This window comes from Callospermophilus lateralis, chromosome 12 (assembly GCF_048772815.1).
Source record: "Callospermophilus lateralis isolate mCalLat2 chromosome 12, mCalLat2.hap1, whole genome shotgun sequence".
In the NCBI taxonomy this organism is placed as follows: Eukaryota; Metazoa; Chordata; class Mammalia; order Rodentia; family Sciuridae; genus Callospermophilus; species Callospermophilus lateralis.
The window spans coordinates 27,232,407-27,365,634 of NC_135316.1; the positions used below are offsets into that span (position 1 = coordinate 27,232,407).

At 35.9% G+C, this 133,228-nt stretch overlaps 4 protein-coding genes, 1 non-coding gene and 1 pseudogene across 12 annotated transcripts; 2 read left to right on the forward strand and 4 right to left on the reverse strand.

Annotated features, from left to right (window-relative positions):
• The first annotated feature begins 408 nt into the window (after positions 1-408).
• Sap18 (Sin3A associated protein 18) lies at positions 409-8,060 on the forward strand. The gene is made up of 4 exons (XM_076872185.1): positions 409-543; positions 733-842; positions 5,274-5,396; positions 5,763-8,060. Exons 1-4 carry the CDS (start codon positions 415-417, stop codon positions 5,917-5,919), a joined length of 519 nt encoding a protein of 172 aa, XP_076728300.1. The 5' UTR covers positions 409-414; the 3' UTR covers positions 5,920-8,060.
• Positions 8,061-11,351: 3,291 nt separating this feature from the next.
• Positions 11,352-30,426, reverse strand: Ska3 (spindle and kinetochore associated complex subunit 3). Its single transcript, XM_076872534.1, has 9 exons — positions 30,324-30,426; positions 24,916-24,977; positions 24,648-24,813; positions 22,253-22,664; positions 19,764-19,846; positions 17,414-17,499; positions 15,294-15,497; positions 13,196-13,323; positions 11,352-11,757 (listed from the first exon to the last, which is right to left on the reverse strand). The coding sequence occupies exons 1-8, from the start codon at positions 30,424-30,426 to the stop codon at positions 13,198-13,200; spliced, it is 1,242 nt and encodes a 413-aa protein (XP_076728649.1). The 3' UTR covers positions 11,352-11,757; positions 13,196-13,197.
• Positions 30,427-30,581: 155 nt separating this feature from the next.
• Positions 30,582-31,487, forward strand: Mrpl57 (mitochondrial ribosomal protein L57). Of its 3 annotated transcripts, none has more exons than XM_076872441.1 (2): positions 30,582-30,663; positions 30,878-31,487. In XM_076872441.1, exon 2 carries the CDS (start codon positions 30,883-30,885, stop codon positions 31,189-31,191), a length of 309 nt encoding a protein of 102 aa, XP_076728556.1. In that variant the 5' UTR covers positions 30,582-30,663; positions 30,878-30,882; the 3' UTR covers positions 31,192-31,487. The 3 variants fall into 3 exon arrangements, with proteins under 3 accessions (XP_076728556.1, XP_076728558.1, XP_076728559.1); XM_076872443.1 differs by having other exon boundaries at positions 30,589-30,663; positions 30,875-31,487; XM_076872444.1 differs by lacking the exon at positions 30,582-30,663 and adding an exon at positions 30,670-30,750.
• A 5,724-nt stretch (positions 31,488-37,211) lies between these two features.
• Positions 37,212-116,791, reverse strand: Zdhhc20 (zDHHC palmitoyltransferase 20). 6 transcript variants are annotated; one of them, XM_076872000.1, is made up of 15 exons: positions 116,543-116,791; positions 104,674-104,721; positions 84,902-84,928; positions 80,962-81,065; positions 74,844-74,964; positions 65,053-65,122; positions 63,868-63,900; positions 62,998-63,118; positions 57,313-57,348; positions 55,926-56,058; positions 50,042-50,168; positions 45,492-45,578; positions 43,967-44,082; positions 42,355-42,431; positions 37,212-40,781 (listed from the first exon to the last, which is right to left on the reverse strand). In XM_076872000.1, exons 1-14 carry the CDS (start codon positions 116,658-116,660, stop codon positions 42,394-42,396), a joined length of 1,179 nt encoding a protein of 392 aa, XP_076728115.1. In that variant the 5' UTR covers positions 116,661-116,791; the 3' UTR covers positions 37,212-40,781; positions 42,355-42,393. The 6 variants fall into 6 exon arrangements, with proteins under 6 accessions (XP_076728115.1, XP_076728118.1, XP_076728117.1 ...); XM_076872003.1 differs by lacking the exon at positions 104,674-104,721; XM_076872002.1 differs by lacking the exon at positions 57,313-57,348.
• Positions 46,204-46,305, reverse strand: LOC143411896 (U6 spliceosomal RNA). The gene has a single exon (XR_013092908.1). It is a non-coding gene; the product is annotated as a U6 spliceosomal RNA (small nuclear RNA).
• Positions 48,854-49,198, reverse strand: LOC143411303 (large ribosomal subunit protein eL30 pseudogene; annotated as a pseudogene).
• Positions 116,792-133,228: the final 16,437 nt, after the last annotated feature.

Genomic DNA, 133,228 nt, shown 5'->3' on the forward strand with positions numbered 1-133,228 from the left:
TGCAGCGCCTCTGTTCATAGCCCAAGGTCCGTTTGAATCTGTCATTCATTTCAGAAAGATCGACTTTTTGCTAAGCTGTTGCTGTTAATGCTTGTAATGTTCTTAAGTGTTTTGGGTTCGTTAAGGTATCCATCATTGTGCATGAAAACACCACTTTCACCTTAGTCCATTGGTGAGCGTTCAAAGTAAAAAACAGCTCGCCAACTAACCGCAGAGACACAATCAGAAGCACTTCCCCCAGAGGCTCCGCCTTGTCCCAGACCGCGCTCTCCTTTTCCTAGGCTCAATGCGCAGACGCGCCCGTCTCAGGTTCCCGCGCCGCACAATGAAGTGCGCCTGCGTCTGGAGACGCCCCGCCCCATTCCTGGCGCTGTATAAAGCCTCGCGCTTCTCCTCGCGAGAGACTTCGTGCTCATGCTCGCTGCGGGGGTCGGAGGTCAGGGCGAGCGTCTCGCGGGCAGAAGAAGGAAGATGGCGGTGGAATCGCGCGTAACCCAGGAGGAAATTAAGAAAGAGCCAGAGAAGCCAATTGACCGCGAGAAGGTGAGGACCCCAGTTCTGTGGGGTAAGGGAAGAAGTGAGGTGAACCCGGCTAGGCATTGAGATGCGGCCTGTGTGCGGAAGAAGGCGGTGTTTTTGCTCCAGGGGCAGCCGAGAGGCCGCAACGCCTCCTAGCTCCGAATTCACTGCTGCTGTTTTAACTGTTGCCCTTCTTTTTCTTTTCTCCTCGAGACATGCCCGCTGCTGTTGCGAGTCTTCACCACCAATAACGGCCGCCACCACCGAATGGATGAATTCTCCCGCGGAAACGTACCCTCCAGCGAGCTGCAGATCTATACGTGGTGAGCTCTGCGGGGGTGGGGTCAAGGAACCTCTGTCTCCAACCCGTAAGGTTCAGCCTGTGCTAGGGAACAGCTGATTTTCCTTAATCTAATTTCTCATTTCCACATGGGGCCTTTAGGGTGACTCTCAGAGGTTTTGACTGTAAGGTAAAAGGGGATTTGTGCATCTTGTATGATTAATATTGAAAGTTTGAGGTTGCTGAAAATTGACAGAATATTGCTATCAGCATTATGGCTGCCTGGTACAAAAAACGATGTTTAGATCGTTAAAATGCAGTAGCGCCCTCGAGGGATTCCCTTGAATAAATGGTGTTGCATGGTAAGGTGATGATGTTGAGCGATATTTGTTATGCTCAAAAATTGTTTCCATTTAATAACACTAGAAATGTATCACCACCGAAAACCTAGTGATATCTGACCTGGAGTTTAGTGGAAAAGCTTTTTGGTGTGTTTAGTGAAAACTGGCACCCAGATGTTTTATATCATTATACCTCTCCTGTGCCCTAGTCCAGAGTAGGACTTTACTGTAAGCCCGTAATGGGTGTATGATCTGAACAGTTGGTATCATTTACATTTTTGTGCATCTATCACTGCTAAAACGTTTTCCTTCCAACAGAAAGTGTATTTATTAAGCATTAACTTTCTGTTACCTCTCCCCCAGCAGTTTAATCAACTTTCCATCTGTGTGAATTTGGCTATTTTAGATATTTTATAAATGGAATTATTACAATGTTTGTCATTTTGTGACTGGCTTATTTCCCTTACATTGTTTTTAAGGTTCATCCATTAGAATTTCCTTTTCAAGGCTTAATAGTATTCTATTGTTGTGTGTACCCCATGTTTTATCTACTCTTTTGCTGAATGTTCAGTCTTTTTTTGCAGTTGTAAATGATGCTGCTCATAAACGTTGGTGTATAACTATGTGCTTGCATCCCTATTTTCTATTCTTTTAGGTTTATACTTAGGAGAGCATTTTTGGAAGAGCTTGTTAAATTTATGTAGTATTATGATTCTTTTACATCAGTATCATTTAAGGGTAAAAGTTCCAGGAAGGTTGATATAACTTAACAGAGAAGAATTACTCAATAATGGCTTTATGGAAAACTTTTTTTCCAAGATGAAATTTTTTCCAGTAAATAAGGTTTCTAAATTTCTAGGTACTGTGTTGATGTTATAAAGAAAATACTTTCTTTCCTTATAATGAGTTCAGTTTATTAGAGGAGCATGTCATTCCTCTGTATCATATAAAATAGCATAGTATTTGCATAAAATCTCCACACATTCTTTAGCATACTTTAAGCGATCTTTAGATTTTATAATACATAATGAAATTTAAATGCTATGTAAATAGTTGTTATAAACGGTTGTTCAAAGACTAACGATGAAAAAGTAAGTCTGTGTTCAGAATAGGACCAAAATATTTTTCTGAATATTTTCAGTGTGTAACTGGTTGAATTGTGGATGTGGAACCCACAGGTAAGAAGGGCTGACCATAAAGTAGGCAGTCCCAAGACCAGGTAAGGAGAAATTGGTAGAAGAGGATCCCAACAGAGGCAGTGCTGTGTAGAGTTTAAAGAACTAGCCAAACACCACAGAAGTAGTATATTTCATGTGTTAGGTGCTCATTAAACAGGTTATTGGAAGAGAATTACTGATACTTTTCTGTAAGTCATAGTTAAACCAGAAAAACAGAACCAGTAGGAGAGAGAGAGGTTAAGAGGATTATTGCGGAGAACTGGCTTAATTGACTGTGGGGGCTGGCTAGACCCCTGGGGCATTAATTTTGTAGGGCGGGCCCTCTCCAGGAAGAAAGGCTGAATCCTTGAGTATGAACATGAGCTGGCATTGGTTTCCATAGCCAGAATTTCTTAGGTCTATTCTAAAGGTCTTTCTACTGATTGAATCAGGTCTACCCAGGTTATATAGGTTAGTCTCTCTAATTTGAAGCCAACTAGTTATAGCCTTTAATCACACCTACAAAATATTTCACAGCAACACCTAAATTAGAATTTGGTTGAGTAATTGGGGGGCTACAGCTTTGCCAAGTTGACACATAATACTGAGCCTCACAGTCACCCAGCAGACGTAAGCTCCAAGGGAATACTTTTGCATTCTCTATCTTTGTCCTCAAACTTTAGACTACTAGTTAGAGAGTAATACATGGCAATTCACTTGTTCCTCTGAGAAGATAGGCCACGGAAGGTGGAAAGCTGTTCATGTTGTCAGAAGTTATAAAAGATGTGAACCATATTCCCCAAGTTGATTGTAAGTACTGTGACAGTATAGACAATGTTTTAGAAGGAAAAAGCATTATTTCTGATATATATGATTAGTATACTCTGGGTGTTCAAGTCATTGATACAGAATAACATCCAAATATCAGGTTTAAAGAAAAGTCACTCCCAAGACAGGGTCTGACCTCAGAGTTTATGCCAACTTTGGAGTTCACTGGGGACAAAGTTAAAATGACCAGAGTTTATTATGATTACAGAATAGACTATGAACTCAGACAAATTAAAATAGGCTACAAAATTATATAAGAGGAAGGATAACTATGAATAACTGTGAATTTTTATCTGAAGTTTTGCCTACTGCTTCAATTTGACTTTATTTTCTTCTGGCAAAGTAAAATTAATTTTTATTAAAAGCATAATGTTAGACTAGCATGGTGGCTCAACACCTGTAATCTGAACGGCTCCTGAATTCAAAGCCAGCCTCAGCCAAAAGCTAGGTGCTAAGCATCTATGAAATCCTATCTCTAAATAAAATACAAAATAGGGCTGGTGATGTGGGAAAGTGCACCTGAGTTCAATCCCTGGTGCCTCCTCCCCTCAAAAAAAGCATAATGTTTATAGCATGAATTATATTTTTATTTTATCTCAGCATTAAAACATGCTTGATATCTTAGGAATTTTTTTCCTCTAACACTATAATATGTATATGCATGAAAAATGCCTCACAATGATGTTAATATTACTCGTTTTTTCTTGATTGAGATTTGGAATATAATTTATTGCATATTTGCAAATGGCTTTTTCTCTTCTTTAAACAATGGGCACATATCAAGTTAGGAAAGGCAGTCATGCACAGCTTCTCCCTGCATGGCTGCAATAGTTTGGCCTTGTCTGAAAAAAACAAACTTTGAAAACCAGATGGGTTGGAGGCAACATATATAAAGTTAAATAATGAGGTTGAAATTAAGCAACAGGCAGGGATGGAGGAAAAATTAGATGTTGATCTGTATTTAGGTAGAAAAAGAACTGTAACAGGAAGGAGGTGGGAAGAATTGAACAGGCTCAGGATGATGATCTGGCATCTAAATGGGTGATTTTTTTTTTTTTTTTTTTTTTGTACTGGGAATTAAACCCAGGGGTGCTTAAAATCACTGAGCCACATCCCCAGCCCATTTTTGTATTTTATTTAGACAGGGTCTCTTTGAGTTCCTTGGGCCTCACTAAGTTGCCAAGGCTGGCTTTGAACTCAAGATTCTCTTGCCCTAGCCTCCTGAGCTGCTGAGATCACAGACGAGCACCATCATGCCTGGCAGGTGATAGTATTTTTGATAGGAATATCAGAGAAGAGGATGTGTTTTGGGGAGAAGACTATTGAGTTCTGTTATGCAGATATATTGAGAAAAATTTGGGAGCAATAGAAAATGGAAGATGATGTGGTCATCAGTATAGCTGAAAGCCAGTGCTTTGGTGTGGTGGTGATTTTTAGAGTACAGAGCTAAAATCAAATGAACTATTTGATTTGATTTCCCTGCTTGATGCTGTACATCATAGTACTCATTCTTCACAAGTGTCCAGGGTCTTTATGCCATTTTCTAGCATTCTTCTGGCATTATTGTTTCAAGTCCCAAACCATTTTCCCACTTGTCATGGAAGAAAACAATATAAAAATGTATACTGGATTTTTTTTATTTCTAAGATGCTTATAAAGATTTTTCAAGAAGGAAAAAAAAACCCCACATTTTTATGAAAATGCTTTCTTAGTACATTGACTAAAATGTTTTCCAGTTCCTGAGATTCTGAATGTGGAAGAGTACATGTCTTAGAAATGACAAAATACAATTATTTTGTGTATTTGAATTTGGACTAGCTGCTTTTAGAGAGGTAAATTACTGAATTATAAGATATTTCATAGCAATAGAAGATTATTTCTGTGTATTAGTCAAATCTTCTACCACTGAGCTACATCTCTAGCCTTAAGAGTCTGACTTGACTTCGTCAAAAACAACATTGAGCTAGTATAGGGAATATTTGAGAGCAAATAGTATTTTTAACTGCTTTAAAATTAACCTTTAATATAAGACACTGGCATTTTCTAACGTAAGTCCCAACTCGGACACATGTAATAACTCATTGTCATTATCCTTGTTCCATTATTGATGACTAATCATATGTAATTGTCATTTTTTAAAAAATTCAGGATGGATGCAACTTTGAAAGAACTAACTAGTTTAGTAAAAGAAGTCTACCCAGAAGCTAGAAAGAAGGGAACACACTTCAATTTTGCAATTGTTTTTATGGATCTTAAAAGACCTGGCTATCGGTAAGTAATTCCTCACTTTTAATTCTATTTTTGTTGTTATTAATAGACTTTATTTTATTTATTTATTTTTATGTGGTGCTGAAGATTGAACCCAATGCCTCACACATGCTAGGCAAGCATTCTACCACTAAGCCATAACCCAGCCCCGGTTTTGGCATGTTTTTACACATAAGGATAATTCCTTTAATGAATTTCTATCAGTATTGGAGGGAGAGTATTTATGTTATCTTAATATCTGGTTTAGCTACATTAGTACTTTAATTTTTGAGCTGTTACAAGGTAGAGCAAATTGAATCCCATGTTCAGTTTTGTAACACATACTCAATTGATTTATGGTCCAGTAACAGTTGATTTCTTTTCCTGCAGAGTTAAGGAGATTGGCAGCACCATGTCTGGCAGAAAGGGGACTGACGATTCCATGACCTTGCAGTCGCAGAAGTTCCAGATAGGCGATTATTTGGACATAGCCATTACCCCTCCAAATCGAGCACCGCCTCCTTCAGGGCGTATGAGACCATATTAAATTATATTTACTATCTCTCAAATTTATTTTTCAGCCAGTTATATAAAATAAACTTACATACTCTTTCCTCCCCTGATTTTTGCCATTAAGCCTTTAAATTCTAAACAAATTGTAATGCATCTATTTAGGAGTTAGATTTGGATATACTATGGGTATGGATATTAATAGAAAGTCTGTATGTTTCACGCCTCTGTAAAATATGAAGAAAAGTGCTCTTAGCATTATGTGTACAACTGTTGAATATATATGTACAATCAGTCTGAATGTGAAAGTCAATGGAGGCATGGGAATAGGGTTTCATCTCTTATATGAAGTTTATACAAAGTAGTGTAGGCGGCTATTCCCAAAGGTGAAGAATAAAAATACTGAGATTATGAAATTTAGCATGAGTTTGGGCTGTAGACTAGAGTATGCAGTTAGAAAAATGACCTATGACAATGAGGCAGCAGAGGCTTTTTGGAATGGTATGAACTTCAGCAAGTTGAAGGAATTGTGTTGGAAGACATGGCCTGCCTTGGTTTGGGTGCTAAAGAATAGTGTTATGGTGAGGATTTATATGCTTTAAAATGGAGGCTAGGACATGAAGGCAGGAGCCAATATCTTTAAGATCTGAAAAACTGAGAAAGGGACAAAAAAAGAACCTCTTACACATCCTGTGCTGGGGACTAGTGTATGATTTGAGAGGCATTATAACACAGTGATTAAGACCAATGTACAAAGCATTTAAATTCTGATTGTACCAGTAGCTCTGCAACCTTAGATGAATTACTTGAATCAAGTGGGGGGGGGGCGGCTGGTGGTGGTTTTTAATGGAGACACTAGTCTATAGGGTTATGAAAGTTTAAAAAAAAGACCTAGGATAGTGCTTGGTGGATTAGAAACAATAAATACTGGTTATTAGCCAGAAAAAAGAACTTAGTTAAAACTGGAAAATTATCTTAATGCATTGTTTCTCATTTTGAAGTTTATGAACTAGATAACAATGTGTAGAAAGCCTAGTTATTTTTAGTCTGACAGTAGAAAATTGAAATCCCCAAATGATAAAAGTGCTAAAGATGTGCAAGTAGTCTCAGTAAAGTGAGTTTTATCTTGTGCATACAAAACAGTCATTTAAAATCTGATTCTGTCAAATTGGTGTCCCTGTTACAGTGAGTCCACAATTTCAGATGATTAGATCTTAGTGGTTCTTTGCTGTAGCTTACTCCAAACCCTTAGCTTATATATTCATTCAGACTAGATGGACCTGAGTTACTAACCTTTTGGAGAATAGCCATGATTATCTTCCTGTTTGTGGGGCATGAAAGGGGGGATGATTTACTATTTAGATCCAAAGGGTGGGAACCACATTAAGGACCTTCAGAAGCCAATTTTTTCATATGGTGTGATCTCTTATCTTACAAGGGCTCTCCTGTTAATTCATGTTATTTTCTCACTAGTTTTAAAATAAAGTGGTTTAGCTGGTTTGCCCAATTCTATGCTTTGTTGGTTCCAACATATTTTTCCTTTAAAGATTTCAGTCTTTTCGGGGCTAGGGATGTGGCTCAGTGGTGGAGCACTTGCCTAGCAAGTGTGAGGCACTGGGTTCAATCCTTAGTATCACATAAAAATAAGTAAAGATATTGTGTCCATCTACAACTAAAAAATATTTTTTAAAAAATTGTTTTCTACCAAAAGCATAAAGTTCAAGAATATGCAGTGAGTTTGTTATTGGCTATACTAAGAATCAAGGCTTAGCCCCTTTTTTTTCTTTGACTTTGCTAAGAAGGTATGGTTTTAAGTAGTAACTGAGCTATTTTCTCAGAAATAGAAGTGGTTACCATTACAGCATCTTTCTCAGTTCTTTAGTGTCTTTCCTAACTGCCGTAATTGCTTATAGGTTTTCAGAGTTGAAATTTTTCCTTTAGAACGTGTGAATTACAGTTCGCGACTTTGCCCATGTCTTTTCAGTGTCTAAAACTGGAATGGTTATGCCCATGCTCATTGACTCAGGTAATGTTTCAGAGATCAGTTGTGTGTGTGCATGCATGTGCATGTGAAGGGCAAGTATAAGTGGGGGGGAGAAAAAGTGATTAAACTGTTAGGCCACGTTGAAAAAATTTTAAACTCTTGTTATTCTTTAATAAAGAGCCAAACTCAGCCAATCTATTGTGTTCAATCAAACACAAATTCCAAACTTGGTTTCTGTGAAACTAAAAAGGGAACACTCTAAAACCAAGCTTGTCATAATTATGATTTTACGTGCTTAGCTGTGCCAAATACTTAAGGAACAACTTTAACCAAGCATTCTCTCATTTAACCCTTACAACTGAGACACAATGACCATATGGGTTCCATCTTAGAATGAGATTGATGCCTACTTCAATATCTCCAAAGTAGGTAGCCAACAATAATTTGGTTGAAACTTTTCAAAAAGTAAGTGTTCTTTTACAGTTTCTTTTATCCTTAATTCTTTAGTCTGTCACTGACATGGTTTTTGTAGTGGAATTATCTTTAGTGATAAAATTCTGCCAAGATAGTCATTGAAAATAAATAGACCCGCTTTATTCGACTTTTATACAAACCACAAACCTCTTTTAAGATATCCAGGGTTTCCAGAATGAGTGGAAGAATAGCCAAATGACATCTGTCTGCTTTGTTTTTTATTGATTAGAAACAGACCATTCAACATGGCGTTTATTGTACCTGTTAGTGCATGTTCTCTTTTGTACAGTAAGTTTATGACCATCAATTGATATCGGTTGACATATGTGGCATCAGGGCCTTCATAGCCACCTCTCCAACCATTGTTCCTGTGAAATTCTGCTTTGGTTCCACAGTAGGAACTTTAGTTGTTTTTCATCAACCTCACAGCCACTATGGCCAGGCACCCGCCTGCTTAAGGGCTGCCCGCCCTCCCCATCTCCAACTTCCCTGCCTTTGTGGGTTCTGGGTCAGTAAAATGAATTACTTCTGCTGGGTCACAGCTGCTTTCTCTTTGCTGTTTTCAGTATTTCTATCCCCTTCCTTTGTGCCTTTGGCTGTTCAGACTTTTTAACTCTACAATTAAAATTACCCCAATTACAACCAACTAAGACAATCTTAACAGAATTTGATGAAATTAAAGCAATTTAAATTGTGAATGAGGTGAACTGCCTTGGGGATTTTGAATTCTGAATAGTAATTATTGGGAAGTGGCAGAGAATTTACAATACTCCTGAATACTCTAATCCCTATCCTCTCCGTCTTTCCAGTAGCATGACTATCTTAGGTACCAGGTGCTGTGGACCAATTACACAGATCAGACACAGATTTTTCTTTCCTCAGAAAACCTTACAGTCTAGCAGGGAGGAAAAGAAAACTGAATAAAAGGTGGACAGAAGAGTGTCATGAGAAACATTGCTACTGAAAGTAGGATAACAAAGTATTCTGGAGATGACATTTGAGCTTGTCCAACTCCTGAAAGACAAGTGGGAATTATTCTCCAGAAAAAGGATACAGCATGAGGAAATGAGTTTATGCAACCTTATGTACTGTTGTCGGTTCAACACAAGTAGGTAGGAATGCCAAATGCTGTTAGGATGATCAGGATGAGAATTGGAGTAATGGCAGAGTGTTAAGGTACATCTGAGATTAAATTGGAGATTATCAGGAAGACCTGGGTGGGAAATGGGAAAGAAAAGTGAATCATTAAAGCGTCAATTTCCTCATCTGAAAAGTAACGTGCCTGCTTCAAATTTAAGAATTAAATAGTAATTCAATTATTACTCAGTAATTGTTTAATGTTATCACTAATTCATTTAATAAACATGCTAGATACCAGGGTAATGAACACAGCAAACAAGGTCCTAAGACTCATAAAGGTTGTAATCTAGCAGGGCAGAAAACATTAAATAAATGTATATTCAAATAAATACTACAAATTCTACCAAGCAATGTGAAGGCCAAACAAAAACAGGTGTTAAGAAAAAAACTTTTTTTAAAAAAAGGGAGAAACTGGGGGCTGTGACGCACGCCTGTATCCTAGTGCCTTAGCAGAAGCAAGGTGCTAAGCAACTCAGTGAGACCCCAAATAAAACAGGGTTGGGGATGTGGCTTATTGGTCCAGTGCCCTTGAGTTAATCCCTGGTACCAAAAAAGGGGAGGGACTCCTTCATAGTGGCAGGATACATAAAGTTTTTGATAAAATGACATTTAATCTGAGACCCGATAAACACATCATTCAGAACTCTTTCTTACAAGTTTGAAATAACCAGAAAAGTTCAGCTAGTTTAATCATAAGGACTTTTATGGATCCTTTCACTGGAAAGTCCAGGGGTAGAGCTAGCTGGTGTTAGTTTGGTTGACCATGGGGGTCCTCACACCTCATTCTTCTTGTTAGGGGTCTTGTGTAGGGTTCCATACTTGGCAGGCTGTGTCTGTAGTAAAAAGCAGCTCCAGGTGTTCCTCTACCTCCAGAAAAGATATTGTGCTGCTCTTTTCTACTTTCTCTAGGCTCCTTTGCCGTCACTGACTGGCAATGCTAAGGGATTGAGATTCTGCTAAATGCTGGGTTCTAAATTCTAGTGTCTGCCAAGGTCCTGATGTAGGAAGAGTGGGGAAAACAAAAGATGGTAGTGGTGTGGCTAGGGTATCACACTGCAGGAGGGAGACATCAGCTGGGGTCAAATCAGGATACTGGATTTCATTTGAACAGCAGTATGAAGACATGTGCTTGAAAGATCCCAAAGCTGGAAGCATCACTATTCTAAGTAACAAGCTAGGATCATGGAAGGTAGTAAAGATTCAGAAAAAAATAAATTTAACAAAATAAATTTGAAGGCCCAAGGCCATCATAAAACAAATGCAGCTTCCTTACAGGCAAATGCCTAAATCTCTTTTTTGCTCATTTTTAAAAAGTCTTTATGCTCCATCTCTCTCTCTAGTGGCACTGTTTCTCTTCCCCTCATTAACAAGACCTCAAAAGAGCAGTCTAAAGCCATTGTCTATTTCCTCACCCCTGTCCTCTTAGATCCACCAGACTTCCCTCACTAGTACTCCACCAAAATTACTGTTGTTAAATCAACTTTGCCAAATCTAGTGATCAATCCTCAGTTCTCTTGTTACTTAAGTATTAAAGTAATTGACCACTTTTCCCAACCCCCTTATGCTGTATCACTCTGCCTCTTTCTACTCTCTTTCTACTGCTTCCTCCTTCAGTAATCTCATCTGGTTCTATGGATTGTTACATATAAGTAGTGAATGAAAAGCTGATAATAAATTTCAGTTATCAGCATACATAAAGTGCACTAGAGCAGCTTTACCTTGAAAATAATATTTTGAAAACTTACACTATATTTAGCAAAAATCATACTTAAAACTATAGCAATTCCTGGCCAAGAAATAAATCAGGTTTTAGTGACAATTTTCTGACAAAATTAACACAGGTCAATGTCACAGGTCTTTCACATGACTTTCAAAACACAATTATAAGAAGGCAATTTTACCATATTGAATTTCTTAAAGCCGAGCCTTTCAAGCACCTAGTCATAAATGTCAACTAATTTCAAGTTTTTAGCTATCTCCAAAGTATGGTAGGTACTACTTTCCTGTTGACTATAATTTGAAAAGTTCTTTGCTGTTTTTAATCAGATGGATCTTGAGCTTGATGGATGGGGCAGTTTGAATCTGCTAGGTAGTTTTAAAGGCTCCTGTGGCCCTAGCCAATGGTACATAGGAGGCCTGTGGGCCCAGGTCCAAACGTTGGAACCTTCCAGAGAGTGAGGTTCAGGATCTGCTGAGTGGCCAAGCTGGAGAGTAGAGCTTGAAAGGTCAGCTGCCATGTGACAGAAGGAGTTGATGTGAGAGAATGAAACCAAAACCCTGTAAAACACGGGAGAAGAGAGAAGAAAAACACTGTAACAGTAGTGAATGTCTGACTTCAACTAAGACTTCCTTCCACCTTCACTGATGACAGTGTAGTTACCTAACCTGGTAATTTTCCTCTTTTTCTAAGTTTCAACTGTGTTTCTGTTATGTGCAAATAGCAGTAGTCTTAAAAGAGCACTGATTAAACAAAAGATATAAATGACTTTGAGTCACGAGATGACAAAATGGTAACAGCCACCTGGCCATAAGAAGATCAGGGGTAATGGGTAGCAAACTAGCATTTACATTTCTAAAATTACTTGTCCTATACCCTGCTATTACTTAGTCTATTCTGGTAGATTAAGTGGGGCAACTTAACATCAGTGACTAAACTAACTACATATCAATCAGACTAATCTTAAACCAAATCAAAATTTCATAAAAAGCATATAATGACATAAATGTCCATATTCCTCTTTAATACTGATCAGTTTTTAAAAAGGAAAGAAAGAGGAGAATTAATAAATTGAGTCCATCTCTGCTTCTACCTTATTCTGTTCAGTTTCTAAATTGGATAGATCCACTAGAGATTCTACAAAGATACAAATAAACATTAATAGCTTCCAACAAGACAGATGACACAACACTGTGGATGCATATTTTAATAATTATAAGAGAGTTTGGGATTAGATTCCCACTGATATTATCAAACTTGATAATTTGGGAATCAGATTCAAGAATCACAAATTCTTTTTTTTTTTTTTTTTTTTTAAAGAGAGTGTGAGAGAAGGAGAGAGGAGAGAGAGAGAGAGAATTTTAATATTTATTTTTTAGTTTTTTTTTTGGCGACACAACATCTTTGTATGTGGTGCTGAGGATCAAACCCGGGCCGCACGCATGCCAGGCAAGCGTGCTACCACTTGAGCCACATCCCCAGCCCAAGAATCACAAATTCTATGTCAAAAAGACAATGGGCTGGGACACAGCTCAATTGGTAGAGTGTTTGCCTTGCACACACAAAACCCTGGGTTCAATCCCCAGCACCACACACACACACACAGTAGAGACAAGCTATTAGCCTAAACTAGCAAATGTTGATTCTGAACTATTTAAAAAAAATTTTTTTAGTTGTAGTTGGACACAATATTTTATTTTTATGTGGTGCTGAGGATCGAACTCAGCCCCTCACATGTGCTAGGCAAACGCTCTACTGCTCAGCCCCAGCCACTGTTTTTTTTTAAATATTTTTTTAGTTTTGATGGACACAGTATCTTTATCTATTTATTTTTACATGGTGCTGAGGATTGAACCCAATGCCTCATACATGTGAGGCAAGCGCTCTGTCATCGAGCCTCAATCCCAGCCCATAAACTATTTTTACTATCATTCTATATTAGTTTTAAAATGTCCTCTCAAATAACACATATTTTCTTTAGAACAGTAGAATACTCACTTTCACCAGTTTTCTTTGTCTCCAGCATCTTGGGTATTCTGTCTTTTGTATTTGAGGAAACCTCTCCTGGGTGGCACTGCCTTCACTGCTACTGGAGTAGCTAGGTTTGAGTTGTATTTTGACAAAATCTAAAACAAGCAAATTTTTTTTCTGTCAAGTCATATGAATAACATAACAAATATAGAAAATGTTAGAAAACATTCAAGAAAAGCCATGGAAAATTAAAGGTTATTTAAAACAAAAACACTTATTTAGCATGCCTGCAGACATTCAACAGCAATGAAAACATTGAGATATTAGAAATTTAACTGGATGTAAAGGTTTGAAAGGCATTATCCTCATTAACTGAGGATAATGCAACCAATACATCCCCAAGAGCAAGTAAGCCTTTACAAGCTGAAGCTGTTAGTGAAAAATCTGAAACAATGTTTAAAAGAAAGCTCATCAGTTATAAAGATCATAAAAGGAAACACTGAAATGTCAGCATCCTTTTCCTACACAAAGAAGTGACATTGAAGCTGGGCATGGTGGTGCATGCCTATAATCCCAGTGACGTGAGAGGCTGAGGCAGGAGGATCACAACTTCAAAGCCAGCCTCTGCAAAAGTGTGGTGCTAAGCAACTCAGTGAGACCCTGTCTCTAAATAAAAATAGGGCTGGGGATGTGGCTCAGTGGTCGCATGCCCCTGGGCTGAATCCCCAGTAAACCCCCTGTCCCCCAAAAAGAAGTGACATAAAGGGGTTGGGTTTGTAGCTTAGTGGTAGAGTGCTTGCCTGGTATATTGAGGCACTGGGTTTGATCCTCAGCAACACATAAAAACAAACGAGTAAAATAGTTATTGTGTCCATCTACAAATAAAAAAATACATATTATTAAAAAAAGAAGTGACATTAAATACAAGGCTTTGTTGCTTTCAAATAGAATTGAGAAGAATGAACCATGGGAACATGATATACTCATTCCTCATTCAACTATTGTAGGTATTGCCCAGAAAAGCAGAAAAGCCAGGATAAGAAATAATTAAATATCTTATCCTGGGTCAATTCTGATGACATTTGGTTATTTCCCCAAGTAGCTCAATTCTGATGACATTTAGTTAATTTCCCAAGTGGTTATCCTTCTTATGGCTTTTCTTAAGCCAGGAACCTTTCTAGAGTAGTTACTGAGACTTCTATGTGCCAGCTGGGCATGTTGGTGCAGGCCTGTAATCCCAGTGGCTTGGCAGGCTGAGGCAGGAGGACTGCAAATTCAAAGCCAGGCTCAGCAGCTTAGTGAGACCTTGCCTCAAAATAAAAAATAAAAAGGACATGCGGGTGCGGTGGCACATGCCTGTAATCCCAATGGCTTGGGAGGCTGAGACAGGAGGATAATGAGTTCAAAGCCAGCCCAAGCAATGGTGAGGCACTCAGCAACTCAGTGAGACCCTGTCTCTAAATAAAATACAAAATAGGGCTGGGGATATGGCTCAGTGGTTGAGTGCCTCTGGGTTCAATCCCTGGTACCAAAACAAACAAAATTCATGTGCCTAAGCAATACCAGCCAAACACTCTGTTAAAGAAGAGGATTGTCAAAGAAATCAGACTGGTTATTTAGTACAGTTGGCAGTTAGAAATCAGTAGTAAAACTAGTGGCAAATTTACATTCAAGAATCAGATATTTACATGTAAACCAGTGTTTCTCAAGCTGAGGCCCAAGAAGCCTCAAGTTCAAGAAACTGATATGTAATTAATGATACCCTACTCTGAAGAATTGAGGGTGAATGACATTTCTGACTTTGTCTGCAACACTTCTAATGGAATAATGGTCAATGTGGAAATCATAGCTGAACAATATTGATAAGAATACTTTTCAAAGGTAAAGAGAAACATGCCCCATTGGTATAACATCCCTAAAAATGTGGGAAGCTCATTAAAAATATGGGAAGTCACTAGCTTATACTAAGCTCAGAAACCAGGTGTTCTTAGAAGGGCCTATCTGCCTAGAATTTAGATTGTGTCAACACTAAAGGGCCAGCACATTAGCCTAATGACAAGACAGCTTACATGCAGTTTCAAGTCTTTAATATCAGAAAAAAATAAAATTGTCTTAAAAAAATAACCTGGAGAATATCCTCTGGAATTGCAGTTATTTCTGGGGGTGTAGGTGTTCTAAGTAGATTCTCGTAAGAAGAAATTGTAGGAGAAAAGGGATCCATAAAATTCTCAAAGCACTCATCTGATTTTAAAACTAGTGGAGTGTAATCTTCAACTTCCACATCATTTGATGAACTATTTATTTTTGGTAATGGATAATTTGTGGATACCTAGAAAATAAAAATAAATCATTGAGTTATAGCAGTAATTTAAAAATTAAACAGTGATATTTCTATTGGGGTCCCTGAGTAAGCCCCCAAATGACCCTCTTCTTCTATAACTGTGTTCTAAACAAAACCGAAGACAAAGAAGTGGCATAAGCTGGACAAAATACCATCTTCGTTACCAATAAAAGAACCAACGTAAGAACTATATGGAATGTTGGCTAAACTCCAGATTTAGATAAAATGTTGCCATTTCAGGCAACACTAAACTGGGCCAGATGAGAATCCTTGCATGATAAGCAAGTGTTTCCACACCCCCTAGCAAACAGGCTTACCCCCAAGAAGAAAGCAGATATGAAGGAAGCTCAACTTGCAGTTTTCATGCTAAATTACTACTTGGGTAAATTACTCCATCTCCCCAGGGCCAGAGTTATTAATAAAAAAAAGAAGTTAAGATTCTCAGGTCAGCAGGGTGCCTTCCACATGAATAGAAACATGAGAAGTAAATTCATTGTAAATGGCAAGTGCCAGCAGACAGATAAACTGACATTTCAACTGATAACCCAGCACTGCGTTTGTCTACAGCTGTACTGGCCAATATTTAAGTCACAGGGGCTAAATAAATATAAATTAACTAAAATTAAACAAAGTCTTAAGAAATTAAAAATTAGTTCCTCAGATCAGTAGCCACATTTTAAAGCCCCCAAAACTACATGTAATTAGTGGCTACCATTTTTAACAGCATAGATTATAATTTCCATCACTCCAAATAGTTCTGTTAGATATCCCACTACAGTAGTGTTTGTCTAAAATACTGGTTGTCCTAAGTGTTCATACTGACTCTAAAGAATAATAAGGTTAGGGGGCTGGGGATGTGGCTCAAGCGGTAGCATGCTCGCCTGGCATACGTGTGGCCCGGGTTCGATCCTCAGCACCACATACAAAGATGTTGTGAACTGAAAAATAAATACTAAAAAATTCTCTCTTAAAAAAAAAAAGAATAATAAGGTTGGGCTGGGAATGTAGCTCAGTGGTAGAGCACCTGCCTAGAGTGTGTGAGGCCCTGGGTCTGATCCCCAGCACCACAAAACAAACAAAAATAATAAACTGATGTGATTTGATTATAATAAATTTGTTACCTAGACTTTGGAGAGGAAAAAAAACCCATTAAAACACTCATAAACCTGTTGCCCAGAGAACTATATTTCTACTCATTCATTTTTCTTAAAATGTATACAACAATGTGTTGTTTATACAACACATACATGTAATTTTTCATAAGCTTAAATATTTCTTGAAAATACTCTTTAATCTGTTTTCATCTGGTTTTATAGAGATGCCTTATTGAGTTCTTCTTATCTTTCATTTGATATTTTAAATTGTTTCCCTTTTTTCGTATTTCTTCCTATAACTTGTTATGAATCTTTATCCTAGGTGGGTTTAGGACAAATTCTGACACATGATTAAAAGGTATAAATTTTTTTTTTTAAAGTTCTTGATCTATGCTGGTAAAACACCCTCAAGAAATACATTGTAATCTCTCCTGATTTATCTAAGTTTCTAAAGTAGACTGAAATGAGAACCTCTTGGGAGTCAGGAGAGGGTTATCAAGGAACACAAGGAATCTTTTAGGGATGATGCATATATTCTTTTTCTTTTTTGTGTTGGTAGTTTTATAAATGAATACATGTGTCAAAATATAATTCTGTACTCCAAATATATGTAGTTTATTTCATGTCAATTATTCCTTCCTAATGCTGATTTAAAAATAAATAAAAATCCTATTTCTCTTTAAGGAAGGAAAATAAAAACCTAGGTTTTATGTGAGTTAGAAAACAAACAAAAACAGACCGTTGGAGTCTGGAAGTAGTATCTGAGTCATTAGGAGAAAGATTAGAGCTTTCAATTCTATAGGCATTTACCACAGCTGTGCTGTTCTTTGTAGAAGGAATTTTCAAACCAGGAGTGCAGAATGTAGGTGCCAATGGGGAATTTGTGCACTCGACATCTAGAAGACACACAAAATGTTCATGAAAATGAAGATTTGAAAACAAACAGAAGATTTCAACTTTTAAATTATAAGTATTGTCAATATAATTTGTGCTTTTGTATGTGTGTGTGTGTGTGGTGCTAGGGATTGGAATTCAGAGCACTGTGTCATTAAATACACCCCCCATGTGCTTTACTATTATTATTTTTTAAATATTTATTTTTAGTTTTAGGTGGACACAATATCTTTATTTTATTTTTATGTGGTGCTGAGGATCAAACCCAGTGCCTCATGTATGCTAGGCAAGCACTCTACCACTGAGCCACAACCCCAGCCCCATGTGCTGATTATTAATAACTTAAAAAATGTAAGTGTAATCTAAGTATGGTGGTACACACTTGTAATCCTACAAACTCAGGAGGCTGAGGTAGGAGGACTACAAGTTTGAGGCCAACCTCAGCAACTTAGTGATACCCTATCTTAAAAAATGGGCTAGGGATGTAGCTCAGTGGCAAATCACCCCTAGATTCAATCCCCAGTATTAAAAAAAGAAAAAAGAAAAAGAAAGAATGCTCAGCAGCATATTAAACACAATATTGAAGAAAAATAACTCTCAATCTAGTGATCTTTATCCAACTAAATTATCATTCAAGAATGAGTTTAAGCAAGGAGTGGTGGTACATGCCTTTAATTCCAGCAGCTGGGGAGGCTGAGGCAGGAGGATTGCAAGTGCAAAGTCAGCCTTATGAAAAGCAAGGTGCTAAGCAATCAGTGAGACCCTGTCTCTAAATAAAATACAAAACAGGGCTGAGGATGTGGCTCAGTGGTCAAGTGCTCCTGAGTCCAGACACGGGTACAAAAAAGAAAAAAAAAGATTAGTTTAAACCGGGTGTGGTGGTTCACATGTGTAATCCTAGCAACTCAGGAGGCTGAGGTAGGAGGATGGAAAGTGCAATGCCAGCCTCAGCAATTTAGTGAGAACTTGTTTCAGAAAACAAAAATTGTTGGGGATATAGCTCAGTGGAAAGGTGCCCCCTAGGTTTGACCCCCAGTACCCCCCACCACACAAAAGGCAAAAAACCCAGCTAAATCCAGAAGAAGTGAGTGGGCTATAGCAAACAATGTAAGCTATAAATAAACTACTGCATTTTATTAAGTATGGGCTATGAAAATGGTAATAAAGATACTCTTGTGGGATAAAAACAGGGTCAAACCAAAATACAATAACTTTAACAAAGTTCCTTTTAACTAGATTACTTTTTTCTATTCCCCCAATAAACACATTACCTGTGATTTACTACAGGATTTTAATAAGCAGTCTATTCTTTAATAAATCCATTCCACTTTCAGGAGTTCTTCATTTTCTAAAATGTCTACATATTTCATTGGGAGTTGAGTTGAGCATGATATGAGGTGATGGCTCAAAAGAAATTTTTTTTCAATCAGCAGCTCTTTAATACAATCATGTTCTTACAAGGTGAGCTATAAGCTACTATGAGTCAGTATATTTTTTAAACCTGTTTAAGCGAACAGTACTTATTAATTTAATAACATAATTTAATTACATGTCAGTGAAATTAGTACAATAAGAACTTTTCTGAAAATATGTCCAAAACTTTGGAAAGATCTGATAAAGACATTTTAAAACTCTACCAATAAATTTGGTATAGATCAGACAGCAATAAATAATTATTCAGAGAAATCATAAAACTCTAGGATTTATTTTGTATTTTCATAAAAAAAAAAAAAAAAATCAATGTTTTTCTGGGTTCAATCCCTAGCGCACGCATACACACACACACACACACACACACACACACACACACACAAAACAAACCTGCATGAATATTTTCTTTAAGTTATTGAACCATTTAAAAAAAAATTGAAATGATAGCTGGTGTATTCTGGGTGTGATTTATGTAAGAAAGATAATGTATAACTCTAACCAATAGGTTCAAGCTAAACTAAAAGAAAAAAAAAGTACTACGGCTCTACATCAAAAGATTGGTGAAAGAATACATATGTCTTAAGTTAAAACGTTAGAAACAAAAAAGCTAACAAATACTAAACATAATCCAAAATAATATTAAAAACACACCAGAAAATTTTATATTTCTCTTGCATGAAATCATGCTTACCCTGAATGGGATGGTATTTTTATAAAATTCGATATTACAAATTAAAAAGATATGGAAAACTATAAAGTGTCTAAGATGATAGAACCATTTCTTTTTAATACTGTTTAAGTTGTAGATAAAAGTAAGCTTGATGTTTGCACTCACCACTTTTTTCCAGCTGCTGAATTATGGGGCCAGGAGTAACAGAAAAATTATTGGTCATGGGTTCTCTTTCTAGGGTCTTCTCACTGGTGTGGTTCAGAGGGAAATTATAAAGTAAAAAAAAATAACATTAAACCTCTGGGATAAAACTTAATTCTTATTACATAACATAAATTTGGACTAGTTCAGTTCTCTTTTATGGACAAGATGCCCCATGGAACATTTTTCTTTCTCTTTTATTCTTCTAATGGGAAATGAACTTGGGGCATTTGACCATAGAACTACATCCCCAGTCCTTTTTCTATTTTTTATTTTGAGACAGTCTTTCTAAATTGCTGAGGCTAGCCTTGAACTTGCAATCCTACTCCCTCCTAATTCACTGGGATTACAAGTATATGCCACCCTGCCTGGCCCTTTAAGAAAATGAACAACAAAACTATTTAAGTATCCATCCATCCATCCACCCACCCATCGGTCCGTCCGTCCGTCCGTCCGTCTGTCCATCCCCATGGTTCAAAAGAGGTTAACAACCTCTGACTTAAAGGAAAGCTATAAATTCTCATTACTTCAAATAAAGGAACTGCATACTTCATAACTTCAAAACCATAAAGTAGAACTTTACAACTAGTACACAGATACAGATTAAGAATTTGTTGCCAGGCACAGGTGGTGCATGCCTGTAATCCCAGCAGCTCAGGATGCTGAGGCAAGAGGATTACAAATTCAAAGCCAGCCTCAGCATCTGGAGAGGTGCTAAGCAACTCGGTGAGACCCTCTCTCTAAATAAAATACAAAATAGGGCGAGGGGTGTGGCTCAGAGGTCTAGTGCCCCTGAGTTCAATCCTTGGTACCCACCTCCCCCTCAAAAAAAAAACTTGTCATTTTTTTTCAAGACTAAAATTACTGGTAGATCAAGTGTATTTTCTTTGATTGTTTAATATATAAAATTGCTACTTCTACTTTTTAAGCAAATATTTACTTTTGATCTACCTATAATTTATTTTGATATGAGGTAAAAATTACTTGATCTTTTCCCACTTAACCAATTATCCCAGAAGAATCTACTGAATAATCTTTACTTCAAAAATACCTTTATTATATATTTATATTATTTTGTCCTTAGATACTGTTTGCTATTTTTTTATTTATATTCGACAGCAGAATGCATTACAATTCTTATTTCATATATAGAGCACAATTTTTCATATCTCTGGTTATATACAAAGTATATTCACACCAATTCATGTCTTCATACCTCTACTTTGGATAATGATCACCACATTCCACCATCATTAATTACCCCATGCCCCCTCCCTTCCCCTCCAAACCCTCTGCCCTATCTAGAGTTTGTCTATTCCTCCCATGCTCTCTCTCCCTATCCCACTATGAATCATCCTCCTTATATCAAAGAAAACATTCTGCATGTGGTTTTTTGGGGGATTGGCTAACTTCACTTAGCATTATCTTCTCTAACTCCATCCATTTACCTGCAAATGCCATGATTTTATTCTCTTTTATTGCTGACTAATATTCCATTGTGTATATATGCCATATATTTTTTATCCATCTATTGAAAGGCATCTAGGTTGGTTCCACAGTTTAGCTATTGTGAATTGTGCTGCAATAAATATTGATGTGGCTGTGTCCCTGTAGTATGCTGTTTTTAAGTCCTTTGGGTACAGACCAAGAAGAGGGATAGCTGGGTCAAATGGTGGTTCCATTCCCAATTTTCCAAGAAATCTCTATACTGTTTTCCATGTTGGCTGCACCAATTTGCAGTCCTACCAGCAATGTATGAGTGTGTACACCCCACCCCATCCTTGCCAACATTTATTGTTGTTTGTATGCATAATAGCTGCCATTGTGACTGGAGTGAGATGAAATCTTAGAGGAGTTTTGATTTGTATTTTTCTAATTGCTTGTGATGATGAACATATTTTCATGTATTTGATGCTATTTTAATCAGTGGCGTGTTCATTGTAACCCACATGGTTTTAATTAGCATTTCCACACTAATCACATCCAGATCTTTTAAATCTAGTACTGAATTCACATTAAGCTTCAAATTATTATTAAAATATTTAAGAGGAAATAAATATTTACAGGCACCTCAAAAATCAATATGCACAGACATTGCCTTTTCCCACAAGCTGAAGGTATTCTTACCTTAGTTGCTTTCCCTAGCATCATCCCAAGGCAATAAACCAGAAATCTGGGGTTTATCCTAGACCCTCCACTCTAACCAAAGCAATCACAAACTCTTATTAATTTTACTCCTTTAATTTTTTCCCCTTTCCTATTTCCACAAATATCATCTTTTTTCAGGCTTGTATCATGATTCCTTCTATGTAGCCTCTCATCTAAAGAAACCAACAGTTTGTAGTTCATTTTAAATGAAAAATGTTTAAAACATTGCATCGAGGACAAAAATTAATAAATACAAAATATTTAGGAAATAAAATAAAAATGTACCTTTTAATAAAGTTGCTTACCTTTTAATATTCTTCACATTTTTAAGTCCCATTGTATAATCTTCATTTAAACAGAAAGTATGTTCAGAGATACCAAAATGTTCTACATTAAGAGTTATACACTCAAAATCATCCATTTTTAGAGCACATTTTGGAGTTTTTAGTATTTTAACTAGTGACTGACTGGTAGGTGGAGTTTCAATTTCAGGCTCTTCCTTATGGTTGTTCACTACCTGTGGAGGGTTTGGTAAAACTTGGGATATCATATATCGCTCAAGTCCAAAATCTGAAAGTTGTGGACTACGTGGAATCTTCTTAGAAACAGAACTGCTTGGAACAGAAGGATCAAACATATCATCCTTCACGTCAGGCTTTTCAAAATCCTCACATTTAGCCATCTCTTGGGTAGAGTTAGTGAGTTCTTGTTCACAAACTAGGAGGAAGAATCAAAGAGGTAACATTCTGGTAACAGCAGAACAGAACATCTTAAATTCTATTTCATGGGCTGGAGTTGTGGCTAAGCGGTAGAGCGCTGCCTCGCACGTGCAAGACCCTGGGTTCAATCCTCAGCACCACATAAAAATAAATAAGTAAAATAAAGGTATTGTGTCCAACTGCAACTAAAAAAAATTCTATTTCAATTATTCCTTCAGTAATTTTCTGGTATGTACCTCTTACTCATATGCCATTTTGATCATATATTAGAGAGGGAAAGCAAACTAAAGTGTTAAAGATGAAAAAATCAATACTCCCAAAATAAAGGCCAATTTCCTTCTTTGATTAATGTGATTTACCAGTTTTTCTTAATATATTCTGACACCATTCTATCATTAATTAGTGTGAAATTAATTAAGTGTAGAATCAGCTCTCTTCTAGATTTAACACAATGTATAGTGGTATTTTAAAACATTAATTTTCAGATGCTTAAATTAAAAAGGAAAGGCTACTACACAAAAATAATTTTATCTTATTTCAGTCTGGAACACCTTTATCAAAAAACCCAGTTGAGAAGATAATGGGAGAACATTTGAAACATACATACTATCTCAACCATCTATAGGTTTTATACTATGATTACATGGCTTCTGAGTCTTGGAAGAGTTTCTCATTTACTGAATTCTGTTCTGGTTTTGTGCTTTCTGTAAATTCTAAGAAATATTACAAGAGTTGCCAAAAATCTGTTGTATTTATCATAGAGCTATCATTGATAAGATTAATAAAATAAGACCATCACCATTATTAACGCTTAATCAATGATAGAACTATATTCCCATTTCCCAAGGAAGGAAAAACAATTCAGAGAAATTATTCAAGGTCACATGTTAAACTGGGAGAGCCAATATTTGAATGTGTGGCTGTTTCACAAGAAATACTTTATACTTTGTATTATACCATGTGCACTATTTAATACACCTTCCAAACATATCCTCCAATTTTTTTTTTTTTTTTGGACATTGAACTCACAGCCTCATACATGCTAAGCAAGTACACGTATGAACTGCATCCCAATACATATTTACTGAATTTAATTAATATTTTATTTATGTACAAAGACCATTTTTTAAAAGAATTTTTTTGTAGTTGTAGATGGCCAGCATGCCTTTATTTTATTTGCTTATTTTTTTTGTATGTGGTGTGAAGGATCAAACCCAATGCCTCATGCGTGCTAGGCAATCACTCTGCCACTAAGCCACAGCCCCAGCCCCTACAAAGACCATTTTATTACAGACATGAAGACAATGAAGCATATTAAAGTTAGTCATTTGTTCATCTAGAAGTATGAGCAGAACAATAACAGCTAATAATTGAATGATGGACAGGCCAGGCATTGTTCTAAGCAAATTTTATGTCATTTAGTCTTTATACAATGAAAACTCATAAAGCACCCCTGCCTTACAAATGAAAAACTGAGACACAAGGTTAAGTAATTTGCCAAGATAATACAGCAAGTAGTGGCAGAATAAAGATTTGCACTAAGGTAATTTGGCTACAATGTGCTATACTACCCTGCATTAGAATTTTAGAACTAAAAAAGGACTTTACTGATTTATATAGTCCAAATTGCTCATTAGATAGAAAACGAAACTGAACCAGAAAAATGAAATAGCATGCTGTAAAGTTTCTCAGCTATTTATTGGCAGAATCGACTAGAAATTATTCTGAGTTGTACTTCTTCATTTACAAAGGTCAGAGGTCTTTCATGTAGCATGATGCTGGTTCTCATTTAGCATGGTGAAAAACCCATTTTTCTATTGTGTCACTGACCAGCACATAATGAGATTTGAATAAATGTTTATGAAATGATATTCATATAATGGCAGACATAGAACTAAAAACTACGGCCAAGCCTACAGTTGTTATCATGTTGCCTTTTTAAATACTAAGCCATATTCTATAAAATGAAAGTCAAACAAACCTGAACTTTCCTTGACTCGTGGATTATATCCATACTTCTGGAAAAACTCTCTTATTTTTATGATATCCGTTGAATTTTTTTTCATCAATATTTTTGCTGCCTTTATGAAACCAATGTTTTCTTGACTTTCCAATCTTGCTTTATCAAGAAGAATATTAACATCATCCTTTTATGAGGAAAGAAAATATATTACAATTTCTCTAAGTTCTACTTAAACTAAAAAAAATTACCACAGAAATACAACAAATTAATATCGTAGGATTAATACCTTTAAAGTCTGGACTTCTGAATGAAGATCATGTAAAATTCCCACTGGATAATCATCAAAGTCTTCAATACATATGTTGAAAGAAAAAAAAGTTCAATAAATACAAGAAAAATAAGGAAGAAAAAAATTAAAAATAAAAAGATTAAATGTAGTTTCTTAAAATCCTTGTAGATATTTACTTATAATTTATCTCTTGTCAACTGCTGAAAAAAAAAAAAAAGACTATTCTTTAAAACCTTTATCGAACCATAACATAATACAGCTGTAACAAAAAATCTTAAGTATATCACTTGAGGAACTTCACAAATTGTTAGCTGGATAACCAGCCCTCAGCTCAATAAATAAGAAGAGAAGAGGAAGGGAAAGAGGATTACAAAAATTTTACAAGCCCACTTTTAGTCCCTCTCTTCCCCTGTTGAGAGCCACAGACAAGTCAAGATGGCACTTTGCCAAGAGGAATGGCTTGAGAAGTAACACCATCGAGCCATTAAGATAATGGAGATTCCTTAATGACTTACTGCTGTGTCTAGATTATGCCAATTAAGTTAAGCTGTGTATAATTAAGATGATGAGGATTCCTTATTGGTTGACTGCTGTATCTAGTTTATGTTAATTAAGTTAAGCTGTGTTTTCAGTTGTGTATATATACCCCTACTGTCCCACAATAAAGCGGCTCCCGCTCTTGCTGTATCAATCTTCACAAGTTCCTCGTCACCCCCCACTTACTATGCTGCAGCCAGACTGCGGCATGCCCCCTAAGGGTAAACCTTACTCTGAATTCTAAAACCATGAAGTTTTACCTGCTTATGAACTTTCTTTAATGAACTCAGATAATATGTATTTTTTTGTGATTGGCTTTTTTCATTCAACATTTTACATGACATTCCTCTGTTCTTATCTAATCCATCCATGTTCATTGCTAAACAATATTCCACTCTACAACATATCTATTCTATTGTTAAAACTATTATGAATATTCTTGCTTTGAATTTTTCTAGAACATCTTTTTTTAAAAAAATATTTATCATATGGTTCTTTAGTTTGTTAATTACAGTGCTTGGGATTGCGCGTGTTAGGCAAGTGCACTACCACTGAGCCACATTCAGCCTTAGCATGTCCTTGGGGTAAAGAATTGTGCATATATTGGCAACAAAGACCTAGAATATGTGCTGTATTATGGGTTATACATATATTTAATTCTAGTACATAATGCCAGATGGTTTTCCAACTTGCTGTTACCATTTACACTCCCAACAGCAGTGCATGCCAGTTCCAGTTTTTACAAATCTTTACAAACACTTGGTATTTTCCTCTTTTCAATTTTAGTTATCCTAATAGTTTATGCAATTGTACTATATTGGGATTTAATTTTCATTTCCTTGATGACTAATACATTTGATGATTTTTCATATACTTAATGACTATATGAAGATAATTTGAAGTAAGGCTTGAATTTTTATATGGTATTATCTGCCTTTTTCTTATTAATTTGTAGGGGTTTTTTTTTTTGGGGGGGGGGGCGGTACTGGGAATTGAACACAGGAGCATTTAACCACTGAGCCACATCCCCAGTCCTTTTTTTTTAAAATTTTGAGACTGGGTCTCACCAAAATTGCTTAGGGCCTCACTAGTTTCCGAGGCTGGCTTTGATCTCACAGTCCTCCTACATCAGCCTGCCAAGCCACTGGGATTACTGGCACATGCCACCATGCCCAGCTACTCTATACATTTTGGATATAAGTCTTCTGTCAGAAACATGTATTATAATATCTTCCACTCTTTACATTGCCTTTCCACTCTTTTTTTTTTTTTTTGTACCAGGGATTGAACTCAAGGGCACTTGACCACCCCCAGCCCTATTTTATTAGAGACAGGGTCTCACTGAATTGCTTAGCACCTGGCTTTTTTGCAGGCTGGCTTTGAATTTGCCATCCTCCTGCTCCTCCTGAGTGGCTGGGATTGCAGGCATGCACCATCACGCCTGGCTTCCACTCTCTTAATTTTAATAATGTGTGTGTGAGGGGGCAGGGTTGCTGTCAATTAAACAAGGGGTCACACACTAATTAGTTAAGCACTCTATCACTGAGCTATATCCCTCCTCTTTTTATTTTATGAAAGGTCAAGCTAATTGGCCAGGTTTGGCCAAGTTAGCCTTAAACCTGTGATCCTCCTATCAGCCTCCTAAGTAGCTGAAATTACACACATGGGCCACCATATATAATTTCTTAATCCTAAAGTAGTCCTATTTGCCGAATTTTCCCTTTATGATGAATACTTTTTGTTTCCTACTTTAAAAATCCTTGCCAATGATAATACATATTTTTTTCATGTTTTCTTTTAACAGCTTTATGGTTTTTTCTTTTACATTTAGAGTTAGAACCATCTGGAATTTTTTTTTTTTTTTTTGTACAGAATACAGTAAGGATCAAGATTCATTCTTTTCTTCTATGTAGATAACCATCCAATCAACCTGACACTGCTTCCTCAAAAGACATTTTTGAGTTGGGAATGTAGCTCAGTGACAGAAGACTTGCCGAGCATTCATGAGGTTCAATACCCAGAATTGCAAAAAAAAAAAAAAAAAAAGAGAGAGATCCTGTACTCACTGCACTGTCTCTTTTGTCATTAATCAGTTGGTCATATAGTGATTAAAAGTAGTTTTTAAAAGAACTCTATTTCTCTTTTCTGAAACACATTCACTTTGATGATCTCTTTCTTTAGCTGTTAGGAGTTCCCAATTTTCATTAGGGAAATGCAAATGTGCAGTGGCCCAGGCCTGTCAACCCTGATACTCTTGAGGCTGAGTCAGGAGGATGCTGAGCTTGAGGTTCGAATCTAGCTTATGCAAGATAACAAAATCCCCTTCTAAAAAAAAAATTAAAATTCCCAAAACAACCCAACCATGATGAGATTCCACTTCATACACACTAGAGTAACTACAATCAAAAAGACAGATAATAACAAACAAATATTGGTGGGGATGTGGAGAAACTGTAACCCTCATTGCTGATGCAAATGAAAATGGTGCAGCTACTTTGGAAAGCAAATTTGCCTTTCTTCATAAAATTAAATATAGGATTACCATGCAATTCCACCTCTAGATATATGCATGTCCAAAAGAACAAAAAAATGTGTTCATATAAAAACTTGCACATAATTTTTTTTTTTTTTTTTTTTGAGAGAGAGAGAGAGAGAGAATTTTTTAATTTCGGCAGACACAACATCTTTGTTTGTATGTGATGCTGAGGATCGAACCCGGGCCACACACATGCCAGGCGAGCACGCTACCGATTGAGCCACAGCCCCAGCCCACACATAAATGTCTATAACTGCATTATTTACAATAGCTTGAAATAAAAACAACCCAAGTCTGATGAGCAGATGAACAAAATTTGGTATATCCATACAATTGAATATTATTCAGCAATAAAATGAAATACTGACACACATTACAACATGAATAAACATGAAAAATTATGCTAAATGAAATAAGCCACTATTTCAGTCACAAGAGACTACATGTTATGAGATTCCATTATATGAAATGTTCAGAATAAGCAAATCCAAAACAGAAAATAGATTAATGGTTACCTAAAGCTAGTGTGGTGGGTGGGGATATGGTTATGGGGAAGAACGGAGGCATGGAGGATTGTTTTGGAAGTGACAAAAATTTAAACTTTTTATTATGACAGTTGCACAAATCTGTGAATATACTAAAAATCACCAAACTAATTCTTTAATAGTAAGTTCTATTATATGTAAAATGACATCTCAAAGATATTTAATAGTCAATCAATTTGAGTAGGGTGTGATGGTGCATGTTTGTAATCCCAGTGACTCAGGAGGCTGAGGCAGGAAGATACCAAGTTCAAGGCCAGCCTCAGCACCTCAAGTTGGGTCATAAACTTAGCAAGACACTGCCTCAAAAAAAAAGAGAAATAATAAAAAGGGGGCTGGGGATGTGGCTCAAGCAGTAGCGCGCTCGCCTGGCATGCGTGCGGCCTGGGTTCGATCCTCAGCACCACATACAAATAAAGATGTTGTGTCTGCTGAAAACTAAAAAAAGTAAATATTAAAAAATTCTCTCTCTTAAAAAATAATAATAATAATAAAAAGGTTTGGGAAATGGCTCAGTAGTTAAACACCTCTGGGTTCAATCCTAGGTACCAAAAAAAAGTCAATTTGGGGCTGGGGGTGTGGCTCTGCACTGGGTTCATTCCTCAGTGCCATAGAAAAATAAATAAAGGTATTGTGTCCAACTACAACTAAAAAAAAATACTACATGTTTTTTTAAAAATCAAGGGCTGGGGTTGTGGCTCAGTTGTAGAGCGCTCACCTAGCATGTGCAAGGCCCTGGGTTTGATCCTCAGCACCACATAAAAATAAATAAAATAAAGTACTGTGTCCAACTACAACTAAAAAATAAATACTTTTTTAAAAAGTCAATCAATTCAATGATTCATCAATGTAATCATAAAAGGTGAAACTGTGATCATTTTCTCTAATTACCACAATTTCATGTTTTCTATAATACATGTAATACATACCAACAGTAGTCTTGAGTGCTAGTGTTTGTGTTGGCAATATAATTTACTGGGGAAAATACGGACGTTTATTGTAACTGTGGACACTACAGGTAAGACAAAAGTCACTACACATGTATAAAGAACAATGCTAAATAGCTGCATTTTTAAAAAGAAATTAACTTTTTACATGGTTTTTACTGATAAGCACTAAACATGACTTGAAGGCACATCATGTATAAATGTGTGTACATTTATGAGCTCAACCTGGCAATTTAGGATTTTATTCATAAGGGCTGTTCTCTCTTTTACAATAATAGTAACTAACATAATAAGAAGCTACTTTCATCACATGAGAAGAACACTACAGTGGGTTGTGGCTCAGTGGTAGAGTGCTGGCCTCACGTGTGTGAAGCACTGGGTTCGAGTCTCAGCACCACATATAAACAAGTGAATAAAATAAAGGTCCATCACCAACTAAAAAAATAATAATAATTAAAAAAGAACAGCACTATGGTTATCCATGGAACTAAAACCGGACACATCTATGCAATTGAGGAGCATAAGAATAAATCACGTCCCATAAATAGTTCAATTATTATGTGTCCATTAAAAAAGAAATCATAAATGTGGCACTTGCATCCCGCAGAGCTATGTTAACGACAAACGTTGAGCATTTCGATAGACGCAGCATCCGCACCGGTATCTCTCTCAAAGCACTTCTAGCCACTGTCAATAAATAAGCTCTTGGGTCAATCGGTACATTTTTAGTAGTGGGTACCCTTCCGGCCGCCGCCGGGGGCCGGTCCGAGTGGCGGCGAAACTCACCAAATGCGGCTGAAAAGCGGAGACCCTCACCTGGCCCGGCCCGCCCGCCTCACTCACCGCTTTCCTCTCCGTCCAGGGCTCGCTGCAGCCGGGCCGTCTCGCAGTCTAGTGTGCTGGCCAAAGACCGCAACTTGCAGTAGAAGCTCTGGATAGGGTCCATGGGTGAGAGCAGATGAACAAGAACCTAGGCACCAGCAGATAAACCTACGCTCCGGATCCGTCCAAACCCGCCACTAATTTGAATCTGTAAATGCCGGAAACGTCCTTGCTTCCGCGCAGGCGCAAAAGTCTTCTCTCGCGAGAGCTGAATTATCACGAGAAGGTCCCGGGTGACCCCGAGAGGCTCACGTGCTTCCATATAGCGTTTGCTGGCCGCGGCTGGGGCGCAAAGTTCTTGGTGAGTGCCTGGGCTCTGTGGGTGCGAGGAGAGGCCTCTTCCTCCACTTTAGACTGTGGTTCCCGTCGCTGTGTTGCGGGGGCGGGGGTGAGTGCGCATTTTTGGCCGCCAGGACTAGAATCGCCCGTGGCGTGTGAGTCCGGATTGCGAGCCCTCTTCTCTGGCCCGGCGGTCTCCAGCTTGTGTCTCTAGCTCTGTGCCCTTTCCTCAGCAGACACCATGTTCCTCACTGCTCTTCGCTGCCGCAATCGCATTCCTGGAAGGCAGTGGATCGGGAAGCACCGGCGGCCGCGGGGGGTGTCTTTGTTGGCGAAGCAGAACATGATCCGTCGCCTGGAGATCGAGGCGGAGAACCACTACTGGTTGAGCATGCCCTACATGACGGCGGAGCAGGAGTACGGCCACGCCAGCGTGCGCAGGGCACAGGCTTTCGAGGCCATCAAGGCGGCCAGCACTTCCAAGTTTCCCCCACATAGATTTGTTGCAGATCAGCTCAACCATCTCAATGTCACCAAGAAATGGTCCTAACCCTGAGCCATCATCTGCCTTGTCTTTACCTGATCCTGGAATAAAATCCAAGCAAACAAACAAACAAACAAAAAAACAACCCTGTTGTTTCTATGTACATGTGAGACTTCAGGCCAGAATCTTTTTAAAACAAACAAACATGAGCTTTGTCAAAACGCCTTGATATTTAAAAAAACCTAATCACTGACCTAATGTGTTTTGTTTCTTTAACCTGATAGGGAGAGATCAGGAATTTCCTGAGTCATTAATGATATAAACTATTTTACGTGGAAGCTTAATAAAACTACAAACTATGATTTGGGGTCTTGGCTTCAGTGGATCTGATAGGGCTTTATTGTGCAACAATAGTTTGTCTACCTTCTGTCAAGAATAGTTGCCTCAACTTAAATGGAAATATGTGCTTTTCCAGTTAAACATACTTTAAAAAAAAAAAAAATAACATGCTCTTAAAATTAGCATTTTCTGGTCCAGTACACACCTGTAATCCCCTGGACTGGGAGGTTGAGGCAGAGGCCAGCCTCAATTTAACCAAAAATAGAGGAGTGGGGGCTGGGAATGTAGCACAGGGGTGAAATGTCCCCTTGGGCTGGATATACACCTTAGTTGGTACAGTGTTTGCCGTGAATGCACAAGGCCCTGGGTTCTAATCCCCAACACCACATAGACACATACACAAATCACCCCTGGACTCAAACCCAATAATACACCTCCACCAAAAAAAATAAAATAAAATTTTTTTCTTCTGGGATTTAACTACTAAAAGTAGACATTTAATTGGGATAAAAGGTATTTATCAGGATTGTTGTCATACCATATCAATCACCAGTTAAAGATTTTTTTTTTTTTTTTAAAGTAAGCTTTTTTCCGGAATAAAGGTAACCCCAGGGCTGGGGGTGGGGGGTTGGGGAGGGTATAGTGGTGCATGCCCAGTGGCTCAGGAGGCTGAGACAAGAGGATTTAAAGCCAGCCTCAGCAAAAGTGGGGCACTAAGCAACTCAAACCCTATCTCTAAATAAAATACAATAGGGCTGGTGATGTGGCTCAGTGGTTGAGTGCCCCTGGATTCTCTCCCCAGTACCAAAAAATAAAAATAAGAAGTCTTCCTTATAAATTTAAACAAAAAGTGTACAAAAATATATTCTATCACATGAAAATAGAACATACGGTTATTTAATATACACTATAAACAGCAATGCTAAATAAATGCATAATTTCCCTTCTATTTACTCAGTGAAAAGCATTAATAGGTGTATTTTATTTATATTTATTTTAATTAGGTATATACAATAGCGAATGCATTTTTGATTCATTGTACACAGTTGTAGCACAGCTTTGCAATTCTTTGGTTGTACACGATGTAGCATAGCGTCACATCATATGTGCAGTCATACCTAGGGTAATGATATCTATCTCATTCCATCATCTTTCCTGCCCTCATTTCCCCTTCCCACCATCCCTCCCCTTTGCCCAAAGTTTCTCTATTTTTTCCATCTCTTCCCCCTTATGGATCAGCATGTACATATCAGAGAGAACATTTGGGCTTTGATTTTTTGGGATTGGCTTTGCTTAGTATGATATTCTCCAGTTCCATCCATTTGCCTGCAAATGCCATAATTTTATTCTCTTTTAGTGCTGAGTAATATTCCATTATGTATATGTGCCACAGTTTCTTCATCCATTCATCTACTGAAGGGCATCTAGATTGGTTCCAGTTTAGTTATTATTGTGAATTGTGCTGCTATGAACTTTAATGTGGCTGTGTTACCATAGTATGTTGATTTTAATTTCTTTGGGTATAGACTGAGGAGTAGAATAGCTGGGTCAAATGGTGGTTCCATTCCAAGTTTTCTAAGGAATCTCCATACTGCTTTCTGTTAGGGTTGCACCAATTTGCAGTCCCACCAGCAATGTATGAGTGTGCCTTTTTCCCCACTTGATTAATGTTATTTTTCAGAGTGGTTTAGCCCATTAGACAATCTAAGAAAATTGAAAATATTGACACTATTTCACATCTACTTCCAAAAATGTAAAAATGCTAGATGTTTTGTGGCTGAGGCTGTAGCTCAGTAGTAAAGTGCTTGCCTTGCATGTGTGAGGCACTGGGTTCAATCTTCAGCACAACATAAAAATAAGTAAAGATACTGTGTGTTCATCTACAACTAAATATTTTTTTTAAAAAATGCTAGGTATTTTAATGAAGGGGCCCAAGTTTAATCACTTTATACACAGGAGTGTTAACAACACAACAGTAAATGGTTCTAATATGTGCGTTCTAGCAGGAACCATATTCCTCCCTCAGCTACCTTTTGCCCTCCCCTCCAACATGGGCCTGAGTAAGTCCAAGAAATGATGTAAAAATTGCATTTCCAAAAGTGACTTCCAGAAGATAAGTGTTTCTTTCTAGTGAACAAAGATTATAAAGATTTTTGGTGATGTTTTTTGTAGTGTTGGGAATTGAACCCAGGACCTCACACATGCTTAGCAAATGCCCTTCCACTGTGCCCTTCCATTAAGCATACTTCCAGCCTGAAAACTAGTTTTTCAAATTGTATTTTTCTTACACATTGCCAAATCCTCCATATATCAAGAAGAGTGACATATTGCAAAGACATCATAACTTTTTCAAAAGATTGAAGGAAAAGCTTATAGCAGCTAGCCCATAGTTGATCAGTCTTCCAATTGACTGTCATTATTTCTGATGGTCAGATCATTAGCCAACACTTCTTCCTCTGTACCTAGAACCCCAAGCAAGACCCACTGCAGTTTTAGGTTCTCTCACTGCCACTCAGGTGCTGCCTTGCCATTTCAGATTCTTTTTTGTGAGGGTCCCAGGGTCTTTATGTACTCCCATGTTCCTATCTCATGTAGACATTGGGAAAGCAGAGCTGGCTGCGCCTCTATTCCCACCACTAACCCATCCTCTGGAGCAGGTGCTTATCAGGCCAAGTTTGAACACATAAATACCAAGATACACTGCCCCTTTGTATGATTATATATATATATATATTTCTACAGCTTGATAGTTTAGCTTAATGTCTTCAAGATCTTTCCCGTGGTGATATTTCAATTTATATGAATATAGCTAAACAAAACCATTAAAGGGCTTCATGTGATGAAGATGAACATTGATGAACAGTGTTTTTCCCTAATTTTTTTTCCTTCTTGTACCAGGGATTGAACCCAAAAGTACAAACCCCATCTCCAGTCATTTTAATTTTTTAAAATTTTGAGACAGGGTCTTCCTAAGTTGTTTAAGGGTTTGCTAAACTGCTGAGGTTGGCTTTGAACTTGCAATCCTCCTGTCTCTGGAGCTACTGGAATTACAGGCACACATCACTGGATCTAGCCTTTTATTATTTTAACACACCTCTTCAAAAAAAAAAAAAAAAAAAAGCTTCTCAAACCAGCCTTCCTTTCTGTATAAATCCCCCAAAGTAGGGTTGCTACAGAGGTTATGTACAGTAAAAACTTTGACCCTTATTGCCCAATTCCTTTTTATAAAGTTAGATCATTCTATACTCTTACCAAAAATGCTTCTATGCCTACAACCTCAGCAATTATTCTAAGAAAAAATAATCTTAATTGCTTTAATATATTTATTTAATGAAAGTAAACATCTTTTCATATGTTGTACTACTGATAATTATTTTTTTGGTGTGAATTTTATTCATTCTATATCCACTAAAGTAATTATTGTGGTTTTGGGGATTAAACCCAGGGCCTTACACAAACTAAACATTCTGCCCGAGTTATACTTAGCCCCTCATTTTTTATTAGTGTACTGTTTTTTTGTTACCAGCATTATACACCTTTCTTATCCCACTATAAAAGACTTTACCCTTATTTTCTTGAAGTACCTTTCATCTTAAAATAATTAAGTTAGTGAGCCATCTGGCATTGTTTTGAAGTACCATTGTGAAAGACAAGGAGCTCTATTTTTTCCCAAATGGTTAGCAGTGGTCTGGCATCATATCTTTTCTTCACTGTTTCTTTTTAAATAGTATGTACATGGTACAAAAAGGAATATGGAGAAACAGAGCCTTTTTTTTTTTTTTGGTACCACAGATTGAATTTAGGGGCTATTAATCCCCAGGCCTCTTTAAGAAAATAATTTTTTTTTGAGACAGGGTATTCCTAAATTGCTTAGGGGCTTGCCAAGTTGCTGAGGCTGCCTTTCAGTCTGCAATCCTGCCTCAGCCTCCCAATGTTGGGATTATAGGCATGCACCACCCTGACCAGCTAGAACATGGTCTATTTCTGGCTTCCCTCCTTGGAGGCAACCTTCTTCATATTGACTGTATATCCTTTCAGATATTTAATTGCACGTACAACCATAAATTACGGTGAGACATATATGCCATTTGCAATCTTGTTTCGCTTCATACAGTCCTGCGATGAATATCCTAATATAAAATACAACATATCTATACAACTCCTAAAAGTAGAATTGAGGTGTCAAAAAATATGGACATTTGAAAACTTGATGAATGTTGCCAAACCAAAGTGCTCTCCAGAGACTGCACCAACATGAACAACTACTAAAACATATGAAAATTTGATCAATTTTTTTCAAATATAGGAAAATTTTGTAGGTTCTGGAACTCACTTTATTGAGAACCTAGGAACACTACAGGAAAATTTAATAGATATGAAATTCATAACAATTCCTTTCTGATCTTGTGTTCATTTTGTGCGAGGCTACTACAAAACAAATCAGTCTTCAAGAATTTATTGTAGTTCACTTAAGAGTATGTATAATAAACAACAAAGCGAAATAAGTAATAGAAATACAGTGTTCTAGGTAGCACTGAAGGTGTTAACCTGGCTTAGAGGCCAAGAGGAAGTACAACAGAAGGTTAATAGAGATAGAAATCCTGGATGAAAATAATCTCCTTATATCGAGAACAGAGGAGATAGAGGGTTTAAGAACCACAAGTTATGAATTACTTAGTATAAACTCACCTAAATCCTATCTGGTGGAAGGCACTGACAAGGTGGGGTCAAAGACACTAACTTTGTTACAAATTTGTTAAAACACCCATAAAAATCTGTTGCATTGAAAAACTTAGTTCCCATCCCTGTAAAATCTGGAAGACATAGTAAATCATATACATAAGAGAACAGCATTACTAATTGCCGGTGGGGCTCCAAAAAGCCAGTCTATAAGAAATGAGAAAAGTAAAGCCATACTGATGTTATTTAATGAAAGTAAACATCTTTTTTTGGTGTCAAATCAGGCTTTTGGCCATTTAGTAGTTACTCCTCCTCTCCAGTCCCAAAATAATGTTTTGAATGGGGTAGGGAAAGGTTGGTTCATCTCTACTGGCCTCTATTGTTCTTGTGAACATTTTGAAATTTAACTATCCTGAGAACTGGGAATCAGCTCAACCTCAGAGCCTTCTGTTTTTATTTGTCAGTCCATATTAGAACTGAAGGGAGGGACTGGAGTAGTGGCTCAGTGGTAGAGTGCTTGCCTAGCATGCATGAGGCACTGGGTTCGATCCTCAGTACCACATAAAAACAAAATAATGTGTCCACCTAAAATTCAAAAAGAAAATACATAAATGAATAAATATTTAAAAAAAAAAAAAAGAACTGAAGGGAACCCAAACACAGATGGCATAAAAGAATAAACAAGATAAAATTTATTACCTGGCATTTAGCCACGACTCAATAACTTCATAGTGATGTGAAGATACTCAAGATCCTAAAGTAACTTCTGAAATTATGATTAGTAAAAGCTAAATGAAACTCTTTAGGTATTAAATTAAACTAGTAAATACAACTTTATTGCACCGTGTACATATCATCTTAGAGGAGGTTTTCCTAAATTATTAGTCTATTTCTGTAAACTACTATAAGATTTTCAAATTGACCAAAATAATAATTATTTTTCTCATCTGGCAAATACCACTTTATAACAAAAACAAACAAAAAACTCAAAAACAAGACTGTATATTTATTTATTTATTTATTAATAAAGTAAATATGATTTTTGAAAAAAATTGTTTAACTGTTCTGCGTAAATGTTAATGTAGGTTAGGCCATCCAAAAGACAGAGTCAACATTAAGTAATGGTCCAGGATTATACAAATGAGAAATAAATACAAGGTTTATGGTTCTTCATAAGACAACCAAGGTAAACTGTATTTCAAATTTGTTTCTATAAAAGCATTATTAAAGATCACTTTTAAAATAGAGTCCATCTTTTCTTTTAAATGGGCATAGACTCATCTGCAATCATATACAAATATAATTAACTTAGCTAGTAGCTTTCTTACTCTTTTATTACAAATACAATTCCTTGCTTCTTTATGCAACCCAACAAAATAATATAGAGGAGTCATCAGAAAAATATGGACCTTTCTTAATCTACACTGCATTTTAAATTGAAATTGAAAAAAATACAGTTTAGATCATTATGAAACATGGATTTCAGATTTACAGACTACCTGTATCTAACAGGTTATTAGATATGGTCTTTATTTTGGCTGAAATGCAAAAATATGATTAATTTCTTAATAACACATTAGTTAAAAATATTTTTCATCGACAGCAGTGCTAGTCCTAAAACAAAATGTAAGTGAAACTTACATGTAAGTTACTGTCTATTCAATGCCCCAAATATGCAGTCCTTTGTGTATACATTTGCAAGACAACTGGAGAATCTCACATCTGATCATCTTAACCGCTCCTGTAAACATAGTCAAAATTTGCTTTCTAATAGAAATAAAATTCAAGTAAACACTGTATATTTGATTCAAACTCATCTTACAATTATACTCACTTGTGACACACTGGATCATAACCATTGAATATGTAAAAAGTTTTTTTAAAAAATCATTTTCATGTAAAGATGCACTAAGCTGTGTAAACATGTTCAACCACTAATATACTGCAGCTGCTCTTTGGTTTGGCATAGTGATATTTTGTCAGAGGACTCAGGTATCAAATCTTCAAGTAAGTGTGTGCCCAGGTAAACCAAGACTCCTAATTTGTTTTTAATGGCAATGGTAAGACCTGAAATTCAACCTTGTTTTTCCTCAGTATCATCACAAATGTTCAAGTGTTTGAAGGATGAAAAACAGTAATAATTAGAAATTTTGGCAAGGCTTCATTTTGACCTTTCTCCTCAAACAATTGATATCAGTAATCAATACCAGTTGAAATACCAAAGAGGCAGCCTTTTCCTGGTTCCTATACCACTGGTAGGCTCTTAATGAATCGTCAGTAAAATGTATGAATAAATTCAGCTAGATTATTTAGAATATGGCAAAATGTTGGCTGTAATTAAATCAAAGGTAACTACAGTAAAAGTCTTAAACTGAAAATTTCTGAAAAGGTGTTTGTTTACTATGCTATTAAAGATATTAAATAACAAATGAGAAGAATTAAGAAAGATTATACTTCCACAAAAGTGCCTGAATAGGTTAAAGGGGAAAGTTAAGCTTTTGCAATTGTTAGCCAGGTGCATGCAAATCCTCTGATCTAAATATAGATATACAAAAAGGATCAGAACATTTCTGAAAATAGTGAAGTACAGATAAACATTTACTCACTCCTTATAATATACAAACCACCAAACTGACATGTTCTTGGTTGGTAACTGATTTCTCTTAACTCTCATTCTAGGTTTCCAGAATTAAGATTAAAGAATTGAAATGAAGGTAGAAGAAACCATATTATAGGACTCCAAAGTGTTTTCAAAGCTTAATTGTTCCTTTGGTCCAAAGGGGAAAAAAAATTACTTTTTAAGCTTTAATAGCCTGTGGGAATTAGGCAAATCCTTCAAACTATAATCTTGGAACATCAGCTATAAAATTTATGCTAGTTTTAAACAGTTATCCCTAGTATACTGGTTAACATTAGAAGATACTGCTAAAATATTTGTTAGAGGGATGAAAAACAAGGTTATTTTGCAAAATCAGGCATTGCAGAATGTTAGAAATCATCCAGTCCAAAATATTGAGGACCCATACTTCCATTTTACATATATGGAAATTACAGCCTCTGATACTTACTTAAGCTGCTAAAATTTCTCTCTACCCACCTACTGGAAGCAACCAATCATTTCAAGAATGTGTATCTGATTCAATAGTATAAATGAGGAGTAACATTTGTACATTATCTTTTAATATGATATTGTACTATTCTCTAGAATACAGCAATTCCTGTCATTTAAGTTAAGATTTTAAAAGGAAAAGTGTATCTGGCGAGAATAAACTACTAATAAGAAGTCAGATTTAAGATTTTGCAGTTAAGAGTAGAATCCACTTCTCAGAGACTGGGACTTTTAAATGACTACTCAGCTTTAGAATTTCTTCCTAAAAGCAATATTACTCTCAAGTATTGTTCCTACTTTATACTTTAAGTCACTGTTTATAAGTTATAGGATCACTATAAAAAGTTTCAAAGAAAAATTTAGTTATTACTTAAATTGAAATTTAAAAGTCAACTCAACAGCATGTTTTATTCTCAATACATTTAGCACTGAAAAAAAAAATTTTTTTTTCCCCAGTACTGGCAATTGAACCCAGGGCCTCATGCATGCTAGGCAAAAACTCTACTACTGCACTAAATCCCCAGCCCTTTTTATTTTATTCTGAGACAGAGTCTTGCTAAATTGCCTGGGCTGACCTCAAACTTGCAATTCTCCTGCTTCAGCCTCCCCAGGAATTGGGATTGGGTGTACTAATGCATCTGGCTTGAAAATATTTTTCAACACCTTACAGTATCCTGTCTACCTTTTTCTTTATTTTTCTTTTAGCCACTTCCATCTATCCCTATTGTGCCCAACTTTTCTATATCACAAATACCTTTGTGTTTCCCCTACCCATATAAATAACCCCTGACAGTTCAACAAAAAGTAATAAAAAAAGCATTGTACCCAAAATATTTCTTATACTTCCAAGATTTTTTTAAGCCTTTGGCATATACTATACTACACGGTTGTACTAATGCTTCTAAGCCATCAATAAATTATCCCCATGAATTCTATGTTCTAAATGATTAGATATCTGAATCATTCTGAATGTTATTATAGCCAACAATAAAAAATTTTATTAAAAATGTTGAAAAGTATAAAATAGTAATTATAAATTAGCAAATACTCAATAAAAAAGCAGTTATTTTCTTTCTCTTATACAGTACAAGCAACAGTAATTTGGATATTATTCACTTTCAGTCACCATTTACCCTAGATATACTTCATTTAAGACAAGTTTTTAGTTTGTGTTTTTGGAGTGAGAACCCATCTGAATACCAAGAAATAATTCTAATATTGTAATTCAGATATCAAAAAAATACTTATGCACATAAGTGATGATAGCACATATTATAGCATGTCATAACAGGTATTATTTCCAAAGTAAAATCAAGTCACTTTTGAGCTGTGAGTCAATGTTGCACAAATGGACACTTAAAATTAAGGCATCATTCTGCTTGTAGTGCTCCCGTGGATCCAGCGAACTGTACAAAGGCTTCCTTTTTTAAAAAATATATCTTCTGTTATACTCAAATTATTTCATTCCTTTGATCATTTTCTTGCAAATAAAATTGAAAATATCAGTCGACAATGTGTTTTTATACACCTATGAAAACAGAAACAATTGAATTAGTTAAATTAGATTTTTTTATTTCTCAAAATATTAAATGGCTCTGTGGGCTAAGATATAAAGATGATACTATTATAAGATAGGAAATAAATTCTTCATTGTTACTAAATTTATTTATTTTTTAATTAAAAAAAATTTTTGGTATCAGGGTACTGAACCCAGGGGTACTTAACCACTGAGTTACATCCCCAACCCTTTTTATTTTTATTTTGAGATAATATCTCACTAAATTGCTTCGGACCTTGCTAAGTTGCTGAGGCTGGCTTCAAATTCTGGATCCTCCTGCCTTAGCCTCCCGAGTTGCTGGGATTACAGGTGTGCACCACAGTGCCCAGCTAATGTTACTAAAGTTTTTTAATTTTTTTTTTTTTAGTTGTAGATGGATACATTTATTTATTTTTATGTGGTGCTGAGGATTGAACCCAGTACCTCACAAATGCTAGGCAAGTGCTCTACCACTAAGCTACAACCCCAGTCCCAACGTAACTAAATTTAATAAAGATTTTTTAATAAACAGTAAGTAGGGAATAACCCTTTCTTTTCCTAAGGAATCAAGATTAACAGAGGGGGATTCTTTTTTTAAAATTATTTATTTATTTTAAGAGGGGAATTCTTATAGTACTTCCTGATGTTAACATGGGAATCATCAGATGAGGTATCTACCTTCACCTCTTCAGAGTTTGCTGTAGATGTGGGGAAGTTCCCACAGTGTCCATTAGAGAAACTTCAGCTAGTGATTCTCAACAACCACAAGTTTCAGTCAGTATCCTGCCTACATTAAGAAACAATGTAGAAGCAGTACTGAGCGACTCTCCAGGAACAAGTGCTGTTTCATAGCTACAGCTTTGGTGCAAGTCTATGTTTGCACATACACTTAGTTCCTCTTCAGACCACAGCCTACTCTGCCCAATGTGACACTCTGCCAAGCCATCCCAAACTTGTGATCTCATTCTGTCCTAGGTCCTAGGCTCCAGCTCTACTTGTGGACACAGGCACCAGGTCTGCTGTAAGGACCTGATTAGCCTCTGAGGAGACTGAAATCAAGTAAGCTGATGCTCTGCTAGTTGAGACTCCAGGTGAGATACCTTTGGAAAACTGAACTGCTGGAAAGGAACTGGTAGTAACTGTGCACAGTTGTCCTAAGCAGTAAATTTGTGATAATTTGTTACACATCAAAAATCTGTTGGTGTGTCTTTATAAAACTAAATAACATTATGAACATCTTAACGTAATCATTCTTCTCTGGATCAAATTGTGGGCAAAAATCACCTTTAAAGAAAACTAATAAGGTACTGTTTACTGAAAAGTTAGTTGTCCACATACCAATCATAAACTATTTCTATTTTTCCTTCATTTATCTATCCAACAAATGTTTTTTTCATTGTGCTAGAAGTAGTAAGAGAAACGAAATTTTGGCATATGTTACCCTCCAGTCTTTTCTGTACTACTGTATTGATATAATGAAAAAAAAGCAAATGTTTTTTGAGATTATGAAATATGCAAATATAAACTACATTTGCTCAAGGAAATTACCTTTATACTGTCTTACCTTGGTTTTATCAAATGGTTAGTTATGAACAAGTGGTACTCAATTTTCTATTGCCACTGTAACATGATTATTTGTCCCTGTAAGCACATAATTATATATGACATGAAAAAAAAATTAAGTTCCTGGCTAAATGATAAAATTGATTACAGTAAAGACAAATATTATGTAAGCACTAAATATGTTTATAGCACAAACCATTTGCCTTCTCTACACGGAGAAGTGAATAAAGAGCATTGTGTCAGAAGTCTAGTTTCATATTTAGCCCCATAGTATACAACGGCATTAAAGATGTTAAGCAGCAATAATTTAAAAGTCCATAAAATGAATTTTTCCACTTACACAAGATCCTAAATAAGATTCTAAACGTACTAATTTAAGAAAATGTTTAAATGTTGGTAAAAGCCAAAGAAATACTTCTTTCTAAAGAAGATAAATTCTGATGCAAGTTTTTAGTATTATTTCCTAGAGTTGGTACAAATTGATTTTAAGATCTCAAACTTTTTTTTTTTTTTAACAGTGCAGGAAGACATGACAATATTACTATTCCTATTAAGAAATACCTCATGCCGAGCATAGTGGCGCATGCCTGTAATCCCAGTGGCTCAGGAGGCTGAGGCAGGAGGATTGCAAGTTCAAAGCCAGCCTCAGCAAAAGCAAGATGTTAAGCAACTCAGTGAGACCTTGTCTCTAAATAAAATACAAAATAGGGCTGGGGAATGTGGCTCAGTGGCTAAGTGCCCGAGTTCAATCCCTGATACTGCCCCCCGCCCCCAAAAAAGAAACACCTCAGACATGTATTCAGCTAGTTAAGTAAACCCAGATCTGATTAAAAATCCCACTTCAATTTTATCAACTACTCTATAATTCATGAAGTGAGTCATTAAGAAAGGTTAAAACAAGAGGGGGGAGGTGTAGCTAAGTGATAAAGCACTTGCCTAGCACCTGTATGGCCTTGGGTTTGAGCCTAGAACTATATAGAAAAATAAAGCACATTCAGTGTATCTTTTATTTTGTGGGGGCGAGGAGAGTGTTGGGGGTGGAACCCAGGCCCTCATGCATGCTAGGAGAGTGCTGTACCTCTAAAGGTACATCCTAGTCCCCATATTCCTTTAAAATATTTTTGAGACAGGGTCTTGCTAAATTGCCTAGGCTGGCCTTGACCTATAGTTTCTCCTGCTTCAGCTTCTCAAATAGTTGGGATTACAGGTCGGCCTTACCACACTGGGTCCAGTGCACTCTTAAAGAGTACTATAATTTTTAAAAATTAGTTTCAATAAGTATGAGCTAGAATCCTAAATAATAGTTATTTAGAACATTATTTGAAATAGCGTATGTCAAAAGGACTTTCCACACTACTGAAGAAATGTGTGGTTGAAAAACAAAAAAACCAGCTGAATGCAATAAAAAATATTATACCTGCCTTTCTCTGCCCCCTTTCCTCACAGAAGCCGCCAATAAACACAAACATCCCATTTATAATACATTTTATTACAGTTTCACATTTCAGTATTTCAAAATATCACACTGTTTTATTTTTTCAACATTTATTAAATCTGTTGCTTTTCATTTGAACCAAATAGGTGAAGCAGTGTTTTCAGGTGAGAATTATTACCTGATCTGACAACACCTTCTTCAGCTCCATTCTCTAGCCATTGAGATTCATTGTCCAACAAACGGTTTTTTGATTCACTAAGTGGTCTGATAGGAAAAGGTTGATTTGAGCCAATACTGAAAAGAGGAACAAATAACTTAGTAAATTGTTTAATGCTCAATTAAGGATACTTAATAAATTAATAAGCAGCATATTAGTATTCCTTCTCCTAAATATGTAAGGGCAACTCATGAGATCTCAGCCATCTGAAAAAGCCACCTTGAAAAGGAAAATATACCCACGGACCCCCCACCCCAATGAAATGGCTCTCTGGACCCAAGAATCTGTATTCTAAAACTGCAAATGAAACAATTAGGCAAAAGAAAAAAGCTTCAGAGGCCAGTCTGAAAAGTTTTAACACTATGTTAATCAGGTGCCATAAGGTAGTATGAGGACAGGTGAGGAGCTATGTCTGTGGCCAGTACAAAAAAATTACCTGTCATTTCCCAAGTTTTCTGCTTTCTACCTCGCCAGTTTAGATCTAAGGGGAAAAAATGATTTAGTGATTTAGCGTAGACTTATTTTTCTAGCTAAGAGAACCAGGGAAAGAGGGGAATGGAGGAAGGAAGGGAGGAAAAGGAATAAAAATTTATTTGGTGTCTGATGTGGGCCAGAGAGTGTGCTAGGCGCTATAAATGTGTATGTATGCACATCATTTTGACCCTTTCAGTAACCCCTGGAGGCAAGTCTCATTATCTTCATTTTACAGAGGTAGAAACTGAGGCTCAGACAGTTTCAATGACTTGTTCAGAGACTACAATAAATGTTAGAACTCTAAGTTCTAAGGCCTTAGGTTGTAGGTTCTAAGGCCTATGTCTTCTAATATTAACATGTTATCTTGGAACTTATGACCCCTCCTCCTCTATAATCTATTTCTGTCATAAATATGGCTCAACTATTTCACTTTGGCAGAATTTTCTCTAGATTCTTTAAAATTTCATTTAAATTGAACTATTTCACGGAATTGATGAAAATTTGCTTACCATACAAATATGAGGAAAAATTCCTTAAGATGAATAAGAAAAAATTGTTTGAATCCTCATTATTTTGATAGTATAGCTAAAAACCTACTTATCATAATAAAATGGAAACTAGTATAATGACTAATTTCTTTGAAGAATACCTTACTTTTTAGGAAGATGCACCATATTTACTTGCTTCCTAGTTTGCCCAGACATTTCCAACATTTTGTGATGTCCTAGTTTTAAATTTTTTTTTTTTCTTTCAGTAGTGGGATTGAACTCATGGCCTCACATTTTCCAGTAAAGAGCTCTATCACTGAGCCACATCCCCAGCCTGCATATTAGGCACATATACATATTAAACTTCAGTTAAAAACTTTAAATAGAATTTTTTTTTAATCTATGGTGGCTTACTGGATTATTGTTGTATATATTCATAAGATATGTATGTATAACACAAGTATACAGTTGTTTAGCAAAAAAAAAAAAAAAAAAAAAAAACTTAGGGACAAAAAAAAGCACACCTTCTGGAATGTTCACTTTGGCCTGTAGCAGCTTGTTCTGGATCCATCCCAACAAGGCGAGTTGGAAAACTGCAACCATCACCCAAACTGCATAATGAGAAACAGAGATAACCTGAATCATATTAAGTAATTCAAAGTGGTAAAATTTAATGTCTTTCAGGAGCATGGGAGAAAGAAATGTTCTTTTCAGAGAATAATTCCTAGGATTTCTAATTTAGAAGGCTTCTACCTCCATTGAAGGCTCTTTTCTTTTATAATTTACATATAGTTAGAAATAATCTACCAAGATCTACTAAAGATCATGATGCCTAGTTTACACCTCAAACAGAACTATTCAAGTATGTGGATAATTGAGTTTTCATTATAATCATTTAAGACATCATCCAGGCTAAATGAAATTCAAGATATAAGTTCCACATGTTTATTCATTCAACAACATTCATTAAACAAATATTTAGGGCTGGGGATATAGCTCAGTATTGGACTCCTTGAAAGGGTGAGTTCCTGGGTTGGTTCTCTAGTTAATATTGAGCACTACAAAACAATAAAAACCCCAATGTCATAGGTATCTGTTGAATACCTATGATATTCTGGGTAATATTTTACACACTAGGGTTATAACAGTGAACAAAAGAAAATCTCTATCTTCAAGAAGCTTACAGCCAAAAAAGGTTAAGTTATATCTTACTTTCACTTTTTTTTTTTTTTTTTTTTAAATATGGAGCTTCATGAACTTGTATGTCATCCCTGTGCAGGGACCATGCTAATCTTCTCCATATCATTCCAATTTTGGTATATGTGCTTAACATACCACAACTGTATACAACAGAGACTTCACTTTTAGCCAAGAGAGAATAACTGGTAAATTTGCCCATAGTCTTAAACAGCCAGAAACTGGACAGCATACAAAATAACTTTTTAAAAAACAGAACAGGACTGTGGTCTCAGAAAGAAAAAAAAAGAAAAGAAGTGAGTCCCAGCTTTTTGCCAGAACTTCAGCATCAGGAGGGGAATCCAAGCAAAGTAAGGTAGTTATATTGCATTGAGGTAACAGAGATGGAAGCTTTGAGAAACCAAGTGGCAAGAATTTATAAGACATAGCTGAGAAAGAGGAAGACACACAGAGAAATGGCTACAGATATATCCACATACTGTCCTTGAATCTTTTGATGAACAGTAAGCTACACAGGTGAACTGGGAAAAGAACACTGGAAAGTGTAAGTTGAACAGATTCACAGTTTCCACAATGAGGCATTAAAATTGACCGACAAGAATACAGAGATCTCACTGAACACATGGTTTTGAAAGAAACCCCACCTTTATTATAGCATTAAACTAGCTGCAGAGAAAATGCTATGCTGGATCCATTCTAGTGAAGCTTAAAATAAACCTCAAAAATCCCAAACTGAGCCTGACATGATGGTGCATGCCTGTAATCCCAGTAGCTCGGGAGGTTGAGACAGAAAGATCACAATTTCAAAGCCAGCTTCAGCAATTTAATGAGGTCCATCTCTAAAGTAAATACTAAGAAAAAGGTCTGCAGATGTGGCTCAGTGGTTAAGCACCCCTGGGTTCAATCCCCAGTACCAAAACAAACAGCAACAACAATCCCAAGCCGAAACATAAGTACCCACCTGCCAAAACAAAATTCAATTCTTTATACAGACAATAAAATCTAGATACTCAACAAAATAGCATTCAAAATGTCACCAGCCAATAGAAAGTTACTAGGCATAAAAAGCAGCAGAAAATGTGATCTCACAGCTAAGGGGGGGTGGGGCAGTAGAGGTGCAAATCAATAGAACAGAATCAGAAAATCAGCAATTTCAGTGAAAGACTTCAAAACAGTGATTATAAATGTGAACTTAAAGGAAGAGTGGATACACAGAAAATAAATATGAGATATAAAAAAGAACCAAACTGATATTCTAAAGCTGAAAAACGCAACATCTATAATGAAAAAGTTATTGGATAAGTTTACCAACACAGTAGACAATGTAGAAGAAGAGATCCATGAATTTATAGATAAAACAAGAGAAACTAACCAAGACGGAGCAAACACAGAAAAGAAGATGGGGAACAAGGATAGAACAGCAAATCAGAAAATGACTTGTGGGTCACTACAAAGCAATTTAACATATATATACTTGAGAGTAGGAAAAAAAAAAGCTGTTGGGGAAAGGGAATAAAAGAGTGCAGTAGGCAAAAGAATAAAACCACACAAACAAAAAATATAAAACTACAACAGAACAACTAAAGACATAATCAATAAAAATTTTTGAATCTGATGAAAACCATAAATTTATAAATTCAAGAAGCCTTAAAGATCACTAGGTAGAATAAACACCAAGAAATATCATCATGTTCAAACTGCTTAAAACCAGTGGGAAAGTTAAAATTTCAGAACCATGGGGGTGTGCTGACAGTAATTTGCAAATTGCAGAATAAAGTAAGAGGTTGGTTGGGCAGAAACCATGCAAAGCAGAAGATAACAAACATATCTTTAAAGAAAGGGAGGAAAAAAAAAAACATGAATTCATTGATTAGAGGAAATAACAATTAGTCCTGTTCCAAACACTGGGAATAGAAAAATCTTGAACACATGAGACAATTCATAAAGTAAACAAAAGGAAGTAATGAATCTGAGTACATAGCAATAAGATCTATAAAAAATGAAACACAAAAAGATGGAACAAAAATGTACATTAACTAAGCTGTGGAAAACCCTTCAGAATAACTCATATGTAGTTGATGCTGCTGCAGTAATAAGAAAGAAGATAAAAGAAAAAATGGTTAACAATTTTTCCAATATTGATGAAAACTACAAAACCAAGGCAAGAAGGTTAACTAATCCAAGCACAAGAAACACGAAGAAAATTAAACCAAGGTTTGCCATAATCAAACTTCATCAAAGTAATAACAACCAAAGAAACGACACATTATATAGAAAGTGAAAAAGTAAGAGTGACCACAAACTTCTCAAAAGAAAAAATGCAAGTCAGGAGACAGTGAAACAACATCTATCAAGAAGAAATGTCCTTCACAAATGAAATCCAAATAAGTCATTTTCAGCCTCACAAAAAAAGGCAATTTAGTTAATTAAGGAAAAACCCTCTGACTCATACCAATCTGCCACACCAATTTCAAATTTCCCTCCCTTTTCTATAATGTCTTTGGTATATAGATGGCCTAAAAGAGCTGGGAATTACAGGGAGAAATGAAAATTCAATCAACTTGAACATATTTTTCTTTTACCCTTGAGGTAAAACTGCATATGTGTTTGGTTTTCTTTTTCTTTTTCTGAATGAAGTGTTTTTAAAACAAGCTCTGCCAAGTTTTATTAAAGAAAAATTTTAAATGTTTTACTTTTCACCAGTTTGTTCTGGCACGCTTCTAATGATATAAGAATCACCTGGATCAATGATAGACAGTGTGCACACTCTGTAGTATTTTCCACATGCTGTGCCCAATTCAATATTATTGCCACTGTAGTGATGGACACCCCAGTTTTGGCCAACATGGCATAGTACTCTATTTCAGATTTCTTCAAAGTGGACAATTGTTGCAGAGGATGACCAATTTCGCTTTGCCCTGTCTGATCATCTTCAGAGTTTGCTTGTAGCCCAGTACACACTTTCCTCTTTTCAAAACAAGATGGAGCTGAGAGTTGACTCCAGAGACTTTTTCGTCTTTTTTGTGGCCACCATCTTCCTGCCTTAGATGCAGGAGGGCCCCCCACCAAGAGCAGCCATCAAGATGGCCGGAGAGCTAGAAAGGAAGGAGTGTTTGGTTTTCTTTAAGAATGAAAAACACATAATTCACATCTGTGATGGAATCTTCGTAGCTATGGGTGAGAGGTGTAAATTCTTAAGATTCTTAATTTTAGTTTATTTTCTTTCTTTTGATTTTGTTTAGTTGTAGATGGACACAATAAATTTATTTATTTTTTATGTGGTGCTGAGGATTGAACCCAGGGCCTCACATATGCAAGGCAAGCACTCTACCTCTGAGCTACAAATCTAGCCCATGTTTTCTTTCTTTCTTTCTTTCTTTTTTTTCTTTTTTTTTTTTTTTTTTGATGCTGGGGATTGAATCCAGGGCCTTGTGCATTCGAAGCAAGCATTTTACCAACTGACTATATATCGAGCCCTTCTTTCTTTTTTAGTTGTCAGTTGACCTTTATTTTATTTATTTATCTGTGGTGCTGAGAATCAAACCCATTGCCTCACACATGCTAGGCAAGCACTCTGCCACTGACCCATAATCCCAGCCCGCAGTTTATTTTCATTTGGAAGGAAAAAGTGATTCTTATTGTTTTACAAGTCATCTTTTTTTTTTTCCACTTTCCATTCAAATATTTGTTTAAACTTTCCTTTACTGTTTATCTAATAAAAACATTTTATATGCAATCAATGTATTTGAATTTTCATTTCAAGGCTTTTAAAAATGTCACAATGTATTATATTCTCTGAATGAATCTTAAGATATTTTACCAGAGATATTGATTACACAGACTCCATAATTTCTCAGAACTACATTTTATAAATTACCTTGTAAATATTGGAAGTAACCAATATTTCTTTTCATCACCAAAGACTTGTCTCCAGTTTTTACTGTATCCAAGAGAGAAACCATGTGCATCAACTCCATATGAAAATGTGGGTGTACGAAATGATTCTGTTAAAAGAAAAAAAAACAACTACATATATACTAATTAACCTATTTAAAAAATTATAAAATAATATAATTATTTGTGTCTTTGACAAGAAAAACTATAAAACTTCAACATAAAAAACTATAAATACCATTTAAATAAATACTTGAAGCAATCAAAAGAAAAGCTAGAATAATGAGGTGAGAGATATGGCAATTATCCTAATCTGATCATCATTATACTTTTCATACATTTATTGAAATGTCACACTAAATTTCATAAATATACAATTACTATGTGTCAATTAAAAATAAAATATTTTTAAAAGATAAATTTCTGAAACTTATTTGGGAAAAAGTACATTTTTCATCAATCATATAAAATAACATGTCAAAATCTGGTATTACTGAAAAATCTAATAAAGTATGTTATATCTTACTTTACTTGACTTCTATTTTTAAAAGATACTTCCAACTTTACTCACCATTTATGAACTTCTTACTATGTTCCTGATATTACAGTATCAAGTATTTGGGACTCAAAGATAAAATGAGACAAAATTTCTATCAAAGAACCTACAGTCTAACAAAACTACATGTGAGAAGCACTAGGGACACAGAGTTCCCTAGGGACACAGAGGTGAAAGAACCCAATTTTATCTAAATAGGGACCTATATGGGTTCTTGAGGGGTCTTGATAGAAGAAGGTGAAAGATGGAGATGGTGGCACTTGATCATGATTATCTTGAAAACCAAGTAAGGGAATGAAGCAGAAGGTAGTTATAGACCATTATTTCAACCTTGGTGGTAAAGTGACATAGAGTGCGGTCTAGAGAAAGATAAATGTTTTATGAGTTTTATATTTTTAAAAACAATATGTGCTTCAGCTTATTTAATAAGCTAAGGATAATGAGAAGAAGCCATGGCATTGGGAGAAACTGATGAAAGAGTAAAACTGAAGGAAAGGATCCCAGAAGAGATGAGAGGGCATTTAAAAATTAATTTTTTTTTTTTTTTGTATTGGGGATTGAACTCAGGGGGCACTCGACCACTGAGCCACATCCCCAGCCCTATTTTTTGTATTTTATTTAGAGATAGGATCTCACTGAGTTGCATATTGCCTTGCTTTTGCTGAGGCTGGCTTTGAACTTGCAGTCTTCCTGCCTCAGCCTCCTGAGCTGCGGGGTCTAAAGAAAAATTTTGAACAAGAGAAAAGACATCTTTCCTCAAAAGTTATATGGAAAGTGACAACGAAAGGAGAAATGTTTGTAGAAGGCTAGAAAGGTGTGAAGACAAGAGTTCACTTATGACTTCTAATTTTTCTGTGAAGGACTAACAAATGGGTAAGAAGAGTAGGAAGAATGGTGATAATCTGGAATTATATCATGGGTAACAGGTGAAGAACCTCACCAGAAATGCATGACATTACAGTCAAACAGATTTGAGGGTTCCAGTGAGATCTGAGACCTTCAATCTGTAATTATAATATTTTCTATGGAATTAAGGTTTCTTTGATCTGTCAACAGTCCTGTTTATCCATGTGGATAAAGTAGATGGTTAGAAAACCCAAGTCATGACTAGCAAAAGAATCATGGGAGAAACCTAGGGACAGAAGATATAAGAATGCTGTGAAGAGTTGCTGAAGTCATTTTATCATAGGATTTAAAATGGCCAATAGTAAGAAATGAAACTAGAAGAGAAAGAAAATCTCATGAGAAGTGTTGGATAATGGAGCCCTCAGTAACATAAAAAAGGCTACAAGATTGTAGTCAGAAAATGAAATACTGAAGTTTAAAATTTCATATTCAGAAGTTCTTCAGTTCCAAGTGATTAAAAGGTTCGATGTGTGCTTTATGGGAATGAGCAGCCAAAAGAACTGAAGAGATTACTTTGCTTGTTTGAGATAACAGCATTAGTTTGAATATAGAAATTCATTAAATATGGAAAAATGGCTTTGTGGTGGATAAGTGACAATTATGATGAAGGGCATAGATGATATAGCAGAATAAAGTACTCTCAAAAACAGAAGAATAGGGCTGCGGTTGTGGTTCAGTGGTAGGGCGCTTGCATAGCATGTATGAGGCACTGAGTTTAATCCTCAGCCATGGCATGCAAATAAATAAATAAATAAAGGTATTGTGTCCACCTATATTCAAAAAAAAAAAAAAGGACAGAAGAATAAAAATCTGGATGAACAGTAGAACACTAGCCAAAGACACAGGGTTCGGGAAGATGAGACTGTGAAGAAAATGGTATGCTAAGGCAATGTGTTTTTCAATGTGTGGTCATATAATCAATTTAGTTGATTACAAACTAGATCACAAAATATGAGTGCCATGTACGTAGTTCACATTAATGACATATTGTGAAATTCTTGCTTATTTATATAATTTTAAGTATTTTATATATGTACTAAGTCAAGATATACAATGATGTGTTTCTTACTGTGGTCACTGACAAAAAATTTTGAAAAGGTGTCACTTTAGCCCTGGCCGCCAGTGGTTGAGAGGCAGAGCAGGGGTACCCTTGGTAGCCTTATGAACACAGTGCTGCAAATGGTGTAGAGCCCGAAGCTATGTCCTAAGGCCTGCATTCAGCCCCAGGTCCACTGTGCCGTGCCTACCACCGCCCTGGTGGCTGAGGGTGGGCGCTGTCTAGATGCTGCACATGGGACCCACTCTGCCTCTTGTATAAATTCCCTGAGGAACATAAATGGATAACTACAGAAAATGGTATTGGAATAGTTAGGAATCAGCATTTTGGCACAGGAAGTTCTGGGAAATGTTGTTTACTGTAGTCTGCCTGAAATTGGAAGAAAATTGAAACAACAAAAAGAGTTTGGTGCTTTAAAAGTGTGAAAGCTGCCAGAGAACTCTTTTTCCTCTATCAGGAGAAGAAATTGAAATTAATGGGGCACCTGAAGAAAATCTAGAGTTTGTGAACAAATCTTAGATAAAGATGACTGGTTGATGAAGATGATACTCAGTGACCCTTCAGAACTAGATGACCTACTGAGCGAAGAAGCATATGAGAAATATGTAAAATCTATTAGAGTGAAAATGGTACCCCATCACTTCAGCATAGTTGTCTTAAATTAGTGGTAGAGAAAAGACTTAAAAAAGAAACTACTCTTAACACTGTAACTGGAAAAAGATACCCTGAACTTGCCAATGACTGCAGATAAAAACAATTATATCATTTTTACAGATCTTTATGATTTTTAGAGTAGGCTTTAGACTCTGGTATCAGAATTCACATAATTATCTGTGGTAAAAACTACTACGGTGGGCTGGGGTTGTGCCTCAGCGGTAAAGTGCTCACTTAGTACGTGTGAGGCCCTAGGTTTGATCCTCAGCACGACATATAAAATAAATAAAGTAAAGGTATTGTGTCTAACTACAACTAAAAAAATAAATATTAAAAAAAAAAAAAAGAAAGAAAGCATGTATGTGGCCTGGGGCTTTAGTTCAGTGGCTCCTTGCCTAGCATGTGTGAGGTACTGGGTTCGATGCTTAACACCACATAAAAATAAATAAAATAAAGGCATTCTGTTCATCTACAACTAAAATAAAAGTATGTATGCCAAAGATAATCTTGTTATAAGCCTTCTATAATACTGTAACTTGCTTATATCCACTCCTGGATGTGGGTCAATATACTTACTGATCTTCCCACTGAAAAAAACTGGGAATGGAGGAAAGTATTTGTTGTATAGTGTCAAAAGAACAATACTGTCTTAATTTTATAATATTCTGCATTTGCTGGTGTTATTTTTATACAGTCAAACAACAGGTTTGCAGCAAAATAATAAAGAAATATTCAACTTCAAATAAATTTTTTGAAAAAGATTATTCAGAAAAAACAGTGAGTTCCCTGGAAATTCCAATCCCTCAAATACTAAAAGGATGGGAAATGAAACAGGCTCAGTGAGAGCTGTAGCAAATTAAACTGTTCATTCCCCATCTATTAGCAGTTGGCTACTATTAAATTCTAAGATGTGCTTACCACTACCAGATTTGTCAATTTTAAAAAGAATAATTCTGGTTTTCTATATGAAATCACTTAGTTTTTAATTAATATGGGGGTTATAAACTCTGAGCTTTGCATGTAGGCCAACTCTGTCATCTCTGATTAAGGGTAAGGCAGTATGAAGAAGACCAATAATTTTTCTATAAAGAACACCAATAATTTAGTTAATAAATATAAGGAAATTTAGGGCTGGGGATGTGGCTCAAGTGGTAGCGCGCTCGCCTGGCATGCGTGCGGCTCGGGTTCGATCCTCAGCACCACATACAAACGAAGATGTTGTGTCCGCCAAAAACTAAAAAAAAAAAAAAAAAAAAATTTAAAAAAAAAATTCTCTCTCTCTTAAAAAAAAAAAAAACAAACAGAATGAGAGAGAACTGTGATTCTTCCATTAAAAAAAAAAATATATATAAGAAAATTTATTTACACAGAAAAGGAATGCAGACATGATGGAATTGGAAGAGAATTCAACAATGGAGGTTGAGCTGGGGAAGAAAGGGCAAAGAAATCCTTACAACTGAAGACCACTGAAACTTACATGACCCAGTAACATAATAGATTAGAATGATCTAAATGCTTCTCTAAAATCTCTGCTCATTTTTCCGTATTAAAAACTATTTCCTTCTAATTCTCCTCACAGAAGTGAATTATTACCTTTGGACAATCAGATAGCATATGGTCTTTATTTTTCTATGAAACATTACAGAAACCACTATTCTTTGTTTTGGTATATTAGTAGTTACATAAATGTTTCAATTAAAACACACTAGGGGGGCTGGGGTTATGGCTCAGAGGTAGAGTGCTCGCCTACCATGTGTGAGGCCCTGGGTTCAATCCTCAGCACCACATGAAAGTAAATAAATACAATAAAAGTATTGTGTCCAACTACAACTAAAAAATAAATATTAAAAAAAAAATACATTAGGGTGGCTGAAATGCCATCTCCTTTGGTTAAAAATGTTTGTCCAATTACTTGAATACCTCACTGAATTCTTCCCCAATATTCTGATTTTTTAAAAATAAGCCAAAAAAAAAAAAAAAATGCTGATACTAGTAATACAGTGCATTAAGTTTCACTGAAAACTGACACAAAGATGGAAATAATGACACATCAAAAACACTATTCTTTAGCTTTAACTACAGAACATCTGCCAGTTAAATGTGTAATTGTGAGGGAAAATATAAAAAAACATATGTGAAATATGTTGTTGACGAGTTTTAGCTAAAAGGTAAACTGTAATTAAAAAATGTTTTGGCTCAGGGTGGATGAACTTCCTTTAAGCATGAAAACTTTGTCTATCTTTCATTGATTTGTTTTTGAAAAGATACTGTATAAATGCAGGAGGTAAGTTGTTTTTTTTTTTAAACATTTATATTTTAGAAGTAGTTGGACACAATACCTTATTTTATTTATTTATTTTTATGTGGTGCTGAGGATCAAACCCAGGGCCTCGTACGTGCTAGACGAGTGCTCTACTGCTGAGCCACAACCCCAGCTCCCAGGAAGTAACATATATTAAAATTTATAAAATAGTTTTATACAGAATGCATTACTGAAAGTATATATAAAAATCAATTTTACTTCTTCATCCTTCAACACAATGATCCTTCATATTTATTATATAATAAATGGATCCAATCAGTTTACTTATAAACACAAAATTATTTGATAATTCTTTTACTCTCCTTCTCTAGATTACATATTCATTTGTGGTCCTTTTCCTAAATAGTTATAATTTATTTTACCCTACTTACCTATTGTTGTTCTATTTTTTCCAACTAGCCAGCAGTGGTAGCTGAAGAGTGAAAGAACGCTGATGAAGAACATTGCAGACACAAAGAAAAGAAAAAGTACGTGGAATTTTGCACGTGTATCTGTCAATTCATTCTGAGGAAAAAAAAAAAGAAAAGTTTGAGGATACTGAACCTCTAAAATGTAATGTATAATGTATTAGTTCTGCCTACAGATTGTTGAATGTATCAAAAAGCCAGATATGAAGGATAATTAAACAGATAATATATATTCCAAAACAATAATTGTAAAAGCAAAGAATTGGTATTATCAAAGCAGGTTGCTTAAATGTGATGTCAGAGAGAGTCATTTAAAAATTCCTCCTAAAAAAAAATTTTAGGAATACTTATAATAAAATGAAAAGATGGACTCCTCTACCCAACAATTTTCTTTTGTACTTTATATGTATATTTAACTTTTTTCAACATCCAGAATGTACAGGTAAATACTTGTACATTTATACTAAAATATTTATTATTTTAATAATACTGTAACTGAAACTAATTGTGATATATTTAAGTTTATTTTTATGCTTCTGTAATCTGTTTTTGGAACACCACTTTGAAGGTGCCCATGCTTTTAGCTGCTCTGATTCCTACCTTTATAGGAAATTGAAATTTTTCTTAAATAAATTTACTACAAGGTATTAATGATTGAAAACAGTTTCTCTGTTATTCCTTCTTATAGTTTCATGAATTTTGGGGGGGTGGGGTTGGTACCAGCAATTAAACCCAGAGGCACTTTTTATTTTGTGAGCAGGGTCTCACTAAGTTGCATAGGGCCTCACTAAGTTGCTGAGGCTGGCTTTGAACTTGCGATCCTCCTGCCTCAGCTTCCAGAGCCGCTGGGATTACAGGCCTGCGCCACCATGCCCGGCTCTCAGCTACATGCATTTTAATAGAAGCAAAGTCTTAACCTAGAAGAAATTAGCATCTATGAATAGGAGGAAGAGGAAACCTTTAAATGCTATTAATTCTTAAAATGAAACTATAGGCAAAACACCTTCTCAATCAGAACAAAAGGCTTCCCCTTTTGATTTGAAAAATAACATGAAAAAAAATTATTTGCAATATTCTTTTTCATAAGTCTTTTTATTTTTTTTTCAATGTGTGCTGGGTATTGAACCCAAGGCCTTATGACACTCTATCACTGAGCTATATCTATACGCCCCCCATCCTTCATTATTGTGATATTTCTTTTTTTTTCCTCTCAAAGTAATCATTTTATCTTTTAAACATATTAAGTGATTCTTCTATCTTACCATGTCATGAAACAAATTTTTATTATATACATTCACTGTAATTGTCATAAAAGAGATCATGAGAATGTCATGGCAACAATGTGTTTTACCTTTGGACAATTGTCTGTAGATTTCCTGCGGCAAAGCTTGTATAAATAGAGACAATGTATTAAGAAACCAATTTTTATACAAACACTAGGTTTTATAAATCCTGTAGGTTTTAAAGGGATTCTAAGATGTTGCTCGTAGTGTTGCTCTCTCACAACATTTTCTCAAAAAACACAGAGAAAATATCAAGAACACTTAGTTCTTTAAGAACATTTCAGGTACCCTTTAGATATGCACTTTTCCACTCAGTGTTTAAAATAACAGAGATTTGTCTAGAGAGAATAAAGCCAAAATATTTTTTAAAATATATATTTCTTTAAACTTCTGATTAACAAAAACTAGATGACTTCTTACCACCTTTGGTGCTACTATCTTGCTGTGACTGTGTTGACTCTTGCCCTCTACCATCTGGTGTCAGCTCAGTAATCAGTGACCCTTTTACAAGTCAGATCATGTCACTCCTTCTGTATTTTACCAGAGTAAAAGCCATAGTCCTCTTAACTTTCCAAGGCCCTTTCCCTTGGCCCACGGCTCACCTGAGCTTCCCCTTAGGTACTTATTCTACTCCAGCTACATACAATAGTCTCCTTGCTGTTGCTCAAACATCCCTCAAACTTGAGGAAACTTAAGTTCCCTCAACCTGAAATGCCCTTCTCTCTGAATTCACGAATCCCCTTCAAGTCTTTGCTCAAATTCTACTTTCTTAATGAAGCCCACCCTATGTTTCTTTAAAAAGACGTAATTTGCCTATCACCTGCCCCACAAACACAAAATCAACAGATCCCTTACTCTGATCCCCTTTTATTATTTGTTTCCCTTTTCTTAAAAGTAAGCTCTAAAAAACTATGATTCTTTGTTTTTTCACTTACATATCCCAACTTCTCAGAAAACTGGCACAGAGTAAGTACTAAATAAGTATTTGCTAAATGAAGAAAAAGGTAGATTTAAGTTTACTAGTATTTTTTCTTATTCATGATGAATATTAAAAAAGTATCTCTTCTTTTTTTTGGGGGGGGGGGATATTGGGGATTGAACTCAGGGGCACTTGACTATTGAGCCACATCCCCAGCCTTATTTTGTATTTTTTAAATTTAGAGACAGGGTCTCACTGAGTTGTTTAATGCCTCACTTTTGCTGAGGCTGACTTTGAACTCACAATCCTCCTGACTCAGCCTCCTGAGCTGCTGGGATTGCTGGCATGCACTACCAGACCCAGCCCTAAAAATATTTCTTCTTAAATAACTGCTATTACATTCAAATGCTACTGAATTTTCTCACAGACAAATATGAAATTATGCAATTTTGACTTTAATTATCTGGCACTGAATCCTCTTTAAATAGGGACACTACATATGGCTAATGGGTTGTAAACTGAACAAACATGCCCAGCAAAGCAGGACAACAGAGGCCAAAATCTGGGTACTAAGACCACAGAGTTGGGATTGGTGCTCTCCTTAAATCCATACAAAGGTATTTTAAGTGCCAACAGCCTCTGGTTTTGTTTCCTGTGAGAGGATCAGTGCTGGGGATCTCAATAGTTCTATCACTGAGCTATAACCTCAGTCCAAATCCCTGGTTTTAAATACCCAAACTTTAAAAGTCTAATGATGTTTAAACAAAAAATCTTCTTAAATTTATTAGATAATTCTTGGAAACATAATTGTGCTCTGTGACTCAGGGCTTTAAATATGTTGACTACAGGGAGCAAGTAGACAGTGGATGCTGGGATGGACAGCATCCAATGGCTTCCAATACTACTAAATAAGTGAACTTGGGTAGTTACTTCTCAATCTCAGTTAATAACTCTGAAAACCATAACTGATCCTCTGTATTAAACCACTTTTCTTGTTCTCTGTATTCCTGATGCTTTGCCTTATTAGAGTTTTGCTGACCTGGGGAGAGACCACCTTCCTTTCATATGCAAACTAACTAATCCAGAGCCCAAATTCCCAACTACCTCCTCCACCAGGCTTTTACACTACAGGGGGCAATACTCCTCTGCCCCATTTTTCAGGGCCAGGTCTAAGACAACTAGAGATGGCCAATCCTAAATCTGTTTTTGGCATTCCCAGAGAAACCACAAAACAGGTTCTGGCCCTCCCTCTTTATGCCTCCTAAATAACCAGGCCCTGAGAAGCTTCCCATCAAGGTGTGCCCTCTTTTGAGGACTATGAGTAAAAAATATCTTTGCAATGGCAATTGGCTCCTGATTTATGGGCCTTACTATACCTAAATACAAAACAACAACAACCAAAAAAAAGCCGCGCATTTTAAAACATCTTCACAGGGGGCTGGAGTGGTAGAGCGCTCTGCTGGCCTAGCCCTGGCCCTGCTGGCCTAGCCCTGGCCCTGGGTTCGATCCTCAGCACCACATAAAAATAAATAAATAAAATAAAGGCATTGTGTCCAACTACACCTAAAAAATAAATATTAAAAAAAAAAAAAAAACTTCACAGGGTTTTTAGGAAGAACAAATGTGAAAGAACTTTTTAAACACAATAATTTCCCCTTCAAAAATCAAAGATTTAAATGTAAAAGTGAAAACAATAAAAAGTACCAGAAGAAAACTGGTGAATTTTTGCATAAACTTGCACTGAACAGGCAACAGTGAGAAATCATAAAAAGGCCATATTTATAAAAAAAGGAAGAAATTTAATTTTGATTAAAACAAAACAGCAGATATCAACAAAAAATGTGGAAAAAATATTTATGACATGGGGTAGAAAAAGGATTAATATCTTTAGACATGCTTCATTATTCTCAATGAGTCCTTTGTGATACCTTGCAAATATCTTCTCCCAGACTTGCCTTTTCACTTCAAGAGGAGCTTTTTTTTCTTTGCTGCACTGGAGAGTGAACCCAGGAGTGCTCTACCACTGAGCATCATCCCACTCCACTCTTTTTTTTGAAACAGGATCTCACTAAGTTCCTCAGTCTGGTCTTAAACTTAGGATCCCTCCTGTCTCAGCCTCCTGAGTGGCTGGGGCAACAGGTATGAGCTACTGCATTTGGCTTTAAGAGCTGCCTTTTTTTTTTTAAAATACCTTTATTTATTTATTTTTATGTGGTGCTGAGGATCGAACCCAGTGCCTCATTCAAGGTGAGCACTCTACCCCTTGAGCCACAATCCCAGTCCCAAGAGCTGCTTTTTAATAAAAATTTATTTATTTATTTATTTTTAAGGAGACTGGGTCTTGCTCTGTTGCCTAGAATGACGTAAAACTCCAGGACTCAAGCGAACCTTCTGACTCAGCTTCCTGAGTAGCTAGGACTAAAGGCATACTATGGTGCCTAACTAAAAGAAATTCTTAATTTTAATGGAGTTCAATTTATACATCTTTTCTTGCATGGTTAGTGGTTCCTATATTCTATTTAAGAAATGCTCATACACACCAAGATCAATAAGAAATTATTTGCTATGTAAATATTTGAACCTACCAGAAAAAAATGGACAAAGAACAAAAAAGAGATTTCACAAAAAAGACATTTCACAAAAAAGACATGCTAATAGCTAGTAAACACATGCTCTTAGGCATATGCAAAATAAAAGGAGATTTTATATTTTGTTCATAAATTAGCAGGCACCAATTTGAATAAAGGGAGAGGATAAAGATGGAATTACGGGACAGATATGGCTTAGGAGTAGTAATGCTCTGAGGCACAATGAATTGGAAAAAACAAACTCAAAGACATTTACTGAATGTTTTCTAGCTCATCAAATATTTATACTAATTTAATCCTCACATCAATTCTATGAGATAAGTATTACTCAAAATTTTAATAATAAAAAAATAAACTAAAGTTTAATTATCTTAACTGGCTAATATTTACTGAACATCTGCTGTGTGCCAGGTAGTACTCTATATCAATGAATGGAGGAAAAAAAAAAAACACAAAACACCTTTTTTTCTTTTTGGTACCAAGGATTGAACCCAGGCGTGCTTAACCATTGAGCCATATCCCCTCAACACGGGGGGGGGGGGGGGGGGGGGCTTTTTTTTTTTTTTTTTTTTTGAGACAAGGTATTTAAATTGCTTAGGACCATACTAAATTCCTGAGGCTGGCTTTGAACTTTCTATCCTCCTGCCTTAGCCTCCAGAGCCACTGGGATTACAATTACAGGTGGGTACCACAGTACCCAGCAAGGCAAAAATTCTTGCTTTCATGAATCTTAGATTATAAAAGATGTTTGTATTTAAACTAAGCCTGTTTCTTTTTCTAGTATACTACTTTGATTCTATGTTTAATAATGAAATAACAAAAAATCAAAGATGACATTAATTTTCCTACCCCAGCAATTGATAGGTTTGTATAGGTTTTGTTCCCATTATATCAGATAAACATAGGAAGAACAATGTAACGAAAATAACATGACATTGATTTGAGACATCTCCATCATGTTAATGTTTAAAAAAATAGCAACTGGAGATTAGGAACTAGGATTCAGCAGTGTTAAAGCTAGGGCTGAGGCGTGACTGTGAATGCCACAGAAGTACACATGACCACCAGGAACAATTAGAGATAATCAAAAATGTACCAACTAAGGATGGAACCTACATTTATGGGAGCTGAGAGAAAAGTGATATAAATAATAGCGAGAAAGAGGTTTAAATGAAGGGAGAGAGTTTTAATGTATTTTAAAATTATTTCTAAATTTTAATAAAATAGTACATGAACAAACAACAACAACAACAAATCAAACAATGCTAAAAAGCTATCACTGGAAAATAACAGTTTTCTACAGCACCGCCAACAGGCAGCACCTTTTCACATTTCTGGCATTTCCCCCCACCCAAAGAACATAATTAAATACTTTAAAATATTTAAACTTTATTAATTATTTTAATTAGGTTGCTATCTGTACATTGTATACAAAATTTAATGGAAAACTATAAAAACCATGTCTCTCTTCCTTATTGTCCTTTCAGAGGCAACTATCATTAGCAACTTTATTTGTCTATCTATTTATTTATTTATTTTTGGTGGTGCTGGGGATTGATATGAGGCCAACACTCTACCAACTGAGCTATAACCCCAGCCCCTATTAGCAACTTTTTAATGCTTTCTTTCAGAAGACAGTATATGCTTATATTTATTTTCATATATAAATGGGAGCATACTGTATGTGTTCTTTTGGGGTCTTTTTCCCTCCATATAACACATCTCAAAGATCACATCATTTGTCATAAAGAGCTTCTTTATTCTTTCTTAAGCTATACTACATCCTCTGTATAGATACATAATAACTTAATTAGTCCCCTGTTGATAAAACATTTGATTGTTTTCAGCCATTTGCCATTTTTAAAAATGGTGGAAAATTTATACAGACAGGAAGCATGTTAGTGGATGCCTGTAGCTGAGGATGCCACTTTTACTGTAAAACTGTAATAAGTCTCATTAAGTCCAAGAAAGGCAATTATTTCCTTAAATTTGATATGCCTTTATTACAGTGTGGTTAAGTACAATTTGGATTACTAAAAGAAACTCACTATTTGTGGTGTAACATACCTTTACTTATGAATAAATGTGTATAAAAAGGTAAACTGCAGCCCTGCCCTCTATACCATTATAAATTCTAGCTGGTAAAATTAATTATATCTACTTATAATTAAGAATAAAGTAATTCTTTAGAAACCCAACACCTTAAGAATATTTAATATATGTTTTAGGATAGAAAAAAGACTTACCGTCCAAAATTTTATAAAGTACTCTAAAACTGATATAGCCACGTAAAGGCAATATATTAGGGAATACAATAAAAACAGCATGAAGAATTTGTAATTAGAAAATCCCACACAGTTATTCACCCTAGAAGAATAAAGAAAGTCACACTATAAAAATAAGACAAAACACAAATTCATAGAAATAGAAAGATTCTAGAATGGAGGTTGTGAAGGGGAAGAGGGTGAAGGAAATGGGGAACTGGTTAATGAGAACAGAGTTGCAACTTTATAAGATTTAAAGTACTGGAGACTATACAACAAGGTAAACACTACTGAAATATCTACTTAGGTATAACATGTTACTTTCTCACTTGTGAATAAGAACTAATTCTTTCAAGTGGTTAAGACAGTAAATTTTATGTTATGTGTTTTTTGCCATTATAAAAAAAAGATAAGTCAGAACACTTAAATTATTATTACTTGGAAGTAGCCATCTGTGAAGCAGGAAGCAGTATCTTAACTATGGATATGTGTTTTTAATGAATTCTAGAAGAAATACAAGATTTTAATGTTAATTCTTAACACACCAATATTTGGGGGTTAATAATATTAAAAAATATTTTTAAAGAAAAATATATAAATAATGTCCCTATGCATATAGGCAAATATATAAATAGATCAATCATAATATCTGTAATTAAATTAACATTCAAAATATAAAATACTGGGGCTGGGAGTGTAGTTCAGCAATAGAACATATTTGGTATGTATGGGACCCTGGGTTTAATCCCTAGCACCCAAAAAAAAAAAAAAAATTGAAATAATCATTCTAAAAATTCTCTCCTCCCACCTTTCCACCCTCTTATGCCATTTCCTCCATTTTTTTATACATACCAAGGACAGTGATGATCCATCTTAAGAATACATCTAAGAAACAAATAAACATAAGAAAATCCATGCAGAAAAATTCCCTATTTTGTGATAATTTTATTTTATTTGACTTAAAAATTTCCCTTTAAAACTGTATCTTAGAGAACCAACAGAGAAACATCAGGGCAGAAATAATTTCTGGTATGGCTACAAGTACTTCTATGGTAAGAGGTCATAAATTTTTTACACTGGGAAGTAAGCTGAGAATATCCAGTTCCACTGTATCACATTAAATGACATTTTACAATATATCAAAATGCATTCTATTGTCATATATAACTAATTAAAAAAAGAAAGAAAATATCATTTTAATATTCAGATCTGAGGAAATACTTTGATTATTAGAGAAGTCCAGCTTGAAAATTTGCTGAAGGAGATAAAATGGAAAACAGATTATCCCTTTGTTATTTAAACATCTGCAGGTCATAAAAATAAAACTTTAGAATCAAATATGTAAAAACATTAACAGTGATGGACTTAGACATGGTTATTTTTTCCATGTTTTATAAAACCCCAAATTTGCCCTTCTACCGGGATACATATTTTGTTTGTATAAAATTAGACTATAGATCATCTCAAATAATACAATAAATGAGTAATCTAATACCTAGAAAGTTAAGTAGTTTGTCTAATTAAAAGTAAAGATTAGTGTGATTCCCATTTAATGATCTTTCTTTTAACATACCACCTTCTCACTTATGTATTAGAACTAAATTCTTTGAAATTTTTCTAGTTAAGATGTTAGGATGATAACTGAAAACAATTGTTAAGTTATTTTGGTGGTTTTTTAGGTTTTAATATCAACATCAATTTAAACAAGAAAAGAAAATAATCAGAATAATCTTTCTAATCCAGGAAATAAAGTTTCTTTCTCAAGGGGATTATTAACTATTTGCTCATCAATATTACCTTAAGCACAAGCACAGAAAGCATACTTTAAAAAATCCTACAAACTAGACATGAAGCTTATCAAAAATTACTTCTAGGTATATTCTAGCTTATATAAATATTTTTGTTAGTTCTCTGTGCATAGAAAATAAAGGGAGAGGATGAAATGCTTAAAGTATAAAATATGAAAAAAGTTCCTTCCTCTCACTGTCACCAATATTCAGTGCTAGGTTTAAATAAAAGCAAACGAGGAACACTTACTTGTCACATGCTGAGCAATGATGTGCCCGATCAGGTTTAATCAACTGACATTTTTCACAATATCTGATAGCTACATGAAAGAAAAGGAAGATGCTGAAGAAGGCACGAGCTTAACTAATTTGAACACAAATCTTAACATTTTAAAATGAAAAACTTTGGGAAATCAACAACTAATAATTTTAACCTAAAGTAAAAATGGACTGGAAAATTTCTCAAATGAAAATGTCAAGAAATAGAAAAGAACCTCAAAACTGTGTTATCCCAGCAGTTTTCAAATTAAAGTAAATCCAAAACAAATGTTAAATGCAGAGATAAGCAGTGCAACTAGTACAAAACTCAGATTTACTAAGTCCTAAACCCAGTGTTTTTCCTACTATACCACAATGTCTAAGGTAAAATATCAAATTTATATTATAAGGCATTTTATGGAACTTGGGTCTTGAAATTCTGAAACAGCTTTAATTAAAAAAATATATATTTTTTTTCTGTCATCCCTAATTCCCCAGAGAATACATTTTTAAGAAAAAACTGTTTCCCACTAAATTCTAATATATGCTACTATTGCCCAATTCATACATACATTCATTCAAGTTACTGAGCACCTTCTAGCTGCCAGATATTGTTCTAGGCAAAAATCTCTGCCTTCCACCATAAACATACATTGGAGAAAAGATAGCCTCTTCAACAAATGGGGCTGAGAAAACTGGAAATCCATATGTAGTAGATTGAAATTTAACCCTTATTGTCACCCTGCATACAATTCAACTTAAAAATGGATCAAGGACCTAGGCATTACACCCAAGATTCTGCACCTACTATAAGAAAAATAGGTTCAACTCTATCATGTTGGTTTGGGAAATGATTTCCTCAATAAGAGTCCTAAAGCACAAGAAGTAAAATCAGGAATCAATAAATGGGATGGTATCAAACTAAAAAGCTACTTCACAGCAAAGAAAACAATCAAGAACGTGACAGAAAAAAAAAAAGAATCTTTGCCACCTGCACTTCAGATAGAGCATTAATCTCCAGGATATATAAAGAACTTAAAAATTAACACATACACACACACATCAAAACAAACACACAAACAACCCAACAACAACAACAACAAAAAACAACCCAAGGGGCCTAGGGTTGTGGCTCAGTGGTAGTGCGCTTGCCTAGCATGCGTGAGGCACTGAGTTTGATTCTCAGCACCACATACAAATAAATAAAATAAAGGTCCATCAACAACTAAAAAAAAAATATTTAAAAAAACCCCCAAATGACCTAATCAATAAATGTACAAAGGAACTGAATAGGCACTTCACAGAAGAACTCCATCTCTAGCAATTACAGATATGCAAATTAAAACTACACTGAGGGCTGGGGATGTGGCTCAAGCGGTAGCATGCTTGCCTGGCATGCATACGCCCGGGGTCCGATCCTCAGCACCACATACAAACATAGATGTTGTGTCCACCGAAAACTAAAAAGTAAATATTAAAAAAAATAAAAATAAAAAAAAAACTACATTGAGATTTCATCTCACTCTAGTCAGAATGGCAATTGTCAAGAATACAAGTAATAATAAATGCTGGGAAGAATGTGGGGGATAAGTGGGTGCAAACTGGTGCAACCACTCTGGAAAGCAGTATGGAGATTCCTTAGAAAATTTAGAATGGAACCACCATTTGACACAGTTATCTCACTCCTTGGTTTATACCCAAAGGATTTAAAATCAGCAGCGCCCTCAATGTTTACGGCAGCTCAAGCCAACAAAAGACAAGCCATAGAACCAACCTAGGTGTCCCTCAACAGATGAATGGGACCAAAAGCATTGTACAGATTCAATACAATTCCAATCAAAATCCCAATGACATTCCTCATAAAAACAGAAAAAAAAATCATGAAATTCATTTGGAAAAATAAGAGACCTAGAATAGCCAAAGAATTCTTTAGCAAGAAGAGTGAAGCAAGAGGCATCAAAACACCAGACCTTAAACTATACTATAAGAGATATAGTAATAAAAAAATGGCATGGTATTGGCACCAAAATAGACATGTAGACCAATGGTACAGAATAGAGGACAAAGAGACAAACCCATATAAATACAGTTATCTTATACTAAACAAAGGCACCAAAAACACTGGAGAAAAGACACCCTCTTCAACAAATGATGCTGGGAAAACTGGAAATCCATATGCAGCAAAAACTTGCACCTTGCACAAAACTCAACTCAAAGTGGATCAAGGACCTAGGAATTAGACCAGAGACTCTGCACCTAATAGAAGAAAAGGCAAGCCCAAATCTTCATCATGTCAGCTTAGAACCAGACTTCCTAACAGACTCCTAAAGCATAAGAAATAAAATCAAGAATAAATAAAATTGGATGGATTCAAACTAAAAAGCTTCTTTGCAGCAAGGAAACAATCAAGAAAGTGAATGGAGAGCCAACAGAATGGGAGAAAATATTTACGATGCGCACATCAGAGCATTAATCTCTAGGATATATAAAGAACTCAAAAAACTAAACACCAAAAAAACCCCAATAGGAGCTGGGGTTGTAGCTCAGTGGCAGAGCACTTGCCTCGCACACGTGAGGCCCTGGGTTCAATCCCCAGCACCACATAAAAATAAACAAATAAAAATAAAGATATTGTGTCCATCTACAACTAAATAAATAATAAAAACAAAAAACCCAAATAATCCAATCAAAAATGAACTAAGGAAATGAGCAGACACTTCACAGAAGAAGAAATACAACTGATCATCATATATACGAAAAAATGTTCAACATCTCCATCAATTAGAGAAATGCAAATCAAAATTACTCTAAGATTTCATCTCACTCTAGTCAGAATGGCAATTATCAAGAATTCAAGCAACAATGGGTGCTGGTGAAGACATAGGGAAAAAGATAATACTGATTCATTTCTGGGGGGACTGCAAAATTTTTCAACCTCTTTGGAAAGCAGTAAGGAGATTCCTTAGAAAATTTAGAATGGAACCACCATTTGACCCAGCTATCCCACTCCTCAGTCTATACCCAAAGGCCTTAAAATCAGCATATTACAGTGAGGCAGCCACCTCAATGTTTATAGCAGCTCAATTCACAATAACTATACTGTGGAACCAACCTAGAGGCCCTTCCAAAGATGAATGGATAAAAAAATTGTGGTATATATACACAATGGAATATTACTCAGCATTAAAGAAAAATGAAATTATGGCATTTACAGGTAAACGGATGGAGTTGGAGAATATCATGCTAAGCAAAGTAAGCCAATCCCCAAAAACCAAAGGCCAAATGTTTTCTCTAATATGTGAATGTTGATCCATAATGAGGGGGGGTAGGGAAAGGGAAGAATGGAGGAACTTTGGATTGGGCAGAGGAGAAGGAGGGGAGGGGAGGGGAGGGAAATGCAGGGAAGGGGGTAGGAGGGAGATGATGTAATGAGATGACATTATTATCCTCTATGTGGGTATGACTGCAAGAATGGTGTGACTACATCATGTACAACAAGAGAAATAAAAAGTTGTGCTCCATTTGTGTAAAAATAAAATTAAATTTAAAAAAATGATGAACAGATAAAGAATCTGTTGTATACATACACAATGGAATACTACTCAGCCTTAAAGAAGAATGATATTATGCCATTTGCTGGTAAATGGATGAAACTGGAGAATATCATGCTAAGTGAAATAATAGTCCCCTTGAAACAAAGGCCAAATATTTTCTCTGATATGTGAATGCTAACCTACAACAAGGGAGGGTAGGGAGGAGAAGAATAGAAGCTCATTGGATTAGATAAAGGAGAATGAAAGAAAGGGAGGGAGTATAGGGCTAGGAAACACAGTAGAATGTATTGGACATAACTTTTCTTTGCTCATTATGAATACACGACCAATGTAACTTCACATTATGTACAACCACAAAATGGAATCCTAATTGGAATGGGTTGTACTCCAAGTATGTAAAATATGTCAAAAATACACTCTACTGTCATGTAGATCTAAAAACAGTAACAATAACAAAAATCTCTGCCTTCATACAATTTACATTCTGTAAGAAGAGATGAGGAGCCAGGTGTGGTGATACACACCTGTAATCCCAACAGCTTGGGAGGCTGAGGCAGGAGGATTGTGAGTTCAAAGCCAGCCTCAGCAACAGCGAGGCACTAAGCAACTCAGTGGGAACCTGTCTCTAAACAAAATACAAATAAAGGACTGGGGGTGTGGCTCACTGGTTGAGTGCCCCTGAGTTCAATTCCTGGTACCCCTCTCCCCCAAAAAGATGAGGTTTAATGAATAAGTTAAAATAAATAGTGCATTAGATAGTGATAGCACAGAGAACAGAGAAGAGGAACGGTAATTTTAGAAACATCTGAGAAAACTGAAATTAAAGTGAGTTCAAAATTGAAAAGAAACATATTAGTAAGTGAGACATATTACTATCTGGGAAAAAGGGGATTCTAACCAGAGCCTGAGGCAGGAACATGCTTGGCCTGTTTGAAGAAGAGTGAGGAATAGAGATGTTCATCATAGCATTGTTTTTATTAAAACAGAAGTAATTTGATTCAGGAAAATGGTTAAGCATTTTTTATGGGATATCCATACTGTGAAATACTATGCAAACAAACATTTTCCATACAAAATACATTTATTTTCCATTAAGGAAAACATAGCAGGCTCAAAATATAGTCACTCATACTAAGGGTTCACATACCACCAAAGAGAAAGGCCAAGTGAATAATAAGATCAGGATCAGAAATCAAGTATCCTATTTTCCCTTTCTCCTATATCCTCCACTAAACAATGTGACATTGTGGAAGTTGTAAAATTAACTGGGCTCTGGGTGGGAATAAATCAAATAGATCTTTTTTTTTTCCTTTTTTTTTATTGGTTGTTCAAAACATTACAAAGCTCTTAACATATCATATTTCATACATTAGATTCAAGTGGGTTATGAACTCCCATTTTTACCCCAAATACAGATTGCAGAATCACATCGGTTACACATCCACATTTTTACATAATGCCATATTAGTAACTGTTGGATTCTGCTACCTTTCCTATCCTCTACTGTCACCCCTCCCCTCCCCTCCCATCTTCTCTCTCTACCCCATCTACTGTAATTCATTTCTCTCCTTGTTTTTTTTCCCCATTCCCCTCACAACCTCTTACATGTAATTTTGTATAACAATGAGGGTCTCCTTCCATTTCCATGCAATTTTCCTTTTCTCTCCCTTTCCCTCCCACCTCATGTTTCTGTTTAATGTTAATCTTTTCCTCCTGCTCTTCCTCCCTGCTCTGTTTTTAGTTGCTCTCATTATATCAAAGAAGACATTTGACATTTGTTTTTTAGGGATTGGCTAGCTTCACTTAGCATAATCTGCTCTAATGCCATCCATTTCCCTGCAAATTCCATGATTTTGTCATTTTTTAGTGCAGAGTAATACTCCATTGTGTATAAATGCCACATTTTTTTTTTATCCATTCATCTATTGAAGGGCATCTGGGTTGGTTCCACAGTCTAGCTATTGTGAATTGTGCTGCTATGAACAACGATGTGGCAGTATCCCTGTAGTATGCTCTTTTAAGCTCTTCAGGGAATAGTCAGAGAAGGGCAATAGCGGGGTCAAATGGTGGTTCCATTCCCAGCTTTCCCAGGAATCTCCATACTGCTTTCCAAATTGGCCGCACCAATTTGCAGTCCCACCAGCAATGTACAAGAGTACCCTTTTCCCCACATCCTCGCCAGCACTTGTTGTTGTTTGACTTCATAATGGCTGCCAATCTTACTGGAATGAGATGGTATCTTAGGGTGGTTTTGATTTGCATTTCTCTGACTGCTAGAGATGGTGAGCATTTTTTCATGTACTTGTTGATTGATTGTATGTCCTCCTCTGAGAAGTGTCTGTTCAGGTCCTTGGCCCATTTGTTGATTGGGTTATTTGTTAACTTATTGTTTAATTTTTTGAGTTCTTTGTATACTCTGGATATTAGGGCTCTATCTTAAGTGTGAGGAGTAAAAATTTTCAAATAGACCTTATAAAGCAGGGATTGATGATGGATTTCCAAGTCTGAATTGAAGTAAAAGTTCTTGTCAAGGATGGCTTAGAAGAATGATAATGCCAAGGACAGAAATACAGCAGAATTTAGGTAGGGTGGGTGGGGGTAAAGGGTATTCCTTTATTCATTCAATGAATATTTAGAGAATTTACATGTGACAAATATCACTAGATGGCTGGGGGAAAAGGTGAACAAGTCAGACTTGCTTCCCACCCCTATGAGACAGCTAAGTTGCTGAGGTTGGCCTCAAACTCACAATCATCCTAAGTAGGTTTTAAATGGATGAATTTGGTTTTACATGAGTTTGAGTTTGGATAACAGGTCATGTAAGAACAGCTATCCTTAGAAAGATGGAAATATAAGAATGGAACTGTAGTTCAGTGAGCTACAGATGACTGAATTCAAAGGCACATGTCAAGGTGAATATGAAGTATAGATAATGGTTACTGGATTCTGTGGGACAGAAGTTTGCAGTTCTCCACCTGCCTCCTGAAACAACAGAAAGAATATAGCTAGATCACAGGGTGTTCTATAACATGTAATCCTTGTGTGTAGCTGCAACTTCACCCTTTGCCTGGCAAAAAGCCAAGGTTTAGAATGTTTGTGTTAGTATAAGATGCCTGAATTTGTTCTAATTAAAGAAGAAAACTATTAAATTATAAGGCACAATAAATGAATGATCACAATACTGTAGTATCAGAACTCCATGATTAAAAGTGATAGCTGAAAGACAGTACAGAAATAAGAATAGGAACAGGGCAACCTTGAGAAGTAGAACATAAAAACTGGGAAGAAGAAGCATTTAGGACTCATTTCTGAGTAGATGACAGTATGTCCAGTCCATATGGCTCAAAAAAGTACAAAGAGGAATTCAGTGCAAAGTCCCTCCTATCCCTGAACTTGATCCACAATTGCCCTTGCATGAAAGCAGCATCAATAATTTTACTAATCTCTGGTAAATGAAAGGTCCATTTCCTTCAATATGCATTAGGTCTATAATAAGAAAAAAGAAGAAATTCCTTCAGAATTTGGAATTCTAGACAGTAAAAATGTAGTATAAAATAGTATTCAAGGGAATAGATTCCACCAAAAGTCATAAGAGAGGATATAAAACCCACTCAGGGACTTTGGCTACCTTACTATGCCTTATTTTTTTTTATCTCCTAAAAGGTATTGTGCAAGTACAACACCTCTCAAAGTTGTTAAAGTGCTTAGCACAATTCTGGTGTAATAATGGGTATTATTTGGGCTAGAAGAAAGCCATTATATAATTAATAAATAAAAAGTGGTAAAGTTTTAAAAGCAAAGTTTTAGTGTTGATGGCTCTTTACTTTTAGAAGTACACGTACTTCTCTGAAAACAGATGATCTTGTTATGAACAGGATTTTCTGAAAACTACACTTACCCCAAATTTGCCTATGATCTCAGGGATTCATTAATTACCTGGAATCTTGGGTTAAAAATACCTTGTAGAACTATAACTGCTAATAATTATTGTAAACCATATTTTTCAGAATTAAATGTAAAAATGTAGCAAAATGTAATTAAAATTTGAGATAATTTACTAGAAATATTTACTGAAAGTAAAATCTGCTGAAAATTTATTACACACCAAGATATATACTGTATTCACATACATGAAAAAGCTAGAATTTGATCTGCAGTCCATGTTATTATTATTTTTTATTTATTTTGGTACTGGGGATTGAAACCAGGGTGCTTTACCACTGAGATACCTCACATATTTTTATTTTGAGACAGATAAGTTGCTGAGGTTGGCTTCAAACTCACAATCATCCTAGTTCAGCCTCCTGAGTTGCTAGGATTATAAGCATGTTCCACTGAGCCTGGCTTCAACTTTTTATCCTATACCATAATATATTAGTTATGTAAAAGGGACAGTATTTAAGTGCATTTTAAAAAGTCAGTCAAATATCCCCTTCTACAGTTTTAGCATTTTAAACATCCTTGAGTCATAATTTGTCATAGCTACACAAAAGTAAAGATCTTTCTAGTTCTCCCTAGAGTTAGAGCACCTGGATTTAAATCTCTTTTTTTTTTAAATTTTTTCCCCAATATACAGTCTATATGACTATTAAAGTTTGGATATAAGCTGTCCTCTTAAAATTCCTGTGCTAATCCAGGAATATTAGAAGATAAAATTATTGGATCATGAGAGTTGTAACCTAATTAGTCCATCCTAGTTTGAACAGACTAACTGGTAGTAATTGTAGTGAAGTGGGGCATGGCTGAAGGTGGTGAGTCACTTGGGATATGCTCTTGAAGGGTTCATTTTCCCTGTGGCCCTTTCCTTTTCTGTTTCTCAGTTACCATATGCTGGGTAGTTTGTAGTTTTCCTCCATCATACCCTTCTGCCATGATGTTCTGACTCACCTTGGGCCCAGAATTGATGAGGATTTGGCTGATCATGGACTAAAACTCTGAAACTGTGAGCCAAAAATAAACATTTCTTCCTCTAAATGTTCTTCTCAGTTATTTTGGTCACAGCAACAGAAAGCTGATTAGCAAAATGATCTTGAACAAGTTACTTCAACTCTCTGTCTTGTATGAATTCAGTTTGATGATACTGCAGTCATTCTGAGTTCTAACTACCATGACTACCTCAGAGCAACTCTAATTGGTTTTCCTGCAGTTTCCATCATACTATAAATAGAAAAAAACATTAGTAGTTTGTAAAGTTTTACAACTGGCCCAGGTGCCTGGAATGTGCCTGACTCTTAACATTAGCTTAAGATAAACCTGGTACTTTCCACCTTGGATGAAGTCACTTTGGCACAGACCAATAATACAAAACCCCTCATTCTTGACCCAACCCGTAGGGATCCACTTGGTATTGCAGCTACCCAGGACCATGCTTCTGTCACTTAAATTCCCCAATAAACTGCAATCTGGATCTGCAATCCCAGATCTGCCTGTTTTCTTCAATCTTGTAGCACCTTGGGACTAGTACTCATATAGTGGGAATAGGTTGTCCTGAAACAGTGTCTTAGCTTCTTCATCTGCAAAATGGGGACTCTGGTATCTACCTTAAAGGGCTATTGTGAAGTTTACATGAATTCATATGTGTAAAGCACTTAGAAAATTGTCAAGTTTTTAATGTTATCTAGTATTTGAACCAATTGATGAAGTATATAATACAATTTTTAAAAACTTTATTTTAAACGATCAGCTTGGCTACTCAAAATAGACTCCTATCATGAGGCTAAAAATCTTAGAAAAGGACACTGCTGTAACAGGCATGTATCTCAATGGAGACAGCACTGCAGAGGAACTCATAGCTTCATCTTACAATACCAGCTTTTATAATCTTGAGTAGGTTTCTTCCCTTTCATATCTTTTACTTCTCATTTTTAACACATTCCCTTTTTGTTTTTCTTTTATTACTGGGTGATGACACACAATAGTCAAATTCAAATCAGAATTTCTAAATGACAGTTTACTAGGAATAATAACTGAAATTTTTAGCTGTGAAGATTGAGTCTGGAGGAAAAAATAGAGAAAATATTTTACATTAAAGTGAAGACCTTAAAAATTGTATTAATATATTCATATATTCATCTATATCTGAAATACAAACAGAAAATCTTATTCCAGCAGATATTGCTTATGGTGATCATTATATATCCACATAATAGTTAAACCATAAAACATCCTGTAAAAATAAACACATACAAAAAATCATTTGGAAAGGAAAGCTTAAGACCATTTTTCTTACTTCTTGAAGCTGATGTGGTATAGATAGGTAAGTCTCTTGCTGCTCTTCTCAAAATTTGTTGTTGTCTTTCATGGCTGAATTCCTTTTCATAACGCTCCTTGTCAGAATTGGACAAGTAGAACTATAAAAAGAGAAACAATTATCAACCCATCAATATTGTGTTTCATCAAGAGAAAACTTACCTTCAAACTGACTTTCAAGTATATTTTAATAAAACTACATAGATTAAAAAATATTTGCCTTCCCTATTAATAATGGCAAAGAAAACAAACATACTTCTGCATCTTTGCTTTTTATAGATAAAAAAATTAATTTCCTTCATCAAAAAGGCTCAGTACATGGGGCTGGGGATGTGGCTCAAGAGGTAGCGCGCTCGCCTGGCATGCGTGCGGCGCGGGTTCGATCCTCAGCACCACATACAAAGATGTTGTGTTCGCCGAAAACTAAAAAAAAAAATAAATATAAAAAAAAAAAAGGCTCAGTACACATTTTTTTTAAATTAATAAAAACTTTGCTGTTTAAAAGTTACTGTCAAGAAATTCTATATTTTTGGAAGGACATCATAAGATTACTTTGAGTAATAACTGAAATCACCAACATGGAGTAACAATAATTTTTGGCTAAAGGTCCATAATGAGTTAAATCATTCATTTATTATTTTTAGTCATTCAGAAGCTAAGAAATAGTACTACTTTCTTCAGAATTGTCAGAGTATCAAGGCAATCTAACTCTCCTTTGCTCAAGGGAGATTCCTTTCCTTTACTGAGTTATTTCTGGTATTCCTTTTCTAGTGTTTTTCCCCATGATGTGGTCAGCCTCTGGTTCATTTTTTTAAATAACATTTTCTCTACCAACTAATTTAGTTGTTCTTCTTTTCATACGCTATCCCAGTATTTTAAGGACTACCCCCTTTTATGTCTTGATTTTAATGTAATCAAGGAAAACTTTGAGTTTCTACCAGTCTATTTCAGATTTGCTTCATATTTTATATTTTAAACAGTAATGTTCCTCACTCTGTATTAATTTCTTTAAAAAGCCTAAGGAATCATAACTGGAATTTTACCTCTGCATATTTGGTCTACTCACTAACTCAAATACAAAACTTCCCTGTCTCTTACCTGGGCATAGTGGAGCACACCTATAATCCCAGCAGCTTAGGATACTGAGACAAGAGGATCACAAGTGAATTCAAGGCCAGCCTTAGCAACTTATCGAGGCCCTAAACAATGAAGTGAGACTCCATCTTAAAATAAAAAATAAAAAGGGCTGAAGATGTGCTCAGTGCTAAAACATCCCTGTGTTCAATTCCCAGTACTAAATAAAACAAAAATACCTTCCCTTACTCTTAATGCCCCAACACTGCTAATAGTTATTAGTTTTATAGTTATTCAGTTTAATTGACTGTTGTGTTATAAATAAAGCAATAGCTTGTCATAGCAGAGTTGGGAAAGTTATGATTCAAGAGGGTTAGGGAATTCTTTGAGACTTCAGAATTATTGGCATATCTGACATTAAAATGCAGGTCTTCTGTGTTCCATTCTAGTATATTTTCCTCTATTTTGCTAACATAAATGTTCTGGGTTTTTACAGATTATTACCAGATCTAAATTAATAGTATATTTTATGAAGTAGAAGAGTCTATTTTAGATTACCTTGCTTGGCTTTCACAATTAAATGAACAGAACAGAAAGCAGTCAGAAAAGATTCACATGACCCCCAAAGACTTTAGAGACCACTTATCAACCACCAACTACAAGGCAGGGAGCTTCAGACATTTCTGACAGATTCATCTGCTCTTGAATACTTTTGGAGATAGAAAGAAAATCATATGGTATAATGTTAAAAATATACTTGGATAGGAAAGGGTCTGATCAAATTTTAGTTTCCTGTAAAATCTCAATAGACTCCCCTGGAGGAATCCTTTCCTAGACTGTGGTAGTATCTCAGATCTCCACTTGATACATCTTCTTCCACTTGACAACCATTCCTTCTCCTTAATAATTAAGGATATAAAATTTAAATCAAATGAAAATTTCTAGAGATACCAGAATTTTAATGGAACAAAACTAAAATTAAAATAGATTAGACTTTTGAAATTGGTACTGAAAGTCTTATTTTTCATTCAAAACTGCCAAACATAATTCAAATTACAAAATGCCATTACTATCTTAAATTCAGAGTTCAAATGGTTCCATTTAAATATGTGTTAGTCAATAGCTAAATTATGAAACCAAACTAGGTGCCCTTAAAAAATGAATGGATAAAGAAAATATATACACAGTGGAATATTACTCAGCCATAAAAATGCAATTAAGGGCTGATGTTGTAGCTCAGTGGTAATGCACTCACCTAGCATGTGTGAGGCACCAGGTTTGATCCTTAACATCACATAAAAAGAAAGAAAGAAAGAAAGAGAGAGAGAGGGAGGGAGGGAAGAAAGAAAGAAAGAAAGACAGGCAGGCATTGTGTCCATCTACAACTAAAAATATATATTAAAAAAATGCAATTATGGGGGCTGGGATTGTGGCTCAGCAGTAGAGCGCTGGACTCGATCCTCAGCACCACATGGAAAAATAAACAAGTGAAATAAAGGTGTTGTGTCCAACTACAACTAAAAAATAAATATTAAAAAATGCATTATGGCATTTGCCTATAAATGGAGACTCTCATGCTAAGTGAAATAAGCCAATCATCCAAAACCAAAGGCCGAATGTTTTCTCTGACACGCAGATGTTAACACACAATAAGGAGAGGTAGAGAAGAAGTATTTTGGATTAGACAAAAGGGAATAAAGGGAAGGGCATGGGAAGAGAATAGCAAAGGTGGTAGAATGAATCAGACATTACTTTCCTATATTATATATGAATATGACCAGTGTAACTCCATATCATGTACAACCACAAGAATGGGAAGTTTTACTCCATGCATGTATAATATGTCAAAATACATTCTACTGTCATGTGTAACTAAAATGGTACATATGTGGTACAGATATGGTACATAATACTCAATACCCATTGACTAAAAAATTTTTTTAAAAATGTTTTATAACTTAAACTTTCCTAAATATTTAGTTATTGTTTTTTTTATATCCAATCAATTCTCCTAAAGCCAGATATTCCAAGCACTGCCGTAACCTCGGAGATAACAGTGATTAACACCAATCTCATAGCTTTATAATTACTTCTAAGGCACCATCTCAATCAGCATACTGTAAACTTAGAGAACCTTAAATTCCTGTTCTTGGCTGTCACTAGGGCTTTATTTGGTTGGTTCCTGAGAACAGAATAATTAACTAATTCAACATTTATTGAATCTGACACTAAGTGTCAGATTGTGTATGGGGGAGGTACAGTGGTGAATACAATAGAAATACCATCCCCCTCACAGAATTTACATTTAATAAGGTGATAGATGTAAGTAAAGAGGCAATTACAGTGCCAGATGATAAGTTCCACAATAAGGTAAATGGAAAGTGTACAGCAGAGCCACCAGATAAAATCTTGGGCACTTATGTAGAGTGCATAAAAAGGCTTAGGGTCTGGACTGAATGCTAAATGGATGAAAAATGCCAAAATAACAATCAAAGAGGAATACATAACTTTATATAGTATTTATTATGTGGTAGACATTGTCTTAAGAACTGTACATATCTAGATAAATACACATAAATATAACTAATTTATTCAATTCTTACATTCTGTGGGGTATGTACTACTATTACCTTCATTTACAGAGGAAATTCAAATTCATACAGCTAGAAAATGGCAGAGGAACAAGTTAAATCTGGACAGTTTGGCTCCAAAATTCAGAGTTCTCAGCCTGTACACTGTACTGCTTCTCCAAAGTCTTACAAATTGTTTTCCCTTTCAACTTCCTATTTTCTATAATGGGAACTGTTTTCTTTTTACACATGCTATGTTTTCAACAGCGACAACTACTAGTAGTTGATAAAATTAGATCCTTTTAAATTTAGAGTTAAGAAATGGATGGTATTTTGTAATTTAAGTTTAAGGATTGACTAATAATTACTAAAATGTCTAAAAAATATATTTGAAAAACCACTTGGGGCTGGGGATGTGGCTCAGTGGTAGAGCACTCAACTAGCATGTGCGAGGCGCAAGATTCAATACTCAGCACCACATAAAAATAAATAAATAAAAAAAGGTATTGTGTCCAACTTAAAAAAAAAAAAACCTTAAGCTCAATTTATGGCTGACTTTAACTCTTAGAGCAAAAGTAAAATAAAAATACAAGCTAAGGACTATGTTTTTCTACTAATATTGAACGTACATATAACATTATATATCAGTTCTATTCCTAGGGACCATTATAAAAGAACTATAATGTATATTTTCCATAAGACATGTACTAAGATATTTAAAGAAGCCCTGTCTGTAATAGCCCTAAACTGAAATCCTCCCTAAATGCCTATCAATAGGAGACTTAGCAAATAAATTTGTATTATATACCACAATTAAACAACAAACAATAATGAAAATAAATTATCTACTACTATATGCACCGACATAGCTGAATCTCACAAATAAAATGCCAATGAAAGAAGCCAGACATACAAGCATATATTACCATGATACTATATATATATATTATAACATGATTCTATTCATATTATGGACAAAATCAGGCAAACTTCATCTATGCTATCAGAAGGCAGAAGAATACTTTCTCACAATGTGGGTGGCTGGAAGGAAGCATGAAGTGACTGATGGGGTTCTGGGAATGTTCTGCTTCTTAGAGTTGGGGATTACACAGGGGTATTCAGTTTGTTAAATTTCATCACATACACTTATGACATGTAACTTTTCTGCATATATGTCCTCCACTAAAAAGTTAAATAGAAGTTGATACTATTTTTATATATTTTGATATAATTTTTAATGAACTGAAAAATTTAACATGCAAGGAAACAATATTACCATCATCATCTAATATCTGAGTACTAATCATGTGGCAGGTACTATGTTAAAATTTTTACTTGGATAAACCTCTCTTAATCCTCACAAACATTCTATAGAAATGGGTATAACTGTTAGCTCCATTTACTGATGAGAAAATTGGAAACTCAGGGAAATTAAGTAATGTGCTAGAGTACAAAACAAATTCAGATAATTCTAACTCTAGAGAATATATTAACCATTTTGCTATACTAAATTTTCAATGAAGAATTAAGTTGGATACATCAAGCCAAGAGAGAGCCAGGCGCAGTGGCGCACACCTGAAATCCCAGCAACTTAGGAGGCTGAGGCAGGTGGATTGAGAGTTCAAAACCAGCCTCAGCAATGGGGAGGTACTAAGCAACTCAGTGAGACCCTGTCTCTAAATAAAATACAAAATAGGGCTGGGGATGTGGTTCAGTCGTCGAGTGTCCCTGAGTTCAATCCCCAGTACCAAAAAAAAAAAAAAAAAGTAAGAAATATTAGAAAATGTTTATCTATATTATATTAGTTCAAGTGGAACCTCTAATTGGGAGGAAAAATTAGTCATAGTATGGTGTGCCAAGCAAGAGCCTAAACAACTTTTTCCTATAATCAAAGTACTTTTTTTAGTTCAATGTATTTATTCATGCCTAAGAAAATGTAAATAAATGTGGAGGGTTTTTTTTTTCTTCCCTTTCTTTTTTTGGACCAGAGATTGAACCCAGGGGCCCTCAACCCATTAGCTACATTCCTAGTCCATTTTATTCCTTATTTTGAGACAGGTTCTCACTAAGTTGCTGAATCTGTCTTTGAACTTGCCATCTTCCTTCCTCAGCCTCCAGAGCTGCTGGGATTACAGGCATGTGCCCCTATACCCTGGGTTAAATTTCTAAAAATCAACTCTACTTCCCTACTCAATTTAATGATTTTTTTACTCAATAACATAATGTATTTAAGATACCACAGCATGTGAGTAAGTATTATTGCAGCTAAGCTATGTCAGTGAATGGTATCTGAGAGTAGGTTGATGATTCACATTCACAGTACAGAGTTACCAAAAAATTTTATGAATGGAAACAAAACAAATGCATTATGTACAGTTTTAACATAGGTAACACAAGGGAAAACAATTCCATAATCAGTTAAAGCATTTGGTAATTTACCAACATTAAATTTACCTCTTTGGAGGGTATAGCGGGAGATGTGAATACTGTCATCCAATAGGACCACACAAACATAACAAAGAACAGATGGAAAGCCACAAGGTAAACAACGGTCTTTCCTGGTAAATAAAAACAAATAACATTTCATTGAATTCAGGTGAAAACAGGAAAAAGCATTACATTAAAACACAGTATGTGGGTCAGGAGACCTAATCCAATAAAAAATTTAATTAAGACATACTAAAACATCAAATATATAAATTCTTTTAACTTTATGATGTAATATTATATTTGAAGAAATATTCTGTTCCTGAATTTAAGGACTATCAGACTGGTTTACAAATAAAGACCACAGCCAGAGAAGAGATTTGATTTTATAAAGTTGCTGAGGATTTGAGCTAAAAAAAAACTTCCTTTATTCGCTATATTTCAGTTCTCCCTAAACAATAATTTTAAATGACTTAAACATTATTTAAAATGATCCATCACTATAAACATTAAATCCAAGGAACTATAAACTGAAAATAAATAATTTATAATCCCCAAGAATAATAAGTAAAATTGAGTAACTTAATCCCTGTATTATTTGCAAAAAGTATTCTAAATTTCATTTTGCTGTTCAACATAGGCTAATAAGAAAACTTTTTAGTCACTCTAAATTTCTACCGTAACTGTTTCCCAAGTGGATGTAACATTTCAACATCTTTATCTCCAAATGTTAACTCAATGATATAACTTCTAAAGCTTTTTGTTGTGTTCTGGGAGTTTTTCTATTTGAAAGAAGTAGAACTAGTTTACAATAAGCAAGAGCTATGTACCAGGTAGCTGAACTGTTTTTCAGTTTGTAATGCAGCAACACAAACTCACTGAAGATAACAAAGTATAAAGTGTAAAAAGTCTGAAATTCTACTCATTTTTAAAGTTCAGATCAAATAGTATTTCTTCCACTAAAAGTCTTCTCCATTATTTTCAGAATTCATAGTTACACTGCATTTTTCCAATCCATTTCCTTAGACTTCAATTAAAACCCCTTTTGAATAAAGTTAATTGCCTAATACTGATGAACAAATATATGCAAACACAGTAGTGCCTGGTACATAATAAATCATCAACAAATACTGGCTATTATTATCATTACTGTCCAAGTATCTTAATTCTTATTATAAAGCTAGCACTGACCTTCCTTTTCTTTTAGTCTGAGATATTTTTCCTTATATCTTGGTTTTAAATAATGTTCGTTCTTTTTAAATTAAAAAATAATAAAACTTGACAACCTTATTAGAACCCAGCCTTTTTTTTTTTTTAATTGTACTGGTTCATTTCAGAGACTGGACGCTGGAGTCACACAGCTAATTGATGCAGGGACCCAAGCCTCAAGTAGCTCCCCGTATCTTCTGGGTAATCAGTATAATTATTTTCAACTCTAATTTCTTCTGTTTTCACTGCCAGTGCCTACGCTGCCCATCTCATTTGGATTGCTGCAAAAGTAAAACTGGTCTCCTTGCTTCCTGTCTCTTGCTTACACCTTCACAGCTAATGCTCAATGTGTTGCTCTAGTTTCTTCTCCCCCTGGACTCTGAGAATTCCTGGAAAGTAACTCCATCTGCAGGGCCAATGAATCCTAATAAAACTCTGGGATTTTATAGTCACCATATTCAACTTTCGCTACTCAAATAATCATTCCAACCAACTTAGAACACATATATTGTATGCTTTATTTCCAATCCTCACAGTAGTCTTTTACGATATTTTTTGAGTTCATAAACAAACAGTGAGGTTCAGAGAATTTAGTAATTTGTGCAATGTCACTTATTTACTAAATGATAATGCCAGAATTCAACCCCATATCTGTTTGATAAGAATCCAAGGTCCTTTTCATTGTCATCCCTGAAACAGAATTCTCCTCCACTTTTTTTTTTTTTTAACCATTATCTAAATGGTCATTCTACTTCTGAGTCAACATTTGCTGCCAAAATAAAACTCTAACTACAATTTCCTTCTATTTTAAAGTGTGCTCTTTTCACTTCTGCTATTATTATTATTGACAATGAAAATTCTGGCTTCTCAAAATCTGCATTTCTCTATGCTTTCAGCACCCTCTAGCCCAAAACAAAATATAATGAACCCAAAGGACTCCAAATCATCGTTTCATTTGTTTTTTCTTTGGAAAAACACGAGGGAGCTTAGGCTTCTATTGTGACACCAATATGAGGCCATTTATCAACTTACTCTGCGTATTATCTTCACATAGTTTATTTTTTGCCTGGCCCCCATATTCAACCAAGCTTGTCATTCCTCATTTAAACACTGTTATATAGCTTAGAGATAAATAGCAACACTAAGGTCCTCAAACTTCTTAAGCATTTACTTACAACTAAGACAGGCATGCAAAAATTATTCTTGAAATATTTTAACATTTAATATCTTTTAACATATTTCTGCTCTATAGGACAATAAAGCAAACAGCTTACTTTAAAATATATTAATTCTCAGTTAAATAAAAAATAGATATTAAGTCTGTAGTACAATGTTTGGAATATAATAAGTATTTAAAAGATGGTAGTTATTAAATTATAACCAAGTAAATATAATATTCTTTATTATGTTAAAAAATGATAGAGACCAATGCTTTTAACTGAGTTCAATTCATGTGATTATTAATATTTACTTGTATAAGCTATTGGTTACAAATAATAAATAGGGTAAAATTTTTGTTAACTAAGCATGTTAAAGCTCAAAGAAAAAATCTGAACTTATCAATCAAAAGTCTGGGTTCAAAAGTCAACCTATAACTGAATTAAAAAAACAAACATAAAAGTTTATAACAGGATTCTTTAAGAGACATGGTAAAAATAACCCATACTTTCAATATATAGGAAATAATTCTGATGTAACCGATAGGCCTACCAAGATAGACTCTGTTTCTTCCGTTACTGAAAAATTAGATTTAAGGGCAAAAATTTGATTTATATGCTTAATATCTAATTATCTCCAGTAACAAGAATAAATCTTTATTCATAATTTCTAACTGTCCAACTGTTTAAGAAATTCTGTTTTTTTCTATTAAAATCAATTTTTATTTTGAAATTTGATCCACAATGGATTTCTGAAGTTTTCTTTTATTCTGGCAAAATTGTAAGAAAGGATTTTTTCCCTCTAAGTATTGTCTCTTTGATTATTCATTATAAAAACTTTAATTTCTTTGACTCATAATACAATTTACAAACTTATTATTATTATTATTTTTTCTAATTGGTCTATTCACTTGAATCATGCCTGCATCATCAAGGAACAAAATGTGCCCTTCTGAATAATCTGATGCAGGATTTCTCAAAATTACATGTGTATGGATATCCCTTTGAAACCTTATTAAAAGGCAGAATCTGATTTAATGGATGTGGAATAAAGTCTGAAGTGCTTCATTTATAAGCTCATACATGATGCTGATATTGTTTTATAGATCACATTCTAAGAAGCAAGGATCTTGGCAAAACCTTAATTGTTTATGTGACTCATTAACAATTTATAATCTTAAAGCATGGTTATTTTACTAAATATCTTTGAGTAGGAAAGTGCTATTTTCAACAAATTTGTAAGCAAGAATACCATCAATGAGATTTAGTCATAATAAAAGCAGAATTCCCTCTCCTCAACTAAAATTCATATTAAGAATTTAAATAGAGAGTTCTGAAGAACATACAACACAGATTTCAAAATTTACCCAAAGAAGTTTGAGGAGCCTTACAAAATAATGGCTATCTCAATTTATACAAATAATACAAAATGAGAATACACCGAGTGGGAATAAACCCAATACTGCATCTCCTTTAATTACTTAAAATTTAAAGATACAAATTTTCTTTTTGAAAAGCAAAAATAAGTATTCATTACTAAAAACTATGAGGAGTGCAATTAATATACTATAAGTCATAAAATAATACTATAAGTGCCTTACCAGTTTCTTCATTTCCAGAAATAGTAACTAGAATAGAAGAAAAAAGAGTGAATTACTTTAGACATTTTGTACATAAATTTAAATTCAAGTTGAATATTCATCTTAATATCATTTTCATAAACTTCAAAAACATTAAAATAATGTTCAAATTTTTTTTAATATTTATTTTTTTAGTTTTAGGTGGACACAATATCTTTATTTTATTTTTATGTGGTGCTGAGGATTGAACCCAGTACCTCACACATGCTAGGAGAGCACTCTACCACTTGAGCCACAACCCCAGCCCATCAAATTCTTTATCATCAACATTACAGTTACTTAAGAACTTTGTCAATTTTTTGCCGGGGGGGGGGGGGAGTACCAGGGATTGACTCAGGGGCACTTGACCACTGATCCACACCCCCAGCCTATTATGTATTTTATTTAGAGACGGGGTGTCACTGAGTTGCTTAGTGCCTCAAAATTGCTGAGGCTGGCTTTGAACTTGTGATCCTCCTGCCTCAGCCCGGCAAGCCACTGGGATTACAGGCACACACCACTGCACCAACTTAGAACTTTGTTAATTTTAGGTGCATTAACATAGTTATAACTGTGACATTTTCTTTAGCTCTTTGCTTAATGAAACCTTAAGAATGAACAGAACCATCCTCTATGGTACTCATAACTTATTCACTAGTCTGTGATGCACCTTACCAACTTCTTTGTGAAGGCTATATTCAAGATAAATTTCCTTTTTAGGAAAACTGATGCTCGGCTGGGGTTGCGGCTCAATGGTACAGCACTTGCCTAACACATGTGAGGCCCTGGGTTTGATCCTCAGCACCACATAAAAATAAATAAAGGTATTGTGTTCAACTACAACTAAAAAATAAATATAAAAAAAGAAAACTGATACATATTAATTATATTTAGGGGTACACTGCAATAATTTAATACATATTTATGATGAAGAATGATCTCAAATCAGGGTAATTAGCATTTCCATCTCCATCTTCTTATACATTTATTATTTCTTTGTGTTCAGAGCCTTCAAATTCCTGCTTTACCGTTCTTCATAAAACATATAATAGGTTGTTGCAAACTATAGTTATCATATTGTGCTGTAAAACACCAGAACTTACTTCTATCTAATAGTGTTTTGGTATCTGTTATACAATGTTCCTCTCTTCTCCCTCCCCTCTACCCTTTCTAGCTTCCAGTAATTACAATACTACTTTCTTCTTTGAGATTAACTTTTTTAGCTTCTACATGAGTGAGAACATGTTTTATCAAATTTCTTTTTTTTTTTAAAGATCTTTATTTTGTTCGTTTAGGTTTTTTTTTTTTTAAATTGTGGTACTCAGGATGAGGCATTCTAGGCAAGCGCTCTACCACTGAGCCACAACCCCAGCTGAGACAGACAAATTTCTTTTTTGACAGGAATAAAAAATAGAGGAACTTATTCCTATAATTTTTAGAGTATTTTCTCTGAACACCTAAATACTTAAGAAATTAAACTAGGCACAGAAAAGTTAATTTATTATCTACCGCTTTTATGCATTTTCCATCTTGTATTACTATTTTTTTTTAAATACTAGGGACTGAAAACCAGAGGTGCTTAAACACTGAGCCACATCCCCAGCCCTTTTTAATTTTTTATAATTTTGAACAGGGTCTTGCGAATTGTTAAGACTGGCTTTGAATTTGTGATCCTCTTGCCTCTGCCTCCCAAGTCATTGGGATAACAGGCTTGTGCTGTCATTACTGGTTGCTATTACTATCTTGATGAATACATCTAACAACAACTGCAGTCTAACCCTGACAACTCGGGAAATTACTATTTTTTTCTTTCTTTCTGGATGGTCCAAAGTTCTAATGATTCTAAATCTATTTTAAATTTGTCAATTCTTCTTTTAGTCCCTACCAATGCCTTTCTCAAATGCAACAGCTATATCCCACTATCAGTTTAATACACCCTTACCACTAGCAAATAGGATAGTTTGAATACTCTTCAATACCTGAGTCACTTTCAGAATAAAGTGCAAAATCTTCAGGGTAGCAAACATTACAGGTTTGCCATAATCTCTATTGCTTTAGTCTCACTATGCCACACAATTTTATTTTTTATTTTGAGCAATTTCCTGAAGATATCAAGCAAGTTTACACGTATAGTGTGCTATCCATTTTCAGGGCTACCCCCCACCCCCAATATTTTATTAGTTGTTGGTGGACCTTTATTTATTTATATGTGGTGCTAAGAATTAAATCCAGTGCCTCGCACATGCTAGGCAAGCACTCTACCACTAAGCCACAACCCCATCCCCTTCAGGGCTCATTTTGAATACTACCTCCTTTGTAAAACCTTCTGGAGTCCCTTTAGGCAGGAAAAAACACTCCTTTGTATCACCACTGTTCACTCTTCCATGTCAGGCACACTTTATCACTTTACCATACCATCTCTCTTACTTTTTTTCCCCCCAATTACTGGTGACATATTTGTCTCACTCTACTAAAGTGTGGAACAATAACAACCCTGGAAAGTTATAGTTCCATCTCACAAATAGGTAAACAAAGGTTCAAAATAGTTGAATGATTTGCCCAGGGTCACGGAGTATATGAAGTGTGGACATGATTTGAACTAAAAATTTGTTTGCACTTGTATTTCCTATAATGTCTCTCATTATTATTCCTTATCTCAATGCCTGATGCACAATAGCAATGCTTAAGAAATGTTTATTGTTCCAGGTACAGTGGAGCACGCCTGTTATCCTAGGGACTCAAAGGCTGATGCAGGAGGATTGCAGGTTTGAAGACAGCCTCAGCAACTTACAAGGCCCTAAGCAACTTAGCGAGAACCTGTCTCAAAATAAAAAGGGCTGGAGATGTAGTTCAGTGGCAAAGTGCCCCTGAGCTCAATCCCCAATACATAAAAGAAAGAAAGGTTGGTTGTTTGACTGCCTCAAAATTCAGTTTTGACTAAAATCTCTTGATAAAATTAGAGAACACAACTATTTCCTTAACAAAACAAAATATATCTACTTCAATCCCAAGCCAGCATAATTTATAACACTAAAAAAATATTCCTGCTAAAGTCAGGTACAAGTTTTTGATTACTTTTTTCTTTTAAATGATGTTTTAACTCAGATATCTTAGATTTGTCAGGCAGGGCCTGGGATAGTTAGATCTTATGTATATCATTTGTATCCCACACAGCATTTCCTACCAAAGTGTACACTAAAAACATTATCATTTCCTTACTGGTATAAAAACTGAAAAGAAAACAAATGTTATCACATTGTTGTTGTTGTTGTTTTTGGTACAGGGGATTTAATTCTGGGGCACTTCATCACTGAGCCACATCCCCAGACCTTTTTATTTTCTATTTTTAGATAGGGTCTCGTTAAGTTGCTTAGGGCCTTGCTAATTTGCTAAGGCTGGCCTCAAACTTGCAATTCTCCTGTCTGTCTCCTGAGTCCCTGGGATTATAGCAGTGTGCCACAGTACTCAGACAAATGTTGCTTTTTTTTTTTTTTTTTTTTTTTTTTTGAGAGAGAGACAGAGAGAGAGAGAGATTTCTTTAATATTTATTTTTCAGTTTTCGGTGGACACGACATCTTTATTTTTTATGTGGTGCTGAGGATCGAACCCAGCACCCTGCACATGCCAGGCAAGCGAGTTACCACTTGAGCCACATCCCCAGCCCATGTTACCACTTTTTGAAGCTAAAATAAGTTTATTTCTTGCTGGCCAAAGAAAATAAATTGAACAACTATTATAAACAAGAGGTCATAGTGTACAAAATCTGATATGCAGAATCAACACATTCCTATCAAAAATCCGATAAGCAGAATCAACTCATTTTCTAAACTACTTGCAATCATTAGAAGTGACAGTTGATCTTAAGTTTTACTTACAAAGGTGTCTAAAATATAAAATATATAAATGAAAGAAATGAACAAGACTTACATAGGTAAAAACATTTTAATTCTTCGGAGGGACACAAAATAAAATGTAAACAAATGGAAAAGTAATGTTCTCCATAGGATGAGTCATCATTCAAATGTTAATTGTCCCTTAATCTGTTTTTTCACTTTTTTTTTTTTTTTTTTGCATTGCTAGGATTTTTTGCAAACTTTTTTTTTTTTGAGAGAAAGAGAGAGAGAGAGAGAGAAAGAGAGAGAATTTTTTTTAATATTTATTTTTTAGTTTTCGGCGGACACAACATCTTTGTATGTGGTGCTGAGAATCGAACCCAGGCCCCACGCATGCCAGGAGAGCATGCTACCGTTTGAGCCACATCCCCAGCCCAGCATTGCTAGGATTTAAACCCAGGTCCTCATACATGCCAGGTAAGCACTCTACCACTAGGCTTCATTTCTGGGCAAATCTTCCCTAATCATAAATTTATCCCAATAAAGATTTTTAAAAATAATTTGATGGACTCTAAAGTTTATTTGTTTAAAAAAAAACTTGCATAAAGAAGTAGGAAAATGCTGAGTACAGAGAATAATGAAATAAGACTAATCATGCGAAATACTAAAGCATGGGCTGGGGTTGTAGCTCAGGGGTAGAGCGCTTGTCTAGCACGTGTGAGGCCCTGGGTTCGATCCTCAGCACCACATAAAAATAAAGGTATTGTGTCCAACTACAACTCAAAAAAAAGTATAGTCATGTGGGGCTGAGGCTGTAGCTCAGTGGCAGAGCACATGCTACTGGGGCTGTAGCATGTGTGAGGCACTGGGTTTGAGTCTCAGCACCACGTAAAAATAAACAAGTAAAATAAAGGCATTCTATCCATCTACAACTACAAAAAAAATAATTAAAAAAAGTACAGTCAAGTGTTGCTTAACAATGGGAACATGTTCTGAGAAGTAGCAATTCCAGTGTTATGTGAACATCGTAATATAGTGTTTTAATACAAATCTAGGTAATGCGGGTCAATCACTATGTGGTCTTTTGATGTAATCAAGAGATGCAATAAGAGCAGGTACAGTGCTTCATGCCTGTAATCCCAGCAGCTCTGGGAGGCTAAAACAGGAGGATTGTGAGTTCAAAGCCAGCTTGTCTCTAAATAAAATACAAAAAAGGGCTGGGGATATGGCTCAGTGGTCGAGTGCCCCTGAGTTCACGGCCCAGTACCCCCCCGCCAAAAAAAAGAGAGAGAAAGATGCAATAAGGTCAAGGTGGTGCACACCTATAATCCCAGAGGCTCACGAGTTCAAAGCCAGCCTCAGCAACTTTGCGAGGCCCTAAGCAATTCAGTGAGACTGTGTCTCTAAATGAAATACAAAACAGGGCTGGAGATGTGGCTCAGTGATCGAAATGACCCTGAGTTCAATCCCTGGTACTCAGAAACAGAAAAAAAAAAAAAAAAAAAGAGATGCAATAAGGATGAGATATGTGAGGCTGTTACTGATATAACATAGTATACTGTTGGGTAGCCAAGATTATTTTGTAAGTAGGACTCTAAAAATATAAAAAGTATAGTACAAGCCAATCATGGTAGCACAAGCCTGTAATCCCAGAGACTTTGGAGTCTAAGGCAGGAGGGTCACAAGTTTGAGGCCAGCCTCAGCAATTTATGAACCCCTATCTCAAAATTTTAAAAAGGTGTGGGGGAAGGCCTCAGGATGAAGAGTGCCCCTGGGTTCAATCATTAGTACTGTCTTCCGCCCCAAAAAAGCTACATAGTACAGTACGTACGTAAACCAGTAATATTTATCATTAAGAATTAGCTACTATATATAATTGTATGTGTTATCTTTCATATGACAGGGAGTACGGTATATTCATTTACACAGCATCACTACCATGTGACTGATGAACTGCATCAAGATATATTCATGGCATGACATCACTAGGTGACAGGAATTTTTCTACTTCCTTATCATTTTTTAAAATCTATTTTTATTAGAGAATTATAGTTATACATAGCAGTTGGGTTCATCCCAACAAAATCATACATACATGGAATCTAACCCACTCCATTTCAGCCATCATTCCTCCTCCCATCTTTCTATTCCATGACCCCCACACCAACATCCCATGGGTCCTCACCTTGCTCATCCATTATCTATCCTTGCTCATCCATTATCCATCCTTGATTGGTGCTTTCACACACATAAAGGTAAAATTCTCTGTGGTATATTTATATATGCACATAACGCAATTTTGTTAGATTCATTCTATATTTCCTCTCTTCTCCTTTTCCATCTCTCTTCCTTCACTCTCAATCTCCTTCTTCTGGCCTTCCCTATATCTTTATGATATCAAGCCCTCCCCAGCCCTATTTTCTTTTCCTTAATTTGTTCCACATATGAGAGAAAATATCCAACCCTTGAACTTAGTTTCCACATATGATAGAAAATATCCAACCCTTGAGTTTCAGAGTCTGGTTTTATTTCACTTAGCATAGTGTGCTTAATTTCTATCCATTTACCAGCAGATGCCATAATTTCATGCTTCATTATGGCTATGTAAAACTCTATTGTGTCTATGTTCTTCTTAATCCATTCATCTACTGATAGATGGGCTGATTCCATAATGTGGCTATTGTGAACTATGGTGCTATAAACATTGAAGTGGCTATTATCACTACAGTATGCTAATTTTAGTTCTTCTGGATAAATACCAGGAGTGGGTTAGCTGAGACATATGGTGATTTTATTTATAGTTTTTTGAGAAATCTCTATATTGCTTTCCAGAATGGTTATACAAATTTGCAGTCCCAGCAACAATGTATGAATATACCTTTTACCACCACATCCTTAACAGCATTTATTATTATTTGTATTCTTGATAACTGCCATTCTGAGTGGAGTAAGATGAAATCTTGGTGTAGTTTTGATTTACATTCCCTGATTGCTTGAGATGTTGAATAGTTCTTCATAAATCTGTTAATTATCTGTTGCTTCTGAGAAAGTCTATTTAGTTCTTTTGCTCATTTATTGATTGAATTTTTTTGGTGTTAAATTTTCTTAAGTTCTTTATATATTTTGGATATTAATTGCCTATCAGAGGCAGTTCCTTTATAATTTTGTGAAACCACCACTGTGTATACAGTCTGCTGCTGACCAAAAAGTTATGTGGCACATGACTTTATCATAAATGCCCCAATTATTAAAACAGCTGTACTAGTTTGTGAATAAACAGATAAATGAAAAAGAATAGAAAGTACTCAACTAGACCCAAATTCATATAGAAATTTAACATGATAAACAGAAAAATATTCAAAATTCTTGTGATAGCATAATAACTAATTTCCTTAATATATGAGTATTGACAAATCAAGAAGAGATCTTTCTTTCTTTCTCTCTCTCTCTTTTTTTTTTTTTTTGCAGGGGTCGGGGATTACCAGAGATGGAACCCAGAGTCACTTAACGACTCAGCCACATCCCTGGCCCTTTTTATTTTGAGTCAGGTTCTTGTTAAGTTGCTTAGGGTCTTGCTAAATAGCTGGGGCTGGCTTTGAATTTGCTATCCTCCTGCCACAGCCTTCCAAATCACTAGGATTAAAGCCTGTGCCACCAGACCTGGCACTTCAAACATTAAAAAAAAAAAAAAAAAAAAAAAAAGCTTAACCTCATCCGTAAGACAAATCCAAAGTAAAAATAAGATTCCATTTTAAATAATTACATTGGTAAAGATCAAAAGTTGAGGGCTAGGAGACGGCCGTGATGGCGCATGCCTGTAATTCCAGTGGCTCAGGTGGTTGAGACAGGCGGATGGAGGAGAGTTCAAAGCCAGCTTTAGCAAAGGCAGGGTGCAACTCAATGAGACCGTCTCTAAATAAAATACAAAATAGGGCTGGGGATGTGCTGGGGGATGTGGCTCAGTGGAATGCCCCTGAGTTCAACCCCCAGTACCAAAAAAAAAAAAAAAAAGTTGAGGTCTAGGGTTGTAGATCAGTTGTAGAGCACTTGCCTAGCATGTACAAGGCACTGGGTTCGATTCTCAGCACTGCATATAAATAAATGAATAAAATATAGATCCATCAACAACTAGAAAAAAAAGGTAGATAACATAGTGTTACGACATTCCTCTGAATAGAGTTCCAATTTAAAATTTTATCTGGCAAACAATTTTTGGTGATTTTCTCTCCTAATTTCTAAAAAGGTATTCACATAGTTACTGGAAAAATAAAACTGTTCTGCGTTTTAAAAACCAAGATAGACAAAACCATAATGGCCAGAGTCACTTCTTCACAGAGGACTTACCTAACCACAAGTGTGGGCTAAATAAATCTCTTTAGTATATATTTCCATAGCACCTTTTCACAACACTCCTGTCACTCATAATTATTAGTTTACAATCTGTACTACATTTTAGATTTTTCTCTTGGAGATTGGGAATATTAAAACTTCACCAGTACTTAGAACAGTGTAAGGAATAGAACATATTTTCAATATTTAATTGTATTTCTAACTACAGAGACAAAGAGATGGTTACAAACAGCAAACACTGGGCTACCTGTAGAATCTCTCAAAGGGGATCCTGATACTTCCAAAAATTCTTTTGATGACAAAACCAAGGTTAAAAAAATAATAAGCATACTAAGCATTTACACATGATCTTTAAAGGAATGATGTCATATTTTACTCTTGTCAGTAACTATATATAATCTCATTTAGATATAATAGTGTTATTCATTCTTTAAATGGGTTGCCCAAGCTGGACCCAACCTATTCTCTGTAGTTTCCCCTGGCTCTGGATCTAAATTGACAGCTCTCTGTGTATATGAGGACTAGTCATGTCCTATTCTATTCTTCTTGCCTATCTCCAACTTACTGAGACTGAAAATGCCAGATATTCACTTTACCAATATCCTTGAATCTACTGTGGCCATGGGATTCAATTATTACAAATATGTATGTGTAGGGAAAGGATTACTGAAAAAGAAAAATCAACAAATCAGATTTAGAGGAAAGCCCTTATTCCTCTTTATCCTATTTTTGCTCTGAACGATTGAGGATGTGCTGTCTAAATGCACAATTGCCAACTTTCAATCTATGAAAGGGGCCAGTATTTGTTAGATATGGGTTCTGGGTTGAGTTCTTTTTGTTTAGCACTTTAAAAAATGTGCTACTTCTTTCAGAATTCCATGGTTTTTGATGAAAAATCTGCGGCTACTCCAATTTTTAAAATTTATTTATGTGTGAGGCACTGGGTTCAATTGAAAAAATAATTTATTTAATTATTTTTAATGTGGTGCTAAGGATCAAACCCAGAGCCTCCTCACACATGCTACGCAACTGCTCTGCCACTGAGCTACAGCCCCAGCCCTTCTATTTGTTTTATGTGAAATATCCAGGGTATTCAGCTGTACATGGCAAGAGTTCGAAGAAGTCTACTTCATCTTACCCTAGAACTACAATTCCCACCAGCTTGACCTTTAACTGCTGATACTGGTCTAATTCATGGAGGTTTCACAGCTTGTTTGTACATCATCAGTTAATGGACATTTGAGTTATTTTTGTTGTTGTTGTTGATTTTGAATACATATTCAAGACTTCAGGGGGATGTAAATTTTCTTTAGTTGGGTAAACACCTAGGAATGAAATTGCTGGATCCAACAGGTATATTTAGCTTCATCAGAAAGAGCCAAACTGTTTTCAAAAGTGACTGTATTGTTCTATATTTCTACTTACAATGTATCAAAAGTTATAGATGCTATACATTCTCATCAATATTTGAACTGAGTTTTAAAATTCTAAAAAATGAAGGTAGTAACTCATTGTACTTGTTTTCCTGATGTCTGTTGAGCATCTTCTCTTGTGCTTATTAGCCACCTCCTCTTATCTAGTTAATTTTTTTCTCTTATGACTCATGCTTTGTGTCCTATTTGAGAAATCTTTGCCAACCTCCAGTCACAGACTTTTCTCATTTTTTTCCCTAGAAATACTGTAAGTTTTATATTTAGATATGTAATCAATTTAAAAAATTAATTTTTTAGGGACTGGGGTTGTAGCTCAGTGGTAGAGTGTTTGCCTAAAGTATGAATGTATTTAAAGTGTTTTAGGGGCAGGAGTTGTGGCTCAGTGTTAAAGCACTTGCCTGGCATGTGTGAGGTCCTGGGTTCGATCCTCAGTACAGCATATAAATAAATAAATAAAATAAAAGATCCATTTACAACTAAAAAAATAAAAATAAAGTTTTTAAATGTTTTGGCTATTTATATGCATTTCCATGTGTGAGACATTAGGTTTGATTCTCAGCTCCACATATAAAAAAATAAAATAAAGGTCTTTGACAACAACAACAACAACAACAACAAAAGTTAGCCATGTTGTGCCACCTTCCTTTGAAAAATATTAATTTTTTATACATGGTATTTATTTTTTTGCATAGAAAGGTTGAAAAAACTCTTTATTCTGTCTCATTGGCCTCTCATGTCCATTCTACCTTTCCTCCTTCCTTGCTTCCCCCCTTTTTTTTCTAATTTTTTTTTCAGTTGTTGATAGACCTTTGTTTTATTTATTTATATGTGGTGCTGAGAATTGAACCCAGTGCCTCATACATGCTAGGAAAGTGCGCTACCGTTGAGCCACAGCCCCAATCCCCTTCCTTCCCTTTTTCAGTGATGCTTAAGATTGAACCCAGGGGCACTCTACCACTGAGCTCCATCCCCAATCCTTTTTATTTTCAGACAGGATCTTGCTAAATTGCAGAGGCTGACCAGTGTTACTCCATACCATGTACAATCACAAAAATGGGAAGTTATACTCCATTTTGTATGATGTTGAAATACATTCTATTGTCACATATAACTGAAAAGAACAAATAAAAATTAAAAAAAAAATAAATTGTAGAGACTGGGGCTTTTAACTTGAGATCCTCCTGCCCTCACCTTCCCAAGTCACTGGAATTATAGGTGTGCACCACTGCATCTGACTTATATCCATTCTTACCTACCACACAGTTCATTACATGTAGTTTTTTTTTTTGTAGTTATAGATGAACAGAATGCCTTTATTTCATTTGTTTATTTTTATGTGGTGCTGAGGATCGAACCCAGTGCCTTACATATTTGAGGCAAGTGCTGAGCTACAGCCCCAGCCCCATTACATGTAGTTTTAAATAAATTCTAAAAACAGATAGTATGAATCTTCCAACTTACTGTTTTTTAAAATATTTTAAATTGATTACTGATTACAGATTTAATTTGGGGAGAATGGGTATCTTGAAAAGATTATCTTACATTCTATACATATATTTCTTCATTTTAGATTTAATCTTATTAGCACACAAAACCTTGCATATATTTTGTTAATCATCCCTAAAATGTCATGTTGATGCTATTATGAATAGTATTTTTAAATTTCAATTTAAAAAGTTTTTTTAGTTGTTGATGGACCTTTATTTTATTCATTTATTTATATGTAGTGCTGAGAATTGACCTCATTGCCTCATACATGAGAAGCAAGCACTCTACCACTGAGCCACAACCCCAGCCCTAAATTTCAATTTTTAATTGTTCACTGCTATTATTCAGAAATACAATTGAATTTTATTTATGGACCTTGTATTTTGTGACCTTGTTAAATTCTAGTAGCTTTCAGTATAATCTTTGGGATTTTTTATTAAATGACTAGTAATCAATGGTTCTGTACCCTGCACCTGTGTGTATGTGTGTATAAATACTTCTTTTAAAAAAGATAAAATGCCTCACAAATTTATACTGATATTTTGAATTTGCTCATAATCTCAAAATAACGAGACTAACAATGTTGCTGTTAATATTAAAGTGTAAAAATTTTTTTTCACAAAAACTCTCTCCATTCCCTAACACTTACACTGCATCTACATCATCAAAGTATATATGTATTACAAATTTATTCTTTCTCGTAACCCTCATTTAGTCTTAGGACTAGATAATAATATTTAATGTTCATGTTAAGAGTTTAAGTTGTCCATTTGGTTGTCTGAATCTCATACTCATTCTCCAACAAACTATAGTTTTATTATTACAGATACTATTGGAGTTTTGTTTTTAGGCAATGATTTGCAAGTGAAGAAAAAAATGCATCACTACCAATCATATTTCCAGAATCCCACGTGAAGATGACTTTTTTTTTTTTTTTTTAGTTGTAGATGGACATAATATCTTTATTTATTTTTTATGTGGTGCTGAGGATCAAACCCAGGGCCTCATGCATTTAAGGCAAGTGGTCAACCCCTGAGCTACAACCCCAGCCCTGAAGCTGACATTTTTAAAGAGATCATGCCAGATGACTTGTGAAATGGCCTACAAATTCTAGAAGTCATAACACATCACACATTAGTACACAGAGAAAACTTTTTTTTTTTTTTTTTAAAGCACCACACTTGTGTTCCATTGTGTGGGTATTCCATTTCATAATCAGGCTTCTATTGATAAGACATTTGGGTTGTCTCCAAATCTTTGCTATTACAACATGGCAATAAATACCCTTGTGCATGTGTCATTTATTTGTGGAAGTGTAGACTCTTAACAGCAGGACTACTGGATCAAAAGTAAATCTGTCCCCAGTATTTTTAGCTTTTCCAAAAATCCCTGTTATGGAGATTTCATACTGCTATGAGCAATGCATGAGACTGCCTGTTTCTCCACAATTTATCCAACAAAGTAGTTTCAGCTTCTGGTATTACAAAGTAAATTTACCTTGCATGTATAAGTGAGTGTCAGCTTCCTTTATAAGCCTTCTTCATTTTTTTTTTCTGTGACAAATTTTCTTGGGGGGGGGGGTACTACTAGGGTTTGAACCCAAAGGTATTCTTTCTCTGAGTTATATCCCAGACTTTTAAAAAATTTTTATTTTTGAGACAGAGTCTAAGTTGCTGAGATGGGCCTCACATTGCTATCCTCCTGTCTCAGCCTCCCAAGTTGCCTGCATTACAGGTGTGCACCACCACAACCAGCTTATTTATGTTATCCATTTTATGCTACTGGGTTTGGCAATTCTGAATTATAGTTAGAGGCTTTCATTACTCTCATTTATATTAGCTTTTCATTACAGCAATGAATACCCAAGAAAACCATTTATAAAAGGAATTATTTTGGTTCATTGTCAGCCAGCTTCAATGCTGTAGGCCTGAGGTAAGGCAGTATATCATGGCAAAAGGACATGGTGGAAGAAAGGTACTCAGCTCATGACAGCCAGGAAGCATCGAAGAGGAAGGGACCAGGGACAACATATACAGTCTGAAAGGACATTCTCCCCAAGTACCCACTCCCTCCAATTAGATACTATCTCAGACAGTTTCCACCACCTCCCAACAGTCCATTCAGATCATGGATTCATTAATGGGTTAATCCACTGATGAGGCTCTATTGCTCTCATGATCTACTCACTTCCTATAAGGCCCATCTATGAATGCTGCTGCACTGGGAGCCAAATATTTAATATATAAGCCTTTAGTGAACATTCCAGACCCAAACCAAATACCCATTATAAGATCATCCACTCCTTTTTTCTACTAGTGTTTGAATGTTTTCATTTTGAAAAATATTTATATTAAGCCCATTTTGAATGAACCATTCCACAAGTACAAAAAGTACCAGATGAGCCTAAAAAAAAAAAAAAAAAAAATGTCCATCTAGGTTGGTTCCACAATTTAGCTATTGTTGGTTCCACAATTTAACTATTGAAGGGACTCATGTATCCCTTCAATAGATAGTGGATAAAGACACTGTGGTATATATATACAATGGAATACTCAGCATTAAGAGAATAAAATCATGCCATCTGCAGGCAAATGGATGGAGAATATTATGCTAAGTGAAGTAAGCCAATCCCAAAAAAATCAAAGACAAAATGTTTTCTCTGATATGTAGATGCTGATCCATAATGGGGGTAGGAGGGAGCATGGGAGGAATAGAGGAACTTTCGATAGGGCAAAGAGGATGGAGTGGAAGGGAGGGGGCAAGGGAATAAGAAAGATGGTGGAATGAGATGGACATCACTACCCTAAGTAATGAATGAAGACTGGTGTGACTCTACTCTGTATACAACCAGATAAATGAAAAATTGTGCTCTATATGTGTACTATAAATTGAAATGCATTCTGCTGTCATGTATAACAAATTAGAATAAATAAATTTTTTAAAAAGCAAAAAGTGGTATCAAATGGAGGGAGCTGTCAAAAGGATATAGAAATCAGATGAAAGGAGTTCCTATTGGTCAAATCTGGGACAATCAGAGCAACAAAATGAATGTTAGATTTTAACCAATAAAAAGCCGAGTGCAGTGGCGCATGCCTGTAATCCTAGTGGCTCGGGAGACCGAGGCAAGAGAATGGCGAGTTAAAAGCCAGCCTCAGCAATTTAGAGAGGTGCTAAGCAACTCAGTGAGACTCTGTCTCTAATAAAATACAAAATAGGAGTAGGGATGTTGCTCAGTGGTCGAGTGCCCCTGGTACCTGCCCCCCCAAAAAAGATTTTAACCAATAAAATAGAATCTATAACTGCATGCCAATGTAAGCAAACGAATCAAATGACAGTAGAAGGATAAATGATTCTATTCTATTAAATATTACATTAATAAATGTAGAAAAAACTATGGAATTAGAAAATGACCATTTGACTATTTGTCAAATATTTGAAGCAAGAATACTCAAAGTAGCTAAAAAGAGTAAATGAAAATATCAAGGAACAAGTTATTTACAGGATCTGAAAATAGTACCTCATAAGCTACTTGTTGTCCAAGTTAGGTTCCCTGAAATCCCATGCTGAACAGAATTTGAGGTGCAATGTATTTACTAAGGACCAAAACACATGAAAGAAAAGGGGAGAGAGCAGAATTGTCTTGAAGGAGAAATCTAACTGCAATGCAGGTCTTGCTTTGGCAACTGACAGGGAGTTCTAAAATGAGTGGTCAGGCCCCATCTCAGGTGCTGCATGAGGCTGTATCAAGAAAGGTGTGACCTCAGGTGAGATGAGTCATGTTGAAAGAGCTTAGCAGTTGGAAGTTATCTGCTGACCTCACTTTCCACAATTGAGTAGCAAGTCCTTCCTTGAAGGCTTATTATCTTCATGGTATATCTGAGCCTACTAGAATCTTCAAAAACTGCAAAGAAAAACTGTATCTTTAGAGAAGAAAGAAACCTGGCAATACCACATTAACTGGTATACTCAATGGTATACTCCAAATGGTATACTCAATGACACAGCATTACTTCTAAGATATTTTTGCTAAAAATGTATGCTCTGAATTTAATCATGAGGAAACATCAGATAAGCCCAAATTGAGGGACATTCTACAAAATAAACCTGTATCTAGAAACATAAAACATGAAGATGAGGAACCATTCCAGATTAAAGATCACTAGAGACACATAACTATAATATGTAATCTTTGACTGGACTACGAAACAGAACATGAAAGTGGAGGAAATCTGAAGTTTGAATAAGGTCTACAGAGAATAGTATGTTATCAATACTAATTTCCTGATTTTTATAATTCTATTCTGATTATGTGAGAAAATGATCTTGTTCTTAGGAAAAAACAATTTATAAATAAAAACCCATTATGTCCACAAATTATTCTCAAACTTTTAAGAGAATAAATAAAGGACAAAGCACCCAGGGCAAAATAACAACATTTGGGGTGTGTGGGTAAATGACATATAATTATTTGCACTATTTTTCACTAGTCTGATATTATTTAAAAAAAATAAAAATATATAAATAAGACTTTATCCATCTGTAGTTTATCCTGGAATACAGCATGAAACATAAGACTGATTTTATCTCTTACCAAATATTTACTCAATTGTCCCATCTTTTCCCCCATGATTTGAGGTGCTACCTTTATCATAGTCTAAATTCCTATAATTCTCATCTATTTCTAAACATTGTTTCTTATTCTGTTCTGCTGGCAATGTGTGTCCATGTTGAAGAATATACAGTTTTTAAAAAACAAATACACTAATTTTCAGAGCAGTTTAAAAAATATGGCAAAATTGAAGGAAAGGAGAGACTTCTTATGTGTCTCCCTTACCCCTCACCCCCGGCCAAATCCCAGAGTTTTAGTAGCCCTGTGGTTTAAAATCTGGTGAAGCCTGCCCTCCTTATTACTCTTATTTTTCAGGTGTTTTCTAGTTGTTCACCCACCGGCCACCTTCATATGTTCTTTAGCATCAACTTGTCTAGTACCAGAAAAAAATAATATTGGGATTAGAATTCACTTATACATTAACTTGGGGAAAACAAGCATCTTTGTAATGTTTATTTATTCAAGACAACTTTTATTATTTCTAGGAATGTTTTCTTCTCAAGGCTCTAGCATATTTTGATTTAAGTATTTTCTGTTTTCAATGCTACTAAATATAGACTTCTTTTCCACTATATTTTCAAACAAAAATATTTTATATATATACATATATATATATATATATATATAAAATATGTATGTATATGTATTTGGTTTTGCCTATTTTTATACTTTTTTTTTTAATGTTTATTTTTTTTTAGTTTTCGGCAGACACAACACCTTGTTTATATGTGGTGCTGAGGATCCAACCCGGGCCACACGCATGCCAGGCGAGCGCGCTACCGCTTGAGCCACATCCCCAGCCCCCTATTTTTATACTTTTGAGGTGGGGTGTTATGGTTTAGATGTGAGGTGTCCCCCAAGAGCTCACATGTGCGACAATGCAAGAATGTTCAGAGGAGAAATGATTGGGTCATGACAGGTTTAATCCAATCAGTGAATTAATCACCTGATGGGACTGAATGATAACCAAAGGCAAGTGGAGTGTGGCTCGAGGAGGTGGGGCATCGGGAGCATGGCTTTGGGGGACATATTTCTATCTGATAAGTGATCTCTCTGGTGCCTGATCAACATGTGACCTGCTTTCCTCTGCTACACTCTTCTGCCGTGATGTTCAGCTGCACTTCCGAGCCCTGAGGAAAAGAGTCTGCTAAGTACGGATTGAGACCTCTGAAACCGTGAGCCCCCAAATAAACCTTACCTCTCCTACAATTGTGCTAGTTGGGTCTTTTAGTCGCAGCAGCAGAAAAGTTGACTAAAACATGGGATCTTGCTGTACTGCCCAGGATGGCCTCAAATTCAGAATCCTCCTGCCTCAGTCTCCCGAGTAGCAAGTAGCTGGGCTTATAGGCAGATGCTAGTCTGCCTGGCTATGTTTGCTGCCCTTTTACTCAATTCTTTCTTTCTTTCTTTTTTTTGGCGGGGGGGGGGGGGGGTGTGGGGGTGTGGGGGGTGGGGTACCAGGTATTGAACTCAGGGGCACTGGACCACTGAACCACATCCCCAGCCCTATTTTGTATTTTCTTTAGAGACAGTGTCTCACTGAATAGCTAAATTCCTCACTGTTTCTGAGGCTGGTTTTGCACTCATGATCCTTTTGACTCAACTTCTGAACCACTGGGATTACAGGTATGCATCCCAGCCTGGCTACTCGATTCTTTTTGTTTAGGTTTTCTGTTATTCTCTTGGCTTACTGGGCCTTCCCAAGTACTGGGAATTGAGCCCAGGAACCTTTTACCAGTGAGTGATATCCTCATTCCTTTTTAGGGCAGGGTCTTACTAAATTATAAATTACCCAGGCTGGCCTCAAACTTGTGAGTCTCTTGCCTCAGCCTTCCAAGTAGCTAGGATTATAGGTATGTACCACCATGCTCAGCTCTCTTGGCTTTTCAACATACACTATCACAAAATTGGCAAAGAAATAGCTTTCCCTCTTCCTAATCCTAATGTCTTATGCTTCTGATTATTTTCTCTTGGTTGAATGTTATAATTCTGTCAGTGCAGTGTTATACAGTAATGATCACAGTGAGCATCTATTTCATTCCTGGTTTTGTGCTGAAAATTTTAAAAGTATCCATTTATTCCTATTTTATTAAGTGTTACTCAAGAATGGATGTTTGGCTTTTCAAATACCTTTTTGGTCTCTACAGAAATAAGATGGTTTTTCAAGTTGTGTTAATATAGTTAATTATAATAATGAATCTTTTTTGTCTACCTTAAACAGCCATCTTTTGTTCCTCCAAAACTTCTACCTTACCTTTATCTTGATTGCTGCTTCTTGGCTCTTATAATTTAGTCTTCACTTATATTTTCTTTTTTTCCTGAGTTAAGAAGGCTGTCATTTCAAATCTTCCTGCTCTTTGACTGTTTCTGTAGTACTTTTGGAATTTCTGACTTACAGGTTCTTTAATTCAGCAGCTATTTATATTTACATTTGATGCTTGGGTATTTATAATTTTCACTTCTTTGTTGACTTTTTTGTTTAAATGCATTTTCTTCTACTGAAAAGTGCTGGTTCTCATTTTCTGATTTTTTTAATCAGGAAGTTATTTGGATGCTATTTTAATTATTGTTCATGCTGACGTATATTGGATTTTTATGGACCTTCAATATCAAGCAATCCCATATGGGAAAGACATATTTAAATAACTTGCTTAATTTCTTACTTTCTAAGAGCACCTTCCATTGCTTCAGTGAAATACAGTTAATAGTCTAATTTTTGTTTGTTCTCTATTTCTTTGATACTATTTTGTTTGATATGATTTTGTTTTAATTTGTTGTTTCAGTTGGGTACTTATTTCTACCCATTCCTTCTTTCTCTTTACTATTAAGTCTTCACAGGCTACTTTCAGTTTCCAAGGTGTCACCTTCTCCCCTAGAAAGGGTACTTTCTCAAGGCTACCATCTCTAGTCCTAAATCGCTTCAAAGTCCCTTTCTTTGGACATTCAATTGCTATATTCTGACCTACCAGATTTCAAACCTGTTTTCAGAATTTCCCACTTAGGATGGCGTTCTCCCCTAAGAATTAATAAAGAATATACACTACATGGTCTGTTATGTTTTGCACAGTCCCCTCCTAATTTAGCTCTGGTATAGCCACCAGAGTACCCTTAGCAATGCTCAAATGCTATTCCTTATTTGCATATAAACTGAGGTTTTAAAAATTCACTATATCCCAGTTTTGCATAGATTTGAGTTATGATTGATTTTATTTGCTCCTTCAAATTTGTATAGTTTTTAGAAAGATTTATGAAAAGATCTAAATTGAGGAACTAAGTCAATTCCTCCTCCATTCATTTATAAGTTGGGGAAAATATATACCTCCTTAATAGAGTTTTATGATGATTAAAAAAAATATGGACAGACCACAATAAGTTACTAAGTGCATTAAGTGCACAAACAATAAAGATAATTACTACCATACCCTGGGTGCTTTCAATGGGGCTCAGAATTATTTAAAATATTAACTTCCAACTCTCATTTTTTTAAGAGTTAACATATTGTTAGCTACTCTATCAACTTACAGTTAGTCTGTGCTCTAAAATTATGGTGTCCAAATCAGGAATACCTAAGCTTCCCGGTTTCAAGCTGGGATTTTAGGCTTTAAACAGTGCATGGAGTTAAGTAGTGTTAATTGTTATAGGGAATGTGTAGATTCAGACAGAAACTATAGTTAGTGTCATTAATGTGCTAAGGCAATGATTCACAAATCCAAGCCAATGAACGAGGCTACAATGAAACAAGAAACGTAAGTAAAAGAAAATTTTTCATAAATGACACTAAATTTAAAAGGGCAACAGTCTTTATGAGAATAATCCTTTTCACTGTTTTGATATTAAGATATACTTTTATGAAAACGATAGCAACTTATGAATACTTTTATTTTTAAAAATGCCATTATATCAGATAAAATTAGTAAATTTATGTTTTATCCTCAAATTTCTTGTATTGGTCCATGAAACAAGGACTACCTGAAATAACTATAAATATAAATAGCCAATAAATAAACTCTATAGAACGTTAGTAGGTACATCTATCCCTACCTTCATCGGGATCTTTTTCCTTCTTATTCTTCTTGATTAAATTTCCACCTATATAAAAATATAGGGAAAGGATTGTCTTATTTGCATCACAATGCTCCAAATATAAATCTGAGTAGTTAAGTTAAAGCAAATATGATGAAGGACTGCAAATAAAGCTTATAAATTATTAAATATTCTAATAAAGATATACAGTGGAAAGGGCAAAACTTGTAGAGTTAAACTTCGTGAATTTTAATTTTGATCCTACGTACTAACTGTATAAATATGAAAGAGATAATTAACTCCTGAGTCTCTATTTATCCATAAAATGATGCTAATAATCTTTCTACTAAAGGTAGAATTAAATACAACTAGTGCCTTATACTAGATGTTGGACACATAGTGGCATACATAATAAATGGCTGCCATATAGAACATTTCTGGCTGACCATTCAAGACAGTTTCTTCACTGACTAATGAACAGGCTGCTTGAAAGCCAAAGGAAACTTTGGTATTATCAATGATACTTCCCTAGGAGAACCTCTTGGGTCCTACCTGGGCAAGTTGAGAGGGAAAGAGATTGTTTAATAGGAAGGGGAAAGAGAGAGGGTAGGAAAGAATGAATAAACTGTTGAATGAGGAAAGATGAAGTGACTTGATTATTTGTAGCTCGAAAATGAGTTTTTCCTTTTCTGATAAAAAGCAATTTTTACTAGTAACACCACTTTCTTCAAAGGAGTTCCTGCACTTTGACCTCTCACCCCATCCTGACCCACTATTGCCACTAGACAGTTTTGTTACCAAAAACCAACAATTCTCTAAGTCAAAAAGGATTTAAATAGATTCCTTATTTTAAAAAAAGAAAAACAAAAAAAAGCTTTAGAAAAATGCTGGGTTAAACAAAATAACTTACTGTTATGGTAGGCCTTCCTAAAACCTGTTATATGCAAATGAGAACTGTGAACATTAAAGATGAGGACTATTGTATGAAGTCCAAATGTATTGGACCATGGATTTATAGATCTTTTTTATCCCCAGTGTCACATATAGTACCTGGAATACTAAACAACCAATAACTAAATTAATATGTAGATTTCTTAAGACCATGAGAGTATCTGTATGTAAAATTAACTGTATTATATACAACACAAAAATATTCCAATTCTTCCTCTTCTACTAAAACAAGAACTGGCAACTATAATATCAATTCACTAATTCAACAAATACCTATTGAGAACACATGCTAGGCCCTATTTTAGATTCTAGAAATACAAAAGTGAACATACTATTCACGCGAGAAACATAAATAACTGTATGTCAATAAGTATTATGAAGAAAAACAAAGCAGGATAACTGTAAGGAGATAGTGAAAGAGGAAGTATTTATTTTAAAGAGGCTTAGTCAGAATGCCTCTCTGAAAGGTGACTAAATAGTAAAGCTAGCCATGCGCAAATCTGGGAGGAAAACATTCCAAATTAAAAAAAAAAGAAACAAAACAGGAAGCACAATAAATGGTCCTCAAGTAGGACTATGCAGACTTTTCATCTGCCTAACAGATGAAAAGCAAGGTGGCTTGTTTGGCTGTAACAGAATGAATGACAAGATGAAGTGGTGGGCCACAGCATCTAGAGCCTTGGAGGCTGTGAACAACTGGATTTCATTATGAGCAAGACAGAAAGTCACCAGAGAATGCTAAGTAGAGGAGCATTAATCTTGATTTTAATTTTTAAAGTCAAGGGGGATGGGGAAGGACTCCCTTACCAAGATCGTCTAGTCCACTATGATTTAGTATGCAATCAAAGTCATAAACACCCCCATTCAGCATATGTACTCAAGGTCATAAATATCTGCTTGTAAGCATGCATTCACTTATAATCTGTTAGCATTGGGCCTTGTTGGGCCTGCACATAAAAAAAGGCCTATGGATGGGGCTGGGGTTGTGGCTCAGTGGTAGAGTGCTTGCCTAGCATGTGTGAGGTGCTGGGTTTGATCCTCAGCATCACATAAAAATAAATAAGTAAAATAAAGATACATGTCCAACTACAACTAAAAAATAAAAATAAAAAATAAAGGCCTATGGAAAAGACCTAAGGGACTACTGCTGCCTTTGAATAAAGCATGTCTACTATCCCAACTGTACCTTGCATCTCTTCTACCTGCCGGGATCTAGAATTTTTTTCTTAAGAGTCTGAGCCCCAGCAAGACATGTGTGTTATCATGACCAAAAATACTGGACACAGACAAATGAAAGGAGGAAAGATTCATTTTGGCTCATAGTTTCAGAGGATGCAGCTCATGGTCAGCCAGTTCATTACTCTGGATCTGAGGCAAGGCAGACCCCTCTGGCAGAAGAAAACTGCTCAGCTCAGGATAGCTAGGGATAACATGCAGTCCCCAAAGGAAGGTCCCTGGGAATCATGCCCCATCTGCCTATAGTTTCCACCACTCCCAGTAGTCTATTCAGCGAATAATGGATTAATCCACTGATAAGGTTAGAACCCTCATAATTCAGTCATTTTCCAAAAGCCCCATCTCTAGACATTACTGCATTGGAGACCAAGCCTTTGACACATGAGCTTTTGAGAGACATTCCAGATCCAAACCATAACACAGTGTATGAAAGCTTCCTATTAGAGGTTATTGAATATGTATACATGATATTTATCATCACTGTAACATCTTTCTATTTAATGTTTTTATCATAGAAAAAATGAATTATGGCATCTGAGACAGAAAAAAATCTCTATAATGTCCACTAATCCAAAGACATATACTATTAACATTTTAGTATATTTGCTATTATTCCCTTCATGTACTAATGACATCCTAAGAAGCCCTCTTGATCATAAACAGTATGTTTAAATGACTGAGAGCATACTGTGGTCAGCAATTTTTACTGTCCAAGGTATTTAGGAACCTTCTGCTGCTGCCTTTTAGGAGAAAACTACCTTATTTAAACAAGACTGAAATCTGTGAGTCCAGATTTCCTTTATTCTTAGAATGCAATAAGGTTAAGAAGATCTTCAGAAGACTTTAATATCTGTGTTTTCACATGCTGTTCAATTAGTATGTTAATGAAAATTAACTCTTCCTATGATTTCAATGTGTGGTTCAAAGTTCATATTAGTAAAATGAAGCAGTGGGAAGAATAAAAGAATGTAAAAGAAATGTTTTTAAACAATTAAAAAAAACATTTTCAAGACCTGTGGATCTTTTTTTTTTTTAATATTTATTTTTTAGTTGTAGTTGGACACAATACCTTTATTTATTTTTATGTGGTGCTGAGGTGAGCATGTGCCAGGTGAGCAACCTACTGCTGAGCCACAACCCCAGCCCAAGATCTGTGGATCTCTATAACAAAGAAATAAAAATATTAAAAAGAACACATTTAAAAATAAAAGTCATGGGGCTGGGGATGTGGCTCAAGTGGTAGCGCGCTCGCCTGGCATGCGTGCGGCCCAGGTTCGATTCTCAGCACCACTTACAAACAAAGATGTTGTGTCCGCCGATAACTAAAAAATAAATATTAAAAAAAAAAATTCTCTCTCTCTCCTCTCTCTCTCCTCTCTCACTCTCTCTTTAAAAAAAATAAATAAATAAAAGTCACTTTTATTTTTAATGTGTTCGTTTTAATATTTATTTTTTAGTTGTAGTTGGACACAACACCTTTATTTTACTTGTTTTTTTTTTTTTATGTGGTGCTGAGGATTGAACCCAGGGTCTCGCACGTGTGAGGCGAGCCCTCTACTGCTGAGCCACAACCCCAGCCCCTCTTTGGGTGATTAAATGCCTATTTATTCAAGAATATGTTACAAATTTGAGCAATACCTCAATCTGTGTTGCTTATATGCTTATAGGAATTGTATTATGTATTACTATTCAGCAAATGAGGGTGACAAGGAAGGGTCCCTCCCTTAGACAACATACCCTCTCACACACATACTCCTGATACTATCAGCAGCTTATAGCAAAATAGGGTATAAGTTTTGGTAATATGATCTTCAGATAGACAGTTAAGAAAAAAAAAAGAAAGCTTAGTGAGACTTTGGGAGAGAAAATACAACTTTAACAAAAATACCAACTCTTGCCAAAAAGGGAAGGCCAGAATAAGTGTACTAGTGGCTATTAAATCTTTTCTCCATCCCCAATAGCATTTGAAAGCCCACTCTGCCAAAACCTTATTCTGTAAGCTAAGTACTATTACCATACCTTATAGCAAGAAAACAAATTTGTAAGGCAAAATAATTTACTAAGATCATTCAACACTAATTAAGACATAACAAGGAGGCTAGTGTGGTAGTGGCAGAGTGTAGCAGGCTTCTGTGTGTGTCAGGAATATGTATGTGGGAAGGTATGTTCTTTAAGGGAGGGAGCCCTCCTAGTCATCATCATGTGAAATTTTGTAAGAAGAGTGTATCTGACGCTTTTCCTATTAAGCATCTAAGCAACACAGATTTAAGTGCTGCTATAATATGTAACACATATACCAGAACAGATGGGCACCTACACTTAAATGCTGAAATAACACAGCAAAAATAAAGGCAACAATAGTTTTACAGGGAATAGATTTCTTTTAGATAAAAAGAGTAAAAATGAAATTATTTAAGAGAAGAAATAAGAGAAAGAGTATATTATGCCTGCAACGCTATAGTAAGGCTTTTAAATTAAAAGAAAAAAAAAAGCCAAGTTGTGAGGAGTGATATGTCCAGTGATAATTTAAAAGGGAACATTCTGGCTATTTTCTAGAGAACAGACTGGGATAAAATGAGAAGAGACATTACAATCATAGTATAATGGATATAGGTGAGAATGTAAAATAGCAAACCATCCCAAACAGTAGTGCTTTTAAACAGAACCATTTATTATTTCCTATAATTGTGAGGGTTAGCAGTTTGGGTCCTAATCAGCTAGGCTCTTTCTACCACCTGCTGTCATCTAACACCTCACCTGGGGCTAGAGCCTAGGAAGGTCTCATTCACACATCAGAGGCTTTGGCTCTTGGCTGGCCTCTCAGTCCAAATGAACTCTCACTCAGCAGTCTACTCTGGATTTCCTTACATAACTAACAGAATGTTCCAAAGAGATAAGGCAAAAAAATGTATTATGTCTTGAGGCTTAGGATTTAGGACTCAATATCACTTCTACCTCATTCTGTTGGTCAAATCAAGTACAAGACATGGCCAGATTCAATGACTGGGCAAAAAGACTACTGATGCGAAAAGGTGCAGATTATTGCAGACATTTTTACACAAGGGCTTGAAGAAGTATAATTGTATAGATGTACTGAGAAGCAGCTGGATTTTAGTTCATTTACAACACTTGATGATTAATTGGATGTGGAATGATTTTTTTCAGTGAAGAACCGTGAAGGACGCAACTATTATTTAGTGAGGTAGGGTAAGAGGGGCAGCTTCAAGAGGGGAAAAAAAAGAAATCAAGAATTCTGTTTTGGACATGTTAAATCTGAGATGCCTATTAGACTCCAATTAGCATACTACTATTTCTATTCCATAATGTGGAGGTGGCCAAGGTAGAAGCAAAGCTTATTTGCAGGACTAAGGCATATAATTTTTTCAAATAGTCTGACTTGGTTTCTAAGTTTTCCAACATCTTTACCTTTTATATGTCTTGTTTTTCAAGAAAGCAGTAGAGAGCCAGTCGCTGTGGTGCATGCTTATAATCCCAGCCACTTGGGAGGCTGAGGCAGGACTGTGGGTTCAAAGCCAGCCTCAGGCAAAAGAGAGGCACTAAGCAACTCAGTGAGACCCTGTCTCTATACAAAATATAAAATAGGGATGGGGATGTGGCTCAGTGGTTGAGTGCCCCTGAGTTCAATTCCCGGTACAAAAAGAGAGAGAGAGAGAGAGAGAGAGAGAGAGAGAGAGAGAAAGAAAACAGTAGAGGGGCTAGGATGTAATTCAGGGATACAGCATATGCCTAGCACGTGCGAGGCCCTGGGCTAAGTCCCAGCGCCACCCAAAATCAATCAATCAATCAATAAATAAATAAAAGGAAGCCGTGGAAGTCCTGAAGAAGATTCAGTTCATATGGAAGAAAATACATTTGGATTTTTTTTGTGTGTGTGTGTGTTTAAGTATATATTTATAGAGTACTCTTAAACCAGATTGCTATATGGTAAACAACTCACCAGTAGCTGTAAGGAAAAAACCTGCTATCCAAAAAAATACAACAAACAAAAGGCTTGGGCAATTGTAGAATGCAAACAAAGAGATTTGCAAAGCACTACAGCTTTCAAAGTCAAGTTATCTAGAAAAATCATTACATTTTACAATATGAAAACAAATAGGAAATAGCAAATTAATAGTTAAAAGATTCTGATTCATATTTTAAATTTTTTTCCATAATTATGCCAACCATTGTAGATGAGATCTGGGGAACCAGATTTTTAAAAGACTATCAGCATAATTTGAAAGAATCATTGTTTCACAATCCAAAAGAAAGAATATAGAACCAGTCAGCCATTAGTAGCCTTTAAAAGCAAAGACTATAAAATACATATTTTGTAGGTATAATTAGTATTATTATTATTATGGATGTTCCTATATTCTAAAATTCCAACATGATTCAAGAGAATTTTTATAAAAGTATGGCGCTATTCAATTTAACATATATTAATTGAAAGTCTATAAGCACGGGGCTCTCTAATGAATACAAAGATGACAGGATGCAACCATACTACAAATCTTATTATTCAAGTGCTTAAACATGGTAAGAAAGTTCATACTTTTTTTTAATATTTATTTTTTGGTTGTAACTGGATACAATATCTTTATTTTATTTATTTATTTTTTATGTGAGGCTGAGGATTGAACCTAGGGCCTCCTATGTGCCAGGCGAGCACTCTACCACTGAGCCACAATCCCAGGCCCCATACTTTTAATTTATATTCTAATTTGACTTATAAATTTAAGTATACTAGAAATATATTTGTGGAAGTATACTAGAAATATATTTCTAAGTAAAACTGTAAATATCTTTAAAAATATATTCACACAAATCAAAACTACTTTAAGATATCATCTCACTCAAGTCAGATGGCAGCTATTATGAAGACGAACAACAATAAGTGTTGGCGAGGATGTGGGGGAAAAGGTACATTCACACATTGCTGGTGGGACTACAAATTGTTACAGCCAATATGGAAAGCAGTATGGAGATACCTTGGAAATCTGGGAATGGAACCACCATTTGACCCAGCTATCCCTCTCCTCAGACTATACCCAAAGGACTTAAAAACAGCATACTACACACAGCCACTTGTTTATAGCAGCACAATTCACAATAGCTAAACTGTGGAACCAACCTAGATGCCCTTTAGTGGATAGATGGATTAAAAAAAAATGTGGCATATATACACAATGGAATTTTATTCAGCATTAAAAAAAGAATAAAATCATGGCATTTGCAGGTAAATGGATGGCATTGGAGAAGATAAAGCTAAGTGAAGTTAGCCAATCCCAAAAAACACAAATGCCGAATGTTTTCTCTGATATATTTTCACTCATAGTAGGGTAGGGAGGGGGAGCATGGAAGGATTAGATGAATTCTAGATAGGGAAGAAGGATGGGAGAGAAAGGGAGGCGGAAGGGGATTAGCAAGGGCAGTAGAATGTGAAGGACATCATTATCCAAAGAACATGTATGAAGACTCGAATTGGGTGTAAATATATAAACAAATTTGAAAACTTGTGATATATATGTAATAAAAATTGTAATGCCAAAAAAAGCAAAGTACATGTATAAAGGCATGAATTGGTGTGAACATACTCTATGTACAAAGATATGAAAAATTGTACTCTATATGTTAAATAAGTATTGTAATGCATTTCACTGTCATGTATTTAAAAAAATCAATAAAACTAAAATATATATACACACATACACACACAAATTAGAACATAAAGTGGAAAATAAGGGGAAAAACACTGAGACATACTATAACACAGATGAACATCAAAAACATGCTCAGTAGGGAGCTGGGGTTGTAGCTCAGTGGTAGAACACTTGCCTAGGATGTGTGAGACACTAGGTTCAATTCTCAACACCACATATAAATAAGTAATAAAAATAAAGTTCTATCAACAACTAAAAAATAAACACCACAAAACAGACACAAAAGACCAGTTATTGTATTATTCCGTTTATATGAGATGTCCAGAAAAGGCATATGGATCCCGAACATGGACAATGGTTGCCTTAGGCTGGGGGAAGAAAGACGGAATAACTGTAAATGGGCATGAGGGATCTTACTGAGGTCATAGAAATGTTCAAAAAAAGGACTATTGTGATTACTACACAACTTCATAAATTTACTAAAAGTCATTACATTGTACATTTTAAATGAGTGAATTTAATGGAATTTGAACTATACCTTGTTAAAGTTACTTTACAAACAAACAAACAAACCCCCAAAAAACCCCAGGAGGCTGGGAATATAGTTCAGTGGTAGAGTGCTTGCCTAGCATATGCAAGGCCCTGGGCAATCCTCGTCACTCCAACAAAATCAAAAAAGTCTAAAGGTGGCTGGGGTTGTAGCTCAGTGGTAGAGCTCTTGCCTCATATGTGGAAGCAACTGGGTTCGATTCTCAGCGCCACATATAAATAAATGAATAAAATAAAGTCCATCAACAACTAAAAAATATATATATTAAAAAAAAAAGTCCAAAATAAAATTTTACAAATATATGAAAGCTGAAATTGTTCATCTCCAGCTGACCTAAACCACTTTTAGGCATGAAGTGATAACAACAGATGGAAATATGATCTATAAAAAGAAATAAACGGCACTAGAAATGGTAATTAGATGAGTACATGTATTTATCAATTTTTAAATCTTGACAAAAATTGTTCAAACAAAATAAGCAATATAATGTGATGTTTATAACACAAAATACATGACAACAACATAAAGATTAGGAAGGAAGAAACAAGTGTTTTTATAAGGTACTGTTTGTGAAAAGGTGTATCACTTGAAGGTAGACTATATATAGTTTTTTTTTCAGTTATTGAAGCTAAAGTCATGCTATAAATATGAGGCAACCACTTAAATAACAAAAAGAACGACAGATAATAAACTAACAAAGGAAATGAAATAATCAAAAAATTTGAAAACATAAGTTCGATTAATTCAAAAGAAGAGAAAAAAAAGGGAAAGAGAACAAAGAACAAGTTGGGCTAGGATTGTGGCTCAGCAGTAGAGCGCTCGCCTGGCACTTGTGGAGCTCCAGGTTTAATCCTCAGCACCACATAAAAATAAAATAGATATATTATGTCCACCTACAACTAAAAAATAAATATTAAAATAAATAAATAAATGACAAGCCAGCCCGGTGGAACACACCTGTAATCCCAGTGGCTCGGGAGGCCACAGGAGGACAATGGTGAATTCAAAGCTAGCCTCAGCAAAATTGAGACATTAAGCAACTTAGTGAGACCTTGTCTCTAAATAAAATACAAAATAGGACTGGATATGTGAATCAGTGGTCGAGTGCCCCTGAGTTCAATCCCTGGTACCAAAAAACAAAAAAATAAACAACAATAACAAACAAATCACAGTCTTAAATTTAAATATATTAATAATCACATTAAATGTAAGTAGTCAAACACCTGAATTGAAAGGCAGAGATTTTCAAATTACATGAAAAGGAGGAAAAAAAAGAAAAGCAAGACCCAAATAGATGCAGCTTAAAAGAAACACACTTTAAATACACAGGCATAAACAGGCTAACAGTAAAAGGACAAAGAAAGATATACCATTCTAGCACTAATCAAAAGAAAGGTTAATGACATGTTAATATCTGCCAAAGTAGATTTCAGGGCAAATAGTATTGTGAGGGATAAGAGAATCATTTCACAATTATAAAGGGACCAACTCATCAAGAGGACTTAACAATTCTTAATATTTTATACACCTTATTACAGAGCTGAAAAATACATGATGCAAAAACTGATAAAAGTACAAGGAGAAATAAATACATGATAACCATACCTCTCTCAATAATTTAAATAACAAATAGAAAAGATTTAAGTAACATTACCAATTTGCCCTCAATGATATTTATGAAGCATTATGACATAAATGAATTCCCAGCAACAAACAGTAAAATACACTGTTGATTACAGAATATATCTTTCTCAAGTGTATACAGAAACTTGAATACATTTTAAAGGCTTTAAGTCTCACAAAATACAAAAGCTTGTTCTTTGGAGATCAATATAACACTTCAGAATCAACTATGTGAACAGAGTATACTCAATAATGGCACTTGTTATGTGTATCACTCTAAATCTGAAGATGTTGTGAAGAAGACACAAGGATATAGACTCAGGTTACAGTCCCACTCTACATATTTCTATATGAAAAAAAGATTAAAATGTCTACCCTTGGACAAACCACACAGGTCTTGTGAGTAATAAATTTCCTAGAAAATAATGAATTAGACCAACTCTAAAAACTCTAAGATCTTCTATATGCTAAAAAAGAGATACAAACTTACTATTAACAGTTCAAAATGACCCAAGTATTCAGATAAAAACTCTAGAAATCTGAATTAGCACTTTCCTCAAAATTAACCAGGTTGACCAGAGAGGAAAAGTTGTTCAGTTCACCCATAACTAAATATTTTCAAACAGAAGCTTTGGGGGAAAAAGCCAACGAGGTATTTCAGTCTTATTTAAAACCAAAAACTAATAGTATTATTTTATCTTTTCTGTTTATCACTCACCTAAGATGGCCATGTTAAGTGTATCTATTTTATCCTCAATATTAACTCCTAATAAGGCTGATATTGTCCGAGCCTGTGCGTGTGTGTGTGTGCGTGTGTGTGTGTGTGTGTGTGTGTGTATAAACAAAATGAAGAAATAACAGAGCCTGCACTGGAACGAAGCCCTCTTGATCATAAACAATTTGTTCAAATGACTGAGAGCATACTGTGGGTCAGCAATTTTTACTGTCCGAGGTATTTAGGAACCTTCTGCTGCTGCCTTTTAGGAGAAAGCTTCCTTACTTAAACTTAAGACTGAAATCTGCAAGAGTCCAGATTTCCTTTATTCTTAAAAGCAACCTATTCAAACCAGTATGTTAAATCCTTGAGGTGTACTGCAATCCTTTTTCCTAGGAGTCAGGTGAAAATGAAAGATAGCAAAAATAAAGAAGACCCCCAAATTGAAGATAGTGAAAAAAATACACCGGGCTGGGATGTAGCTTAGAGGCAGAGCACTTGCCTAGCATGTGTGAGACCTTGGGTTCAATCCCCAGTACCAAAAAAAAAAAAAAAAACACGTCAGAATAAACAGCCACGGAAAAAAAATAAATAATGTTATTCTCCCATTCTGTCTTCATTTTATAGGTCGCAGGATTCCGACTTGAAAGAAATGAACTTTAAAATGGGCCAAGTACCACCCCAAATCAAAAGCTGGAGCTCACTCATCCTCCAGGTCAGAGCACCAAAAGACACACCTCCCTTCCCCCAACCCCAACAGCCGGCTTTACTGGTGACAAGCGTCTAGCGCTGTTTGGAAAAACAACCTGGAAAGCACAAATTTGTTTTTAAAAATATTAACAAAAGCAAAAATAAGGGCTACACACACACACACACCCCTAAACCTACGAAGGTCGACTGGCCCCGTTCGGAGAAAACGCATTTCTGAACATTCCGTCATAGAAGACAGAAGGTTGGGCAGCCCCTGAGCGAACGCTAGAACCAGGAAGCCGCGGGCTAGCTGGGCCGCACCGCGGCCTTGGGCATCCAGGCTCCCGAGCGTCAGGCGCCGCGGCTCTAACAAAGCAGCGGGCGCGCGGCCTCGGCCTGCAGCCGGGTCCCGGCGACGCCCCGTGCCCCCGCCTCCCGCCCGCGCCCTCCGGTACTCACACGCGCATAGCTCCACCACGTACGCGTAGTAGGACCAGATGATCACGAAGGAGATGAAGAGCACCGGCACCCATCCCACCACGCGCTGGCAGCAGCGCCACACCGTCCAGGGCGCCATGTTCCGCGGGCTACGGTGAAGCCCCGTACTCGCCTCTGTAGGGAGACTCCAGATCTCCGGCGGCGGCGACGGGGTTTCTCTGTCCGGCTCCGGGCCAAGATCTCCCGCCTCTCCGGCAAGGGTAATCAAAGATAAAGTCCGAAGCTTCTCCTCGACTCCGCCCCTCTCAGCCCTCGGGCTGGTCCCGCCCCCACTCCACATCCTGTCGCCCCTCCCCCGTCCCTCCCCCACCCCTACCCCGCCTGAAGCCGGTCGCTTCAAGTCTCCGCGCTACCGGGGCGGGGCTTACGCAGGGGATGGGTGGGCCCGCCGCTTGGGACCGCCCACGGGGCGTGGTGGGTTGGGGCGGGCCGGGAAGTGGAGAGAAAGAAGTGGAAATCTAGAGGCTAGGTGGTGGCTGGCGGGTGTGTGTGTGTGTGCTTTTTCAAATATGACAATGCTGTGCTGTACCATAGCAGGCAGATGAGGAATGTATTCACTATAGGGTTCCTCCGGTTATTCTGTGTATCTCTGGTAAAGAACCCCTGGGCTGGGCCGGGGGTATAACTCTGTGGTAGAGGTCTTGGCTAGCATACATGAGGCTCTGGATTTAATCCCCAGTAGAGCTAAAATAAAATAAATAAAAAATACCTTTACTTTGAAATAATTCCATCCATTATTCAAGCGGAACTTATCTTTTGGAAGATGAAACCTGTAGGAGCATGTGATTTAGGATAGAACCATTACAGAATCCATCAGATTGATTTGAAACTCATACTCAAGGTTGAGTTGTGAAAAAAGGTGCAGGTAAATGGCTCTTTCCCTGCTTCCCCCAAAAGACTACTGAAATTTCAAGAATTTATTTACAACTGGAGATTGCTGAGCGATGACTGTAATCATACTAGAAGCATCATTGTGAAGACATCATAATGCAAGGTCAAAGCAGGAGAAGTTTAATTCCAGTCAGCCACCTTAATACCAGTTCCTGCTACTACTATGTTTGAGTTAGTCTTGAGATTTTAACTAGCAACTGCTTACTAAAGTTTCCAGAAAGAAGACTTGCCCACTTTTATAGTGTGATGATAAAAGCAAGTAATGATTGTTTTACCTCTGCACAATACTGCTTGAAATAATAAAGCATGGTGTCTCCAGTGTTATACCTTAAAAATCCTGTTAGTGACAAAGTTGACACTAGGTTCAGGACATTAAAGTGAATTACATACAGCTCGTTTTCCAGAGATATTGCTTAGAATAACTAAGCTTTAAGATGCTATTTAGATTGACATGGAAGAATATAAAGCCCTTTCTCCTCCTACCACAGAATCATTAAAGCTTAACACGAATACCATGTCATCCAGAAGCTCCTTGTCTGCTGGAAATAATTTCTATTTGTTATGCCATTTTGTTTATAATGCTAACTAAGAAACTATATAAGCTCGTTTCCTAGAGCTGCTGTACCAAAGTACCACAAACTGGGAACTTAAAGCACCAGAGATTTATTGTCTTACAGTTCTTAGAGCTAGAAATCCTAAATAAAGGTGTTGGCAAGGCTGTTCTTCCTCTGAAACCTGTAGGGAGGGTTTGTCCTTGCTTCTTCCTAGCTTTTGGTGGTGGCTATCAGTCCTGGGCATTCCTTGGCTTGCAGTTGCATCATTCCATTATCACCTGGCATCCTCTTCCCTGTGTCTATCTCTGCACCTCTATTAGTACTGGATTAAAGGTCTACCCTATTCCAGTATAACCTCATCTTAACTAGCTACATTGATAATGTTTCTGTTTCCAAATAAGGTCATATTCTGAATTATGAGGAGTTTGAACTTCCAGAGACATTTTGGGGACATACAACACAAATTTAGTTTTAATTTTAATTGAAATGAATCACCTTGCCTCCTACTTTGTAAGGTTCTTGAAGGCAGAGTATTTTTTACATATCCTATTTCCCCTGCAGTGTCATGCAAGTAGGAAATATTTAGTAATAATTGAATAGACATTTGAAGGTTTTTGTTATCTAAATGTTATTCCTAACTTTTGGACTCACCAGCCAAATCACACTACTTTCTGATTCCAAAATTACCACTGGGTGTCTAAAAAGGTTTTGATTTTTAAATGGAATCTATAAAATACTTCTGATCTATTCCTTGTCCTAAAGTCATTCCAGTGAAGATATATTTGGGGGAAGGTGGTAATATTTTCATTCTTTTGGGAATGTTTCTATCTTTAGTGTCCACAGACATGAGTTATTCAATGTTCTTTTTCTTAATATATATATTTTTTAGTTGTCTATGGACCTTTATTTTATTTATTTATATGCGGTGCTAAGAATAGAACCCAGGGCCTCACACATACTAAGCAAGCACTCTACCACAGATCCACAACCCCAGCCCCTTCAATGTTCATTTGCTATAAGCTAACATCTAAACCCCTTTCTTTTCCATGTTGGGCCAGTGATTTGACTCCATCTCTGCTACTGATTGTAACAAAAGGGAATCATTAGGCAGAGCCATTATGTAAGCAGAATTACATTGTCTGACAGTCACTCTGGCCATGGTGAGAAGAATGGATTGGAGGAAAGGAGGAAGGGAGGCCAGTTGAGTGGCTGCTGTAGTCATATAAGTACAGGTTGATCATGGCCTGAAAAAGGATGGTGGAGGTGAAGGTGACTGAAAAGAAAAAGCTGCTTCAGATCAGCTTTAGTGCACCACTATGCCCCAAAACAGCAATGGCAGATAAAATGGAACACCTAAAAGACAAATGGAGATTCTGTCCTGCATTCCCAACATCTGTCCTCTCCATCCCCCAACAAAAGAAATAAAATATTGTGCTGATCCATCTCTAGGATTGTGGCTTTCAGTGAAGACTGGAGGACTACAGACCCCTAACCCAAGAGTGCCACGCTGTCAGCTGTTCTGGTGACTAATCTCTGATTTTGCCATTATAACCACCAGCCAGGAACCTCTAAATACCATTTTAAGTTGTAGTTCTGGACTAAGGAATAATAAGGGCAAGTAGAGGCAATTAAGAAGCCTTATGGAGGGCTTATTGAAACCAAGTAGATACAGATATGGAAAAAATAGAGAAGAAAAAACAAATTTACAAATTTAAAAAATTAAACCACAGTTCCAAAACACATGAAGAAACCCAATACTAAGGACACAAATAGGGGCCGGGGTTGTGGCTCAGGGATAGAGGGCTCGCCAGCGAGGCACTGGATTTGATTCTCAGCACCACATAAAAATAAATAAAATAAAGGCATTGTGTCCAACTACAATTAAAAATTTATTTTTTAAAAAAAGGATGCAAATAAAAATCAACAATCAGAATTTGAATCCACATGACATAGAATTAATTACAGGAAGTAGCCTAACAAAGACTTTTACAAACAGTATTTGGTATGCGTACTCAAAGAGGTAAGTGAAGAAATAACTTCTATCTAAAAACATGAAAATAATAGACAAAAAAATGGAAAAAAGAACAGGTGTGGGCTGGGGTAGAGCACTTGCCTAGCAAGTGTGAGGCACTGAGTTCAATATTCAGCACCACATAAAAATAAATATATTGTGTCCACCTACAACTAAAAAAAAATTTTTTTTAATTAAGAACAGGTGGATTTGAAAAATGACCATTTAGAAAACTCAAAAATTAGGGTATAGCTCAGTGGTAGGGCCTAACATGTATGAGACTCTGGGACCTAAGGTTAATCCTCAGCACTGCCTGATCCCTATTCTCTGACCTTCCTCTTTTTTTTTTATTAGGATTTTTTAATTTGTTCTTTTTAGATGGAATGACAGTAGAATGTATTTTCACATATTATACATACATGGAGTATAACTTATTCTAATTATGATCCCAGTCTTGTGGGCTGATCTTTCCCTTAAGTAAATCAAAAGACCTCACTTAAGACGTGCCCCTGATGGGCTGGGCACAGTGGTACACACCTGTAATTTTAGTGACTCCAGAGGTTTAGGTGGAAGGATTTCAAATTGGAGGCCAGCCTCAGCAACTTAGTGAGTCCGTAAGCAATTTCATGAGATTACTATGGCAAGATAAAAAGTAAAAAGGGCTGGGGAATCATATCAATAGTAAAGCACTCTAGGGTTCAATCCCCAGTATAAAAAAGATTTTTAAAATTCTAAAAGAGGTGCTGGGAGGAAAGGAACCCAGAGGAAAGGAACATTCTTATCCCCAAAGACACAGAAATGCTGAGAAGAATTGAAATATACTGGCCTTGTAAGTTTCCTCCAGTTTATTCCATTAGATCATGTCTTTTGCCTTCCAATCACACCATTGCATGACTGTCCATGAAAACATATTGCTTTCCCTATTTCTTTGGGTCTTTGTTTCTGAAAGCTCTCACATAAAACATAATAGTAAGTAAATTTGTATGCTTTTTTTCTTGTTAATTTGTCATACTATAGGTACCTTAATGAGGAAATTTGCAATGGGTGAGAAATCTTTTCTCCCCTACACTACCTACAATAAAAACATTCTTTGAGAACTTCAAATGGACTGTGTCTTGCTTTAGGACCAAGTGAGTACTAATTCATTTTTGGAAATGCTGTCAACTTGAAAGGCAAGCTGAGGTACACTGAGAATGAGAACAAAGAGTTTTTTTGAGCCAATACGAAGATGATTACCCCAGGGAGGGTGGGGGGCAGGGGACAAATATCCACTTAGAATCAGTGCTTTCCCAAATGGCATCTTGGGGGCGTGGGAGGTAGTTGTTTTTTGTTTTTGTTTTTTTCAAATTTTTAAAATTTTTTTTGTGTGTGTGTGTGGTTGTAGATGGATAGAATGCCTTTATTTTATTTGTTTATTTTTATGTGGTGCTGAGGATTGAGCCCAGTGCCTCACACATGCTAGACAAGTGCTCTGCAACCAAGCTACAGTCCCAGCCCTGGGGGCTAGGTTTTTAAAGATTAAGAAAAAGGGAGATTATAGTAAAACTAGTTGTTAAAATTGCATTCATCAACAAAAAAAGCACAGGTCATTGATTGATGATTGGTCATTTATATTATATATTCCAGGTAAGAACTGTGATAGGGCCTGGGGGCAGAGCTCAGTGGTATAGCACTTACCTAGTGTGCAAGACCCTGGGTTCTATCCCTAGCACCTTTTGGGTGGGGACCAATAAGGAAAAGGCTGTCACTAAGGATATTTGTTACCTTTATGCTTTAGGGAATCTGTAGAAACCTACATTGCTAGGTCAGAATGACCTAGGTGATTGTAGTCTCATGCCTCTTGATTCCCCCAGACTAACTTTGTGTGTTTATGTGTGACATTTTAAATTCTTTCTCAGTAGAAGTCCATATTCTTGGGAGGAGAAAGAGTGAGCAGGAGCAGGAGCAGTTTGGGGGCAGAATGAAGGGGAGAGAAGGGAGTTGGGAGCACTTTCAAAAAGCAGAGGCTTGGGGCTGGGGCTGTAGCTCAGTGGTAGAGTGCCTGCCTAGCATGTGTGGGGCACCGGGTTTGAGCCTCAGTACCACATAAAAACAAATAAACGTATAGTGTCCATCTACAATTTTAAAAATATATTAAAAAAAAAAAGCAGAGGTTTCAGATCTTGCTTCCTCCCTTGTTTAACCTTTCACATTTTGCCAGCAGCTCTTGCCTGAATTACTCAAGAGTCTACTGCCTGCTGCCCCCACCCACTGAACATGGACACTACCCCACTATCCATCTCCCCTCCATCCACAGTCTGCTCCACAAATTCATCCATCCCTTCATTTTCTCAACACCAAACATGTTCTGATCACTGCACTGGGGAACAGAGACAAAATCTTTCCTCATAGGCAGCTTGTTTTTTGTTTGTTCTTGTTTTCTTTCCTGTTTTATGCCATAGTGGAGTGAGCCTTTAGAAATTACAATCTGCTTTATACACTTGGATGATTTTAATGATGTTTAACATGACTGCAAAAGGCTCTGCAGCTCTTCTGTCCCCTACCTCCAGCTTCTGCTGCACAAACTTCCTTCCAGAATTGCTCTAGGCTTGACCCCATGGTTTCCTTTCTTCTCCTTGAACCTCTCTGCATACACTTGCTCATGGATACTCTTCCATCTGTGCACTCTGCCTATAAAGTTTCCTCCCCTCCTAATTCCTTCTCAGACCTGGCTCTGTCAAGAAGTCCAGCCTGGCACAGCTGATTCTAAGGGGGTAGGTCCAAATCCTGGTTGTAGACCAATCTCTCCTCTCCAGATCATGACTCTGCCAAATGTAAAACTAACATTCCCCACTACCTATTGTTTAAATAGCAGAAATACTGTATGCATTAGTAGAGATGGTTCCAGCTTATGATTTTTTTCTTTTTTAATCTTTTTATTTTTGAAATAATTTTAGATTTACCAAAGTTAGAAAAATAGTAGAGAGAATGCCTGTAGTCTTCACCAAGCTTTCCCAAAAGCCATTTTATATAAGCATGATGATGTGCTAATCTAATCTAAGAAATAAAGGAGGGTACAATATTAGCTAAACTACAGACTTTATTAGGATTTCACCAGTTTTCTCACCAATGTCTTTTTCTGCCCCAGGACCTCCCATTGTGTTTAGCCATCCGATCTTTTAGCCTCCTCCACTCTCTGGTTGTTGTTTCTGTCTTTCCTTGTTTTGTATGGAAAAACACTTTGGAAAAGTACTGATTTAGAGGTACAGAAAGACAAATACTGCATGTTTTCATTTATATGTGAAATCTAAAATGATCAAACTCAGGGAGGCAGAGAGTAGAATGGTGGCTTCCTGGGATAGGAGGGGCAATGGCTGTCAGGGCCAGAGGGATAGGGAAGTATTGGTCAAAGGGTACAAAGTTTCAGTTAGACAAGAGGAATACATTTTATCCATCTATTGTACAGCATGATGATTATAGCAATAATAGTGTATTGTATGTTTCAAACTGCTAAGACAATAAATTTCAAATGCTCTTACCCCCAAAACAATAAGTATTTGAGGTGATAGATATGTTCATTAGTTCATTCTTTTATTTGTATGTCATATGTAACTATATTTTGTCAATTGGCAATTAAAAAAAAGATTTTAAAACCCCCTCAAAAGCCAAAGTTCCTTTAGTAAAAATACTTTCTTCCGGGCTGGGGATGTGGCTCAAGCGGTAGTGCGCTTGCCTGGCATGCGTGCGGCCCGGGTTCCATCCTCAGCACCACATACAAACAAAGATGTTGTGTCCGCCAAAAAACTAAAAAATAAATATTAAAAAAAATTCTCTCTGTCTCTCTCTCTCACCTCTCTCTTAAAAAAAAAAATACTTTCTTCCATTGTTACAAAGAAAGAACTATAACAGAGTATGAAACAATTCCTGGGGCAGGAATTATCCCTGAGGGGGGTAATTTAAAGGCCCTGCGCAGCAGCACTAGCCTGTAATCCCAGCAGCTCAGGAGGTGGAGACAGGAGTTCAAAGTCAGCCTCAGCAAAAGCAAGTTGCAAGCAACTCAGTGAGGCCCTGTCTTCTAAATAAAATACAAAATAGGGCTGGGGATGTGGCTCAGTAGTGGTTGTGTGCCCCTGAGTTCAATCTCCTGTAAACCCCCCCCCCCAAAAAAAAAAAAAAGTAATGTAAAAAGTACTCATTGTGGGCTGGGGGTTGTGGCTCAGTGGTGGAGCTCAGTGTGAGGCACTGAGTTTAATCTTCAGCACTATAAATAAATAAATAAATAAATAAATAAATAAATAAAAGGCATTGTATCCATCTACAACTTAAAAAATTTAAAACAAAATGTACTGGTTGAGTATTTTGTAGACTGTCCTTCAGTTTGGATTTGTCTGATATTTTCTCATACTACATTGGCTTATAAATTTGGGAGAAGAAAAATCACAGAGGTGATGTGCCTCTCTTATGATATTGTGACAGGATGTACATCATGTGGACATGACTTTTTAATGGGTAATGTTAACCTTGATCACTGGGTTGAAGGTCCAGTGTCTGTCATGAAGTTACCATTTTTTCCTTACTCTACATTTTTTCATTAGAAAAAAAAATGATTGAGTCAAGCTCTACTCAAAAGCAGAGGAATTAAATTTCACCTCCTGGAGGGAGAAGACTGTTCAACCATTACATTAATTCATAAGTAGGCTGGGGATGTGGCTCAAGTGGTAGCGCGCTTGTCTGGCATGCGTGCGGCCCAGGTTCGATCCTCAGCACCACATACAAACAAAGAAGTTGTTGTGTCCGCTGAGAACTGAAAAATAAATTAAAAAAAAAAAAACAAAAAAAACCTCTCTCTCTCTCCCTCTCTCTTTAAAAAAAAAAAATCAATAAGCATTTAGGGAAGAGGCACTTTGAGACTATCAAAAATCCTGTTTCTCTGTAAAATTTCACCCACTGCTTTTAGTATCCATCAGTGGACCCTGGTTGCACCACTGTCTTTTCCTTTTCCTTTCCTTTCCCTCCCTCCCTCCCTCCCTCCCTTCCTTCCTTCCTCCCTCCCTCCCTCCCTCCCTCCCTTCCTTCCCTCCTTCCTTCCTTTTTTGCTACAAGGTTATCTAATGATCTGTTTCCTAACAGAGGAAAGGCATCCAAAAAGAGTCCAGAGATTTAGTTGACATGGTGGAGCCATAAATACCCAACTCTGGTTACTACTTGAATTTCTGGTTTGGTTAGATTTATTGTTTTTGCACTTCTGGAAATCTGTCCTCAAGAAAGCTTCCTGGCCACTTATTTATTGATCAGTCCAGGCACATGTTATTGATTGCATTTAGGCTATGGGGAGAGTCTGGCTCAGCAGCTGCCAGTGGAAACACTGATTGGTGTCACAAATCATGTGGAAGGCAAGGAGTTCAATGACCAGACAATAGCAGGTTTTTCAGGAACAAAGCTGCACTGTCTCTAATGCTGTGACATCTTTGTAAGATCACTTTGGATTGAGAACTGATCAGTTCCCAGTAAACAAAGGCAGAAGAGTGCACATGCATACCAGACATTGAGAAGGGCAGATGACATGCTGTTGGGTGTTGGGACTGCCTTTGGAACACAATGTGTTGTAGTTACATATCCTGTCTATGGTAAATCCCTGTATGATATACTTAAGTACTTCTCCTATGTTTGATTATTCAATTAAAGATGGTAACTTTCCTTAGACTGTAAGCTTTTTGAAGGAAGGACTAGTTCTGTTTTTCTTCACCATTGTGAGCCCACCAGATTGCCAGGCACATAAAAGGCATTAATAGTAATTGAATAAATGAATGACAAGAAACTTGGAATTACAGATGTTCATGTTTTTTCTACAGTGTTCTCAACCTTCCCATAACTTTAGTCATGGAAGCAGTCTTGTATATAGTGCTTCTATTCCTAGTATTATTAGAATAGTGTAATGTTATATTTATATTATTAGGTAAAAAGGTGTTTATCACTGACCCACACCTCCATCCCTAGAACAGAATTAGGGATAAATTTACTTTGAGGTTTGAGGGTCTCAGGAGAAATACTTTAATTCTTTCCAAGGGCAGCACCCCAAGTTACCTAAGTAATTCCCATTAGGGCTCACTTTTTTTTTTTTTTTTAAGAGAGAGAGAGAGAAAATTCTTCAATATTTATTTTTCAGTTTTTTTTCGGTGGACACAACATCTTTGTTTGCACGTGGTGCTGAGGATCGAACCTGGGCCACATGCATGCCAGGCGAGCGCGCTACCGCTTGAGCCACATCCCCAGCCCCTAGGGCTCACTTCTTAAAACTCCTACCCTCTTGACATTGCCATATTGGGGACCAAGATTCCAACTCATGAACCTTTGGGAGACAGACCACATCAAAACCATCAAAGATCTAAACAACTTGAAGGACATAGTGGGAAAAAATACAGACTGTGGAGTCAAGGAGATTTGAATTCATATCCCAGCTTCATCACTTACTCTAGCTAGTAATATTGTAGAATTTATCTAACCTCCCTGAGATTCAGTCTCCTTCTATATGATGGGAATAATTGTGTTCTTTTCATAGCATATACTGTGAGGATTAAATTTTATGTGTAATGTATGCATATATAAGGGCAAATATAACATGGAAAAATAGGGCTGGGTTTGTGGCTCAGTGGTAGAGCACTAGGTAAGCATGTGCAAGAGTCCTGGGTTCGATTCTCAGCACCACATAAAATAAATAAATAAAATAAAGATATTGCATTCAATTACAACTAAAAATAAATATAAAAAATATGTATATATACATTTACATGTATATGTGTACTTTATATACATATATGTTTACATATATATATTTTTGTGTGGTGCTGGGTATTAGAACCCAGCGTCTTGTGTATGCAAGTCAAGCACTCTACCAACTGAGCTATATCCCCAGCCCCATATATGTATATTCTAATATGTATGTATGTGTCTGTCTATCTGTATATCCCACATATTTGTATTTCTATTTCCTGGCATATGGTCATTGTATCAGAGTTCACGTTAAGTATTTTAACAGCAATAACAATAAAAGTCATTGGTTAAATATATATTAGGAAACTTAAAAATCAAAGAGGGCACTGTAATGATATGGAGAATGTCACTGCTAGAAGCACTACCACTGCCAGGGCCTAGGCATAAAGGAAGGAAGTTGAGGGTATTAAAGTCCAGAAGCTTGAAGGAATAGCCCAGCCTGCTCAGGGAGTAGAGGCTGGTACTGTCTCCCTAGGGACAGGGTGGCAGGGAGGAAACATAATGAAGCTGGTTCTGGCAGTGCCAAAAAAAAAAAAAAAAAAAGCCAGAGACTGGTACCAAGGGTTGCAGAGATGAAAGCTGGGAATAAACACAAATCACAGTGACAGTACACAGCAAGAGTGAGCCTGTTTCCCTTCTCTAGGCTTATAACTTCCCTACTGCCCTCTGTGATCAGAGCCTAGCATGCTGCCAGGAGGCAAGGGGAACAGAGTATTGCAGGGTCCTTGTCCCTGCATCACAAAACGCGCTGTGTATGGAGGGGGAAGGGTTGGAGCAGAAAGACAATAGCTTAGTGACCAGCAATATTATGTAACTTATTTTATTCATTCACCATTTAAACAGCTGCCTAGATAATTATACAATAGTACAATTATAGCACAATTTATCCATTGTCATGGTGCCAGACATTCATATTGTTTCCAGATTTTATTATTTGAAATGATGCTGCAATGAATATTCTTTTAATTCTCTTTGGTTGGTTCATCAGAATTTGTAGCTGGGGAGAGCTCATACAACATTTTTCAAAACATAAAGAAATTAACATATTTTTAGGAGATAATATTAATAGTCTTTATTTTCTGGGAGTTACTTTTAGGGGTTACAAATATTTTTTCTCCAAGTACTGACTATTTCTCCTAAATATTATGTAAATTCAGATGTTATAAACAGGATACTTGCTCTCATTTCATTCTCTTGGAAAAAGAGCTCTCCTGGAATGAATACTAGCACCTAGCAGAGTTCATCAGACCAAGCAGGTTTCAGTAAAAAGTTGCTACTGACAATGCTAAAGCCACAGCCTCACTAATAACAAGGTGGTGTTATCTAGAGATTCCAAAGGTTAAGTTCCTTCCTTACCAAATACAACCAAACAGCACTTGCTAATGATAAATGTGGTAAAGCTTTGTGCTTATTTTTCTAACTGGTAAGTATTGAACTAAGGTATTTCAGTCCAAAGTCTCTCACATATTTCCTTTTGTGTTATCTTTGAAACATTCTGTAATTTTCTGTATGTATGTCTTATCCTGTGCTTGGGTTTTCTGTTAAACATTTTCAGGGTCCAAGCAAGATAAAAAGGTTTTGGAAATGCAAGAGTGCCATCTTGTGGACATTTTGTATTTAATTATTTTATTTTAAGTCAACTGTAACATGGCTCCAAGTGATTTGCAAGATCCTTTTGTGTTTTTTTCCTTGCATTTCAGCCTTTTGTCTCATCAATTCTAAGACACCCCAGTGGTGTTATTGTCAATTTGTACCTCAGATTTTGAGGATATGCAATTTCTATTAAATAAAACTTATTATCTCACCTGTATTATGCTGCCTTTTTTTTTTTTTTTTAATAGATCTGAGTGCTTATTTGCATAAAATTGACTTTGTAGTTTGCCTTGTACTTCCCCAGGGGAATATCAGGAAAACATATTCACAAATTCACTTAACTGTTAGAATTTAGAGTTAAATATTCGCTGTTTAAGAGGCAGAGTGGGAAAATGTGGGATTAATCAAATCACAGGTGATGCCAGTTCTTCAGGGGTCAGGAAGCCTCCTTTTGAGCAAGGAAATTTCTCACCTTAACTGTCTGGAATTCAACCCATCTGCTCAACACGTGCATTTGTTGATGGTGTATCTTTATTTCTTTGGCATGAAATGATCAAGGCAAAACCCCTGCAGGGAGCTACTTTTCCTCCTTTCCTCTCATCTTTCTGCTTATCCATTACATCAGCAAGAATGTGGGGCACTCTGCCGGCTCAGAAAAGGAAAACCAGATTCAAAGGGCTGGCAGCTGAGGGTCTTGCTGGCCCCTCTCTGCTCATCTAAATCCTATTCTCATTGCTTAGACATAATATCTAACATTGTCTAACAGTGATCAGGGAAGTGTGAATTAAAACAAGATACCAGTTCATGCTTATCAGATTGGCAACAACTGGGGCTGGGGATGTGGCTCAAGTGGTAGCATGCTCGCCTAGCATGCGTGAGGCACTGGGTTCGATTCTCAGCACCACATAAAAATAAAATAAAGATATTAAAAAAAAAAAAGATTGGCAACAAAACAAAACAAACCGGGAATACCAAATATTAGTGTAGACTTGGACAAAGAATATCCCTGTGTACTGCTGGTTAGAAAACAATCTGACACTCTTTAATGAAATTAAGTGTGTATTCACCCTGTGATTCAGAAGTCTCATTCTTGGACAGCTGCATAACTGTCTAAATGCATAATATCATGTCTGCATAATAAATGTTCAAAACATGTTCTAGGAGGAGGAAAAAAACCCAAAATATGCAAATTGAATTAAAATATTTTGAATAGCTTTCAAGTGTACTGATAAAGGAAGGGTTAAGTATATAGTTTTTGGAGCAACTTGTGGTGTCTTTTTTTGTGACCAGCAGCCAATTATATTTGCTGTAAATTTTGCTTCACATGTTTTAAACTTACTATTATTATTTTGAATATCTATTCATGTTGCCCCAATTCAATTTTTTCTCTATCCATTTGTGTGGGTGTTTGTGTGTGTGTGGTGCTAGGGAGAGAACTCAGGGCCTCTCACATGCTCAGCACATATTCTATCACTAAGCTACATCCCTAGCTCTAAGGCAGCTACCTTCTTGAAAGTTTTCCTGAAACTTATTTGTGACTTTCACCCTGAGCCTCTCCTGATGAATGTAACTTTATCTCCTTGTCTCTAGAGACTGCAAACTAGTTTTAACCTATAGCGTTTCACATTAGAGAGTAAGAACCTAGTGTGTCTGCTTAGCACCTTTGCCTTCTTCAAGGAGTAGTCACCACTACTACCAGACTCCTCCCCTGCCAGACTCCTACCACGTGGGATCAAGGAAGCTGTCTTGATCTTATAAACAGCAGTCCAGATGGTCTAGCCAATTGGCGAATTAAAAAAAAAAAAAAATCCTGCTCTCATGGGACTTATAAACCAATTATTGACAAATTAAAAAGTAAAAATATAAACTGGTAGGTGATGATAAAGTTCTATGAAGAAGACCAAAATAGGGCAAGAGGATGGAGAGTAACAGGATTGATTGGTGTGTGATGTTCCCTTTGATAAGGATAACTTTGAGCACAGACCTGAATGATATTGAAGATAAGTCCTACCAAAGATTCAGAGTCAGAACATAGGCCAAGTGAACAGCAAGGACAAAGGCAGGAGAGAGACTGAGGGTTCCAGGAAAATTAAGATGGCCACGGTGGCCACACACGTCCATATAGTTGGCTTCCTACACCCATGGCTTCCACATTCATGGATTTACCCAACTATGGATCAAAAATATTTTTAAAAACTTCATCTGCTTTGAGCATATACAGACTTTCTCTCTTGTCATCATTTCCTAAACAATATAGTGTAACAACTATCTACATAGCACTTATACTGTATTAGATATTATGCATCATCCAGATATGATTTCAGGTATACAGGAGCATAAGTATAGGTTCTATGCAAACAATATACCAATTTATAGAAGGAATTTAAGCATCTGCAAGTTTTGGTATTCATGGGAGTCCTGGAATAAATAATCTGTGTATACCAAGAAATGGAGAAATGGATCTCTCTTTCTCTCTCTCTCTCTCCATATATCTATATCTATATCTATCTATATCTATATCTATCTATCTATCTGTCTATATATATAAATTTTATTTTATTCATTTATTTATATGTGGTGTTTAGGATTGAACCCAGTGCCTCATATATGCTAGGCAAGCACTCTACCACTGAATCACAACCCCAGCCCCAAGAAATTGCTATATTTTTTTTAAAAAAATTTAATTTGTTTTAATTAGTTATACATGACAGTAGAATGCATTTATGCACTTTGATATATCACACATAGATGGGATAAAATTTATCATTTTTATGAGTGTACATGTTACAGAATCATATTGGTCATGTAGTCACATATATACATATAGCAATAATGTCTGTTTCATTTTACTATCTTTCCTATCCCCATATCCCCTCCTCTCCCCTCCCATCACTCCCTCTACCTAATCTAAGAAGGTAATGTTATTCTTTCCTAGTGCCCCCCCGCCACCACCATATTGTGTATTAGCATCCACATATTAGAGAAAACATTCAGCCTTTGGTTTTGTGGAATTGGCTTATTTCGCTTAGCATGATATTCTCCAATTCCAACTATTTACTGGCAAATGCCATAATTTTACTCTTCTTTAAAGCTGAGTAATAGTCCATTGAGTATATATATGACATTTTCTTTATCCATTCATCTATTGAGGGACACCTAGGTTGGTTCCATGGTCTAGCTATTGTGAATTGAGCTGCTATAAACGTTGATGTGGCTGTGTCACTATAATATGCTGATTTTAAGTCCTTTGGGTATAAACCAAGGAGTGGGATAGCTGGGGAAAATGGTGGTTCCATTCCTAGTTTTCTAAGGAATCTCCATACTGTTTTCCATAGTGGTTACACCAATTTGCAGTCCCACCACCAATGTATGAGTGTACCTTTTCACCACATCCTTGTCAGCATTTATTGTTGCCTGTATTCTTGATGATTGCCTTCTGAAAAGAGTGAAATGAAATCTTTGTGTAGTTTTGATTGGCATTTCTCTAATTGCTAGAAATGTTGAACACTTTCTCATATATTTGTTGATCAAATGTTTTTCTTCTTCTGTGAAGTGTCTGTTCAGTTCCTTAGCCCATTTATTGACTGGGTTATTTATTTATTTGTTAAGTTTTTTGAGTTCTTTATATATCATAGATTAATGCTTTATCGGAGGGGCATGTGTTAAAGACTTCTTTGAATCTGTAGGCTCTCTCCTCACTTCATTGTTTCCTTTGCTGAGAAAAAGCTTTTTAATTTTAATCTATCTTATTTATTGATTCTTGATTTTATTTCTTGCATTTTAGGAGTCTTGTTAAGGAAGTCAGATTCTAGACTGTTGTGGTGAAAATTTGGGCCTATTTTTTCTTCTATTAGGTGCAGGGTCTCTGTTCTAGTGACTAAGTTTTTGATCCACTTTGAGTTGATTTTTGTGCAGGGTAAGAGATAGAGGTATAAGTTCATTTTGCTACATATGGATTTCCAGTTTCGCCAGCACCATTTGCTGAATAGGCTATCTTTTCTCCAGTGAATGTTTTTGTACCCTTGTCTAGTATGAGATAACTGTATTCATGTGGGTTTGTCTGTGTTTTCTATTCTGTACTATTGGTCCTCCAATCTATTTTGGCACCAATACCATGTTGTTTTTGTTACTGTAGCTCTGTAGTATAGTTAAGATCTAGTATTGTGATGCCTCTTGCTTCACTTTTCTAAGAATTGCTTTAGCTATTCTAGGTCTCTTATTTTTCCAAATAAATTTCATTTTCTTTTTCTATTTCTATGAAGAATGTCATTGGGATTTTAATAGGAATTGCATTAAATCTGTATAACGTTTTTGGTAGTATGGTCATTTTGACAATATTAATTCTGCCATTATTCAGGAGCATGGGAAATCTTTCCATCTTCTGAGGTTTTTTTCAATTTCTTTCTTTAGTGTTGTGAGTTTTCATTGTAGAGGTCTGTTGAGGGCCACAGCCGAGTTGGGATGACGCATGGTATTTTTGCCAGAAGTAGTGGTTGAGAGGCGACGCTAGTGAGCCATTAAGATGATGACTTTGAGTTCTGGCGGAGTTCCTGTTGAGTTTCGCTTGAGCTCTTGCGGAGATTCCCGGAGAGTTCCCATTGGTTGGGGAAGGAGGGATTTTCTGGTTGCTGGTTCCCGGAGAGGGCCACATGGTGTTCGGGGGAGTTCCCGGGAGCGTGTGTGGAGTGTGCTGGTAGAGTTCAGAAATAAAGTTTGTTCCTGCTTCAGTGGCTCGTGATTTGTGCCCAGCCAGACTGTGGCAGAGGTCTTTCACCTCTTTTTTTTAGATTGATTTCCAGGCATTTTTAAATATTTTTTTTTTTGTCTTCCTAATTTCTCTTTCAGTGG

Excerpts from the sequence above, each read along its gene's own strand:
- Mrpl57 (XM_076872441.1), top strand. The coding sequence starts at position 30,883 with ATGTTCCTCACTGCTCTTCGCTGCCGCAATCGCATTCCTGGAAGGCAG.
- Sap18 (XM_076872185.1), top strand. The coding sequence starts at position 415 with ATGCTCGCTGCGGGGGTCGGAGGTCAGGGCGAGCGTCTCGCGGGCAGA. Across the intron at positions 544-732 it reads AGCCAATTGACCGCGAGAAG|ACATGCCCGCTGCTGTTGCG; the intron begins GTGAGGACCCCA and ends TTTCTCCTCGAG. Across the intron at positions 843-5,273 it reads GAGCTGCAGATCTATACGTG|GATGGATGCAACTTTGAAAG; the intron begins GTGAGCTCTGCG and ends TAAAAAATTCAG.
- Ska3 (XM_076872534.1), bottom strand. The coding sequence starts at position 30,426 with ATGGACCCTATCCAGAGCTTCTACTGCAAGTTGCGGTCTTTGGCCAGC. Across the intron at positions 15,498-17,413 it reads CAAAGAACAGCACAGCTGTG|GTATCCACAAATTATCCATT; the intron begins GTAAATGCCTAT and ends TTTATTTTCTAG. Across the intron at positions 13,324-15,293 it reads TTCCAGAGGATATTCTCCAG|ATTTTGTCAAAATACAACTC; the intron begins GTTATTTTTTTA and ends TGCTTGTTTTAG.
- Zdhhc20 (XM_076872000.1), bottom strand. The coding sequence starts at position 116,660 with ATGGCGCCCTGGACGGTGTGGCGCTGCTGCCAGCGCGTGGTGGGATGG. Across the intron at positions 104,722-116,542 it reads CGTGGTGGAGCTATGCGCGT|GTGGAAATTTAATCAAGAAG; the intron begins GTGAGTACCGGA and ends ATTTTTATATAG. Across the intron at positions 45,579-50,041 it reads TTACTTCCAATATTTACAAG|TTTGGGTGATGGTTGCAGTT; the intron begins GTAATTTATAAA and ends CTCATTATGCAG.